This window comes from Varanus komodoensis, unplaced genomic scaffold (genome assembly GCF_004798865.1).
Source record: "Varanus komodoensis strain SLA01 unplaced genomic scaffold, ASM479886v1 scaffold55, whole genome shotgun sequence".
NCBI lineage: Eukaryota > Metazoa > Chordata > Lepidosauria > Squamata > Varanidae > Varanus > Varanus komodoensis.
The window spans coordinates 5,140,154-5,278,130 of NW_025336157.1; the positions used below are offsets into that span (position 1 = coordinate 5,140,154).

Sequence of the window (137,977 nt, forward strand, 5' to 3'; positions counted from 1 at the left end):
TCGGGGATGCCCAGACTTGCCTGGTGGTAAAGCAGGACGAAGGGGTTGTGTGTCCACGGCGTTCAGCTCACACCAGAACGTGTTGATTCGGCCCCAGGAGGAGTGATGCCTCGGGCCAGAAGCCTGCATAAGGAGAATCTGGGCTGCTGCAGCCTTTGCTAAATGACATCCATTTTCCCCGGACGGTCTAAAAGGCAGTGCACACATCCGAAGAAGCTGGGAATGAAAAAGAGGAGCGCACTTCCAGAAACAGCCCTAGACGTGACAGAAAAGGGGTGTTCCAAAGGGCACATGGAGGGAAGGAAGCTTTGCGCTGGATGACGGCACGAAAGGGTTAAATCCGGTCCCCACCAGGCTGCAGCCCTAACAAAAATAATTCCCTCCACTTTTGGGGTTTTATTTCTTGCTTTAAAGCCACGTGGCATGTTTGGTAATGCATGGCCATCATATCACTGCGCCTCAGTTTCGTCCTCAAACCGGCACCTTCCTGATCTCGAACTTTTATAGTTCCAAGGCAGTGGGGGGAAACCCTTCCCCTGTTGAATATCTGCCTGCTCTGCAGCTGCCACGTGGATTTGAGTGCTTCTTGCATTAGGCAACACGGGATGTGTGTCTTTTCTGGGCACCTCCCACAAAAAGGATCCCAGCAAAGCAAGGGCGGCGGGCAGGCAGAGCAACTACAGCCGGACACGTTAAGGTAGCACATTATGAAATGGTTCATATTTAATATGAATATTAAACATTTCCAGTCAAGGCTGAGAAGAAGTCTTCTGCATCCTGCACCTGACAAAAACTCCAGAATCTATTTTCCAAAGCCAGACTTCCTTCTCCAAAGGTGTGACGAAGGCGCACTTGTGGCAAAATCCCATCGGAGCATCACCGTCCAGGGCTGATGCACTGGAGATTAAGGTACCGCATAGATCAAAAGGCTCTTGATGTCGTTTGTATACGTATTTGGCTTTCCTCGTCTCAGAGGACTCACGGGGAGGCTGTATCCCCTTTCTGCCTTCTTGGGAGGTACCCCCTTCTTAGCCCCCCCCCCCCCGCCAATAATTAGATATTGGAGTGTACGAGATGCTGCAGAGGGAAACAAGCAACCAGCCCCCCCAGCTCTGCCGGCAGAACGGCTTCGTTCAGTGGAAGAACGCTGCTCGGATGCAACCCAGTCAGAAGCACCTTGTCGCAAGACAGCCGCTTTTATCCCGCTGTTGCACAAAACATGGTTACAACGCTGTGAAACTCACGCGGGCAGAAAAAAGGGGAATCAAGAGAGTGTGCGCAGGCAAAGAAAGCACACCAGCAAAAAGAGAATCTGGGGGAGACCAGAGAAAGCTGCATCTTACAAAATCGAGCCATTGAGTTGGACCAGGAACAGCCATCAGAGGTTTTGGGCCAGGGTGGATGTTGTCCCCAGTCTTACCCGGAGAAGGCAGGCAGTCTGCATAAAATGACTGGCTCCTGCCAATGGATTGTTGGCCTTCCCCAAGAAGAAAACAAGGTTCTGTTCCTCATGGATCTGAAGAAAGCTAATTTAGATCGCAACCCACTCTAAGCTGGATTAAATCCTTGGTCCTAGCTCAGTATTTGCTACACAGGTCAGTGATGCCTCTGCAGGTTTTCAGACAAGAGGGCTTTATCGGCGTTATCTGGGAAACGTACCGGGATTAAACCAGGAACTGGCTTGCATGCAAAGGAGGTGATTTGCTATTGAGCTACATCTCCTCCCATCTGCAAAAGGACCTTTGCTATCAGGTACCTAGACTGGGCACCGAGCACAGACTTCCAGAAAGGCTGTTGCCCACCATCACAAAGTCCCCGTTTCTCTCTGTCATCGGCATAAACACCACCCTGCTCTGGGTCATCCCGAGCGCTAGTAACATCAGCTCCGTCCAATGGATAAATCAGAAGGGAAAGGCGTCGAGTCAGCCCAGCCTCCCCGGTCGCCTCCTGCGTCCTATTTGCCACGCTGCCCTGCAGGGAGGACCTCCAGGTTCCCGTCTGCCCACGTCTCCGCATACATGTTAACAGCATAAACCGGGGTCTCCACGTCCTTCTCCGCTCCTCGGCGAGGCTTCTCGGTGCTCAGGGCTTCCTCCTCGTCCTGGGCGGGAGGGTGATGAATCTCTACCCCGAGCTGGTACACGGCTGTACCGGCTGCTGCGCCCACCAGTGGGGCCAGAACAGGAACCCACCACCAATAGTGTCCGGCACTGGAAAGACACAAGAGATGACACCAAAAGCCACAAGCCGGCCAGCTGTCGACTGCAGTGGGCTAGCTAATTTTGCAGCGTCTGTGCCATGTTGCATGAGAGCAAAGCTGCGGTTCAGGGGCGAGTACCAATGTGTACGCAGTCGCCACGAGCGAAAAGGAAGCATCGGTTTGGGGAGCCATGCGGAGAAGCGGAATGGCGTCGCCTCAAGTTAGGCATGGCTGGCTGGTCGACAGGGCAATGCAAAATGCGGTTGAGCGGCAGGGAGACTCCCCCGAAAGAAGGTTTTTCTGCCTGAGCATCTGTTGCCAACATGGCAGAAAAACCAACCATGGGCAGGAGCAAGCTCCGAAAATAAGAATGCAGATTCTTACATTTAAATTTGTAATCGAAGAATTCACGAATTTAAAAATATATTTTAGCATTATTATCATCATCGTGTCATTTTGGATGCTGAATTGCATTTGTATTTCTAAACCTCCTCCTTGTGAGACACCCAGAGAAATTGGTTTCACAAGGCGCTTCATCCATTTAACAAACAGGTGCACCCACCTGAATACTTGGGGACCCCATCCAGCCACGTAGGTGAAGAGTCGCGGCCCCAAGTCCCTGGCAGGGTTGATGGCGCAGCTGCAGTTTGCACCCATGGCCAGGGAGAGGGAGAGAACCAGCAAGCCCACGGCCAGCGGCTCCAGTCCCGGAGGGATGCGCTTGTTGCGGGCGTCGGTGATGGCCAGAATGCTCACCACCAGCACGGCTGTTCCCAGCACCTGTTCAGGACGCCGTAGTCACGACAGGCCAGGGACGGAGCGCAGGACAGGGGCCCGAATCGGGCCCTCCTGTCTCCCGCCCCACCCCCGTCCCCCACTACCAATCACTGGGTGCTTCCCCAGCTTTTGTGCCATTTCCTCCCTATCCTGAAAGCTTGAAATGCCTCTTGCAAATGTGAGCGACCGGCAACAAGAAGTTCAAGCAAGGCATGTTGTCCCCGCCTCCTTTCCCTTTGGCCCCACCCTTTCCCCTTTGCCCCACCTCCTTTCCCTTGGGCCCCCCGTTCCTGGAATGAGGGTCCCAGAGAGCTTCCCCAAGATGGAATTTGGCCCTCGGGCAGCAGAAGCTGCCTTTGGCTAACCTTCCCTGTCCCTCTGGAGGTGTGAGACCACCAACTCCCATCTTCCCCAGCCACACGCATGCCTCTGGACGGTGCTGGCTCAAGGAAGGCTGCCTAACCTGACACGTCCGAATGCCTCAAAGCTGCACGCTGCTTTCAACCATGCGCTGTATCACAGACCTCTCGAACATCTGCCTGCCCATCATGGTGGCCAGCCAGATGTTCGGGAAATCCCCCAAGGGGGCCGAGAGGCAAGGCCTGCTTGCCCCCCCGCTTTGCCCCAGCAAGTGGCAGATGGACTGCTTCTAAGCACGCCGGTTCTCTTTCTGCGGTCACAGTGAAAACCCCCGATTATGACCCGCTGGCTATGGCGGCACCAGCGTTCCCGGGGGAAACCCATCCCTACCTGGTCAAGGAAGCCGTTGCGCAGCGAGAGGTAGGGGGCCGGGTACGTGGCGAAGATGGAGGCCGTCTCGTGGGGCCCGGTGACCGCAAGCGTCCCGTTGCTGTAGCTGTGAATAGCATCTGTGGGGAGAGAATCCCAGCAGGAAGCACAAGGGGCAGCGGCTCCCCTCCTCTGTCTCCGGGACTCATACGCTCCCCCAGAAAGGTGACCTCTGGGCACGAGCAAGGTGCACCCAACGGGCGCTGCATGTGCCATGCACCACACGGCCGTTCCGGGCCCGGCAAAGCATGTTTCTAACCCGCACTAATGGCTAATTCTTCTTCATTTGGGGATTACAATAATGCAAAGCCCAAGTGGAGTCTCCACTTTTGCACGGGGGCAGAAAAACCACTGAAAAGTAAGAAGTAAAAAAGAAAAGAGCTCGTGGCACGGTCCCTGAATCTAACGAGATGTACATGCCACCCGACTGTCCCTTGCAAAATTTGGGAGGACGCGTTACCATAATACAGCGCATAGACGGTGCCTGCACCCAGAAAAGCGGCCAGGACCTGCACGGCGCAAAATATCGGCATCTTCCACCAGGGGCACTGATTGAGCAGGCACATGGTCAGCGAGAAGGCCGGGTTCAGGTGCCCTCCTGCAAGAGAGAGGGTGGAAGTTATGAGAGGGGGAGCCAGGCAGCACCCCCAGCTTGGCTCCGGATTTGGGGTGCACCTGGCTGCGAAGCTGCTGGGGCGTCTTAGACCCTGGACGTAATGCTTTGAGGGGAGAGCCCTTTTTGGTGGCCGTGTACATTAGTTCAGTTGTCAAGTGTGAAGCGAACGCTTCTCACCTCTGCTGTTCGCCCGCTACTTCTAGGTTTACAATACATTAGACACAAACAAGATAACCTTAAACTACAACTTAAACAACTTAAACTGCAATCTTGCTTCCCAAACCAAAAAGCAGACAAGAAAAACTCTGGGTGTCTGCAGTTTTGTGTTTGAAAGTTACTTCTTTCATAGCACCCATCTGACTACAAAGAGCGAAGGGACCTGGATTCTTCTGCCCTTAAGCGAAGCACTTTTATTTGGGAATAAGGCTTCATTTTGTGGTAGAACAACCCGCAAAGAAAACCCCCTCTCACCATTAGAAGAGGGAGCAGGTGAGGTTGATATCGATGGGAAAGTAGCTGGGCTGTGAGTCGCGTGTTGTTCATGGTTCGCAAACCATGGTTTGTCACTGTGGTTTGGGTTGCATGCCATAGAAACCCATGGTCCAGCGGCAGCCCACGCTCAACCCACCCTCCGTCCTGCCTTGCCATGCGAACCAGCCAGCCCCTAACCCAGAGACTGACATCCGGCGTGTTTCTTGCTGCTCCATCAGTCGCTGCTCCCCAGGGGTCTCGCTGGGGGTCATTCTGGGGGTGCCAAGGCCCACTGCCAGGCTGTGCCACCAGATCCAGAGAGTCGCTGTTGCAGCTCCTCTCCTCGCCGGGGCAGAGTTGTGGCCAGGTGTCTCTTCGGCTCAACATTAACAATCCAGCGTGCATCTTTTCCAGGAGAAGCAGGACTTTCGTGATGTGAATGGGTCTCCGGTGCCCAGTAAGGACCAGGCCACCCCAGTATAACAGAGACGCACAGGTTATTGCTAGGAAAACCTACGTCCCCCACATCCGGCTGTGTGGATTGCGGGCGAGCTCAGCAGGAACTGGGAAGATAGAGGGGGTTGGTTGATGAAGCCACTGCTCCTGCTGATTAAAGCATCTCTGTGCTTCAGATCTACGGGCCCCAATCCCTTTAGCTGTTTGGCTTTGCCCTTTTATTTTATTTGTATCCCAGAGAGGAAAACTTGGGGCCAAATGAGGCACAGGAAACAAAAAGGGCCCTGCTGTAAGTGACCCAAAGTTCATCCCTAACCCAGCATGATGTCTCCATCCGTGGTCAGCAGCCAGATACCCCAGGAAATGCTCATGCTTGCTTGCACCCGTGGCCTTGGGGCCTTGGGGCCTTGGCGCCTTGGGTCTGGAGGGAGCGGCTGAGCTTGGATACGGAGGTTTAATTTCGCTGGCTTAGCTCACGCTGTTTGGGGCAATAGTCACACAGCGGGTAAACGCGGGAGCTAAGTTCAGCCACGATAAGATAGCAAGGCTTGTTGTCAGTGGTAATTGGGAGCAGATCCTTGGCACAGAGTCCCTTTCCTGGCGCACTCGAGAGAGGCTTTGCGTTGCTCACCCGAGATGCCACCCGAGACGTGGATCGCCATCATCACAGCGATGCCGCTGGCCAGGGCTGAGCTCAGATAACCGCCTTTGGCCCCTTCGCTGGTGACGGACTGCGCGGCTGCGCTCAGCGTTATCAGCTGGGAGAGGGCCAGGTGGTTGTGGGGAAGAGAGAAGAAGAGCTTGGCATGAGTCTCCCTTTTGCTCTGACCCCAAACCTCCACTTGCCCCATGCTGCATCCCTCCCACAGCGCCATCCTGCCTGTCCACCATATGGTGAGTTTGCAAACTTACCCTGGAGAAAAACAAACACACACTGGATCTTTACATTTCCTAATGCACATACGACAAAACAGTAACAGAAGGGAGAGCCCTGATGCATCAGACCTAAAAACCTGTACAGGTCATTGCTTGGTGCATGGAGGTAGACTCCTCCTACACATGGAGGCTTCGCTCCAAATGATCAACAACCTCTCTGGATCCAAAGGCCCGTCTCGTTCATAATCTAGACTTCTGAGTCAAATGTGGCCAACTCAGTCGCTCCAGAGTTCCCACAAAGCCCCACATTTTTTCCAACCACCAATTGTTCCTGGTCTTTGGGCAGCTCCTCACCACTCTAAAAAGTCGAAATCTCTCTCTTAAGGCTTAGTGACTCACAGAGAGAAGCATACTCTTGAAAAAGCTGGAATTCGAGGCATTTTTCACCCACACTTTTTACCATGGGCCCACCCACCTGGATTACACCTCCCCTGGAATGCAGCTCCTCCCGCCCTCGCCACAAAGTTTTTCTGGAACTGCCATCCTTCTGGCACGCCGCTGCCCCTTGCAAGAACTTGGCAAAGAGCAAATGAGCACTGAGATCAAGGACTGTAAACATCGCACTGCAGACTCAGTCCCGGTGCCATCCTGAAGGCCTGGAAAGCATGCGTGCTTTTCCTTCCTCTGTACCGGCAGTGTTAGAACTCTCTCAGCCCAGGAGCCAGATGTATTTCAGAGACATATGCAAGCATGACATGGAAACACGGCAGAATGGGGCAGAACTCTGCAAGGACCGAGTGCAGGCCAGCTGGCACAGACCAGAGGGGGCTCGTCCTTGAATGCAAGTGAAACCGACACGGCTTGGAATTTGTCCGCGATGAAGGTAGTGGTGAAATTGACACAGCCAAAGGGGCTTACGACGGAACACAGGGATGCAGGGCGACTCCCCACCAGCAGGGCTTACGTCCACGTACGAAAATAAACAAGGTTAAGTTACGCTCAGGGAGGTGCTGCAAGATGAGATCTGAGCACCAGTCACATTAGACCATCTTTTGAGCAGTGACCGGAACATCCAGTGTATTTCACAATCCACGAAAGAAGCAAAACAGACCTTGGGCCCCTGAACTTTGATTTTTTTGCTCCAGCTGCCAGATCAGGTGCAATTAAGCCAATGCCCTGGGCTAGCAGTTAACAGCAAGGTATCAAAGCATGACCGGCAAGCAAGCAGGGCCAAAGAATGCCAATGTAGCCTTTTTGTTTGTTTGTTTTAGCGGACATAGTCCCTAAATGAAAAACTAAGGAAGGACCAACCTAACATCTGGTCTAAAGATAACCATATTAAAGTTTCCCATCCTGAGTTAGCTGTTTGCAAAGGCATACAGAGCATTTGGTCCAAGCAGGGTGAGATGATATTTGAATTAGAGTAGCAAAGTCTAAATTTCTGCCTATGCATGGAAATTAGTGTAGGCACACTGAATGTTGAGCTGCACCCTGTACTGTCCCCTGTCATTCTGGACAAAAGGTTTCCTCTTTTTTGACAAGTGTGCAGGGGACCTTCCAAAGAAGTCAGCCGTCCTGGGCGCCTTCACCAGGAAGGCAAGGGTGCTTTTCAGATCTGAAGACAAAGGCCGGTCTGTCTACCCTTTCGCTGCAAAAAGGTTTTCTCTCAAAAAGGATTTTAATCCCGTGCACAAAAAATGACTTTGAAACAGCCAGGCACAATGAAACACTCTAAATCCAAACGCCAGCCGGATTCCGTAGGAGGTGATGTTTTCAGGTCATCCGCATCGTCAACCTTTGGTCAGTAAGTGGCAGGGTTGCGGGAAAAGCATTTCAGAGAGTGTGTTGAATGGGAAAGCAGGGGTTCACACAACTGAATGCTTCTGCATACCAACCCCCACAAATAAGCACCCCACTCTGCTTCTTCCCTGAATGTAGGATACTAGGATCTCAGGGAGAAAGCTAGCTTGGAAGTCCTTTCCCTGAGATGCTAGCCTTTGATGAGCAAGAGTGTATTTACATCAGTGTGCTTATTATTGGATGTTTGCCACCTTGTCTCTTTGTGCCGGCGTTTCACAAACAGAAACAGGAACCGCTTGTAAGTCGGCCCCCTAATTTTTCACAAAACGGATCACCATCAAAGCCCCTGGAGTCAGCTACCCAGTGGAGAAGAGGTCTCTCTTGAAGTTTCTGCTCTCCCTGACTTGACACTGAAACTGCCATTTCTAACACCCCTTTAAAAGCCAACAGAATATTTGCTCTTCTGGGTTAAAGATGTACTAGAAAAGAAAGAAGAAAATACTTGAATTGTGTTCTGTGATACATTCTTGGCAGTTCAGATTAAATCTCGACAGAGTGTGAAACACACCTGTTGCATGTCACACAGTACGTTCTTGTACACGCACTTGCCTTTTCTACTTTAATTTGTATTGTGAGCTTTGAGCAATTGAAACAGAAACTGACCAAAAAAAAGTAAATCAACCCATCCAAATCAAAGTATTGCATGAGAATTGAATATATTCACTTGTCTCGATATGGTTGTGCACCGGATACAAGAACATTTGCTCTCAGGAAATTGCACTTCTGGAGACCTGAGGTGGAAGTTCAATTCCAGAGAAAAACAACCTCATTATTCAAACTGAAATCTTCAAAAGGCCTCTTTTGAAGCAAGAAAACTAACGGGACAGAGCAAAGAACTGGCTGAGCAGGGCCAGGCCGCCAAAAAGCTGGATTGTTTCTGATAAAGACGGACAGCCTCAGCATCCGATCGAGCAAAGATCCAGAGCTGTTTTATGTACCCGTGCATGCATGCAGCCAAATTAATCAGAGTTCTGTTCTCTTGGAAATGATGCTCCGCGTTGGGAAACTGGGCTTTTAGGTTAGCAGGAGCTATCCAACGCTGCACAACTGAACTGAGGATGAACCCAACAGCAAGGGCGCTTGCAAACACTGCTATCCAGCCAAGGCACCCTTCCTCCACCAGCTCCCAGGTCTGAGTTCTTGCACCACAAGGAATCCAGAGGGAAGCTCGGCCCTTGATCTGCAAGTCCAGCTCCAGCTTTCCTAGAAGTCCAAAGGGCTCTCTCTCTTTCCACCCATTTCAAAATCAGCACAAAGCCTCTTCAGCCCTCACCCCAGCGGGTGCACGACCGTGTCTGTGAAGGCACAGCACCTGCTCTCCAGGCTGAAAGTCTCTGGTTCAGTTCCCGGTCTCTGCAACCCACGAGAACCACTGCCGCTAACGGAAGATGTTACTGAACAGATGGACCCAGGGTCTGACTCAGTTTAAGGCAGATTCCTACATTTCATTTTTCAATGAGCACTTAACCAGAACGATCAGGGCAAGAGTCTTTCTCTGTTTTCATTTGGAACCATAAGGACTAGAATCTCTCCCTGTTTTCATTCGGAACCATAAGGACTAGAATCCTACTCAATTTTTGGGAAAGCAGAGTAGCACAGAACACTTTGCCTACCAGACCTCCCATGTCTGATTCCTGGAATTTCCTGGCAGGGCTACAAAGGATTCCCAGCTAAATCCCAAATTGCTGTTGCCAATCAGTACAGGCAATATGGAGATGGGTGGACCGAGGGCTTGACTTGGGATAAGGCAGCCGCCGCCGCCGTGTTGCGCCGCCAGCGCCACATCCAACCAAGGTATCCTGTCCCTCTGGCCCCGATTCCTTCTCAGTGCCCACGGGTTTTAGGACCCTCCAGCCCCCGACGGCTGCAAAGCCGCTGCGACTCACGATCAGGATGAACACCCCCAGGAGCTCCGCCAGGCACTGCCGAGCCAGGAGGCTGCGGAGATGGAGGCAGGCCCGGGCCTTGGCCAGGAAGCGGGCGTAAGCCATGCCAGCCGGCTCGGGAGGAAGCAGCTCGGCGGAGAAAAGATCCTGCCGAGGCTTATATGCGTGTGCTGCAGAGCGTCACTCATTTGCTACCAGTGATAACACATTACCCTCCGCGGAACGCTTGCCGATCGCCCGGGCGAGTTATGCGAGGGCAAAAGGACACAGTGCGGAGCGACTCCCTCCCCAGAGCAGCCGGGAGCGTGGCCAAGGAATGCCCATGCTCCGCTCCCGGCCCTGGAGCCATGGGCCCTGGAGTGCGCCGCAGCACCCGGCCGGCTCGCGAGGAGGCTGCTGCGTGGCGAGGCCCCGCCTGAAGTTCGCACGGCTGGCCCCAGGCGGCTTACGGAGCCACCCTTCATCCTCACAACAACCCTGCGGGGTAGGTTAGGCTGAGAGGGGGAGCCTGGCCTGAAGGAAAAGGGAAAAGGAAAAGGGTTTGGCCTGGTTACCTGGAGGAGCGTCTCCTTCCATATGTGCCCGCCCACCCCTTAGGATCCGGGGCAGACGCCCTTCTCCGGGTGCCTTCCCTGAAGGAGATTAGGAGGGTGGCCACCCGGAGAAGGACCTTCTCTGTGGTGGCTCCCCGACTCTGGAATACGCTCCCTAGAGGGGTTCGCCTGACGCCGTCACTGTATTCTTTTTGGTGCCAGGCAAAACCCTTTTTATTTTCCCAATGTTTTAAGACCCGACTGTTTGAATCGGGGTTTTCATGATTAGTTGAATTTTTAGGACGCCGTGTTTTAATTTTTTTACATTTTGTATTGTTAAACCATCCCAAGACTTCAGTAATGGGATGTTCTAGGAAAGGTTTAAATAAATAAATAAGTGGACCCCCCCCCAAGCTTTACTGCTGAGTCAGGACTCGAGCCCAGATCTCCTTGGTCCCACTCATGCAGGGAAGGAAGCTGTTGCTTTGTCCTTCGCTGCTGCCGCCAGATACAACCCCTGGTTTTTGTCTCTACCGATTACCAATCCTTTGTACATGTTGGCTTCTTTAATGTCTGTTTAAAAGGTAATTTAAATACCACAGAATTGCTGAGAGGAGGAGAGCCTCGCTGAGTCGAAAGGAGGTCAGAAGGGCTTCCGATCGGTTTAATGCAGCCCCCTTTGACCCTCCAGATGTTTGGGGCCACAGCAGCCTGCATCCCCGACAACTGACTGTGCTGAGTGGGGATGATGGGATCAGAAGTCTAAAACCTCCCAAGGGAAAGCTGTAGGTGATGGGAACGGCAGCCCGACTCATCTGGAGAAGTCTGGTGCAAGAGATGAATGTTATGTCTTTGCTTTAAAAATGCTTCCTTACAAAATCTTCCTTACAGGATTTTTTTTCCTGCTGACAGTGGGATGGGATGGGGTGGGGTGAAGCCCCTGGGGGTTCTGGCAGGAGGGCAAAGCTGCCTCCTTGATCCCCAGAAGTGACCTGACCCTATTTTGGGAGGAAATGACTGGCAAGGGGTTTCCCCCTCGACCTTGCTGGGCATCAAGCAAGGACACAGGCAAACCTCAAGCATAAATATAGATTTTTATTTCTTGCATCTTTCTGGTGATGCGAGGCCTTCTCAGAAGACAGAGGAGGGAGCATTGTTGGAAGCTGCAAGCAGAGGGGTTTGGTGTGCAAAAACCTGCGAAAGGAAAGAAGAAAAGGAGTGGGTGGAGCGGAGGAGAAGCCACACAGTGAGCGTGTCGCCGTGCCCAGCCTTTCTGGGAAAGCTCTGGGCAAAGTCGGCCGGGTCCCCAGTGGGGTGGACCAGGAGGAATCCCAAGGGTGCCCTTAACACTCTCAATTCTGGGAAGTTGTGCTCCTCCTGATGCTTCTGGGCTACAACTGCCATCATCTCCAAGCCAGCTGGGGATGATGGGAGTTGGGAGCCTAAAAACTTCTGGAAAGCCACAAGCTCCCTGGCCTTGCCCAGGAGCCTTTGCAGCACATGGGAATACACTGATGGGAAACAGAAAGCTCAGAAAGAATGACTGCTGGAAGGCGGTAGGAAACTCCTCTACCCTCCTCGACACCTCACCTCTAGTGCTACTCACCAGCCAAGCCTACCGGCTTGAGAACCAGCGGCGGAAGAAGGTATCCAGGATCGACCAGGAGTCACTCATATCCTCTCTGTGGCGCGAGTCAAAGGGCAACACGTCAGCTGTGAACAGAATTGCCCTGTTAGTTCCCGGTGCAATTCTCGCTTCCCACACGCCAATATTGCAATCGTAGCTTGAGAAACCTCACCAGGCTCATGAGGAACTTGACTTGCTATTTCTAAAACCCAAGGATATAAAGAAAGCTGCTAGCCTCAGAAAGCGGCATACTGTACTCAGCAAGCATACCGAGATTTCACCAGCCATAGCTCCTGCACTCCTGTATTTGCAGCAATAAGGACTAGAAACTTAAGTTGGTTTTTAAAAGAAAGAGAAAAAAAATCCCGAGATACTGTGGATGCCGCTTTCTGTACCTGAAAAGGGGAGTCTGCATCTATGCTATTTTGCCAAACAAAGCTCACATTCTTACAAGTCTATATTTGAGGAAGGAAGGAAGGAAGGACGGACGGACGGACAGACAGACAGATGGACAGTCTCTCTGTCTCTCTCTGTGTGCTTGGAATCTAATTTTTTATCTGAGATTTCAGCAAGCACTGTCTATATTTTCCCATTAACTATACGTTTTGACTGGAAAGCATGAAGACCAGAAACCTTGTTTAAGAAAAATGAAAGCTGGGATCTGCAGACTTCTGCAGAATCTGTCCTCCTTCCCCTCTCTCCTCACCTGGACTGCCCTGCTGGCCACTGCTAGGTTCGCCTCCACCCCTGCGGGTGACGACCGTCTCCTCCCGGCCCTGGCTGTCCCGCACAGTCCGACGTTCTTCAATCGTCTGAGGAAGCAAAACAGAGTGGCTGAAGAGTGGCTGAGATTTAGGGCAAGTCTCTGGGGTATATTTTGCAGCATGGTGTTGAAGAAGGTGGGCTGCCCAGGATCCGGGGGTAAGACAGGCTTCCCGAAGTTCATGTGGCAATGAACCACCCTGGACTGGCTCACCTGGGTGACACTCTGGGGCTGGGAAGGTGTTGGGCTCGGAGAGAAAATAGCTAGGATTCGTAAGAGGTGTTGCCTCTACAGCCGTTCTTTTAAGCCAGAATAGTTCTGGTCACAAATTTAGCAACGTGGCGAATTATTCAAAGAGAAGGGGAGACCAGCATTAAAGAGATGCCTGCACCTTCCTCATCATGAGGACCAGAAACATACTCCTTAAAAAGAGATGGCCTATTCAGATCCTCGAGTGTTAAGTGCCGCTTCCTTTTCCCTGATCATAGAAGACTGGAGCCGGTCCTACTCTGATGCCTAAGCAGGTACCTGGTTGTTCCCCCAGTCCCATGAGGACTAGAAAGTTGATGTTTTCTAGGGTGAAAATGCAAGCCAACGTTCCCACAATCTAGCCAAATCTCCCAGAGTCTGCTAGGGGTTCCATTTTATGATTTGTAGCAGAAAAAGAACCAACTCTTTCCTGCATGTCAGAAACTAGTTTTGTTGTCCTCAACGTTTTATTCTCACAACAACCCTGTGAGGTCGGTTGGGCTGAGAGTCAGTGACTGGCAAAAATCAGCCAGTGAGTTCCATGGCCAAGCGGGGAATAGAACCTTGATCTTCCCAGCCCAGCACTCCAACCACTATACAACACTGTCTCTCCAGAGTATACAGACATACACTTTTGCCTCCCAGAATCCCTTGCACTCACTCCATCTGGTGCTATCACTTTGGTGACTGAGACGCTTTTGAAATAAGACCGAGGTTGGGCTGGCGGAAGAACAGTCTCAAGGCCTTCGGACGTGACATGAGAATCCAAATCTACGAAGGAGGCAAAATTCAGCAGGTCAAAGTAGCTTTTCTTAGACAAGATTTTTTCTTTAAACCAAACAGATTAAACTATCTGGAGGCAAGAAAAGAGGGAGAGAGGTGTTTCCACTTAGTTCTGAAACACTAAGGACTAGAAAACATAACTGTTGTCCCCCAGAGACTCATGAGAGGAAGAGATACCTGAACACAGAGGGATTCTTCCCAAACAGAACATGAAAATTCCCACATCACATAGCACATTTCCACACCTGTAGGCTAAGGACCCCCCGGCCCCCGCTTAAAGCCTTATGGTCCATTTATTTATTAAATTTATATGCCGCCTTTTCTCTTACAAAGCGCTCAAAGTGGCTGACATCATTCTCCTCCTCCATCTTCTCCCCACAACAACAACCCTGTGAGGTAGGTTGGCTGAGAGTCTGTGAGTGGCCCAGAGTCACCCGTTGGCTCCATGGCTGAGCCAGTTACAGAGAGCCTGGATGGTCTGGAAAGACCGACGTCTGCGGCTCAGCGGATCGTTTGCCCCAGACGACAGCTCACTCAAGCTCACCCGGATGCGTGGGCCTGCCTCTCACCTCTGTCCTCCTTGGAGGTGTCCGTCACATCTTCAGCGGCTCGCTGCGAAAAAGAGAAAAAGCAGACAGTCCATCGCCCTGCAGCTCATGGAGTGACTTTGGGCCAGTCACGGGCCCTCAGCCTGAACCACCTCGCAAGGCTGTTGTGAGGAAGCCAGTGGCGCGAGGGGCTCCGGAAGCCATCTTAGCTTCGCTGCAGGGAAAAGTCACGAGCCGCCGCGGTGTCTGAGCAGACACAAGGGCCGCCCTGCACAGAGCACGGTGCAGTAATCGAATCACCAGGTTAGCCTGCATCGATCGATGTGAGGAACCCTTCCAAAATGATCCCCCACAACCTGCTGAGAAAGGAGAAACCTAATCCAAATTGTACCCTCCAAAATTCTACCATTTTATTTATTTATTTATTTTCCTATTTATATCCTGCCTTTTTCCTAGGGCTCAAGGCAGCTTACATCTCCTCCTCCATCTTATCCCCACAGCAACAACCCTGTGAGGTAGGTTGGGCTGAGAGTCTGTGACTGGCCCAAAGCCACCCAGTTGGCTCCATGGCCGAGAGGGGACTTGAACCCGGATCGCCTGAGTCCCAGTCCCATGCTCTCAACCACTACACCACACTGGCTCACATAATGGGCATTAGAGGCAGAAAAGCCCATGCTCTTTTTCACGTGGGTCCCTTTTATTTGCAATGCTTCTGAAGACAACTCTGCCCCCAAACAAAGGCGAAAGATCGACCGAGACAGCCCTGGATTCTCAGTACTACATACCCCTTGGAAAGGGTGCAAAGGTCTCCTCTCTGGAGTGGCAGGGTTGAAGCCATCCTCTAAGGTTCTGCGGCTGAACCGCTGACTGTCCGGGTATTTGAGCATGGAATCCCGCAGGGTTTGCCTCTTCTCCAGAGGGCGGTCAGCCGGCGGGGGGGCCTCCACTCCAGGGAACTCTGCCAAGAGAAGAGGAGGCAACACCAGTAGCTCAGCCGTGAATGCACTGAAACACCTTAACTCTCCTCCATGGCCCGTTTGAGAACTGGCTGTGCCTTCCATAGCAGGGCAGCCTTGCGTGTCAACCTCCCTGGGTCAGTCTTCAGGTGTGTGCTCAGGTGTGTGCTCAGTTTCACTTTGGCCAACAGCCCTGTCATGCCAGTTCAGCTTTCCGAGTCGAAGCACCTTGCCTGGTTGCTTGTTTGCAAGTGGCTTGCAGGTGTTATTCCTCTGTGATTTAGCCGGGACATCTTTGCTGAATCTGAGCTGCCGAGAATTACCCAAGTGGCCCTGATGCCAAAGCTGCTTGGTAGCGAAGTGTTAACAAAATGACCTTACTTAGCACAAAATGACCTTACTTTTGACTGAATGTGGAATCAAATAGGTCCAATTGTACTTTAGAGAGATGAGAAGATGTTGGCCTGCTATTCAACCTGAAAACAGGGAATGCTGTTACTCCTTAATATATATAATTTTAGGAACACCAGTCAAATTAAATGTAAAAATATCCTTTGCACAAAATTATTTTTTGTTATTGTTTCCTTCCTGTGCTGAATAAACAATAAGGAACATGGGATAGGATGGCCACATTTCAACATACAAGTTCTCAAAATATCCCTCCCACCTTTCTGATATCTCTGATTTCATGTCTGTGGCTAGTAAAACATCTCAAGATTGGACAAATACCAGTTTTGCAGGGATGCAGAAACAGTGCAGAGTTGGCCACAGAATTCAGCTTTCAATTAAAAACAACAATAAAAGTTTCTAGCCCTTATGGATGTTCCATGCAGCAACCCTTGGACACCTGTGATGACCCTTGATCACCCCCAAACCAAATTGCAGAACCCAGCCTCCCGACCTGCATCATTGTATATTTGTAATTTATTTTAATGTATATATTTTAAAATGTTATTTAACTTATTTGTTGTAAGCCGCCCCGAGGCTTCGGCGAATGGGGCGGCATAAAAATGTTTTAATAAATAAAAAAATAAATAATAAACACCAGGCAAATGCACAACACCTTGCCTACCAAACGGATGCAAGGGCAAACTCCTTGCCCCCATCTCGCTAAACAGATCGTTAAAATCCTGGAAGAGCTCATCAAAGCCAAAGCTGTCATGGAAGCGCATCCCTCCTGGGCCAAAAGTGAACCCAAATGCAAAGTCATCAGAGCGTCTTGCCCCAAAGAAGGGGCTCTCATCCTCATCCTCATCATCCTCGTCCTCATCGTCCCGTGTGATTCCCCCAAAGAAGGGGTCTCGGGGCCTGAGAGAGAAAAAGAGAAGACGAATAGGGAAGAAGTTCCAGTGACTAAGGAGGGAAACAATCGCCTGAAGATCCTGAAAAATTGAGGAATGAACTTCTGGCAAGTGATGATGCAGACATTCTGCTATACAAGTTTTCTCAGCAGCTTAGTACCAGGTAAATAGACAGACATTCCAATCCTATATGCGTTCATTCTGCAATAAGTGCTATTATGTACCATGCGATTTGATCCCTCCTGAAATGTGCACAATCCCATATGCTGTGGGCTGGTATAGAAATAAAACCAATAAGACGCATGTTTACAAGAGAGTAAGCATCACTGAACCCAGCAGGACCAACTCCTGTGCAAATAGAAATCATATTTGCACAGCAAAATTCCTTGATGCAAGGCAAAGGGCATGTATTTCCACTGAAATCTAATTCACCAGTTGCTGTTATGAAATTTTAGCTTTAGCCAAGCTTCAGGCTAGAAACAAGGTGTTTACTAACATGGCTTGGGATCAGATAAACAAGAAAAACTGCTCCCTATTTTAGCAGTTATGCTAATATATTCTCCTCCTCCAGTTGCATCAGACACTTCCCTCTGCCTTGGCATTGCTGGCTGGGCATGATGGGAGCTGCAATGCAAAGCATCTGGAAGGGGCTAGGTCGGCCTAGGCTGTTGTACTTCAGCGGCCAGGGAGGCATCAACGTAAAATCCCCAATTTTCCATGAAAGCAAGCATCATGAGATCCTTCTTCAATATGGTCGTTACAAAATTAAATTTTAAAGAGCAAAAAGTTAGCCACTTGAAATCATTTCGAGTATTTATAGAGAGGAGAAATCCGGACAGGTAGAGTGCACAGAATACAGTGGGCTTCCCCAACCTGGTACCCTCCAGCTGGCCTGGGAGTTGTAGGCCAACACATCTGTCTGGTGCACGCCAGATGGAGGAAGGCTTGGTGGAGGTGCGGGTGATGCCGGTGGCAGGCAGAGATTCAACCGATGAGGCTTAAAATCCGCCTTGGAGCAACGAGGGGCAAAGCTGTGCCGGTGGGATTTCTGCCTGCCACCCCCGTTCTTTGAAAGGCTGCTAGGGTGAAGAAAATAGGCGCAGTCCGCGCACGCCCCTCAGTGCAAGGCGGGATGGCCCGCTGAGGGGGCGGCCACCCTCATCTCTCACCTCCGCTCCCCGCGGAAGCCGAAGAAACCCCGGAACAGGTCGTAGAGGCTCATTCCACGGCAGTCGTAAAGCGACGACGCCCGCTCCTTCCTCTTCCGCCACCCTGCCGCGAAACGATCCGTTCCCCGGATGCCGTAAGGCAAACCCGCCTTCACGACCTCCTGGAGGTGGAGCTATCAAGAACGCATAGATGTATGAAATGAGGAAGAAGTGCCCATTGCGGGCGACTCTCCGGTTTCCATCAAGCTTTTTTTTTTTTTAATGCTACTGTAAACTACTGATAGAACTCCGTTCAGACAGTCGGAATTGTATTTATTTATAGCTCAGTCTGATACGTCCGCCTTCCCCGAGCAGACGCGCTGGACTGCAACGTCCATCGTTTCCAGAGAGCGCTGTTTGCAGGAGATTTAGTCGAACCTATGGGATTTCTGAATTTCTTGGCAGGTGTTTACAGACTGCAACCTAAAAGCTGTCTGAATGTTGCAAACAGGTTTCTAAGAAGTCAGTTTTGCCCGAGAGAGATTCCTTCGTCTTGGCCTGAGTTGTAGCTGAAGCATCTCTTGGTTCCGTCGTCTCTGCTCAGAACTGGGCGCTCACTCCGTCTCACTCCCTGCCAGTCTGGAAGGGATCCTGAGGAGCTGAGTCTTAAGCCGCAATGCTGCAAGTTTGCAACACTCTCCGAAACTGAGTTTCCACCATGCAGGATGGACGGCTGACCAGCAGAGGGCCCAGAATATGGCAGTTGTCAGGAAGTGCCTGGAGTCATTCGCCTGGAGATCTTACTGGACTATTAGTGTGGGATACAGGTTTAATAAATAAGTCCTACTTGCGACATGCGAAGAATCGTTTTTCCAGCCAGTGCCCAAGGCAAGCCCTGTTGTCAGATGGAGGAGGCACCGTGTGGTGTGCTCTGTCGCTGAACGATGCAGTAATCTGTCGCCACCACTGGGTCCAGGCTGGGGTGGAAGAGGGAGGGAGGGAGCACTTGGCATCACGGAGGGTCCCCTTCCCGCAGCTCCAAAGCATGACGACTCATTGCTAAACGACTCATGTAGACGGAACGGTCTCTTTGGTTTGAATCTGGGGCAACACATCCCTTCTCCGGTAGTCACCGCTATTCACATGGGCACTGCACACAAGTGCCACTTTGGACCAGGAAGACCCCACAGGAAAGATTTGGGAGCAGTGCCTAACGGAAGGACCTAGGAACAGAAAGGCCCACCGAGCACTTCCTCGGTGGAGACTCATCCTGCATTGCTGTATGACTCTCTGAACAGATCCAACTGTGACCATTGATTAGCTGTATTTGGGGAACCCCTAAGTGGAATAACTAATAAGTGAGCTTGAGAGAGAGAAAGAGAGAGAGAGAGAGTTGGTATAACTTTTCCCATATTGGTATTTCATGGCTTCTCTCCTCCGCTTCCATAACATTTCATCCTGTGCAGCCACCTCATATCATGAGGACTAGTCTCACCTGCAAGAGGAACAGAGGTCAATCTGGTTCCTATGGAAGTATGAACGGGAGTGAGATAGGGAAGAATTCAAGGTGGTGGACTTGACCTCCTATCTTTGGTTTTCTTTTTAAATATCTGCGTGTAAAATGATAGCTTGAAACTTCAACTTGGTGCTCAGGAGCCCAGCCAAGAAACCATTTTTTCACGTCTTGCTTTCAGGCCTCAGCCCACGATATAGACAGATTCCTTCTTCCACAGAAAAGGACTGAGGACACCAGGATGGACTCTGATCCCTCCCCCCTCCCCCCACCAAAAACGTCCCCAAATATTTCTAAGTCTTTCTGAATTGAGCCTTGTACGAGCATTCTCAGCACTTGCAAAAGTTCGGAAAGTGGGAACCTTGTGCCCACAAACTTACAAAGTCATAATTCACCGACGGGCTTCAGAGAGCAGCAAGGCCAAGCCACGTCCATCTCCAGGACTGTGGCCCCCACTGTCCCATTGCACACAGCCCTGACGCACAGAACTACTCCTAATCATTCATTCCGAGAGAGAGGCGAATGGCAGTCCCCGCAGCCTGGTGCCCAGCAGGTGTAAAGGACTTCAGCTCCCAGCATCCCTGTCTGGCCCGTCTCACGGGCGGCACGTGGGATGGAGAAAGTTAGCTCCCCCCGTGTCACTTGGTAGCTGAACAAAAGATGTTCTCAAATGGCGGGCATGCGTGTGGACTGGCCATAAAAGCTGAACAGGAAAAAGGCGAGGCCCAGAAGACAGAGTGGGGTTTTCATTTTTATATACAAGACACATTTATCCATTAAATTTAGAACACAGTACAAAAAAACACTTCAACTAATTAATCTTACAACGCGGTTCATATCAATTACTGCTCTTATTCCTAATAATAAAGGGCGGGGCATTGTTGGGGGATGGGGGGGATTCCAGGTGTTGACTCCTTTGGATCCGCTGAGCGGTGCTTTTTTGGGGGGCGAGGGAGAGAAGTAAAGGAGTAGAAAAAAAGAAAACAAAAGGCCGTTACAGCTGAATAGCTTGTAACGTGCATGAATGCAGAAAAAACAAGAGAGAGAGGAAATGGCGGGGCGGGGCGGGGCGGGCGGGGGGAGAAGATACAAATTCTATATTACATACAATAGCGGGGGAAAGGTGGCTGGGGAGACCGCACAGCCCAGCCCCGCTGGCCAGGTTTGCCGGGGACGCCGGGGCCGTGCTGAGAGCGGGGCAGCTCTTCTCCCGAGGGGGGGTGGGGGGTCCGTCCTTCTTGGTCGGGTCGCGGTCGTTCTTCTGCCCGCCTCCTGGTTGAAGTGTGGGGCTGCCTCAAAGCCCCTCAGTTGGCGCCCCAGTTGTAGCTGTTGTAGGCGGATTTGCTGGCCTGCGATTTCTGGGGGATGGAAGTGCCTTGGCTGCGCTGGCCGGTGCCACTCTGCGGGGGTGGGAGGAGCGGGGAGAACAAAAGAGGGAAGTGGAAGGAAGAGAGAGACAGCGGCTGAAGCTCTGCCCGTCCCGCTCCTTAGGCCTTGTTCCGAGAAAGCCGACCGACAGCAGAAGCCGCAGGGAAGGTGCTGCGCTGCGGTGCTGAGCGATCAACGCACACGCAGTTCAGCTCGACAGAAAGGTTGCTCTGCTCACGCCCAGCAGCCAGGCCTCTGGCCAGCTCGCCGCTCTCCCTGTTGCCTCCTTCTAGGCACAGGGCAGCCAACCGTCAGGCTCCCGGGATCTACGTCTGTCTGTCTGTCTGTCTGGCCTTTTCCCTCTTCTTTTGCTCAAACCGAGCACAGTCGTGTGCACCGTAGTGGTTTCGGCTTTGCGCTCGTAGCACAGGGCAGGCACGAGGCAGCTCAGGCAGGACAATGATGGCACCCCAGGAGCTTTGCAGTGGAGCGACCAACTTTAAGCAGGACGACTCTGCATCCTGGTGGTTCGAGATCAGCCATTCGAGCAGCTGACAAGGGAGTTCTGAAAACCCCTCCACTGCTGCCGTGAGACTGGGGAACCCTGGCCGCCGCCGAGGAGCAATCCTGCCCTGGCCAGGAGATCCTCAATCCACCTTCCGCCACACCTGCTCTAGAGGAAAGATCCTGGAGGATGCCATCAACTGTAGCGTGATCCTAATTACACTGTTCTTATGGAGATCTGAATTGCCATCTCTTTGGAAGCCAATCGTGGTTGAAAAGCAGGGAACAAACAGAACTATTCATGAATGAATGTGCAGGGTATCCAAATCCAAGTGGGAAGGACGTTCAAAAAACTAACACTCTGCGACACGTTGTCTTCTGAGACAGTGTCAAGTGATGGTCTAATGATCTCCTCCTTTAAATCAGTGGACCCGGGTTCTAGTTTTCTGCTGCAGGGACCTCCAAACTGCACATTCAGCGTTTAGTGGGGTGAGTACTGCGCCTTGCAATGCGTGATGTTATGACCGGTCAGGACACCGATTCAGCAGCGGGCCGCAGTGTCCAAAGGGGGACGGACTGCATGCCCCTGCCCCATACGGCTGAGGCCAGCTGCCCCAACCCTGGGGAAGCTATGCTGATTTGCCTCCCAGACTTCCTGCTTTTGCGTAATTCCTCCTGGCGAGCCATAGCAGCGATGCCTGTACAGCCCCAGAACCAAGTGAGCAACGGGGGGGTGAACTATCCGCACGGCGTCCACCCTGGGCGTGGGCTCTGCCTGCGCTTGCGTTGCCATGCATGCCAGCCTCGGGGCAACGCACTGCATGCTACCAGGGCAGCAGGGTGGGTGCAAGAAGGGATGCCTCCGAGAGTTGCGTTACCTGGTCCTCCTGCTGGCGTTGGAAGTACAGAATCGACTGCCAGTGTTTGGGAAGGTGGAGGCGGGCCGAGGATATGGAAAATATAAGGATACATTATGGCAACCCCCCTGGACCCAAGAGTGCAAGGAGAAGCTTGAGGGTGGAGCATACCAAGTCTGAGGAAAGGCAGGGGGCACTCTCCGGTCAGACTGGGTATGACCCAGCAGTGGGGGTGGGGGGGCAAGAGCGCCTTCAGTGACCCCAGGGGTCTTCCCCGTGTCTGCGTGTGCTGCATCCGTCATCCGTGTCTCCACGCTAAGGGGGCTGGAGGAGGAAGTGGGACCACGGGACAGCAGGCGAGCGTGCCCGGGAGGGAGTGTCGGGGGCCCCTGCTTACCTGCCCGTCCTGCTGCAGGTGGTGGTGCAAGATCTGGGAGTGGGCCTGCTGGTGCGGCGTCAGGATGTGCATGAACGGGGCTGGGGGATACGCGGCGGCCGTGGCAGGGTTGATGGGGCCGCTCCCACCCAGTGCTGACGGCAGGTTGAACGAGGCTGCTGGGGTCCCGGTGTGAAATCCCTGCTTTTCAAAAGACTGCTGCAGGAGCAGAGAAGCGTATTTAGGGTGGGGAAGGGAGACAGACACAGAATCTCTCCTCCCTCCCTCCCACCTACACACACAGCATTCGCGCTACATTTCCAAACCTTTATGTGGTTTGCAGCTAAAGAGTTCAGCGGTTGCTGAAGGTCTTCCTCTCTCAGGGATTCCGACCTTCAGCTTTTTAAATATAAGAAGGAAGCCTTCCACCTGCTGTTTTGGGTAGTAATTTTGACTGGGAATTAATTATGTTATTATATGTCTTCTTTTTGTTATTATTTTAGCCTGCACAGTAAACCAGCTTGGGCTAAATCCTCGCCTGCTTTTCTCCCATGTCACAGCAACGTATTTTTTAAACCTTAGATTATTCAGAACAAGTAAGCATGCTGCTTTTATTATATCCACTCTGTATCATGCCAATAATTTTAGACGGAGGGATGATTAACGGATGGGTAGATGACAGATTCCCACTGTGAGTGGAAGTGGCTGTTGGTAATGAGGAGTGAGCCAGTAACTCTGCCTTTTCTATTTTCTGGTAAGCTGGAACGAAACGAGTTGTTTCATGACTTGTCAGGGAAGAGAGAAGACAGAATTCTGGGTTTGTCACTCCCGCTCCAGTAACAGCACCTATGTTCAGCCTCGAGGATATAGGTTTTCAAAAAATACTCGGGGTTGTTGTGACTTATGAACCAGGCCTTCATGCAGAGCAGCATTATTAGCACATTAGCCAAAGCAAACCTGCTCTTCTTATGAACCCTACTCGAGATCTCGGATATGCCCTCCCGTCCTGGGGTTACCAAGAGAACTATTTCTAAGTGACTAACTGCTCAGCAACAGAGACCAACCCACATCCCTACTGGGGCACAATTTGTCCTCTGGTCAGAAACGGCTAGCAAATAAATAGGCCAGCATGGGAGCTCGGAGAGCTCTATCTAATGCTCTCTGCATGGTCTGATTACAGTCGAAATATAAGCCATCTAACCACCACCGTGCCGAGAAAATAGAGGGAGGGCCTGCGAGACACGGTGCTGGGCAAGCTGCGACTTGAGCCCAGGGCTCCCCCACTTCCGCAGGGCAGCGGCACACGCAGCTGCACTACACAGCCCTGCTGCCTCGCTGCAATACCAACCTGCGTTTTGGAATAGACAGAGCCGGAGATGTCTGGCACTCCCGTATTACTGGATGTTACTGAAACGCCTGGGGAAAGGGGGAAAAAAATAACCGGGTTAGCTAGCTCAGCCAACACAGTGCCCGTTAAAAGCAAACTCCCTCCCAGTCAATTGTAATATAATGCATTTGTAGTATGCAACTCGGGGGGGGGGGTGTTATTTGGAATCCTGCACTTGCCCACATCGTGCACCCATGTTTCTAGTCCTCATGAAGGCCAAACAGCAGTTCAACAAACAAGGTACCTATACACCGGGGGCTGCAGAGTTTAGCAGCAGCTCCTAGCAATCAGAGGGTGGACTGAGCGTGGAGAGCAGCTCCTCCACCCTATCCCACCCATTCACTTCCAGCCCGATAGGAACGGCTTCTTTGGAATGCTGACACAGCTGAAGTGTTGGCCGTAGCTTTACATAAATACCCCAAATCTGCTGCAAAGCAGCCTGCCCCCTGGCTAGTTCCCAAATTGAGGGAGGAAGATCTACAATACTGGGCCACAGGGTCAAGCCAAAGGGCGCCTGGAGGGTGGGGGTGCCCACGGGGGTGTCGCTGAGCTGCCGCTCTGAGCCCTTAGTACACCTCCTCCATCTGCCCCATCCCCTTCGAAGCCCACGGAGTCAGCAGCCGTTGCCGCACTGGCCCCTCTGCCGCCTTAAGCAGCACATGACCAGGCGCTTTCCCACTGCCTGCCCGGTCTGTCGGATGCCTGCAAGCATCTACCAGCAGGGACACACGGCACCTCAGGGCAGCCTCCCCGTGCTCAGGGCTGGATCACAGCTCTGAGGCTCCTAGCCAGCAACGCGTGCGGGGGCCAGCAGAGTGCGGAAAGCGGCAGCCGACTTCTGGAGGCATCCCTCTGCGCCAGCGAAGGCAAGACGGGCATGACGGAAACGGATGCGCCCACAAGAGGGTCTGAGGTCGCCTTGACGGGGCCCTAAGAGCCCTCCCCAGCTCTCGCCGCCACAGGCTAGCACGGTGGCCCTCTCTGGACACGGTTCCCAAGCCGGAGTGCTTTGGAGAGGGAGGGAAGCCTTCACGCCAAGCGCCTCCCTCCTGCGTCCTCCCTCGGCCAGGTCCAGCCACGCCGCCTCTCCCCCGCCGCGTCTGCTCACCGGTGCTGTATCCGTGGGAGCCGTAGCCGCTGGGCTGCTGAAAGGGGGTGGCCGAAGCGTTGACGCTGACATTCACGCTATGCTGCTTGGAAGAAGTGGGAGCCACCTGAGGAAAGCAAAGGGCTGGGGCGTGAGCTGCGTGCGGGGCAGAGGCGGGGTCTGGATCCACTCCCGCCCCACAGCTCCACAGCAGGCCGGCACTCACGGGGAACACGGCTGGCCCGTACTGGAAGGTGCTGGGCAGCCCAGGGACTCCAGTATAGTACGGCAGGCTGGTGTAGCTGTAGCCCGGAGGCAGGGCTGGGTTGAGGAACGTCTGCTGGGTGGTGTGATGCGTTTGCGTCTGGTTCTGCTGCGGCTGCGCCAGCGTGGTGGCGGGCGCCGGGGAGGAGGCGTCACCGCGGCCAAACTTTGTGAGGTCACCTGGGAGGGGAGGACCAAGGGGGGGAGGAATGGCGTGAGAACGCTGACCTGCTGCAGTCGGGACGCTCACACACTTGGGGTCGACGTTCAAGTGCGGGCGCTCGTCACGACTGTCCCCAGAGCCACGACTTCTCACAAGGATCCGAGGGTTTTCGGCAGCTAGCAACACGCCGGGCGCTGCAGTTTCCTGCTCCAGCTGGAGCAGGGCTCTGGCACAGCAAATGGGCCTTCAGAGTCCATTCAAGATCGAGCCAACCCAAAACGCGCTGCCCCAAAGCAGGGGACCGCATCACGCTGCTGAGAAGATTCGCCAGACCCGGCCCTGCCACTGTGAGGATCGCAGCTAAACTCAAGGAGGAACGGGGAAGCCTGAGACGGGAGACATCAACTAATGCAACGCCCAGGTGCTTTGTCCTGACACCTCCACGTGCCACTACACCACTTCCAGTGTGCCACTGCTCCAGGAAGTGTATTTCTCCAGAGGTACAACAGTAAGAGGCCAACAGCGATGGGCAAAAGGCACCCCCTCGGCGGGCTGAACCTCAGCCTCCTCTTCGTAGCTACAACCCTCCAGCGCCTTCCTTCCATTTTTGCTCACTAGACTTTTTAGCCTCTGCAGCTTTCAGATGCTGTACACACACACACACCATTCCGAACTTCAAGGATTCATCGTTCTTAACCATTACGAATGAGACAGACAAGAGTTGAGGGGTAGGGGAGCATGTTCCCTTGCTATATTATTCTACACGGGAAAAACGTTGTATTTTTCCAAATGAACTGGGTGTTGCAATTCACGTAATGGGCCAGTTTGCACGACACCAAAGTCCACGATGGATTTTGTAACCCATGGTGCGGCTGCAGTGGGCATGGCCATCATTCTGGATGTCACCCTGCTCAGGGGTTGTCACCTTGGATGGACCCAAGAAGCATGGGCTCCGTATGAAACGAAGGGACCGTGCTAGATATGTGAGCTACTGACTTGCAACTATTTTAAAAGAAATGCAGCAAAAACAAGTTCAGAATAAGGCATTTTTAAAACCAGATTACATGTGCTTTGTTACTTGGTTTGTTAATCAAGCGCTCTTGATTTAGAGTGTGCTGCCGCTCCAAATCAAATTTCAGTTCAACTATTTTTGGTTACTGAAAAAAATCTCTTGAAGATAATTATGGCATGACAAAGGTAATGCAGCATTTAAGAAAAAGAAAAGGAAAAACCTTTGTTCACTTAGGGAGCAATCCAGTGCATGTCTAGACAGAACAGTCCCAGAGCTCCCAGTATGGCCCAGCTGGCTAGGGAGTGCTGGCAGCTGTGGGCTCTGTTGGGTCTAAATGCACACAGGACCGTGCCATAAACGGATATCAAATATCCACACAAAGCTCAGTCCTTTTAGGGCAGCAGAAACTTTTCTGAAGATTTGCTGGCCCCGCATCCCAATTCAAAAATGGACATAAAGTTTGTGCAAAGACAAGGAGCACATTAATTCTGCTCTGCCACCACGTATGTGGCAACAATTTACATCTCTTGGAACTTTTCAGTCCTGTTGCAGAATTTCATGCATGTGTGAACAGTGGCAGCACACAGACTGTGAGCTTGTCTGTGCAGCAGAGGGGGAATTGCAACCACGGAAGGGCGGCTTGGGAGGTGAGGGCCAGCATGCTTTTAGTATTAACATTTAACTTCCAAGGTTGTTTAAAGTTTCTTTTAAAAAGTTGCACACACATTTCTACATAAAAAGCATTTCCAGACCTGCGAACTTAACTGTTTAATCCCCACAAGAAATGGAAGACCCATATGGGAACCCCACAAGCAGGACAGAAGCACGATGGCTCCCTCCACCCATGCTCCCCAGCACCTGCTTCACATCCTGCCATCAGCGGAGATAATATATAGCCACGGACAGCCTTACGTCCTCCCTGATCATCTAATGCTTTTTAAAAGCATCTGAACTGATGGCTGTCGTGACACCGTGTGGTAACGCATTTCACCATTTAACGTTGCATTGTGTGAGACAAACCTCTGGTATTGTGAGAGAGGCTCTCTCCTTATCTGCTTTTTCACCCTGCTTGTCTTTTTGCAGATCTCCCTCACTTGCCTTTTCTTCCAGCAACCCAGTCCTAGTACTCATAACCTTTCTTCATAGAGAACCAGCTCTGGGCCCTGGATCATTTTGGGAGTCCTTTTCTGCATGCGTGCCCCCTAAAAGCTTGCGGGGGTTCCAATGCAGGTTTAGAAGCTGCCCTGCCCTGCCACAGGGGTAGGACTCTGAAGAGCCCTGGATCAGACCAAAGTCCTCCTTAGCCCAACACTATTCTCACAGGGGCCAACTAGATGCTGCAATGGGACGCTCATAAGCAGATCATCAGCGTAACTGCACCCTCCCGATTCACGTCCCTGGCAAACGGTACACAGAGGGGTGCAAGCCTTCAGTACTCAAGGTAACCAGCGATCACAAGGCTAATCGCAACTCCTGGTAGCCATTATGCTCCCTGTTTGGCCCTCCTTTAAAGCCAAGCTGGCGGCTAACGCCGCTGCATGTGGCACTGAATTCCAGTTTGACTGCGCACGCACTCCGAGTCCGATCATTTAGGAATTCCCTTTACTTCAAAAAAAAAAAAAAAGGCTGAATGCATATTGGGAAAGGAAGCCAATGGCAGAAAGGGAACCAGAAGCCTCTGGATGGCAGCTCCCACCAAGCACAGCCAGCATGGTTTGAAGGGCAAGGATAGGGGGAGATCCTATCATCTGAAGGGCACTGGGTTGCCTATCCCAGAGAAAAATGGGCCCTGGATTGTTGTGTGGAACCCATTCTTCCAAAACACAGTCTTCAAGGGTTGCAGGAAGAGATTTCGAGTAAGGAGGAAGGTTTGGAGCCTGCAGCTGAGCAGACGCCAGGCCCAGCAAAGTCCGAGATAAGGCAGGCGATCGCTGGCAACCCATTCCAGACACAGTGAGGAGGTTTAAGCAGTGTACCAGTGTGCAAGGCGGCAGACTAAATATTGTTAAGCCCAGCGTCACGGTAAAGAGGACAGATCATCGGAGGCACGTCGGATGCTCTGGGTGGCTTAAGCAGGAGGTTCTGCCTTGAAGGCGTGGCTTACTCATTTCAGCTTAGAAGGAAGGTTTTGAGTTTGGAACCAACGTTTCATGAAGTTGCATTTCCTGATGGGCAGGATTCTAGCTGTGCTTCTTTGTCACTAACTTCTGCCATATTCTTCACCTGTAGTTTACAGCCAGCCTGGCTATCAGCATTAACAGAATAAAGTCTTTAGTTATAAAGACACTGTCGAATGGCACAGCGATACAAATGCGACCTACAAGATGCATAGAATTCTAGAGACAGACACACCAGCCTGATGGATGAATAACATTTCCTGGGGTACAGATTTAGCTCAAGCTCCTTCCAATCAGGACATAGCCATCTCCCTACCAGAATAAGGGTTGTTACTCAAGCTTGCGTCCCTTCCAGTCAGCTGGGTGGTCGGCGTGGGGAACGGGATGCTGTAGTAGTCCTGGAAGAGAGAGACAGGAGGGGAAATTCAAGCACATCTTGAATAGTTTTGCAAGGGACCGGAGATCAAGTTAATATGGACTATGCAATTCATCCTATTAAAGCGAGAGCCGAACAAAAAGGAAGACAGAAAAGCAGCAACCTTGTTCAAGAACTGGGCTTCTTTTATTAGTTATTGGCAAAATACAGTTCACACATCCAGAAATCGGGCATGTTTGTTTAAGGGATTGCAAATATTTATTTGTACACTCCATCATTTCAATTCTTGTTGAATTTAGAATATTTCCATGTGATGCAGCTTGCTGTAAGAATTAAGTGTTACAAACCATGTAGACAAGGCAGAAAAACGTCATGTGCCGTTTTCCTACAATTGAAAGGAAGGAAGGAAGGAAGGAAGAAAGGGAGAAGGGGAATCTAACTCACCAACGGGAACCTTGTCTGAAGCATCTGTAGGTCGTCATAGCCATAAACTTGTGGCTGCAAAAGAAAAAGCAGTTAGGAATGAAAAAGCACCACGTTTTTAGATACTACAAGTGTCCTATGGGAAGCTATGCAGTATGTGAGTGTGAGTGTGCTAACGAACCATGATTTGTTAATCACGAGCACCACAGAAGGAGAACCTATGGTTTGTTGCTGGGCTGTGAAGTCTGGAGCGCTTAAGCCATGGGCTGTCGTGACTTGTGCATGAATACAGAACGGTGGGTTGTTTGTGGCTCGTTGCACCAGGCAGTGGCCAAGCGTGGTGAAAAAAGGCCTCATGCGAGCAGCAAGCGCACAAGCCTGTGTCTGAGCTGGATGTTGCAAGCAGGAGCAGGATGGAGGGCTGCTTCGATTGCATCTGGTACCATCTCGGTTTGCTCTCCCATGCTCTGTCCCTCCCGCCAAGCTGCGGCTCAGAGAGCTTGGCAGGATCTACTGGCATGGCTCTCATGGGTCTTGGGAGGTTGCCAAGTGAGGGCTACTCACTGGGTAGGCGTGCAACAGCCCCGGGGCCATGATGTAGGGATTCGGCAGCAGCGGTGGCACTCCAGGGGGCAGGTTGGGAGGCGCCTTTCCTGGAGGAGGAAGGAAGAGTTACACCAGGCATCACACAGCACTCCCCTCTCACATGGATGGCGAGGGAGCTTGGAACGGTGAGAAGCAGTGAGGTGCAGTGGTTAGAGCACTGGACTAGAATTGTGGAGCCCTGCGTTCAGATTTCCTCTTGGCCACAGAATCATAGAAATGGGCAGGACCGCCTCTGCCATGCAGGATGCAGCCACAGCATCCCAGGCAGATGGCTGGCCAGTCTGTTTCAACACCCGCAGCCAGCAAGAGCCCACCAGCTTCCAAGTCAAAGGGTGGGCTTTCCCCCCTCCACTGTTTAGGTAAGCTGAAGCTCACTGGGTTGGTTTTGGGTCAGTCACTGACTCTCAAGCCTAACCTACCTCACAGGGTGGTTATGAGGATAAAAACAGAGGAGGAAGAGGATCGCGTGCACTGCATTGGCCTCCCTGGAGGTCAAAAGCAGGACAGAAATGTTACAAATAAATATACGCAAAGGATGCTGCTGCTGAGTAACAGGGTGGACAGGGAGAGAATGGATCCCTGCAGGAAGGTTTCTGGGCCTCGAGAACCAGAGCGCCAGTCCCTGGGGTGGCCTGAGGGACTTCGGACAAGGGTTGCACTCTGGAAGTCAAGCACATGCTTTGCAGGCAGAAGGGCCCTGTGTCCTGCTGCTCTCCTCTCCCGGAAGCCCAGAGAGGCCTCTCCCAACTGTGGTGCCCTCGGGCTGCGTTGGAGTACAACTGCTGGCAGTGCCAAAATCGCTTCAGGGTGCCTGCATCTCTCTGCGCTGGACGTCTCCACGCTTGCAGGATTTTATCGCGTATTTTTAAGCACTGAAGCAGTCCAGATTGTTTTGGCTGTATTGCACAGCAGAGAGGTGTCTTATTAGTAATTCAAATGAAGTGAAATACAAGAGAAGGAAAACCCTCTGCAGCCCAACACATCCGGAGGGTACCAGGCTGGAGGAGACCGCCCTGGGGATCTGCTAGCAGTTAGGCCAGACTGTACTGAGTGAGATGAACCGAGGGTCTGAACTCTGCTTCCCCGTCCTACTTAAAAGCAGCCCTTCGAGTCTAAGTACAACAGATGGGAATCCAGACAGAACACAGAGGGCAGTCTGAACTCCTCCTCTTTTCCCGCCCACGCTGCAGCCGCGCCTGGCGGTGTGGAGAAGGCACCTGACGTGGTGGCCACCGAGCTGCGGGTCGTGGCCGTCACAGTGGAGTTGCTGCTGAGGCTGAGGCCCAGGCTGCTGACGCTGCTGAGGCTCGATGAGGCGCTGACCGCTGGCGGTGCAGCTGAGACGGTACTGGAGGAGGTGGAGAAAGTGCTTGCGGAAGAATGGAGCCCGGCTTCGCTCTCCACGCTGGTGTGCTGCAGGCAAACAGGAACACAAGAGGCAGGACGAGTGAGGAGAGCGCCCGGGTTCTGAAAGTGGCGGCGGCGGTGGGGAGCAGCCAGGAAGCCCCTGACCGTACGTGTCGGAGCACTGCAGTTCAGCCAGCCACTCTGGGGTCTGGCCGCATCTGGTTGCGGCTCCGCGTTTGATCTGGCATGCCCATCGCCTCTGAGAAGCTACTGGCCGAGCTAGGCAGGGACTGGGAGGGCATGCCTTTCGCCAGCGCCCGGTCGGGCGGCAGCCATCAGCACCGAGCCAGACTCCGCACCGGCAGAAGGATTTGGACTTGCGCAAGGCGGCTCAGATGATGGCTAGCATTTTTTTTTTTAGCAATAAAACATCTTTCCATTCAGGCATCTCCATTGTTTCTGAGGCAAAATGCTCTTGCCCTCTTAATAGTCTACAGTGCAGCATAACTTCTGCATGTTGTGTATGTTACATGGCAAACAAAAACTGTGTGACTTGCTTTATCACGACAGTCACTTTATTGTGGTGGTCCGGAAGGGCAATTCCAAGGGCAGAGTCGGAGCATGTGTCCCTCCTATAGATTAGGGACAAGAGATCTCAAGGATGGGGTGGGATGGGGTGCAATTCCTCAGAAGGTCCCGTTTTCCCTAATCTCCTGTTGGCATCCCAGCTTCCAAAGACTTGGCAGACTTCCCTGAGCCTTGGTTCCCAGCAGCTTGAGCTTTAAGGCTAATAGATAGCAGTACTTTTGCCCCATCCACCTCTTTCGGGCTTTCTGCACCATTCCCTTCCTCACTACGTATCGAGCAAGGTATCAGGCGTCCCACATGCAGGAAGTTTAAAGCAAAGCCTCCGCAGGCCTGAGTTTACTGAGCAAAACAGGAATGCCAGGTGCCTGATGTGATATACTTCCTGCCAAATTGTATCATTTGGTACTCCTGATAAAAGTGGTGAATGGATGTTGGTGTAACCCCATACCTCCACAGAAAACACCCTGCCGACTTAGAGAATGAACAAGTCTAAGAGGCTATTTTAAGCTCAAAATCCTAGTTCATTATGATTAATACTTGTGTGAAGGAGAGCAAATATTTCTCTCTTTCAGCAGCCCATGAGATCAAAAGCTGTAGCTCAATAGCACAGAGACATGGCCCATAGAATCACGTTTAAGCTGTCAAGATGTTGACGGTGGGGGTGGTAAGAGAAACAGGAGTAAGATTCCTACATCCCTGTTCTCATGGACCAAAGAGTGCTTTGTGGCAAGGGAAGCTCCATCTTCCTTGGGGAAATCCTGTTCACTGATCAAATGCAGGCGACAACTTCCTCTTAGAAAGCAGAGCAGAATTCCAGAATTATTTCACAGAATGCAGTTTCTCCTAGGTAAAAAGGTACTCTTGTTCATGCAAAGAGGGTGAGGAGTAGAAGCAGCTCCTTACCCTGAATAACTCATAAAAGGGCACCAAAACTGTCTTAGTTTGCTTGCATCAAGACAAACCCTGAACAAGCTTTCCCAGCACAGAAGACATCCAGGATCCCCGTGGACTTTCCCTCTTCCCATCAGGATGCTTACTCACCAGGAGAGTGGATGTTGACGTGCGACCAGAGGAAGTGGAGGAGGACAGGCTGTTCTGTTGGGTTGGTAACGTGCTGCAGAAAGAGAAAGCCAACGGCAATCTATATTGTCAAAAGCTCAAGGTCTTTCTGGTTGTGGCCCCCGACTGTGACATCCACTCTTCCTTGGGATGATTCCAGTTTGGTTACAGCAAACAAATTCTCAAGCTGGATGCTCTTTTCCACTTTCTATCTAAATTATATTCTGTGGCTGGAATTCTTTGCATGTTTAACGAGAAAAAGGTCCTCCAACTCCAGGGGCACTGTGGGATTTCTCTGCCTAACATGGAACCTTATTTGTATTTTTTCAGTGGAAAAAATAAAGTATGTTTGGTTTTTCAGTTCCCTCTGCCAGTTTCGTTGAGCAACAGCAGCTAGCGTAAAATTCATCATATGAAAATCTGCAGGTCGCCTTCAAGAGTAGCCTCTTGCTCTGTTCCTGTCAGCTGGAGAAGAGACAAGGCCTTCCCTGGACCATCACTGGCCCTTCCACACATGATCTAGGCTAGCATTTTATCTGTAGCCTGATGTTTCAGGTTGTTCTCTACACTGCATACAGCTACTGCCTTCTGCTGTTTTTCCTACCCAATTCTCAGAATTCCCTTTCAATAAAATGTTACATCATTGCTGCTTTAATTTTAATTCACATTTTTTGCTCTCTCAGTGAAAGGGGATATGAATACGGAACTAAACACACTCAGGAAACACAGAGATGCTGGTATTAGGTGCATTTTGAGAAGTTCGGCTTCAACTGGAAAATCAAGAATCTGACCAAAGCGAACGGTCAATTCAGTCCGGCAGCAGGGAGTGGTCCTGGCTACACTGATGCGGGAACAAAGCTTCTGTCAGGGCAGCCCAGTTCTGGTAGCGGAAATGAATACCTGGGCCGTGTATGTGGTTCTGCCGAGAACACTATGTCTTCCCGAGCCCTACGTTGCACATGGCACCACTTCTGAAGCTGACCTTCACCTTTGGGTGCCAGGGTCCAGGTAAAACATAGCAGATCCCTGGAAGATTCAGTCTGCCCGTCTTTGCCTGCCTGTCCTTGGCCACGAAAGGTGAGAGACATGCACAAGAAGAGGAAGGTGAAGCCAGTACCTGCTGTGCTGCGTGGTGGCTGTGCTGGGGAGCTCCTCGCTGTGGTTCAGGCTGCTGAGCACTGACGAGTGCTGGGTGGCCGTGGTAAGCAGGGACGTTGCAGACACAGTGTCACTGAGAGGGGCTGTGATGCTGGGGGCAGAGGGGGAGTCAGATTTCACAGTGGGGCCTGTGGAGCCTGTGAAATGGGGCAGCAGGAGAACAAACACGTGTTAAAGGGATGCAGTATTTAAGGGATTCTCCCCATATTCAATGCAAGGTGGGTTGCTTTTAAAATACAATACAATAGGGGGGAAACCCCTAACGTTTACCTTTAAAAGCTAATCAAACAAAGAAAAGGTGAGCAATAAGAGCAGTTCAGTGATACAAGCACAAACTGAGCCCAAACTCGGTTTTGAGAAAGGGAGAAGAAAAAGACCCAGGGCCACTACTTATAGACAGTCGTGCGAGTGCCAGACTGACATGGCTGGAGGGAACACTCAACAGACGAGGGGCCAAGACTAAAAATGCCCATAGTCTGGAAGCGGGCCCTCGGTGAAGAACCCCAGCCATGGCTGCAGAACAGCCCATCCGGGCTTCCTTGCAGGACCAAGCGGGGACCGACTTGACTTTCACACAGGAGACTCGGTGAACAGGGCAGGCTCGCGAGCCCTCCGCCCCGTTGCGCCTCCAGAGCACTGCCGTGGGGTAAATGCCCACACTGGCTCTTAAGCTCCTTGTGAGAGCCCTGCCAGGTAGGCCAGTGTTACAGTCTTGAAGACGGGGGACTGAAGCAGAACGGCCGCCAGGGAACTCCAGGATCGAGAACCTTGCACTGGGGGATTCTGCATCCCGCCGCTCTCGCCCTGGGCTGCTACTCCACATGCCTGTTCACAGTACTCAACGATTCTAAGCCTCTTGTTGTGCAAAAGGTGCCAGAGATGGAGGGAAGGGCTGCCTCCGGTATCTCTTCTCCTGCCCTCCTGTCCCCAAGCAGGACTTACCCTCGGCTGTCTGCGTGGTCTGCAGCTGCGTGGGTGGCACCGTGCTGAAGCCATTCTAAGGAGAAGAGCGAAAGGAGAAGGCAAAGGTCAGCTTCAGAAACAAGGTTCAGTTTGGCCTTGGGCAGATTGGACTGCAAAGGTAAACGGAGCACATGAACAGAACATGGACAGAGTGCAACAGGAAGCACCCGGGCAAAACAGACCTTACCTTGGACTGGGTCAAGTCTTTCTGGGGTGAGGAGGAAATGGAGTTTGGGTATCGCCGGGTCTGAGTTGATCTCTGTTCATACAGGGGTCCCTGAGCACTGTTCTGGGAGGTATACGTTGCTGTGGGCATGGTGCCACTCTGGTAACCCGACTCCTGGTTCTTATTGGACGAAATCGTGGACAGAGACTCGCTGGAGAAGGAGGGATGGGCGCAAATGCAGCGTAAGCAAATAAAAAGTGACCAATGTCTGGAAGAGCAGAATGACAGCTTGCCTATCTGAGCATAGGGGTTGTGGTCCAGGCAATGGACGTTACCTTGAGAGCATGGCATTAGTGCATTTACAGCTCTGCCCCACCACCAAGCAACCCAAGGCAAGGCATGACTCTTCCCAGTTAATTAGCATTCCAGCAACTTGCACAAATGAGCTTGGTTGTTTGATTCATTTCTATACTATTAACCAAGATGGTTCCCTGGGCAGTTCACAAGGTCGAAAAACAGAGACAGATGCACAGGTGTGCATGTACCTGCTAACGGGTCCAAGTCATACACTGACCCTTGCTGCTGTGTTTGAAACAGCAGCAAGGCCTGCTCTACTCTGACGCTCTAAAATGCAAGCCTTCCTCCAGCCCAGTGCCCGCTGGAATTAAAGATGCTCAATACACAGCCAGCCCAGCCAGCCTCAAGGCCAATGGTCAGGAATGCTGGAAGCTGTGGTAGTCCAAAACCTCTGGAGCACACCAGGTTGGGACAGCCTGCTCCAGCCGAAGCATGTTGTAGCAGAGTTGAGCAAAAAGACTTCCAAGCTATGAGGAGGCTAGATGCTGTCCAGCTAGTCACTGACACAGATGACCAGCAGGTTCTGCCAAAGAGTAAGGCATTTGCTTCCTTGCCAGACAGCCAAGAGTGGGCAAGAAAGGACCCCCTAGTGTGGACCTGAGCCTCAATTCACTGTCTCTGGTATTTTTACAAGCATTCTAAGAGTCATACACAGTTGGAATTATTTTAGGGAGGAGGAGAATTTTGGATGGCTGTGCTGGATAAGCAGAAATATTCTCACTCCCCTTTCGAAGGTTAGGGTCACTCAAGTCCCCACAACCATTTGCAGCCAAGAAAGAACACCCCCCCACCCCGCTTCTCCCACAGCATGATGTAGCCTGAACTGCCTCTCACAAAAACAAAGGCTGGACATGCTGCAGAGATCCCTCAGGCCACAACAACACACACACGCAAGCAAACGGAGGTTTACCTTGCAGTACTTGTGTAGAGGCTGCCCGGAGGCTGGCTCACAGAGGTGCTTGTGGCTGGCGTCGACTCGTACTCTGAGAGTACGGGCTCTGAACCGAACTGCAGCGCCCCAAACTGCAAGTTGAGCCCCGAGATGTCCGCGGAGCCAGGCATTTCTACTGCCAGAGCAGGGATCTGAAAGAAAAGGCAGCCCGTTTCACATGCGCAACACCAGCTGGCTGCCGAGTTAAGAATATGATGCATGAACCCTGGGGCAGGGCAGCCTCTGGATCCCTTGGCGAGGCTACAGATGGGCAGAAGATGCTTCACACAGCCGGATGAGCAGTTTCCCATCCCGTACCTTTGATGTCAAGGATGCTTTCTTTTTCTGTTGCTTCAACTTCTGCTGGGCTGGCTGAGGACTTGAAGACTGGTTGTCAGAGGAGCCTGGGGACATCTGAGGAACAGGGTTGGTTTTGCTAGCCAGTGGGGATGATGGGGGTGGTGGGGCTGTGACAGAGGCTGTCACCACAGGCTGCTTGTCCTGCAGGAACACTTCCATCATGGTGGAGGCGGGAGGGAAAGCCTGTCGCTTGGCAAAGGGGCTGTGCACGGCAGATTCGGTCGAGTTCTTTAGATCTGTGCATCCGGAAGAAAAAGAAGGTTGAGGGGACACTTTCTCTGGGGGCTGTGATATGCAAAAGACTGCTTGGTTGTTGAGATGTTGAACATCTTTATGTAGGAGCAACGGGGTGGGAACATCCCCTGCGTATCTCTTATAGCAGGGGGAAGTAAGTTGGTGCCTTCCAAAAATTTTGGACTAACAGTGCCAATTGACCCTGACTGCTGGCTGGGGGTGATGAAAGCGGCTGTCCAAAAACTCTGGGAACCAGGGTCGCCTGCCAGTGTATTACAGCAAAGCACACAGTACTGTGTGTACCAGGCCTGAACTTTGCTCTAGTTCTAGACCCGGGTGGAATAAACCCCCAGGAATGAATGATGCAAGCTGGCCATGACAATGTGCATGCCATTCATTTCAGCGGGTCTACTTTACGTAGGCAAAACACCCCAGTGGACCCAACTCAGCCAGAGTCCAGCTGGCCATTTCGCATCGCTCTGTTTTGGTATCTACCAAAGTCATCCTATAATTCAAGTGCAGCTTTGACTACAGCAGGACGACTTGTGGGCGAGGACGATCAAATGGTCTTTCACCTGTACACACACACGGCAAGTATGATTTGGACAAGTCAGGATTTCACTGCATCGCCTTTTTCATTTTTGGGTTATGCTTTTCAGAGCTTCTAGGTGGAACAGAATCTGACAACAGGGTGTCTGCTTGTTTGGGCACTGTAGGAAGTCAAGTCAGCTCCACTGCTGCATGACCAAATCTACTGACCAGGACTTCTGTGGCATACACTGTCCCCCCTTTCGGGCTATGGAGGAGCCAAAAAGGGTCTACTGGTATGCGTGGCCCCACGAGGCACAGCAGATGGGTTGAAATCAAGACGCCTTTAACAAGGTGAAGGTGGGGCCACTTTCAAGCCCTTGTTTAAGTCGCGCTTCCCATGGCATCAGAACTAGCCCTCGGCAGAGGCCCTTCTGCACGCGTGTCCCCGGCGTGACCCTCTTACCGTACTGCACGAGAGACGAGGGCTGGCCTGCGGTGCCGATGTCCCAAGAGGTGGCAGTGCTACTGCTGCTCCCGGACGGCTGGGGGTGCTGGGCGGCCAGCTGAGCCAGGGCCTGCGCGGTCTTGAACTGCTCCAGGAACTGCGAGCCGGTGGTGGCCGTGGCGCTGGCACCGCTGCTGCTCTTCGCTTCGCCGACGTCGCTGAAACCCTTCCCCAGCATGCTGACCTGCAACGGGGGGAGGGAAAGGAAGGTAAGCGACCCGGTGCGGCGGCTTTGGGTCGCAGCCTTGGGCACGAATCTCCAGCCAGCCACGAAGCAAGCAAGGTGGGTGAATGCCGGGGAAGCTCTGCCTTATGAGGGCAACTTGCACTCCGGCGAGACCAGCCTCCTCATTCCACACCGTTGGCCAGCCAAGCACCCCCGAACGCAGACCACAGACGTGATGACCTTCTACTGACAAGTGCTGCTCCTGAACCTGCAGGTCCTCTTGAGTTCTCGTGGCCGAGGGCTGCTGACAGCCTTCTCCCCTCATATGCTTGCCCAATCCCCTTTTAAAAGGCAAAAGGGAGGCCTTGGGCAAGCCGCTCTCAGGATGGCCTTGGAAGAAGGGACAGGCAACTCATGCACATATGCTTTGGATGCCAGCTCCCATCAGCCCCAGCCCACGGGACCCATGTGCAGTAAAGCATCTGGCCAGCCCCAAGTTGCCCATCCTGTTCCAAAGCTTGGCGCATGCTGCTTCCACCTGGTGCTCTCCAGACGGCTTGCCGGTCCCAGAGGGCCTCTGGGATCCCAGCGGGAGGCAGCTGTTTTCTTACCATGCCGTGATGGGAGAACGTGTTCCCCGAGCTCGGCTGGGATATGGTACTCTGCTTGGAATTGCTGAACACCAGCGGCTGGCTGAGGGCTGGTGCTTGCGAGGAATCCAGGTTTGGCGACTCGTTCTCCAGAGAAGAAGGGGTCTTTCCCAACAGCACCGCCAGGTCAATCCTAGGGTGGGAAACATGGCCAAGATAAACAGGGGCCGGCGAGCTACCTGCCCACTGAAACCATTTGTTACGCCCGCAGTGGGAGCCGAGCGCCAACAAAGCCTGATTCAGTGTAAGGCTCTTACTGCCAGCAATTAAGTCTTTCAAATGAGGGAGGAGGGACTTGTGTGCAGAAGCTGGGAAACCACCACAGGATTGGCAGCAGGACCGGACACTGAGGGAACCCTGGTGGAAAGTACCAGGATCAACAGCAGTTGGACGTGGCCTGAACTCTGGAAGTTCTCTACCCTTGACCAGAATAGCTGCTGGCCCTTTTCTGACAGGCTACCTGAGACCTGCTGGGAGCTGGTCATCTTACGAGGACTAGAGTTGAGAGGAAAACACAGACATCTGGGTCTTATTGTACGATGTGTTTCTGAGGCTGCTAAGCATGACACACGTACAGCTCTGTCCTGACAGACCTTGCTGCCACTCTCTCTGCTGCCTCGTGAGAGGGCCAGCTCTGCATGTGACCCATTCATCTTCTCTCAGTCATCTAAACCTTTTATGATCGAGCAGGCACAGCCCTGTGTGCACTTTGGGGCAGGAAGGCCAAGAGAGCCCTGCCCCTAATCCCACCCCCCAAGATGCCCCCCAGTGTCATTCCCACATTCGCGGCAGATGCTGCTTTTATCTCGGCAAGCAATTAGTCCAACAGAGGGGCTTGGTCATCCCGACTCTCCCTTGGCTGTCGTTGTTCTTACTGCTGTCCTGTTCTTTTCATTGCTTTGACCATTCTAAAATTTTGCTTTGAGCCTGCACTGGCTGCTGCCCTGGGCATTTTTTGCAAAGATGGAAAAACAGAACAAGAAAAGGTAAGCAAAGAAAATCACTGAGGCTTAACCACAAGGGCCTATGGTAATGCTTCAGGCCCATTGTTGAGGGTAGGGAAAGAACTGCCTGAGCTTTTGCTGAACAAAACGGGATCAATTTTACTGCACAGGATCGTACGGAGGCCCTGGGCCACCACAATCATGGGCTCGGCGATGAAGCCCATCCAGATTTTGTGCGCGCTTAATGAAACATGCATGATGTCCTCGCATTTTAAACATTTCAGGCCACAAGGTCTACCCTTGCAGTGGTTTATGCAAATAAAAAGTGCAGCCAGCGTACGGTCCAGGGCAGTCAAGCCATTAGGGATCTGTTGGAAACGGTGTCCCTTCCACCACGAAGCAGCAGCCTTGGCTGACTGTAGGAAAAGGATGCGCACAGATCCAGGCGCACGGCACCATTCTCTGGAACCATTTACTCTGGGCACAGGAGGCCGGAGCAAGCGTGGAAGCGGGGCGATGGCAACCGCTTTCTTTCAACCCACCCACTCTGGCAAGAACCTGACTTCTAGACTGAAATGCGACAAGTGTCGTAGACACAAATGAGCCACCTCTGTCCAGCCGTGATGGTCACATTCTCAGCAGGCAGAGGTGCAGAAGAGACATTGGACGCAGTGAAGATCTTGGTCTCGGAAAGCTGGAGGAGGGAAGACAGAGAGGCGGGGGGAAAAGGAAGGCGGTGGTCAGCAGGGTCCCGGTGCAGGGAGCGGCAATACGGGGAGGGAAGCCGGCGGGGGCTGTGGTGTACCTACATCTTCATTCCAGTCCTCAGTTCCCCATTCCTCTGTCGCTGTCCTCCAGGCACCTGCCAAAAAAGCCAAAGAAAGCAAGGGTCTGGTATGAGCGAATCCTTGGCACCGCTTAGAAGGAGCACCGAAGGAGGCAGATTTCATTGCATTGCAAGCAGCTACGCAGGTTGGTGCCCCTTGCCCAGACAGACACAAGCGTGGAGAGTGGGGGGGCAGGCAGAACACTGGCACGCTACGCAAGCTCCCCCACCCACCGGCCACCACAGCAGAGAGGCTGCACCCTGGACTCGCCTTGTGGAACAGCACCTCCCTTCAGCCCGACCCAAAGCTCACTGCCCTTGGAAGAACTGGGGTTTAAATACAATTCAAGCTCTGACGGGGGCAGGGGCGTGGTTTTGCAGGATGCCCTTGGAGGCCGGCACAGGCCCGGGCACCACACTGGGGGCCCTGCTTGAGGCCATGCCCAAAGCTCATTTCACAGTCCAGAACAAGGCAGGCAGGCAGGCAGGCAGGCCGGCCAGTCTTGAGCCTGGGCCTGAAGGACAACGCTACAGCTGCCAGTTTCTGCAGGCTGGTGCACATGTTTTAAAAGCCAAAATATGGGTCCATTAATGGGAAAAAAATATGGCGGAGGGATGGAACCAAGGAATGAAACGCACACGCACACAGCCAAGAAGTGGTGACACTCGCAGGCTTTGTGAACAATGACCAGACACCCAGTCATTAGTCTGGCATGACATAATTTCACAAGCAAGTCACTTAGTGGGCCAGGCCTCCCTGACCAGCAGAATGCCCAACTGCTTCCAGATTTGCTTCCCTGCGTGTCTGGCCCAAGTCACGGGGAATTTGTGAAATCTACTGGACAGGAGCCAAGAGGGCATTAAAGCATGACATGCTACAAAGGGAGAGGGGGCAGGACCGGGACTAGTGACAGGGGCTAGTGGGCTGACAAAGAACTGGTCACTGCAGCAATGGGCTGAAAAATCACGGAGTCCAGGATACCTTGCCAAAAACCTGAAGACTGCTCTACCTCCACAAAAGTATACAAGGGCTAGGCAAGGAAGCTGTCAGAGGAAGTTCCCACATCCTTGACTGTTTTGCTGTACTTTTTAGTTCTCTCTAGCACACAGAGCCATTTTGCTTGTTACGCAGAAACAAAGCCAGGGTTACTGCCAAATGCAACTTCGCAGGAAGTTGCAGTGCATTTTGCCTGCCTGATGCATGTTCCTGGGTGAGCACCCAGGCTTGCGAACCAAGTATTTGCTGCATTCACAGACTGCAAGTCGACCGAGAGAATAAAACTGCACCACCTGCCACAGTGTCAGGGACAGAATGCCTCTGAACACCAACTGCAGGGGAGCACAAGAGGGACAGGGTGCCTCTGAGCTCATGTCTTCCCTCTGGCCTTTTCCTTGGGGCATCTGGTTGGCTACCGTGGAAATGGGCAGGCCTTCATCTGATACATCAGGCTCTCCTTTCTGTTCTTCCCAGCATTAATGCCCATGCTTCATAGGGCAGGTACTAGTCGTTTTTCCTGCTTCTAAAAATATCCCAAAGCACTACGTTTGAATGCCAGAATAGGGTGGGACTCAGGAGAGAGACGTTCCCAATTCCCACGGAGTCAGGATGCCAACAGGGTGCCAACCAGATGACCTCTCTCACTCCCTCACCCCACCTTCCAGGGCAGTGATGAGAATGGAAAGGGTGGAGAAAGAATCTGCTGTCCACAACTCCTTTCAGGAAGACATGAAAGGAATGTGGGGGGGGGGGAAGGTTCTCCCCTCAAGGGTTTGCATGGGCCCTCAAGTGTGCCGAGCAATTGGTTAGGTGACACACACCTTTAACACCCAATGGCCAACGTGGTATAGAAAGCAAGGGGGAGGTTATACATGATGGTGAAGGCTGCCGGCCCCCGCAGAATCCCACAGATGCTCGTGCTCTCACTTGGCTCCGGCCTGCGGGTGGCCACCTGTAGTCACCCAAGGCAAGGGAGGATTTCCTCCGGGCAAACAAGCATGGACCCCTGCACTAGGTGAAGGGCAAGCGCCCTAACCTCAGATGTATCTCGCAAGCATTTTCACAGGGCTCTTAAGGTAGGGGTGCGTTGCCTGTCGTCTAGTGTAGCTTCCTTCCTACTGCCCATGGACAGTGGTCTCCAGTCTGCTCTCTCGCCCAAGCATTTAAGAAAATATGCAGAGCAAAGTCCACCTCATCCCGTGTCTTTGGCAAGAATCGCAGCAGCCGGCCAGCAACTGGCTGGAGGGCTCTGGCTTACCCATCCGCCCTCTTCCTGCGTGAAGGTATTTCAGCCACTGAAGTGTTTTACTCGGGCTCTATGGTCATAAGTAATATCGGGGGGGGGGGGGCTGGGGAACAAAAAAGCAAGGGACTCTCCCCCCAGTCACTTTCCATCCTAACTGGGAGGCCCTCCAACCCGAGTGAGTCACACTTGGAAAAGGAACCATGGACCTGCTTACGGACAGCTGAGACGGTGGCCATGGTGAGTGCGCCCTCCGAAACTTTTCTTGGAGCCCACCGAGGTGCCAGACCCACTTTGCCCTTTTTTAAAACTAACGAAGCTCCCAGAAGTTCCCTGCCCTTCCCCGAGGATGCTCTTGGCCACATGCAGCGCCCAAGAGCATTCGCAGGAACTGCAGATGGCTGAGGGCTGCAGCTCACCTATCCTCTGATGCCGCCCCAGATATGCAGAAACACCGCCTGCACGTGACCCAGACAGACCAGCCTGCTCCAACCTGGGCCCTGCCAGACACTCTGGACTACAACCCTGATCACCCCCAAGCCCACGGGACAACCGCCTGTGCAGGCTGGACGTGATGGAATGAGCGGCCCCGTGCATCTGGAGGCCACCATGTAGCAGCAAGCTGACACAGAATGAACTCTGGGCTGATCCAAGGAGCGAATCTTGAGCTCTTTGACACCACGGTGCTCGACCTGATACCTTCAGGAATCCAGGAGGTAATCCAACAGCTATGAAAGCAAACCCACATTCCTAAATCTTAAAGCCCCCCCTTCCTCCCTTAAAAACCCAGGGGTGTATGTGGGTGGGGGGAAGGACCAGCATTAGTAGAAGCACAGGCAAGAATGCACAAATATTCATTAAGTGAATAAAACGGAGATGGAAAGAGATGAAAAAAGGAACAAAGACAATGACATATCCACAGATATATTCCAACTTATTTTTTTAAAAAATAAAGGAAAATAAGGAGATCCGGGGCAATTAGTGCACCTGGATTTCTCGTACCAGGAGCAGTGTCAAATTTTCGGGGATAATTTGACCCCTCACCCCTAATGTAATCAACTCCTGAAACAAAACAGAATAAAAAAAGAAAAGAACAAAAAAACAATGAAATGTTATGTACTTTAAGGAACAAGAAGGTGAGCTCCTGCTGCGGCTGTTGCCACTCCTCTTCCCACCCTGCCCCAACTACTCTGCCAGCCCCAGTACCTGTGGATATTGTTTAAATTAAAGGACATACTTCATGCTTCTAACTACCAATGAGAGTATGAAATGGGTGTGCATTTTGTAAAGTGGTGGCTGAGTGAACTCACTCGGGGGCTGCATAAGAATTTTGTTTATTTAAAGCTTTTAAATACATTCTTTCAAGCAAAAAGCTCTCAGAATGAAGAACCCGGAAAGAAGCTGCTACTCCTTGCTCACGCAAGTTCTAACATTCACCCTGCTTGTGATTCTGGACCCACTGAGATGGGGTGGTGCTGGGAGGAGACTCCACTTGTAAGGGAAATGTTAACATGCAACACTTTGCCTGCTATTATTTCTAAATTTCTGTCGTACATTCAAAAAGGAAGCATTCCGTTAACACCTCAAGGGAAGAAGGTCTTTTTTTTTTTTTTGTTCCAGTAGAAAGAAGTAGTAATTTTCCTCCCACTGTTCGGGTAACTAAGGTGAAATGATACTTTTGGAGCTCAAGAAGAAAAGTGTATCCACCAAGGCCATGAAGGGTGGGCGAAGATGTGAACAGAAATAAGAGTACATGCTACTATTCCTGAACCATTTCTCCTCTCTAAAAATATTAGGAATCTTTTCATTAAAATTATATATTGGGGAATCCTACCTGCTCTGATCACAGTGCTCAGAAAGAACTTGGCAACAGAGATAAAAAGGACCCCCAGCACCCTAACCCACAGCTGGGCAACTTGGGGCCCTACAAATTTGGGGAGGGGAGAGTAAAACCCCCAGCAACACCAGTTGGCATAAATAATAGTAAATAAAGGCTTTATTCGAAGGACATGTATTGCCCACCCCTCTGTATGTTAACTCCCCACTAAGCTCACAAGTAAACTAAAAGATAGACAGCACAAACATTACATCTCCCATGTCATCCCGGATGAGGTTCAAAGGGAGCAAATCCAGCCGTTTAATTACACTCAGAACAAACGTGATAGCTTGATCCAAGGCTCCTGCCCAATGGTTCTCTGGCAGCAGGGAAGAGACTGTCAGGAGACCCTGGAATACCACTGTGAGTCTGAGGAAACGGTACTGAAATAGACAGGCTAAAGCCATGTCCAATGTCGGAGGACAGGAAACTAAGTGGCCAGGAATCGACCTGCTGGCCTCCCAAGAACATGGGCTGACCCCCAGCACCCATCAAAACTAACAAGGCATGAACGCCCGGGCCACTTACTCGTCCCATCATCTGGCTCAAAGCTCCCAGTGTTGTTCCATGTATTGCTGGTACAATTCCCATAACCTTCTTCGGTGTTAGTGGGTTCCGCGTAGTCTGCGGGGTTGAAGGTTCTGGGAACAAAGGGGAGGGTTGGGGGAACCCAACATCAGGAGATGGCACATTTAGCTGCCCCCGCTATGTTCTCCACTAATTCGAAACAGCTGGAGGCTTTCTGCCCAAATCCTTCAGTAACTCACTCCTGTGTCCCAACTGCCTCTGAAGGGGTGTTGCTTATACCTGAGCGTCCCCAGGTAAGAAGCTTTTGGACGTTCAAAAGAGGGACGACCTGTGGCCGTGCCTCACACTGCCACCTTGGCCCAGCTCTGCTCCTCCCGCTCCCTGCTTTGCTCTAGCCCGTCCCTCAGGAGCCCCGCAGGAAGCACAGGATTGTGGTTTGGGAGTGCCGCACCTCTGCACACGTGTGCATCTGCGTATGATGTTCAAAAACAGCTGTTCCTGCTGCTCACACCAGCACAAGGCAAGGCAAGGGGCCTCAGAGGCGCTGGAATCTGGGGCAGAAGGCAAGCGCCAGGGTGCCGTTAAAGCGTCTTCCCGGACGGGAGGCGAGCCGGACAAAGGCAGCTTTGTGTCTTGGTGGCAAAAGCAGCCGCGAAGGGGTACTCCTCGTCCTGGGGAGCGTGGGCACGGGGACCAGAGTTAAGGCCTTGGCCTGTGGCTTGTGCATCTCTTCCTTAGGTCCTTCTTTGGTAGCCTTCCCTCTCACAAGAATTCCCCGGAAATGGGCATTTTGGGGCACAGGTAAGGTTTGTGTCGGTCTGGCCGTCGCTGGGCACTGAACTCATCTAACCATACACAGCTCGGAACGGCTCACCTTCCCTCCGCAGCAAAGAAAAGCACATGCATGGAAGCTTACCCCATGCCTTGGGCTGAAAACCGTCCTCCCCGCCTTCCAGATCCACCTGCAAACACAGGGACACTGAGTCAGCCATCTTCTACCTTCTCAGGCTGAGGATCTGCCCTTAGCCAAGCTCTGGCAGCACAGGACCCCCTCCTGACAGTCTTCCCGTCTGCTTTGAAGGTGGCCACACCCAAGGGATGGCATTTGGACCAGTCGGCTGCCCTGCAGGGAAGCCACTGATCAAGGTCCTCAGGAACTGCTTCCCCAGACCCATCTCCTTGTCTTGTGCCAATCTAGGTTTCTCTGTTTGGTCTTCACTTTCTTCCATCCTCTTCAAGAAGGATGCATTCCATTTTAATTGAAAACTGGATTCCGTATCAGGTCTCCACTGAGGGGGGAGCTAGGCTTGGATTGGAGACATCCAAGGTTCCAATCTCCACTCAGCCACACTGGGCCAGTGCTTATCGCTCATCTTCACCTACCTCACGAAACTGTTGCAAGGAATGAAAGGAGGGTGGAGGGAGGGACATGGTAGAGAAAGGCAGAAACAGAGGCTGAAATGAACTCCTTGGGGGAAAGATGGGAGTGAAAAATTAACAAAATCAGGTAAAGAAAAAGCTAAACATAGTTGGGACCAGATCTGGCTTAACACCCCAAGACTTGAATAGAATTTGGGGTGCGGTGCTCAATCTTTTAGCAAAAAGAGCTTTGTACATCCATTTGGGCTCCATGTCTACCCAGGCAGCCCAGCAGAGCTTAAGGGAAGGAAGGGGAAGTCTGCTATTCTTCCACCATAATGCTTTTTCCTTTTCCCATGAAGCTTGGCTCACTTGCTCAGGTCACTTGGAACTCTGTTCTATCAGAGATTTGGTGCCGTGTTCCTCGTACTGCTGTGGATGGTTAAGCTTGGTAAAGGTGGTGAAGGAGAATCTCGCCCCAAGGCTGGATGGATGCCCCTCGCTTAAAAGTTCTATAGTTGGGATCTTTTTCCTTTAAGGAAGTGCCATTTAAAGGCAGCCAATTCTGCTTGCTGTTGGAAGGACGAGGTGGGCAACCTTTCTTCCTTACTCACCTCTGCCTCGCCCACGCCCCCGCCGCCCTCTCTCTGTGCCTCTTCCAGAAGATCCACCTGTTTTGCCCCCGTCCAGTCCGTTCTCCTGGCCCCGAACTGGAAGACACAAAAATGCACTAGAACCCCTGTGGCAGCATGTAGGTAAGGTTCTATTTCAACAGAGAGCTAAGGTACACTTGAGGCAGGTAATTAAGCAGGCGGAACTGCAGTATGGAGTGACGGTTTCAAAATGTTTGCCATTGTTTAGTGCCAGCTGATTATATTGGAAATATCTCTCAAGCTCAATCTTGTAGACTGCTATTGGAAAAACAAACACTCTCTCTGTGTGCTCCGGCATCCTCAACCCTGCGAAGAAGTAGCGTACTCCCATCTCATCGTACCAATTGCACCAACACCATTAATTTCTGAGGCCTTTAAAATAAACCAATGGAGTTTAACTCAAGAGAATTAAGGTCCTTAATGCATCTTTATCTGTACAGACCACAGGACGGGAAGGATGAATTGTTGGGCGTTTTAAAACCCACAGGCCAGCAAGCAAAATTATGTTAGAACAGCTAATTTGTGACACAGGATTTGCAGAAGCCAGACTCAAAACAGGTTGAACAAGAGGACATGAAGACCCTTTTGCTGCTGGGTTACACCATCTTGGCTATGGGGGTTTGACCCAGCAGCAGCTCCCCTCTGGTCTCCTGTCCCAGCCCACGCCAAGGCAGCCACGATTTTGCATCCTAGGGAGTAAGACATACATTCTCTTCCACGGCTAGCTCCCCGGCCCCTTCTGGGCAATGCGCCACCCCGTCGTCGGCTGAAGTCTCTCTCCCTCTCTCGGTTTTCTTTGCCTTCTTCACTGGGTTCCATCTGTCCACTGTCTTTTTGTCCTGAAACACCCTTCTTTTTCCCGACCATCTCCCAGGAGTGCTGAAGTAGGGGAGGGGAAAAAAAGCAACAGATTAATCTTTCATGCTACCCTGGATGCTCAGAAACACACTTGCTTTCATTTTAGCACCCTGAACACATTTTTAGTGGGTAGCTGAGCAAAGCCCATTTATTCAGGGACTCCTGAGCCATATAGCTAGCTAGTGCCCATACTCCTACAACCCAACTCTTCTACAGCACTGGATCGGGAAAAATGAAGCCTTGGAAATCCCAGCGATGGACATCGATCCCAGCTGAGCTCTGAGCCCAGTTTTTGGGAGGCTAGGGAAAGAGGCATCAAGATAGCCAGCTTGTTTCTCACATTTCTTAAGTAAGAATTACTAAACCGATCTACCTTTGTAGAAGGAAAGCCAAGCATTTCACCCACCAGACATCCTGCGTAAATGGTATGATAATCGGGACAGGAAGATTAAATTACTTGGGGCATGGAAATGATTGCCCTTGTGTAATCTGGTTGCCCACTCTGGACAGCAAGGCCCTGGACCTTCAGCGTGACCCATCAGGGCTCTTCTGCGGTTTCACAGGCCAGGCTGACATGGATGTCCCTCCCGATATACCCGCATGTGGCTGGGAGAACGGGGACAGGGGTACTTCTTCAACCGCTGCACTCCTGAAGAACTCATCCCAAGAACTGGAAAGCCCCGAGAGCCTTCTCCACGCACATCCGCCAAGCAAAGGCTGTACAACTCCACTTCCTTTCCCCTGGGGTGTTACCGTGTCTGGGTTGCCCTCCAACAGCACATTGATGGCTCTGTTCACATCCCCGTTGCAGTCGTGCAGGGCGATCACACACTCATCCTGGTTCTTGCCTGTGATGTCAATCAGCTGCAATGGGCGGGAGGAAAAAAAGGCACAGGGTCACCCCAAACTCGGCAAGGCCCAGCGACTGCTTGCAAATGTGCAACCACCCCAGCCCCTGAGAGCCTCAAGCGATCCAATGTGGCAATCACAGCATTCATCTCGTGTCAAAGAGACTGCAAGATGGGCCTTCCCACAAGCCTGCCAAAGCAGAGTGCCACTCTGCTAACAAAGAACTTGAGAAACTTTAATTTGGGAGGGGGAGGGAAAGAACGATGAAAAATACTGCCTGCAAAACAGACCCAAATCAAGACAACTACGCAAATTTGCAAAGCAGGCGTACTTTAGCTCAGCTGGCCTTTCAAAGCACGACAATATCTGGCTTTTGTCTTCCATTAAAGTGCACCATTCACCAGGGAAGGAGCACTGAGAGATGTGCAGAAATGAGGCTTGCTTCCCTCCCTCATCTGTATACAGCATCGAAAAATAATCTAGCTTCTTTTACTGGCCTACTGCTATATGACTCTGGGTTTCCTTTTGTTGGGATCTTAAACATGATTTTGTTTACACTAGTTTATTATTAGCTGCATTTAAATAGTTATTTATTAACCTGAAAACTAGGATAGAATTTCTAAACTATAGAAACACTTTACAATCAAGTATGGAAACTCAGCTGTGAGAATCAATTATATATCCAAGTTGGCACGCCATCATTACTGCAAGCTCAACAGCTACTAAGATTCTGTGCTGGTGATCCAGTTCTTCATCCTGAAGCAGCAGTTGAGCAAATGCTGAGCCAGCTCCCCCTGCGTCACCATAACAGGTATCTACAGTACCGTACAGCCCACCTGTTTCCCTTTCCCCAAATGAAAGCTTTTGGCAACACAATGGAAAGGAAGTCACCCAAGGGGTCATGGCCAGGCCTCCCCTCTCCTCAGGTCCTTCTGCATCCTAAGGACTCACTTGTTTCACCTTCTCCTCAAAGTCAGCATCGTTGTGGTCTGATATCATCTGTGCAAGTCGAATTTGCTCTGCAGTGGCCTGAGAAGACAGAAGGCCAAGGACAGCGCTATTAAAGGACACCCCAAGACAGACCAGAAAAGGCACAGGTCCCTTAGCAGGTAGGCTGAACAAGCCAGCCATGGCAAACACTACGCCTAAAGATGGTGAGAGGATTCAACCCTTGGTTAAGGTGGGGGTCAGCACAATTCAGTTCATGGCCTGAACCAGAAAAGACCACCTTTACCTTCTTGCTCGCCAGCTTGGTAAGCAGGGACAAACCTGACTCCAAAAATTGCTGAGGAAAATTCAATACAATCTTGAGATTACTACAACGGGCAAAACCCAGTAAATGATCAACTCCCTGATTCGGCTCAATCAAATCTTTTGGCACTGGTGCCCAGAAACGGAAAATTTGACCCCTTGTCCTGTCTCTTCAGAGAGATTTGGGAATTGCTGAAGCAGACTCCCCCAGCATGACATCCATCAAATGTGTTCTGACCAGAACATCCATCGTCCCCAACCATCTCCAACACACTCAGGGGGCGCCGGGTTGAGAAAGGCTGCACTGAAGATCCAGGTAGCAGAATGAGGCAAGCATTCCCCTGCTTTTCACCTACAGAGGCCAGGCCAGCCCCACCTCCAAAGCAGGCGAGGCAAAGTGCATATTAAGAACAAACAGCCAGGGTGTGGAGACTTCCCTTTGTCTCCCAGGAAGACATTAGGGCCAGGTGCCACTTGTAGTCACAACTGTAAAGGCACAAGCAAGGAAACAGGCCTCTGCCCCCCCCACCTCGTGCCGCCAAGCCAACCAGTTTCCATGGACACCTCCCACTCTGCCTTTACCTGTGGCCGCTGCTTGTGCTGCGCCTGGTTTTGCGTCTGCGTCTGCTCCCAGCTTCCCCGGGCTCGGTTCGTGCCCACCGATGTCATCATTTACAGTATATACAAATAACAGTATTTACAAGGTAGAACTCTGCCAGGAGGAGGGAGAGAGCAGTTTTAAAAATGGAAGCGAACAAGGCAATGGTCCAGCTGCTTAACAGTATCTGAATTGCTTTTTCACAGCAAAATATGTTTTTATACACACACATACCCTTCGTGCTTCAAAACAAACGGAAGAGCCAAACACACCTGTACTGACACTGCTCAATTCCTTTGCCGGAGGATCACACACTCCCACTCTGGGTTTTCCCCTCCACAAATCTCCTGCCACCTTCATTATGGTGAATCCTCCAAAGTCCTGTGGATGTGTGCCTCCCAAATTCAGAACTGACTCCTCATAGCCATTGGACTCACCCCAGTTCCCAAATGGGAGAGCTCCATCTTAACTTTTCTTAAGCCATTTAACTCTAAGTGGGGGGAAAAGGCTTTTGATAAACCATGTCTCCAAGGAAAGTTTCCATCACTGATGGAAAGTTACAGGTATGTTGCAACACACCACCAAAAAGGACCTGGAGAACAGCAGGCACCTTGAGGGGGCAGCACTGTTTTCCAGCCTCACTGCGCTCTTTTCTCACCTTTGACATCCAGCCACGCTCAGAGGGCTGACTACTCCTGACCGTGTGAGTTTAAGCAAGGTTTGACCCAGGGATTTCCTGATTCTTTATTTAAATTCTAGCTCTGACATCCCAACCAGCCTCAACAAGAACACTAAATGAGGCCAGTAAAGATAAGAATGGTAAGGTACTCCAATCCACAAGGGGGAAGCTGCAGGAAAAGGTCTTCTGTGAAGTCTTGATCTTAGAGGAGGGAGCACGGTTTGCTCCACCCAGTGTAAGTTTGCAGGTTTGCATTACCCTATCAGGGAACAGTGGCACAACCCCTACCTTGCATTTTCTAGCCTTAGAGATACATTGGACAAGAAAAACACGCATACCTCCAAATGTGCAGCATATACTTAAGACGCACAGACTTAAGCTTATTATGACTCACAAAAGGCCGTGCAGACCAAATCAGATAACAGAGAGAAACCAAAACCAAACCTTGAGGCTTCCAGTGTTTTACTATGACATAATGATCACTCGAGATACAGAAAAGGCTTTTAACTCCTCCTTCCTAATTAAAACAAGACTGATCTTCCTTAGTTCCTCCACTAAGAAATTCTTCTGCAAGCGAGCCACTTACATTATAGTGGTTCAAGGAGAAGCAGCACTCTTTGTTTCCAGAAATTCAATCTACTCCTTTGATTATTTGCAGCAGGGGGTTCTTAAAAGTCAGAAAAACAAGGAAGAATTGCCAATCCACAGCTACAGGCCTGCAGTTCACAGACCTGATAGTGGGTGATGGGGTGCACACAAAGGTGGGAGAAACAATAGAACAGAACTGCAATATTCCTTCTGTAACAGGGAGGCTGTGCTTCAGATTTGGCATGGGAGACAGCCCTCTCTCTTAACTGAGAACGGGGTTCTATATAAGCATCAGACAGAAAACATACACCCACGATGGGGAGAGCTTTCTTCCTCAAGCACCCAGTGGCGCCTCAGAAAAATCTGACAACTACAAAGAGAATCTTATGCCTACAGCAACAGCTGGAAAGGGACAAGTTGGAGGTTCTCCCAACCAACTCCCTGAATGGCAGAGGCCTGAACAGCTGAGTCTATGGGAGCCATGGCAAAGTCACAAAGTGCTCTGGAGCAAGAGAAAAACCTTTACTGGTCCAAACAGTCCACTGGTTATCTACACATAAGCCTGCAGCAGTGGCTGCAGAGCCACAGGCCTTATGAATGGCTTTCCCCAAAGGAACTGTTCCTTGTCATAGCGAGCAAAACAAGAGTCATTTTGAGAAGCCCGATGATTGTTTCTCCATTTTATTCTTTTCTCCCATATAGGCAAGCAGTGCCATTTCTTTAAAAGGTGGGTCCATTGTTCAGCAGGGGCCCAGGTGCAACCCTTCAGAACTTCAGTCAAACGGGTATCAGGGAACTGAGCATGAGAAGCACCCTTCTCTCCGCAGCACCCTGAAGAGTTGCTACCAGCCAAGTCAGGGAAGGCTTGGCTAGGTGGCCCTAGTTTGATCTCATTCAAAGGCGTTTCCTATGTTTTTCTCTCACTTTACCTTAGGACTTAAGGTAAGTGGCATCAACCTGCAGTTAAGGCAGCTGCTGCACTTATGCTTTCAGTGCCCCATCCATAATACAGGATGGCTTCATGCCAGAGCCCCCCCTACACACACATATCATTTCCTGTCCTGCCAGCTTCAAGGAGACTCAGACTTAGATCAAAACAAACCTCCCAAACCAAACGCTCTGTACCTGTGGGGGAGGGAGAAAGAGTTGGAGCACATACTAGTTTTTTTTATTTTATATCTATTTCAGAGATTGTTTCCTTTTCCATTTGCAAGAAGTGAAAAGGAAGCTGTTAAAAGAGCTCACCAGGGTGCTGCCGCCACCAAAGATGACAACACAGAAGAAGAGCCTTGCTGGATCAGAGAAAAAGCCTATTATCTATTCTAGCAACTTACATCTTTGCAGCAACCAGACAAATACTTCCAGGAAGCCAACAAAAGCGAAGGAAAGGCAATGGCCCTCTTCTGCTACTGTTCCCCAAAGAACTATATTACATTTCTATACCACCAGATACTGCCCTGAATTGGAAGGTCCCACTTGGAACTTTCTTTCCATGTTCCATTGACACACCTCCCTTATGCCTCCATCTATGTTACCCCCCCCTTTGAAGTTATCCATGTCCCGGCCTTCACTACATCTTTTGATGGTGACTCTTAAACTGGACCCCGGAGGTTAACCACACAGCCATCTATCCTCCTAATGCTGAAACATTTCCCTAATACCTCAATTCACCTCTTTCCACACAAGTGACAGGATAGTAAGGGAAACTGGAGCTATTCAGCAGGTCAATTCTTGACCCCAAGGATATCATTGTTAAGTGAGACTAAGTAAATAATTTCACTTTATGTCTTGGATTAAAATGTCAGTGGCTTCCATCTTATGAGCAGAGTAAACTTCCTGTTTATACATTATGCCTTTTAAGTCAGTGATATCTGCTAGTTTCATACATAAGATTTCTTCCCAACAGTTCTTCCGAGACTTTAGATTGATTCAGGTGCTTCTAGACATAGGAATCCAAGAATTCTACAACCTGCCGCCATTGTTATACATCAAAGAACAGAAGTGTTTTTCAGCCTGCCTGGACACCAATGAAACTTGGTTTGCCAGTGTGAAAAGAAGTGCATCTGAACTGCAAAATCCAAGACTACCTATTGAGGACACAGATAGGAAGGGAGGGAAAAGCAGCAAGCAAGATGAGAAGTCAGAGGATGACAACCATACATAGAAAAATGCTGAACTTATACTGTTAGAGGATGCAAGAAAAAGGGGATAAATTTACTCCAAGCAGAGTGGCGTTCTTATCTTGAGGTAAGAATGTAAAGCAATGGAGTTTACATTTCAAGAGGGTTACAGATCAGCATTATGAATAAACGTACTTCCACAATACCCTCTCTGCTCAAAGCCCTAGACCTACATTGCTTCAGTAATCTTTAGAACACTCTTGCAAGATAGGTCAGTATTGCTATTTCAAGCTATAGATATGGAGGAGCTGGTATACTAGTTTCCAGCAAAGAAATGGGAGCTTGAACTTTTATATCCAACTGCCCAACAATAATCAGCTGTGCTGAGATGAGAATGGAGGAATTTCAGCTCATAGCTCAAATTCTTAACCACTTTGCTAAGGCAGTCCAGAAAAAACTTCCATCCACACAGAACAAACAACCCAAGACCTCTTCTCTAGTAAAAGGTAAAGGAGGCCTCTGAGGTACTAGATATCCCCATATCAAAGGATTGGGCCCAGAGAGCATCTTCAGTTCTCCAAGGCTCTCAGAATAAAGACGTAAGAAAGGTCATCCCATTTTGTTAGCAAGAATAAACACTGATAAGAGATAAAGATGCTGGTGTTTACACTTCCAGTATCCTAAACAGAGAGACTATACAGAAGAGAACAACCAAGGTACAGCAACAGACAAGCTGCATTGCTTTTAGTAAAGTGTTTTTGTAAGCAGGGCTGCCATTCTCTGTACATTTACCTGGGAGAAAGTCACATTAAACTCAGAGGGATTTTGGCATAAGCAGGCACAAGCCTAGGTTACATGAGAGGGTTTAACACAAATTCAGGTTATTTAATCTGTGAGATCTCCAGGACAGATCTCAGGCTTCTAAACCATTCTGCAGTCAAATCTCCCCAACCGGTTGACCACAACTCTCACACAAAATGCACTGAAATTAATTTTGGGTGAATTGTCGTGATTACTGCCAAAACTGACAATACCTCAGACGAGCCTCTGAGCATCTGGTGCTACCCAAATGCTTTGGAACACACACAGTTCATAGTATTCTTGACTACTGATCATGCATCCTAAGGTTGAGGAGAAATGCAATCCAAAACTTCTGGAGAGTACCAAGGCTACTTCCAACTTACTCCTTGAAATGGAGGTTACAATGATGTTGTAATAAGCTTTTTAAAAACACTTTGGGTGACAACAAAGGTGTCCGACCTCAGCTTAAGCGTCAGTAAGGGGAAGAGTTATCAACATGATATTTTCCCAGCCTTCAAGGAAGGAGAAGCAGGCTAGGGTTCCTCAAAATAAGTAAGAACTAGTCCGGAGTGGGGAATGTGTAACCCTCTGGTGTTGTTGGAGCACAACTCCTGTCATTCCTGATCGCTGGCAGTGCTGGATGGGAGCTGGAGTAGATCATCATCTGGAATGTGCCTGGTTCCATATTTCAATGGCAGGCGCAGCCTTTGTTTCCCATCGGTAAAGCAAGAACCACAGCAGCCCCTTTCACAGGAATTGTGCTGTTGTTGCTACATGCTGTCAAGTCACCTCTCACTCGGTGCCTCTCAGAAAGGTCCTGTCCTTGACAGCCCTTCTTCGCACTTGTAAACTTCTGTAGCATCTTCTTAGCAAGGATGATATTGTTCAATTCCTGTGCAGTTCCTCAGCCTCACCTAATCTGGTCTCCTCCAAATGTGCTAGAGTACAAATCACATTATCCACAACCAGCATGGAGAACGCCAGGCTGTGCAAGGCTGCATTAGATGCACTAAGTAATTAACAACCACCAGTTACTGCAAAGCAAAGACATAAATTTGAAAAGCGTGTGAGTTTATGACTGCAGCAAAGGAGAAGATGCAGACCCCAAGAACAGGAGCACCGCATGGGTCATGTGGCATTGCTCCAGGTCTTCTGGTGCAAGGAGAGGATCTGCCCTCAGAATGGGAACACAAGCAACATGACAAGTAAGGACTTGGGGAAAAAACTGCTGGCACCCGAGCTTCTCACAGCTATCACCCTCTGGCAGAAATAATAGTGGCAAGCTTTGGCATCACCTGAGAAGAAACAGCAAAGACTCTAGCAATCATCCTGGTTACCTGGAGCAGATGGCATAGCAGGCTGTGGGGAGGCAGAAGAGTTGAGAAAAGAGTGAAGAAGATAAAGCGAATATCAAAATGACCTTCCAAGAGTTTAAAAGGGGGGGTGGGGGTTCTCTTATGCAAGAGTACACCATCATACAAGCCCCATTTGGTTATCAATTCCTCAGAAGAATGGCAGCTGCTTACTTTTTCAGAACTGACAGGAAACTCTGCACTCTCCAAATCCATCTTTGGCATGTGGCGATATCACAGACCCTCCTTGTGAAGAGCAAACCCTCAGAGTGCAATACTTCTAATAATTCAGGAGATCTTGGAACAAAGAATGCACATAAAACTATGTTTGATCTGAAGAAGGGCCTAACCTCATCCAGCATTCTGTTCACATAGTGATCACCAGCTAGCTAACAGTGTTCCATGGCAATTAACATATGCAGACATACTACCTGAATGACTAGCAGCCACAGGCAGCCTTATCCTCCACAAATCTATGAAATGCTTGCATCTGCTCCAAACAATAGAGGTGTGTATGTTGGCGGTGGAGTTGGCTGTAGCTCAAAGGGCCTGGGCACCAATACATTGTGCTGTCAGACTCAGGCAACCTGGATTCAAAATGGTGTAGTCACAACACTCACTGGGGCAGTCACCCTCTCAGCTTTACACTCACAGGACAGCATGCTAGACGTGTAAGAAAACTTAAAAAGAAAACAAGAACGATAAAAAGAAACTAAAAAGGGATAACTAAGCAATTATTTGCCACATTGGCAGGAAGTGGTTTATGGGCTCTCTCCTAGAAGCACGTTAAAAGCCCAGTCGGATACACGCTTCATCAGAAGTCCCACTGAATGCAATAGAGCTTACTCGGCAGTAAGCAGGTGCAGGAGTGCAACTTCATCATCCAAGTCTAAGCTTGAGAAAGTTTGCCCACTCTGAACAAAGGGCTCTCCTCCTCAGCAAGCAAGCACAGAATGGCAGCCTGAGGAATTAACTGAGCATGGTTAACTCAGAAGCAAAGGCCCACCTTGTATAATTCCACCCACCTAGCCAGGTCAAAAGTGCATTCCAACTTTCCCTAACCCAGCACCCTCACGATATTTTAGACTACAACTCCCAGCATTTAGACTACAGCTCCCACCACTGGCCATGTCAGCTGGGGAGATGGAAACTGAATTCAAAGATTATCTGAAGAGCACCAGTTTTTTGGAAGTGGGGTAGGGCCAGTAGCATTACAGGAACTCAGTTCCCACTCCAATTCTAGGCATTCGCCTTGACTCATAAGCAAGCTCAGCAGCCATGCAAAAGAAGTTACTTTTGAGGAAGAGTCCAGGACTTACTGGTCAAGATCCATTTCCTAAATAGGTAAGGCCAGGAGGAAGCTTTGACTGTCTCTCCTCACATAGTTTTCTGATGACTTTTTTTGGGGAGGGGGGATTTTAAGAATCGGTGGAAAGAAATGGATCCGATTCCTCCGACTTACCACCTTCACCCCACCTCGAACGAGGAGTGCGAGAAAGGCGATCTCGAGAAGGCACGAACAATGGAAGAGGGTTCCGGTTCCTAGAAAGGGAAGGCGTCCCCCCCCCCCCCCCGCGCCGGCCGCCTGTAGGAAGCCCGAAGGCCCGGTCGGGCAGGCGAGAGGGACTGTCGGTTACCAGCTTGGGCAGGGCGGGGTGGTGGTTGTTGATGTATCGCTTTGGGATATTTCTTTGAGGGGGGATCGGAACTCGGCACTTTCTTCTCTGGAAGCGGAAACAGCCCGTGAGGGCGTCGAGGGAAAAAGTCCTTTCTTTATAGAAGCGAAGAAAGAGGCTTCGCCGGCAATGTGTGAAGTTACAACTACTACTTCGACTGCAAATAATCCTAAACCAGAGATCACATCCTTTAAAACTGAAGTGAGACTATAAAGAAAATATATAAGTTAGCACCTATTTTTTCTTGTCCCGGAAAGGATGGGTGCCCGAGTGTGCCTCAACCCGGCTCAAACCTCAATGATCCCGGCTCAGCGCGCCACGCAAGTCCCCGGCTTCGCCGGGCCGACTAGGCCGCAGCGGCGCTCGAGACCGGAACTTGTCCCCTCCTCACGCCCCCCTCTTCCTCCCGAGGCCTCGATCCCCGCCTCGTCTCTCCTTCCCTCCCTCTCACACACCGGCCGGTTCCACCATTTCTATCCCGCCCCCCACCAAGCTTTTTCCCTCACCGGGGCTGCGGGTGAGGGGAGGGGGCGAGAGAGAAAGAAATTCTCCTCAGAAAAGAATAATAGAAGATTATTATCATTATTATTATATTTAAAGGAAAAGCGGGGGAGGGGGGCAGGAGAAAAAGGGGCGGGGCCGGCGCTTAAAGGGCCCGCGCGCAATTCCCGGAGCAGGAGCCGCCGCCAACTTTACCTGAGTCTCCGCCGCCGCCGCCGCCGCCACACAACACTGACAACTAACCCAGAGCGGCCGCGACCGCCTCCTCCACCACGTGACGCGAAGGGGGCGGAGACCCAGACACGCTTCGGCTTGCCCGCGTCACGTGCCGGGCCCTCTCGCGACCACACCCTTTCCCCCCTTTTCATTCCGCTCCATCCCCTTTCGCGGTCGGGAAGCGGAGAGGTTGGGTGCGCACGCGCACACGCGTCAATGGGTGGGTTTGTTTGTTATCTCTCCGCGCACTCTGCCACGTGACTCCTGCTCCCCGCCCCCTCCTTCTCCGTCGGATATTTTTCTTTATACGCGCTACGTATAGGGTAGCCACAGTAACGAGCAGCAGTTGTTACTTCTGGTTCCCCCTCGAATAGCCTCCCTTCCTCTTTGTGGAGACGACCTTGGGATAGGGAAAGCGGTGTAATACTGCAACATATTGGCTTGATCAAGAGATAGGACCCCTTTCTCTTTATGTTCGCGTGTCATATCCAGCTTCTTCTCGACCCTCTCTGGAGCCCTATAGCACAGAACACTTAAAGAATACCAAATAAAGGTGTCTCCACCCGCACCGCAAAGAACCCACCTTCTGTTGGAAACCGGAAGTAGCACTCACAATCGGTACCTAACTCTATTCCCTTTTGCCTCCGCTGCCAGTCATGTGACCCTTATCTCCTTTCGCACACTTTTTCCCTGCCCCCTTCCCCGCCCCAACGACTTTGACCCTTCTCGCTCGACCGTTCACAGGGACGTCCTCCCAGCCTATCCTTTTCCTCCTCCACTCTTTTCTTCTTTCCCCTCCCCTCCAGAAACATCGATTTCTCGGCTTCTTCCGGTCACTTGACTCACACTTCCTCCGTTTCCTTCCACGATGAAACCATAGAGCCGAGCGTCGGAGCTCGGGTCAGAACGCCGGAGGGGGAACCGAAAGGAAGTGCGCCCTCGTCACGTGACAGGGCCGTGCCTACGCCTCGGCGGCCGCCATGTTGTGTGGCCCTTTGGGCGGCCGGGCCGGGCCAGGCGCCGGGGCCGGGGATGGCGGCCTCCTCCTCCTCCTCCTCGCCCCCTTCTTCCTCCTCGACCTCCAGTTCTTCCCCCGGCTCGTCCAGCAACTGGCTGTCTGGGGTGAACGTGGTGTTGGTCATGGCCTACGGGAGCCTGGTGAGGTCGCATGCCTGTGGGGCGGGGGAGGTTGAGGGAAATGCGCTGGAGATGCCGGCCGGCCGGCGGGCAGCCCCTTTCCGCCGCCGGGGAGAAGGAAGAAGGGCTGCTGCACGCGTAGGGACAAGTTCGGGAGAAGCGGCGCGGCGGCTGCCAGGGAACTTTTCTTCCTGCGAAGAAAGGGCCAGGAGGAGGCGGGACAGCGTTGCCATGGAAACAGCCTCCCTCCTTTACGTGCTTGCCCTCACCCTTCTCTTGCATCCGGTGTATGCCTGGCATGTATACATACAGCGTGTGTATACCTTCCTTCAATGGTGTGCCTTCCGGCGGGCTTGCCATGCGGTTTCTAGCCTTCCCTAACGGGGTCCTCCCAGAGGTACAAGACTACTTCCTCCAGCATCCCCTAACTTGGCTGGGGGATGCTAGGAGCAGTAACCCAGCACCTCTGGACGACATCCCATTGAGGAAGGCTGATTTATGTGTTCCTTGAGGCATCTCCTCCACCTCGCGACCTGGTATCCTCCAGACCTTGCTGGTCTGCAATTCCCAGCATTCCTGACTGCTGGTTTGGAGCCCATAGGAACTGCAGCCCAGCATCTCCGGAGGACAGTCCGTTGGAGGAAGGCTGGCTTAGAGACAACTTCCTCAATTTCTCACAATCTTGTGTCCTCCAGTTATTGGACTACAATCTAGCATAACATACTGTTGCCTATGTTTGCTGGGGCTGATGGGACCATTCCTTTGGAGACACCTGAATTCTATATATACCTTGAAACAGCTGTACCCCCAGGCAGGTGCCCACCCTCTAGATGTCGCTGAACTACATCTTGTACAATCATTCGCTGTTGTCCATGTTCGCCAGGGTGAATTGGAATGAGGTCTAACGCCATCTGGAAGGCTGCCTTTGAGGGCACATCGTCTAACACAGGAATCAGTACTGACCTGTGCTGCTGGTCCAACTAGCTGAGGCCTATCTGTTGTGCAGTCCTGATGATATTTCTAAACCCTTATTGTCAGTGATGTTATATTATGATGATTATGTTGCATTTATATCCTTTTGTGAGGAATCCAAGGGGGCTTACCTAGGTCTGTTTCCTCCTCACAACAGCAGCCCTGTGAGGAAGGTTGGGCTGCGAGTAGGATGGACCCCAGGTCAAAACCTCGGGGAAGACTGGCATGTGGCAATTTGAGATGAGCATGTCATGTCCATAAACAGGCATGGTTGCAAGTCTCTCCGTCGCTTTCCCTGGAATTTGGCTGATCTTGAGGCTTTCTGGCTCCAATCCAATGCAAGGGGGCAGACTGCAAGCCTGCATGGTTGTATGTGGGAGCAGGTAAGCTGAAGTGGAACTCCTCTGGGCTCAGCTTTGGTCTAAACATGCCCAGGATCAGCCTGCTCAGTGTGGCTGTACATGTCCTTTGTGGCCAGTCCGACGGAATGTCGTCTGGACTTGTTTCTGAGTGAGCCAAGCCTGGGATTGGGTTGCCAAGTTACAGGCCTGCCTGTGCTTTGTTGGAAATAAGCCCAGCTGAACTTTCTTGGACTTAGTTTTCAGGAAATGAATGCAGGAACAGGCTGCCTCACTGCGGCATTTGCCTTACGCCCAGGTCTTCATGACGTCTGCATAAACAGGCCTACAGCCAGGATATGCATCCACTGAACTCAGGGGGACCTCCTTTCGACGTAGACTGAGATTGCTACAAGTCTTTTGGACATCCTAGACAATAATTTTAAGTGTCCTTTAAAAATCTTAAATACGCTGACTCAGGTGTAATGGGATATGCCTCTCAGCTGGATTGCTACAAATCTCCCTGCATCCTTTGTTTGGAGTGAACCCTTTTGTGTTTGAGACGATAGGTTCCGGGAAGCTCCTCTCAGTTTGGCATTTTACATCCAAGGGCCCCAAGAAGGGTTCTTTCAGGGGGCAGTAGATAACGTGGAGGCAATGCAGCTGTTCTGCAGTGCTCTCTACTGAATCTTGGGCTGCCCTTACTGTCCAGAAGTGAACTTGCACACCGATAAGGTTGTACCATTGCTCAGGCAGGAGTATTTTATTTCTCAAGTCTTGGCATTGATGCCTTGCTTGATGTGCTGGTGTTGGTCTTCTGCTCTGTAGCATCGTGCTGCTGGCTTGCATACATGCCGTTTGCCGTATCTGTAACCCTGGGATGCTTCCTGTGTATGGATCGGGGCCTGCGGGTGCTATGAGCCGTCTTCAGAAACGTTTATGGTTCTCTTCCTCTCCTGTCTTTTCCAGGTTTTTGTGCTACTCTTCATTTTTGTGAAGAGGCAGATCATGCGCTTCGCCATGAAGTCCCGTCGTGGCCCCCATGTGCCGGTTGGTCAGCATGCTCCTAAGGTTTGTCAACGAATGGGGGTGGGCTTTTTGATTATTGGTTGCCCGAGCAGAAGAAGGGGTCAGAGCAGTCTTCCCTTGAGGGTCCTTCAGCTTAGAAAGCAATGGGCAGAGGCAGTTGTTCCAGGCTCACGGAATCAAGGGCAGGCAGTGGGGAGGAAACGTCCTCTTTGTGGGCTTCCTGGTGGCATCTCCTTTGCCACTCGAGGATGCAGAATGTTGCATGTGGTAACCAAGGGCCGGGGCACGAACCCACCCCAGTTAGGTCTGAGGCTAATTCCCGAGAGACAAAACTGCTTGTGTGAAAGACTGTGTAGCAGCTGAAGGCAGATCATGAACAATAAGGCAAAGGTAAGCTTACGTATGTCCCTTAGTCATTGGGCTCCCAAATATGATACATCTTGCTTGGAGCGCTGTTTGCTCAGACACTTGTGTGCCTCTTGTTCCGAGCTGAAAGCTGCAGAAGAAAACCTCCTGCCATGGATTTTATACAGTCACTCTCTCCCCCTGTTTCAGGGGCTGTTAATAAACTCTAAACTAGCCGCCTTCCTGGAAGTCAGGGGTAAAGAGAAATAGTAAAGCAAATAGTTTCATTTCTCAAACAGAAGTACCCCTTACCTAAAGAGTAAAATCAGAGAAAGCAGATACAAAGCTGTTCTCTCCAGAGTTCTGAGACCCTTCAAGAAACCCATCCTAGCCTCTAGCTACTGTGGAAGCTCTCCGCACTACCTGTTGAACCTTAATCACCTGTTCAGCATTGTTCCGGTCAGGCCCATCCCATGCACTGGACTAGGTCGGCTTTTGGTCTGACTCCGTGGGGCTCCCCCGATGTGCTTACAGTGGAGTCGGTCGCAGCACAAGGCGATGCTCTACCACTAGTAATGGAAATAGCAGTATTTGCTGTGCCAGGAAGAGGGGGCAGAGGGGAAGGTTGGTGTCCTGCACATCTGGCAGACACCAGGTCAAGTACAGCTGGGTTCCTACGCAGCAGCTGCCTTCCCTCTTCAGTCAGAGCTGCCCCTGTTGGTCCCTTGAGATTGCTTGGGAAGGAAGGTAGCAGGGCTAATCTGTCACTTTCCGTGCCCTTTGAACCGCCATCCTGTAGCCGGGACCCAAGCAGGCTTCGGCCAGCTCAGGTCTTTGGTCCTAGCTGTGTGCTACCTCTTGGCTCTCTCCCGAGCTGGCGGCTACTACAAATATTGCTTTAGCAGAAGGAGGCAGGGGCTGAACCGGGGACATCCCATGGGCAGAAGCGTGTTCCTGCATGAGCACTGGGCTCTGTGATGCCTTCTTCTCTCCCCTTGCCTCTCTGCTTAGGGCTTGAAGGAAGAGATCGACATCCGACTGTCGCGGGTGCAAGACATCAGATACGAGCCCCGTCTGTTGTCCTATGACGACGTCAGGCTGCTTCAGCTGGAGTCTCCTCGAAACCCGTGTAGTGTGTCCTGCGTGCGCTGAGGGGGGAGGCGGCGGCATGAGTGTGGGGGGCCCTGCTGCTGGCGCCTGCCGAGGAGAGTGGGATCTTGCTCTCACTCAGGCCTCTCGGCTCTCTTGTTTTCTTGCAGGTTCTTATAACTATGTATATAGGATGAAGGCCTTAGATGCTGTTAGAGATTCAGGTAAACAGAAGAAGCTGCCATCAGGAAGCATTCTGATTGGGTCGTCTCCGGCTGGCAAGTCAGCCTTCCCCATCCTGGTGCCCTGCAGATGTGTCAGACTACAACCTGCAGCACTCCCAAGCCACCTGGGTTGGTCGCTGTAGCTTGACATACCTGGGGGGCACCAGGATGTGGGCGGCAGAGCAGGGGATGTACCTGAGTCCTGAAGGATTCCAAAGGCTTAAACCGTGGCTTTGCTTAAACCGTGGATTTGCTTAAACCATGGATGGTTTAAGCAAAACATCTGGCGGGCCCTCGTGTAGCCCTCCAGGTGTTTTGGCCTGCACATCCCATCAATGCTAGCCAGCATTACCACTGGTTAGAAGGTCATGAGAGTTACAGGCCAAAATATCTAAGCATTGATTGGGGTTCTTAAGAATGTTGCCTTTTCTTTACTTTTTTAAAAGCCCCTTTTTAGCCCTGAGGGCTGCAAATGGAGATCTGCACGTGTTGGCTTGGCCTAGTAGCCAAGTGTTGTTTCGAGACGTCGGAGAGACTTCCTGCTTCGTTTGGTTTCAAGACACAAGGGGCTTTTGTGGGGTGGGAGGGAGGGGGAGAACCCTGGAGTCATCACACTCCTGCAGTCTTACAGCATGAGGTGTGGTTTTCTGGGCACCTGTTTCCCTTCCTTTCTGAGACTCCTTTAAAGCAGTAGTTCTTCGGCAGTCTATATTGACGGCTCCGGATGTGTTGGTTTCCTTGTTTCCTGGTCACTGGAAAAACGTCCCAAGTGGGTCTGTGGATTTCTGGCTGCAACTGCACTCCTGGAGGTGTGTGTGAGACAGGCAGCCAGAGGCACCACCTAACTGCTAGCCAGTCGTTTTGAGTTGCTATTGGGCGGGTGTTGAGAGCCCCAGCTATTTATAGCTGCTTGCACAGGCTCACAGGAGCAAAACAGGTCGTGCTCTTTCTTCTCCTTCACCAGTCCACACTGCAGAATTCCTAAGTCAGAGAAGTGCCCCTGTCTTTGTGGCCCGCTGAGGGTACGGACCACCCCTTCCTGTCTCTTCCTGTAGATATCCCGTTCTCTGCTGAAGGCCGGCACCCCAAATCCTTGATAGGGAAGAATTTCCGAGCCTACTTGGTGGACCTGCGGAACTCTAGCACCCCTTTCAAAGGCATCCGCAAGACTCTGATCGACACCCTCTTGGATGGGTATGATAACGCCCGCTACGGCACAGGGGTGAGTTCTCCTTGCCTGGGGCACAGCGAAAAGTAGTTGGGAGCTGAAAATGTGTTGGTGTGACGGCATCGCAGGCCGCAGGGTCTCCCTCTTGGCGGACAGCCTCGGAAATGCCATTCTCTTTGGGACTGCAGGAAGGCCACATTCTGTTGGGAGGGGGATGAGTGCAGGTGCGCAGCTTTCCCAACCGCTGGCCCAGGTGGGTGCAGTCCAGCGGGGCACCTGCAGCCCTTTGAACCTGGAGGACCCAGGCATTGCATTTGGGATGGACCGAGCTCTAAGGTGACAGTCAGCTCTGGGCACCTAAAGGCTTAGATGGACAATTTCAGCTAAGTCTTTTGTCCCTGCCCATGAGGAAGACAGGCTAAGGCGCCTGGAGCATCCACCCCATGCCAGCTCCGAGGGCAGTTGTGCAACCTGGAGGTGCAGCCACTGTGGTTCTTTGTACGGCGGTTGTGAAGGTGCTCCAAAACCAGCTCCAACCTTCTACTTTTTTTTGAGGTCAGAACTGCCACTCGGGCTTTGCGATGGTCATCCAGGCAGCAGCCAGCAGCTTGTGCCTTAAATCTGTTTTTATTAACATTGCTTAACATCATGAGAGCCAGTGTGGTGTAGTGGTTCAGAGCCTGGGACTGGGACTCAGGCGATCCGGGTTCTAGTTCCTGCTCGGCCATGGAGCCAACTGGGTGACTGTGGGCCAGTCACAGACTCAGCCCAACCTACCTCACAGGGTTGTTGTTGTGGGGATAAGATGGAGGAGGAGAATGGTATAAGCTGCCTTGAGCCCTTTGTAGGAAAAAGGCAGGATATAAATCGCAATATACATAAATAAGATAAAATTGCATATAGATAGTCATAACTGTCTTTTTTATTAATTTTAATAACATTTAATATTAACTATAGGTTTGAATTCACAGCTGGAATGAATCGAGTTTTTAATGTGCATAATTTGTATTTTTGTACTTTGTTTATTTATGTAAGCCGTCCTGAGGCAACTCAGGGAAAGGGCGAAGAAACAGATGGGTCTTCGGCATCTCTCTAAAAGTGAAGTGTCGCTGCATGGCTAATCTTAGGGAAGCTTGCTTTGTATTTTGTGTGTTGAACAATGGCACTCAAAATTCCCTGCATCAAACGACTGCCCGGCTAGCAGATGACTGGTTATAGCCTTCCCCAGTCTGGTAACCGCCAGGTCTTTGGGAGTACAACTTCCAAAATTCCTGACCATTATTTGTGATCTTATTAAATTGACATTGTTTGCTTCCAGCAGCAACAAGGATGCTCCTAAACTTAAGCTGGGAATCCCGTTTGTGGGATTGTGGCGCTCTCCTGTTGTGCCAAGGAGCAGGCAAACGCCTGTCTAACTTAACGATGATGGCATTTTTACCGGGTGCAATTTCTGAGCAATTTCCATCCTTCATCTTGTGATCTTTCTTGCGTGCACATACAAGATTTGGCCCCTTGCTCCACTTATGTACTCTTAATTCAGTACAGTTCACAACCACTTCTTGCTTTTTCCTGATCTGCCTCAATATGTAGTGTGTGTGTGGGGGGGGGGGGGCGGAGGGGAGGTAAGATGGTGCAAGGGAACCACAGTTGGGAGGAGAACCACCAGCTGTTCTTAACCTCTTGTTTCTTCTGCCTTAGACTTTCGGCAAAGTAGAATTCCTCAAGTACCAAGAAGCTTTGTATGAGCTGGCAGCAATGTGAGTTGTGGGGATGAGGCAGGGGTGGGGGCAGAACATATCTGGGGCATGTTGCCTTCCCCTGGAACCATGTGGGGTACCAGTTGTAGACTGGAGGGGTGGTGATGCAGTGGTGACAGTGCTGGGAATGATGAGAGTTGCAGTCCACCCTGTCTGAAGGAAACCAGCTGCGGGGATGGCTACCCTGTGGAACTTAACCCTCTTGTAAGCCCAGCACTGTGTTGCCTGTTTAAAGTACTATTATTATTATTATTATTATTATTATTATTATTATTATTATTACATTTCTATGCCGCCCCTTGCCGAAACCTCGGGGCGGCTTACAACACAATAAAATATATTGAAATACAATAGAACTTAATAAATTACCATTAAATAAAAAAATACAAAAAATACATTGAGTTACAAATATAAAATTAAAATTATCAGTATAAAATAAGCAAATAAAAATATAGGAGGAGAAAGAGAAGGAAGAAGAAGTTGCCCTGGCCAGATCATATGTTTTAACAATTAAAATGATGTTTAAATAAAAAGGTCTTTACCTGGCGCCGAAAAACCAGTAACGACGGTGCCAGGCGGACCTCTTTGGGGAGTGAATTCCATAGGTTGGGCGCCACCGCAGAGAAAGCCCTCCTCCGAGTACTTACTCTCCTAATTTCTTTCATGGAGGGTTCCCGAAGAAGGGACTCTCCCGCAGATCTCAAAGGGCGGTCGGGCATATACGGACGTAAGTGCTCGTTCAGGTAGCCAGGACCCAAGCCGTTTAGGGCTTTATAGGTCATAATCAACACCTTGAATTGGGCCCGGGCTTCAATGGGGAGCCAGCGAAGCTGACGGAGGACTGGAGTCACGTGAACATAACGCCCCGTCCCCTGCTGTTCAACTGAAAAAGCTCCAAGGGGGGCTTGCAGAGCAAGATAAAAAAACCCAGCAAACATAGACGCTGTCTTTGCATTTTCCATCTAAAAAGATAAGGCACGAAAGGAAAGAGGGCTGGGGGAGAAGTGCAAACAGGAGACGTCCTCAGAACCACCATTCTCGTAAAGACTGGCTTGAGAATGGGAAGCATATGGGATACGTATTGCTAGGTGACGTGTGGGCCTCACTGCATTTTTGCCTACAAGTCCCACCAGCCCTCACCACCGGCTGTGCTGGCCAGGGCTGCTGGGAAGTGTAGGTCAGGATCTTCGGAGGACTACAAGCTGCCCGCCCACCCCCCAAACTGGGAGACAGTGGAGGAGAAAGAGGTCCTCAGCCACTCCTGCCGGGATAGCCACTGCATTGTGCTCACAGCCCCGGTTCCGACGCGTGTGGCCAAGCCGTGCTCTGATCTGGCCACTGTGTCCCTCTCTCCCCGCGCAGCATTAAGGCCCGAGGAGGTGGCAGCCAGCGGCAGCATCAGTCGGCAGCCAAGGACCTGACCCTATCGCCTGACATCTCCGGCCCCACCATCCAGGTCACCTACCTGCCCTCCAACCAGAAGAGCAAGCGAGCCAAGCACTTTTTGGAGCTCAAGAGCTTCAAGGACAACTACAACACGCTGGAGAGCACCCTGTGATGGCGCGGCCCCCCACACCGGAACAGGGCGCCAGGGGCATCGCCCCTTCTCTCGCGGCCCGGGGCTGCTCTCGCGTTGCCCGCCTGGACCAGGAGGGCCTTTTGCCTGTGCGTGGGCAGATGGCCACTGCCCACCTCTGTCGGCCATCTGAAGCGAAGCAAGTTCTTGCGTTCAGGTGGCGTTGCCCTGAAGCATTCCCCGCCGCACACAAGCACACTTGCCGTCTGTAAATAAGACACATGGTTACCTCTTTAATTTATTGAGAAAGGATTTCAGGCCCAGGCATGTTTCTCCCTTCCCATGATCTGCTGAAAGAGCCAAGATTGAGCCGGTGGGAAGCCCGTCATCTGCCCTCTTCCACAGGGGAGGAACAATCCCTTGTTTTACTTCTGTTCCTTCTGCCGGGCACCCGCCTGTGTTGGTTCCCCCCCCCCCTCACTGTTCCTTCACTGGGTTTGACCCTGCTGGCAGCCACCCTGAGATGGCTCTTCCTTGCAGGCAGTGGGAGACAGCCTGGCTGGTTTGTGAATGGTTATTGCGGCGGGGGGGGGGGGTGCTTTCCTGCAGCCTGCCCTCCTTGGGCTGGGTTCTGCTGAGAAGGCGGCTTGCTCCTGTGGCCCGTTCTCTTCACCCACGTGCTGCCCCTGAGCTGAAGTGGAAGCTGGGCAGAGGGCGGTGCCTGCGGGGTGGGAGTGGCCGCGTGGCTGGCGCCGCTTTCGCTCGTGGCTCTCGGCGCAGGCCCTGCCAGCCCTTCTCCAGGAATGGGGCCACAGTCGGGCCTCCTCTCTTTTTAACGCTGCTGTTTAATAAAACGGACACAAGCCTTGCGACGAGCTCCTTGTCTGCGTGCCGTCTTTGTCGTGGGCTGGGGCCGCCTGGGCAGTGCCGTCTGCCTCCAGGGACTTGGGCTTGCTGCGAGCGGCTTCCCCGCCCTTGGCACCCCTGGCTTGTTGTTGGGCTGGTCCATGTGAATGGACAGCAGGCTCGGGCAGAAAGAGCGTCCACCTGGAAAGGTGGTGCGCATCATTTCGTGACTGGCGCTTGTTCGGAGGGAGGGAGATGTACGAGGAAACCCTGCAGCAAAAGCCCTGCAGGCAAGCTGAGCTGGATCTTGTGATTCTTTCAGCCCCCCAGCCTGAGCTCCCACCACCCCCAGTATAATCCAGCCCTGGGGGTTTCCCAAAAGGCCGCCTTCTCCACAGGCTGACTAGCATCAGAGCATCAAGTCGCTTCAGGCTGCTCTCCCCTGGCCCAGCTCCTCCAGAATGAAACGTGGCCCTTGGGCTGAGAGAGACTCATGCTGCCATGCTAGATGCTGGTTGCACTACAGCTCCTATCAGCCCCAGACAACATGGCCAGTAGCTGAGAATGCTGGGTGTTACAGTCCCACCTGGCTGGGGCAGAGTGCTTCGGTGTGATCAGAAAGTGCAGCCTCGTTGGCCCTTCCAGGTGAGAGAGCAAACTCACGAGCAAGGAAGGCTGAGAGAGCGACCTGGCCATGGGTACCTCCTGGAGCGCTCCAGGGCTGAACGAGGGACTCCTCTGGCGACAGGTGGGCACAGGGCAAGACCGTTCTCTCTGCTGTGCACTGCATCCAGGTGAAGGCCTGCTAGGATCCCTTTCAAGGTTGAAACAATCTGAGGAAGCAGCCTTTCTAAGCCACGTGGCTCTACTGCTTTGACTAGCAAAAGCTGGCAGGAACGTGCTTTCACTGCATTGATTTCTTACATGGATTATCATCAAGGTACGACTGGGCAGGTCAGTGCGTGAGATTTTCAAACATGTAAAAATAGAGCACAGCAATATAGCAGGAGGGATCTGAAAATAATGAGGTGTGGTGGTTTGAGTATTGGTTTGGGAATCTGGGAGATCTGGGTGGTTTGCCCCCATTCATCCAGGAAGAGCACTGGGTGACTTTGGACCCTTCCGTCTCAGTCTAACGTACCTCCCAGGGTTGTTGCGAGGATAAAACGGAGACGGGGGCTGCGTAAGCCACTTGGAATTCTTCCCAAGAGGAAGGATCTAAATGTAGTAAGATGGTTCAAATGCACTTAATTCTGTCTCCCCTCCCGCCAAAAAGCAACCCTCATAAAAATGTGTTCAGAACACAGTCTAGAAATGGCAAGGAAGGGGCTGGACCCACCGCCATACTATCAGCCAGCCTCTGGCCCTCTGGATTTTTCAGGATTTGAATTCCCCAACAGTCCCTGGATTGAAGAGTGCTACATATTTATCATTTTATATACTTAATGAGTAAACATTGGATTTCTAAGCTGCCCCATTAAGTGACATGGCTCCCTGGGCAGGTTGCAACTAGGAAAACCATATAAAACAGTAAAAATACCACAATCACGAAACGGGATGCATCATGCCATCATGAGGATGCCCTTAGGAGAGAATGCCTGGGCACTGCCATTCACCTGCGTATATAACTGGGTGGCAGAGGGGCTACTCCAGTCAGTTCTCCCACCTCAGTGCCCACTGCGTGTGTTGGACTCCAGCTCCGTTCACCCCCAACATGGGGGTAATGGGAGTTGTATTCTAATGCACCTGGAGGCATAAGGTGGTAGGTACATAGCACAGGGTCGGACATGGAGCAGTTCCTAAGAAACATTTGCACAGGCAGGAAAATCCGTGCTGGATCAGGCCAGTGGTTCAGTTAGTCCAGTGCGCCACGTGACTCTCGCAAGCGGGAATCTCATGCGCCACGTGACTCTCGCAAGCGGGAATCTCATGCGCCACGTGACTCGCAAGCGGGAATCTCATGCGCCACGTGACTCGCAAGCGGGAATCTCATGTGCCACGTGACTCTCGCAAGCGGGAATCTCATGTGCCACGTGCAACTGGCCACGTGCAACTGGCCATGGACAGCCTTCTCCATGGATCTGTCCAACCCTTTGTAAAGCCACTCAAACTGGTGGCCCTTGCTGCTACTTGTAGCAGTGAATTCCATAGTTTGACTCCTCACAGTATAAAGAAACCCTTTGTTTTATCTCTCCTGAATCGGATTATCCAGGTCTAGGATGATGAGAGACAACGAAATACATCTCCCTTTCCGATTTTTCCACACCATGCATAATTTTGGTCACCTCTTCCACTTTAAGTCCTGACACTCAGTCCCCAGGAACTGATGAGTGTGGCAGAAAAACACCACGTGTGGTACAGCGAAGTGTTCTCTCGTACACGGATGCAACTGTACGAACAAAGAACACCTTTATCGCTCTTGGGGCAGTCTAGCTGCAGGAGTCGAGGCTGTCATGCATCCTGTGGCCACGGGGTGGTGGCCTTCTCTTGAATTGGGGACTATCCTCACAGCACCAGGTCGCTCATTCCACCACTGTGTAAGGGGAAGCAGCTCAGGAAGGACCTTGGAGCAAAGGCGGTTCCCAGCTTGGTTCGATGCGCTGCTTTTTTTTCCGTGGGCAATGCTCAGATCATCACCTTGTCAAAATACATCACATTTGACGAACGCCAGGTGGAAGAATGCCTGAATGTGTGAAAGAACGTATCATTCAAACATGTTCCGATAGTCCCAGGTGCAGCCCTCACTTTTAAACTTGCAAAATGTGGAAGTCTGTTCCACCAGGTAAGATAGTTGATTCCTTATTTATTTAGAAGGCTTCTATGCCGCCCCAATCGCTGAAGCCTTGGGGCGGCTCACAATAGTAAATAAATACATAAATAAGGACAGAATAAAACAATATAATATGATATCCTGTTATGATAAGTTCCGAGAACAGTCCAAGATTTGAGACATGTGCTTAAATGATGATGCTTTATCCTTGAAAATGACACATTTCTGCTAGTGTTTTTCTCCCAAAGCTACAATACCTCACACTTGCTCAAAAACAGGCAAACTGTCTTTTGGAGAAAAGGTGAATTTGACACACCTCTTTAACAGGTCAGTGAGAAATCTGCAGTAACAAACCATGGTTTGTCAGCCCTATGAACAACCCGTGAATAGAACCTATTGTTCGTTCACTGTGGTTTATCATCTCACCTGGCTTTAGACAACATGTTTCAGGGATAACCCACAGTTAACAGCAACTTATGCTCAATCCTTGAATGTGGATTATTGTGTTGTCTGAACCTGGCTATTGTGAAAACTTTGCAGGTTCTGCCTCTGAACTTTTTCTTGGACAAGTTAAAATCATGTCCAAGGAAGGGGCTGTGATAATGAGAGGTTTAACCAGAAGACTAAAGTCAAAATGGTCAGAGTGTTGGGCTGGGACTCAGGAGATCCCAGGAGAGAAACTCATTAGGTGCCTGTGGAGAGGGCCAGTCAGAGGAGGGTTTTGCCCGAACCCTCCTCAAAGGACTGTTGGGACGATAAAAAAGAGAGAACCATGCACCCAGCCTTGGTTGCCTTGGAAGAAAAAAAGAAGGATAAATACGTAAATAAGCTCATTGGCATCTGAGGTCAGGATACGCTGTGGCTGAAATTCTTTCCACCTGCCCCTGCTCCAAAGGTCTCCTCCAAACAAGCTTTTTCGCTGCAAGAGACAACGATGCACGGCACAGGTCCTCCCAGCCCCCCAGCGGCCACCTCCACCTGTGCTCTGGAGCCTTGGCGGGCCACCTGGCCAGAAACAAGGTCTTCCTCTTTGGGCGGCATGGCCCAATTTTGCGCCACGGCGGCCAGCCACGCATGGCCGAGTGATGTGATTCAGGGCGACGGCCTGGCTAATGAGCGACGGGGGCTGGCCCCGTTTGGCTTGGTCCTGTCAATAACCGGAACTGGCCTAGGGAGTGATGGGCCCCAGAGCAGGGAGACACCAAGGTCATCCTCTTGCAGAAGGATGGGGCGGGTAACCGGGGGGGGGGAGTGCCTGGGTGAGGAGGGGGCTGCTCCTGAGTGCAGCTGGGCCTGTCTCTCCCCCCTGCGGCTGTGTGTGGCTCTGTTTAAATCCCCATGGTGTCTGCGTGGCACTCATGTCCTTCCTCCGTGGCAGCAGCCATCTCAGAGGGCCGCACGTGTCCGTACGCTGCACGTCCTCGGTCTCCACATCTGCCTCCCCGTGCCTCCGTGTGGGCCCATCTCTGTGGGCCTGCCTCTTTCCACACGTCTCTCTCTCTCGCTGTCTGTCCGAGTGCCTCTGCTGGCATCTATTGCGCGAGTGTCTCTCTCCTGCCGCGTGTCAGTAAGACGCCTCCCCCTCCTACCATGGGCCTGGCTGTGCATCTCCCTCCATGACTGTTGCGCGATATTTTTCAGTTGTGCCACCCCCCTCCCCACAAACGCTTTTCTCCACTTGCTTCCCCACTTGAACCTCATGCTGGGACTGTGCGTGTCTGTCCCTTCGTTTGTGGATCGCGAGTCTTTGTCTCTCCTTCTCTGGATGGAGGTACGTATCTCTTGGGGTGCTTAAAAGTTATCTGAATAGGATTCCCACCAAAAAGTAAATAAACCAACAAAGAGAGCACACCCTGCCGGGTCAAGGACGTTCTCAGACCATCTCCACTTACTGACCATAGAAACACAGAAACAGAGCGAGTCAGAAGGGGTCTCCCGGGCCATCTAGTCTGACCTCCGGCACCAGCCGACTCCGCTCACGACATGCCCACCATGTGGACGTCCAGCCTATCCTCGAACACCCTCACCGATGGGGCCTCAACGACCTCTCATGGGAGCCCATTCCACACCCTCGGGGTCCTGACTGTCAGGAAGTGCTTCCTGGCATCCAAATGAAACCTTGGCTCCCTGAGCTTTGCTCCGTTGGAGTGCGTCCTGCCTTCCTCTGCAGGGGAGAACAGGTCTCTACCCACCTCCATGTGACATCCTCTCACATGCCTGTATGTCGCCAACAGATCCCCTCTGAGTCTCCTCTCCTCCAGGCTGAAGAGACCCAGTTCCCTCAGTCTCGCCTCATACAGCATCCCCTGCAAACCGGCCACCAACCTTGTGGCCCTACGCTGCACTGACTCCAACCTGGCTATATCCTTCCTGTAACGAGGGGTCCAGAACTGAGCACAAGACCCCAGTTGCGGGCGCACCAGAGTCGTACAGAGTGGTAGTAATACCTCTCTCGACCTAGAAGCCACACTTCTGGCTATGCAACCAAGGGTGGCATTTGCCCTCTTGACCACCGCATCACACGGCTGGCTCATGTTCCGCCTGCAGTCGACCAGCACCCCGAGGTCCCTTTCACAAGTGCTGCTCTCCAGCCACTTATCACCTAACCTGCACTTATGACACCCATTCCAGTGCCCCATGTGCAAGACCTTGCACTTATCCACATTGAACGCCATCCTGTTGTCTCCTGCCCACTTCCATCTCAGCCTTCAAACTGTTTGAGGCCCGCCTCAAATCAACCCACCAGATGTAGTTTCACAAGGCTAACTCTTGCCCATCTGTTGTAGCCATGGCTATCTAAAAGGCTAGCAATTTAGTTACAGCATCAGCTTTGTACATTTATGCCCAGGCTTCCTTTTCGTTTCTTTTTTCATTGTCTGCACACTTCGGTATCTTCACAGCTGTTCAAGCTACATTATGTTTCTATCACGGTGGGAATGTTGTGAGCGGATCAGATCCTCCAAATCCCTGATCCGTACCTGTGCACAGCCGTTCAGCACATCTGGCCAGCACCAGGTTGAGGAAGTCTGCTTTTCTCTTTGGAAACTAAAAGGGCACACCCATGGCATTCCTTCTGGGCTACGGATCATAGTGGGTTGCCCCTTGCCCGATTTATTTTAATTTTGTTTTATTTGCCCCATTCTTACACACTGTTTCTATTTATTTAAAATATTTCTTGATCGCCTTTTGGGACTGAAGGCTACCCACAGGGGCATATAACCACAGGACACAAAGAACCAGTAAGACATTGGGAGTCCTAAAAAAAGAATAAAAACAGGAAGCGCACAATAAAAGACCAACAATAAACAGCCCAGCGACAAAAGCAATCCTATTAGGAGAGGACCAGAGTAACGTAACATGTTTTGCAGAAATGTTGGAGCATGGTGGACCCCTGATGGCAATTTATTCCAGCGGTGTGGAGCCACTGTGGAGCAGGGCCTCTCTCAGGTAAGACAACCCACCAGACCTCCCTTATAGGTGGGCCAAGGAGAAACACTAAAGCTTTACTCTGCCTTCTCACTGCTGCATCTGTCCGTTTGCTCCACCCTCAATTCGAAATGCAGTTTCTCCTAGCCATGAATGACCATCTAATCTTCTTCTAAAGGCACCCAGTGACTTATGCTATATCTTGGGGCAGCAAATTCCACTGTCCTGACTCTGTTTCCCTTTACTCTGTCCCAGACCTCCTGCCGAGAGAAGGCCTTTCCGTGCCTCTACTGGCCATCACCCCGGCACCCTTTCCAGCAGCTGCCCCTTTTCCCAAGGTCGCACGTGTACACCCACCCAAGCGTGCCCCTCGCTGCAGGGGAATCTCCATCAGCAGCAGGCGGGCTCAGCGATCGATCAGCTACCGCCCTAACCAGTGGAACGAGGTGGACGGGTGGAGAGCGGGGGCGGAGAGCTTCGAGTGCTTGCTAATGGGATGCACGGAGGTCAGGAAATGGGCTGGAATGGACCTAGAACTGCTTGGGAGGAAGGCAGGCCCATCGGGTGCAACAGAACTTGCTCTGGGGTGAGGGGCAGTGGTGTAGTGGAAACACTGCTCAGAGGGATACAGTGCCGGGCCCTTTTTATTTGCAGAGGTAGCCCTGGTATCCATTGCCTGCCTCCCCTTTCTGATGTCCTTGTTCTGCCATTAGGGGGTGGAGGGGAAAGAACTGAGTGTTGGAGTGAGACTGGGTGACAGAGAGAGATCCACCTCCTGCTTAGTTTTGTCTCTTACCACCAGCATGGGGCCCTCGGCAAATGATCAGAGGTACAGTGGTAACTTTTGAAATGTGGCGCTGCAAAGAACCAACCTCCAACCCAGGGAAGAACTGGAAGCACATCCCATGTTATTCAATTTATAAGTCCCTGCATGACTGCAACCCTATGCACAAGCTACTGGAGAGTAGTACCCCTCCATGAAACCTACACGGCTTGCTTCTAGTTCAGCGTGAAAAATGTAAGGCGTTTCCATACAAGGCCGCTTGCCCTGGATAAATATTTCCTGCACGGTTCAGTTCTGAGGCGGGAGATGGAGGAGGCATCTGGTCTTCCAAGCATTGCTGTACTAGCCCCATTGATTGATCGACTGAATATTGCCTGACAACCTTTGTGGGGTCTAATACCCAGGTCTTTATAACCCTGAAGCTCTAACCACTATGCAATGCTGCCTCTCTTTTCAATCTACTTTGGCAGCCACTGCCATATCCTGAAGCAGCGATGTAGTAACAACGTCCTGACCAGGAGAGTTCTCCCCTTGGTCTCGCCTAAATCTCCCACTTGGGGCTGCTCCCACAGCAGTTCCTTAGAGTTGTATGAGGTTGTATTCCAGTATCACAAGGAAGAGAAAACGTCTGTGCTTGCTCAGTCCACACCATGTGGCCGCACAATGTTCAGCAACCTCGGGCAGACCGTCCGCTGGTGCTCGACCCCCTGTTTCACAGGCCATCATTCCTGGGATTGATCTTCAGGGAAGGCAGGGAAAATTGCTGGAAAACCTGGAGCAATGCTTCTGTCAGCCCTGGATAATGGTGTTTCACTGCCAGTGCGTTCTCTGAAAGCTTCCAGCCAAAAAGTTCTCAAATGCATTTTGCTTTGTATAATCAAACTGCATCAGCCTATACTTCATTTCTCATTGAACAACCGAAAGATTCTGGGTTTTAAATCCAACTTTATTGCTCACCCTCTCCATCCGGACCAATTGCTAGCATCCTACAAAACATCCACGTCCTAAATGTTCCTTTCTTTTTTGTGGTAGTTCGTATCACACTCCCTGGTGCTGAAAGAGGACAGTGTTGGTGTCAGGAGGAAGAAAATTGGACAGCGGGAGCTTAACCATCCAGAAGACCTCAGATGGCGACTGCAAGGTTTGGATAGATTCATCTTTACACAGATCCGACTGGCTGATTTTAAGGGTTTTATTTATAGCCTGCCTTTCGGAATAAAAACTAGCAGGGCAGCAGGCACGGTCCAGTTGTCTTGCGATGTTCTTTGGGGGCAGGTCTCTCGCCACCTTGGGCATTCTGTGCACTGGAAATGACCTGTGAGTTGAGAGTTGCCTGGCCCGGGAGGTTCATGAAGTAAACGACCTGCTTGTCCTGTAAGGGGTGTGAGTACCATAGAGAAGGGGGAGGCAACCTGCTGCCCTCAGAGACGGTGCTGACGAGCTGCCCTGGAGGGCTGCAGCCCCGAATCTCTGGGGGACCGTAAGCTCTCATTCCCTGGAAGAGCTGGCTTTTTGCCCACAGGGGCTTCCCCTCCTGCAGCCCCAGCCCCTTGGTTCCTTCCGTCGATCATTTTTCTAATACCAAATCTTCTCCTCTGCCCTGTGCATACATCCCTTTTCACAAATCGCGGTGCTCTTGGGAGATGTGAAAAACCTTGGAGCACATATAGATGAGGGTAAGCAAATGTGTACATTCCTTTCGCCCTGTGAGTGGGCCTGAGTCCAGCACCACCTTTGGGTGCCCTCCGGTTGTTTTAGACTACAACTCCCATCAGCCCCCACAGCTCCCCTGCCCAATTGCAAGGTGTCACGTGAGTTCCAATTAGAACATCTGATCAGCACCGGGTCACCGAATTCTTTCTCCATGGTGTCTTCACCCCTTAGTCACCCCTTTTCTAAATGAGATTGCCCACATTGAGGTCTTTTCTGGTTCTCCTCCTAGCTGTGCCCTAGATCAGTGGGGAAAATGGGGCAAAATCAGTGGACACCTGAGAGGAAAGACCTCCAAGCGCACACCCGGCCTGGCCCCGGCGTCCAAGGGAGAAACGGCATGTGGTCCAGGACGCCAGGGTATCGACGCACAATTGACAAGGCCCGAAGGCCTGCGAGCGGCCAGCGAGAGAAGCGGATCGAAGGCTATCGATCAGGATAATTGGACTCCAAGGGCACATGGGGCGGGAGGGAGTAATGAATGGGAACCCGGCCACGTGCACAGTGGGGCTGAGGCCCCTCGACCGGGAGACCAACCCCACCCCTTGCACTGGCAGGAGGGGAGGCAGCAGGATAGGGTATAAAGCGAGCTGGCGGCAAAGGAGCCCTGGGACGGCCACGGCGCTCTGGACAGGACAGCCCGACGCTCAGGTAAGGCCGTGCGAGCCTTGGGCAGTGAAGGACAAGCAGGGTGGCATGGGGAAGAGGGCACAGGGTGGCTGCGCCACATCTGCTGAAACTGGAGTGGAGGCACAGGGTCGGCCAGCTCGGGTCATTTATCCATCCGGCCCCAAAGGTGTCCAGGTGGGGATATTTCCCAGCCAGTGCAGTCTCGAGTCCCCAGGGCGTGAACGTGGCGCATCCTGCTTGCAAGGTGGGTGCTGTACCGCTGAGCTACCACAGTCCTTTCGGTAGTGCAGGAAGAAGCGGCTTCAGGCCAAGTCAGACCCTCGGTCCGTCGGGCGGCCGGCATCAGCTCCCCAGGGTTTCAGGTACTGTGGACTCAACTTAGGACCTTCTGCGTGTAAGACGAATGCTCCGCCACTGAGTGACGGGCCTTTCTCTCAAAACAGATTCTAGGCTTCATGATTCTGGCTGAAGAGCTGATTTAAACAGGAACAGAGGAAGCTGCTTTTATAATGAGCCAGACCCTTGCTCTGTATTGTTTCCGTCAACCACCAGCAGCTCTCTTCAGGCTTTCAGGCATGGACCTTTCCTAGAGTTCTGTCACCTGGAGTTGCCAGAGATGGAACCTGTTCTGTTCAGAGCAGGTGCTTTACAGCTGAGACAGAACCCTTTCCTTTAACATTAAAGTCAAGTTTCCAGTCCTCATGGTTCTGAATATGAGCTGGCTTAAACAGGAACATAGAAAGCTTCCTAGACAGACTCAGGGTTCCATCTAGCCCAGGACTGTCAGCAATGACTCAGCCTGGAGATGGTGGGGACTGAACCTGTGGCTTCTGGATGCCAAGCAAGGGTCCTGCGATGGAGCTACAGCCCTTTCTCCCTATATTCATCTGTCAGAGTCTTGGTGAATCAGCACAGACTGGCGGCGGCAGCTCCTCTCCAGGGATCCAAGAGGTGAAAGGTCTTTCCCCCCATCATCTGCCAACTGACTCTTGGTCTGCCTGCAAAGCAGAGGCTCTCCCTCTGAGTACAGCACTTGCCCTAAATATGAAGCAAGACTGTAGTCCTCATGGTTCTGAGTAAGGGTTTGTGTAAATTAGAACACAGCAAGCTGCCCCATACTGAGTCAGGCCCCTGCTCCATCTAGCCCAGTAGAGCAGGGATTTAGAGAGGAAGTTCCCCAGCCCTGCCTGGAGATGCCAGGAATCCAGTGGTCCCAAGATGCTCCAGTTAACCCCCTTCCCCTTTGCTGTTTCCTTGGGTCTCTTGCATGGAACCTAAATTGCCCCAATGCAGATGCTGCTATCTAGATCTCACCCTCCTATCTAGGTCTCATCCTGCATGGGCTCTGGGATCCACCCCCACATTTCGAGGATTATTATGCCCTTATCTACAGGAGCTGCCGTCCGAGATGCATGGAGGCTGCCAAGTCCTGGCCTGAGAGCTAGTGAGAGACAGCCTCTCTTCTTGTTTTCTGCCCCTGGCACTTTGGGTGGCCACTGCTCTCTCTCACTCCCCCATGAATCTTGGGGAATCTTGAAGGTGGAAGAGGGTGCAAAGAATCTGCCATCAGGCACTGCGAGCTCTGCTCCCAGCATTCCTTGGGAAGAGGCAAGAACATCACAGTAGCAGGTATCTGCGAGGCTGATTTTCCTGTGTATCGCTCTTTGCTTAAGATATTCTGTGGACATTAAGTGTGCTGAAAATACACAACAGGGGATCTACTCCGCAAGGACTGTGATTCCTGGGTGTCCTTGGGTTATAATTTTGAGAGGTAGACTGCCTCCAGTCATGGAGGTTCTGGTTAAACTACTGCAGCTAGTGGCTTCTCCCCATGAGTCTGGCATCTTTTTTAAAAAAAGTAGCTGTCTCAGTTAAAAATTATAAATATGTCTTCTGTAGCTGACTAATTCCCTTCCCTTCCCTTCCCTCTAAAACTGTAACCCCATGTCTGGGTTCAAACAAAACCATAACTCACACCCACAGGTTGAATATGGACAGATTGTGGGTTATCACTGAACCATAGGTTATGGTATTGTTTGATCCCAGCTGCATTAACAATCCATGGCTTGTTACATCATAAACAACCCATGGTTTGTTGTTGGGTTGGGAACTGCAGGTTGCTCACTGTAGTTTGTAACTCTGCTGTGTTCAGATAACACAGTGACCATGTTTCAACAAAACCAGCACTCAAGTCTTGAATATAGGTTACTGAGTTGTCTGAATCCAATCAGTGTCTGCCTAAGCAGAAATAAGTCCCTCAGAATTCAGTGCGGCCTCAAGGTTAAGTGTGGACAATATTACAGCCTAAATCAGCTTCTTTCCCTTTCTCTTTTCTCCCCACCCATATATTGTTTTCTTATTGAGTAACATCTTCATTATTAGAGCAAACTGGCGAATTAAATCCACATTTACCGGTCCTCAAACATTTGTTACTGGCCCATACAGACCATTGTCAATAACCTGTAACACACCGACCTCGCAAAGGAAAGGAAAGAGATGGGGGTAAGCAGTGGTGGGGGGGACCACATCTTCCTCTGGTTATTTGTTGCCATAACTGGTCACCTGGAATCCATTTTTAGCCACCTCAAGTGGCCAAGAAAGTAGCTTCTTGCAAAGCCTGATATTAGAGAAATGGTTGGCTTTAATGTGCATGGATTTAGCAAAATCGGTCCATGGGACTCAGCCAAGGTGGTGCTTTCCTGGGTCCACTTGAAGAGACCAACTTAGTTTTCCAGGCTTTTCAGCCCTTGGGTCACAGGGAAATTTCCTGGGACACAGTGTAATGCATGCCACCCTGTCACTCACTGGTTTCTCCCTTTTTTCCAGGGGACATAACTCCGGGCCGTCATCGACAGTTCCATCACCTTGGCCCCCGCTACTTCTGGCTCCCCTGTTTCTGTGTGATATGTTTGATATTAGGTTGTTCTACTGGGAAACCAACTAAATATCAAACATATTCTTACAGCGCCAGGGTTCTTTCGACACCTCCTGGACCAGACTTTGGACCAGCACCCAGTCAGTCCCGGCGTCTTTAGCCTTGGAGGCTCTGCTTTCCCCCAGCTCGCAAATTCAGAGGTGACTTTGAGCGAGGCCGCAAGCCACACCATTACTGGCCACAAAGCTCAGCGGATGCAGATGGGGACGCAAACGCAAGAAGCCATCCTGACAGGCTGAGGCATAGGGGGATAGGAGGGGAGTGGGGCATTCCACCGAAACATTATGCGCTTCCTCCCTCCCTCTCCTTTGGTGTCACATGCGTTTAGATTGTAAGCCTGCAAGCAGCGGAGCTTTTCCTGAGTGTGTGTAAGCTGCTCTGGGAGGCGTTTTGACTGAGGAGAGGGGTAAAAATGCTTTAAATACATCAGTAAGGAAGAACAAGAAGGATGGAAGAGGGAAAAGCCCTGCTGAGTCAGACACGAATCCTCTCCAGCTCAGTACTGCTTTTCAAAGGAGACAACATGGTGCCCCACACGCATGACATTCAAAAGAAACCCTCCTCCCTCCCTCCCTCCCTCCCTCCCTCACACACACACACACACACACACACACACACACACGTGCACTCACTCATATTTCCCAGCCACTGGCATTGAGAGACATGCTACCTCTGATGCTGGGGTAACATAAACTCATTGCACAGGATCACAGAAAACTACCTTATAATGACTGGGTTCTGTTTGTTTGGTGCTACATCTGACTATTCATAACTCACATTTCTGTAACAACAGGGCAACTGGCTTAGAGAGAAAGTGTTTTAAAACATACCAAATCAGTCCTCAATGAATCAACGTGTTGGCAACTGGGCCAGCGCTGGTCGGAGACCCAACAGCATGATGCTAAAAGAGCATTTAGGACCTAAATTTTAGGTCACCACACGCCTGAACGAAACCTGCTTCTGAGGCAGCAGTCGAACTAGAGGGGCTTGCCAGCTGCTAAAAGAAAAAGAAAAGCCAAGCCAAAGTTGGCGGGGTCTGGGAAACAGGAGGGCGGGAGCGTTCGCAGCCTCCTGTGCTAACAGTGCCCACTGCTCGTCCTGGGGTTTAGATTCCAGGACACCCATTGCCTCTGGCAGCTCTGGGTGCTGGCAGAGTTGTTGGTGTGAGTGGGAAGGTTTTGGGTGCCTGTGCTTCGAGTGGCGGGGAGGAGGCGGGAGGCAGGATCTCAGCACCTGTCCAGCTGAGATTGAGTAACAGAATGCAGGCGGCCTTGGATAAAAGTGGCAGAGCTCGCCATTCCTCCTCCACTGGGCACCGTGGCGGGTGAGGAATTGTTCTTGGGCTATTTAAAGCGATAGGATGGATAGCATGTCAGCAGAACAAAGAACCGAGGACAAGGCTTCTGGGGAAACACAGATATAGATGATGACTTTAGCAGATCAGTCCTGCGGCCATACCCAAGCAGGAGAAGGTGGGGACGAGTGGGGGTACATTCCTGAATGAGCAGAATGTGGGCTGTACCACTGTGGACTTCAGGCTGTAGTGCCGAACAATTTTTTTATGATTAACCCCTTGCAAAGAGAAATGTAGCACTGCAGGGAGTAACTGATTTCCCTGCGGTGCTAGATTTCTGCAGGCAAGGAGGTTTGTGTAGCGGTTTTTTTCTCCAGGAAATGAGGGCAGTGCTCAGAGTATCTCCCAGGTTATGCTTTCATTGCCCTGTCATCGGCTCCTTCTTCCAAACTGCTCAGGCTGAGAAGTAAGGCAAGCGATCTCAACATCACCAGGACTTCACAGCGCTCTGAGAATTTCACTCTGGGTATTTTCAGCAGCACTCTGACCACTGGTCTGGCCAACCCACATGTTTTTCATTGATCCCTCAGGATTTGCTGGGCCTCAGCCAAGATCAGCTCCAGCCGTCGGGTTTTGGGACCCCAAGAAATTTCCTGTCACGTCCAGAGGAAGGGGAGTGGCTTGTGTAGCTCCAGGCTGGATGTTCCAAACAAGCACCTGGGCCAACTGAGAAGGTGCCTGTAGCCAACAGGCGAATTAATTGGAGTCCTTTGATAACTTGCCCTTGGTTAGACCCTGCTTGTGGGATCCCCTGGGCAGCTGGTTGGTCACTGTGTGTGAACAGGATACTGGACAGGAGGCGACTGGTCTGGTCCAGCATTAGGGTCCCTGTGTTCGTATGGGGCCCATCCCTACAAGATGTAGGGAGAGCAAGCAATTCGGATGGTTTTAACAGTGGGCTGGACAAGTTCATAGAGGAGAACCTATCTATGGCTACTTGTCCCGATGGCTATATGCCACCTCCCATTTCAGAGGCAGTCTGCCTGTATACATCAGCTCCTGGGGAACATGGGTGGCAGAGTGCGATCCTGTTTCAGAGGTCATCACTCCATGGGTTGTGGGTTTTCAGTGGACAGCTGCTTGGCCACTGCGTAAGCAGAATCCGACTAAATGGACCCTGGCTCTGATACAGCAGAGCTCTTCGGAGGTGCTTCAGTCTGTATGCAAATTATCCCTGCTAATGCAGAAAGAAAACAATGATGCTTGATCCCGATTTTGAAAATTCAAATGCATTTGTTCCACGGATCCATCCAGGATCTTGGTCATAAATGCATGTAATAGTCTAATGATTGTTAATGATCTCTTACTACTACCACCACTACCACTTCTACTATTTTGTCCATTTGTTTGCCTCCATCGCAAGAAAATTCACTGCCAAAATGAAGTCCTGCTTGGGCTACAATTCTGGACACTCTGCCCGCTTCGCTCAGCCATGCTTAAGCTGCAGCAGACTGAATTAAGACTAGCCTGGCAGCTTTAGCAGAAGGTTAAACCCAGACCAGGGTCTGCGTATCTGCCAGCACTGAGTCTGTGTGCCCAGACAACACCCAGCAATTAGCGTATAGTTAGTTTTAAGATCTGAGCACGGCTGCCAAGCTGTGCACTTTAGGCAGGGAATGCTCCAGGCTTTGACCCAAAGGTTGCCTCTTCATATTCCCAGGAGATGGCAGAAGCAGGTGAAAAGCGGGGAGTTTTTCTTCAAGAAGTTTGGGGGCAGAAGTGATATTAGAAGGGGTGTGTGTGTGGGGAGGGGGGGGGAGACATACATATCTCCAGGCCTTCTGCCAATGCCCACTGTGTCTCCAGAGGCCAGAAAGTCCACACTCCTGAATTAGAGGCAGGCAGTGTGCACAAAGTTCTCAGAATGTTAACTTCTGCAAATGTGGGTTTCACGTGACTTTCCTCCGCTGCTGTTAAGAATAGTGCGGCATCCGCAAATGCCATCTTCACAAGCCTCGACCACAACTACAGGTCTTCCCTGCACGGGCCTCCTGCACTCTCCAAAGATATGGGGCCTCCACTGCCCCTAATGCAGCAGAGAAACGAGAGTGGCCGAACCCCTTAATTCCAGGCATGAGAGGACCGGTGGTAGCATCGGTAGGATCCAGGGGAGCTCTCTGTGTGTGCTCAGAGGCAGAGCCTATGCTGTACTGCCAGAGAAGCTGGTGCAAAAGCATCGTCCTGTGAAGAAAGACAGTGCCTGGAATCTTTGAGAACAGCAAGGTGTTCACCCAAAGCTCCTGTTCTTACATGCCATCAAGCTGCCTCCGACTATATGGAGATGGGTAGAGACCTGTCCTCCCCTGCAGAGGAGGGCAGGACGCGCTCCCACGGAGCAAAGCTCAGGGAGCCAAGGTTCAGTTTGGATGCCAGGAAGCACTTCCTGACAGTCAGGACCCCGAGGGTGTGGACTGGGCTTCCACAGGAGGTGGTTGAGGCCCCATCGGTGAGGGTCTTCAAAGACTGGCTGGACATGCACATGGTGGGCATGTTGTGAGCGGAGCTGGCTGGAGCTGGGGGTCACACTAGATGGCCCGGGAGGCCCCTTCTGACTCTCTCCATTTCTATGTTATGGTGTCCCTATAAAGGAGTACCCTCCCAAATGCCCAGTCCTTTACAGCCCTGCTCATCTCTTCTCAGCTCAAGGCTGCACCTTCCTTGATGGAGCCAATCATTTCATTTTTCTTCCTCCTTTGATCTTCCCTAGCATGGTTGTCTTCTCCAGCGCCTCTGGCCTTCTCATGGTGTCCCCAAAGTACGGCAGCCTCGGTTTGGTCATTTCTGCTTCGAGGGCAAGCTCTGGCTTGATTGGATCGAGCAGCTACTTGTTCGGCTTTGTGTCAGTCCAAAGTATTTGCAAAGCTTGGCTCCAGCACCATGTTTCGATCTCAATCATCTTCCCCTGTCAGCTTTCTTCACTCACCTGCTTTCACATCCATATACAGTGATTGAAAAAGCTCCTACCCCCTCTGAAAAAGACAGGGCCGGGGCAAGAGGAGAGAGATGATGAAGAACTCTCTGATGAAGAATGAGAGTGATTGATGAAGATGGGTGGCTCTTTTGACTGAGATAGGCTCTTTCTTTGTGGGGGGGAGGGATCCCCTCCCTCTCGCGTGTTCTAAGTCTGTGCCCTTCTACTCTGATCTCACTTCCATCCGCAGGCAAGCAGCCGGAGAACCAACGGCTCCTAGCCGGCACGGGAGACCCCCACTCTGCCCCCCACCGGAGGAGGGGGCTGTGCACGGGCCCAGTGAGCTGGTTCCTGGCACCTGGCAGGCTGCAATAGGAGAAGCGAGGGGGTGGGGGAGGGAGGGGGCTCTGTTGGGACAAAGCGGCACAGCGGCGCTTTGGGGTTTCTATTACTGGCTCCCAGCTGTCCCCCGGGGAGCCCAAATATGGGCACTGCTCATCAGACGCAAGAATCTCCCACGGCCCCAGGCCAGGCCCAGGACAATGGAGGGGCTTTTTGGACAGCTGGAGGGGCCCCTCGGCCCGAGAAAGGCAACTCCTCCTGGCCCGCTGGCAGGGAGGACGCGTACAAAAAGGGCCGAGAGGCAGCGGGGCTGGCGCACACTCTCCCGAGGAAGCAGTGGGCCTCGCTCCGTCCCACCCGGACACCCGGCTGGTTGCACCGACTGCCACCCCCACCCCCACCATGGAGGCCATCAAGAAGAAGATGCAGATGCTCAAGCTGGACAAGGAGAATGCCTTGGACCGAGCGGAGCAGGCCGAGTCCGAGCAAAAGCAAGCCGAGGAGAGGAGCAAGCAGGTGGGAAGACGCCCGGTGTGGGTTCCGCTTGCGTCCCGGGGCAAAGAGCAGGCGCTCTGCGGGAGATCCCCTACGCCCGCTGCTCCCCTTCTGGTGCCTCCCACTTTTTCAGTTGTGTTGGACTGGGATTCCATCATTCCTAGCCATCATGGTAGACCTGCTGGCTGGGGATGATGTGAGTGGCAGTCCCAATATATTCAGAGGGCACCTGTTTGAGGAAGATTATCCTAGTTGTGGGAGCTAGTGTGGTTTAACGTTGGATTATGATTGGCATGTTGTGTTCGAATCCCCTCTCTGCCACAGAACTCCCTCATGGCCTTGCATCGGCCAATCTCTCTTTTCGCAGCCTCCCTGTCCGACCTTGGAAGGGTGTTGTGGGGTTTAAGTGTGGGGGCAGCCTTACCTGGCCTGATGCGTTGGAACTACGACTCCCACCTATCTCCCCTGACTAGTAGCCATCCTGGCTGGGGATGCTGAGAGCTGGAGTCCAGAAACAATCACACAGCCTCCTTGGAAGCCCCCCCCCTTTTTTTTTACTGATATTTAGTTAAGAAATGTCATGGAGGTTTTTGTTTTATTGTGGGATCTTTGATGGGGAATTTTGTAGAAAATAATATTATTTGTGTGCGCGTGCAAACACATGCAGGAACATGCCACCTGGGAAACTGCAGCTAAGTGCCAGGATTTGCTTTCAGTTACAGATCCACACAAGATCATCATTGAAGAGGCGTCCCTAAACATGCACAGAAAGCTTGTGGGTCAGTTCTGCTTCTCTTAAGTGTACAGGCTCCATTCCCCTCTTGCCAAATGCATGTAATGTTGGAGCTCACTGTAGCCAACTGGTAGTGAGGGAAACACACTCAGCGTATGCTCAGAGGGCATCTCAGCTATACAGCTCTGGTGCCTCCTGCATCCTGGAAGTATGTTTGATGGGTAGCAGGAAGGAAGGGAAAGGGAAACAGTTCCAAGCTTTAGCCGCAAGGAGCCCTGGTGTTCAGGAGAGAGGCAAGTAACTTCTGCACATGCTCAGAGGCCTGCTTGACAATGACTTTTCCCAAACAAGGACTAAATTGTAGACCAGGGAACAGATTTTGGGCTCCTTGTGATGAGCCCTGGCACAGAGAACCCTTTCTAACTTGCCTCCTTCCTAAGGGTGCATTGACTGCAGCGACAGAGCCACTTCCCAGTGAGGGACACGCAGCCCCGTGGCCACGCAGAGATCATGCCGAAAGGGTCATTCACATGACGCCAGAGCAGGATTTGGGATCTGACAATCCCTTCCGGGCTGAGGCGAGAGAGCCCTCATTCGCTTGGCAGCAAGGCAGAGACACTCTGCGCACGCTCGGAAGACCCTCTGACAAATAGTCCATGTGATCTAGGGCTGGGTGTTGGATCTAAAAACAGGGCATTGGCCACTGTTCACTGAGCATGGACATGCCCTCCTCTGTCTTCCTTGGGGACAGGGCAGGTGGCCGCAGAAGGCAGAAAGAATCGGCCTTTCGGAGCCCCCGTTTCGCATTCCTTGAGCCTGACCCAACTCTTGGCACACCAGGGGAAGGGAGGACCAGCAGTGGGCGCTCAAGATGGCTCCAGGGTGACTGAGCAGCTGACAGCAGGGAGGGAGGAGGACAGGGCATGTGAGGCTTGGCCCAGACTGTAACGGTGGGGGTCTCAGGTTGCTGCCCCCCCATCACATGGACGGCACGAAGGGGCAGCCTTTGCCAGGGCCAACACGGCAGGGAAAGCCTCGAGCCAACTGGGCAGAGAATGCCCTCTGGTCTGGGAGAGGGTGTACTTCTTCACACAAATAACCATCTGCACATCTGCACATAAATAATCTATAGTTGTTGTTACTATATTCCTCACAAAGGTTATTTGTTATTATTATACTCTGCACAAGTACTAATAATAAATAGAATAATCTAAGCTATGACACAACACATAACAATGTGTATGATGAGTATAAATAATCATCATAAATACAATATTAAATATACTAACTTTACCACAAGAAACGAGAGAGATAAAATAATAAGGAATATAATGCTACAGAATATTTATTGTTAATACAATGAGGAGATGGAGAACATGCAGCCTTCCAGATGATGTCGGACTGCAACACCCATAATCTCTCATCACTGGTGGTGCACATTTAAGGCCCAGCCCTGTGCATGTTTAGACTGGAAAATGTCACAACTCCCAGCATGACTAGCTGGGGCATGTGAGGCTTCTCCTGGGCTAAACATGTGCAGGATGGCGCCTTTGCTTTGCACAGCAGCCAAATGGAAGCCCCAGTGGGAAGTCTCCAAACTCAGCAGGCCAGCGACAGCGTCCTTCTGGCTGGTGGCTGACAGACGGCCTCTGATACTGCGGGAGCCCGAGCGGCTGAGAGCACGGGGCTGGGACTTGGGCAACCTCGGTTCTGGTCCCCACTCAGCCATGGGGCCAACTGGGTGACTTTGGGCCAGCTGCAGACTCTCAGTCCAACCAACCCAACAGGGTTGTTGTTGCGGGGCTAAGACTGAGAGGAGGAGGAGGAGGAGAATGCTGTCAGCTGCCCTAAGTGTAATTGAATGAATGAGCAGCCGCAGTAGCCACAGAGAGCAGCCAGCAGCTCTGTCTTGCATGGATTTAGGTAATCCACCGCTAGATCTTGTGGCAGCAATTTTCAGAGTTCGAAAAGTTTGCTGGGTGAAGAAGCCCTTCCTTGGGCCCAAGCGAGAGAAAGGTGTGGAGCAGAGGGGCCAGAATGCTGCTCCTGGCCCAAGTCGGGGGCCGCACACATCATTTTATACCCCTCCGTCCTGCTGCCTCCCGCCAGATGGTTCGCTCTGCCTGTTCTGTGCTCTGGCCCTCCTGGCCACCAGAAGCAGTTCCAGCCTGTCCACCACTCCTTGGTTTCTCTCCTTCTCCCTCCCCATGACCAGCATCTTATCTGCACATCAGCCCTGTGAGGTAGGTTAGGGGAGACAGAGAGGATGCCTGGCCCAGGATCGCTCCCTGAGCACCATAACGGAGTGGCAATCTGATGTCAGCCCTGGCTGACCCGAGACATTACACCAGGCAGGCACACACAGTGTTCCCACATTCCTCTGGCCCAGTCAATGTGGCAGAGCTGGTGAAAACTCTCCGAATGTTCCCAGAGGCACTTCCTGGTTTCCATTTTTCAGGGCTGGGCACCGAGGAGAAGATGTTGTCGCGACTAATCCGCGTTGCCGCCCGCACTGACCATCAGAGGGGGGAAATGAGAGGGCAGGGCTGCTGGTTCAGTACCCCGTTTACAGGCTTCCTGGAGCCTAGAATTTCACTGGGGCCACTGGGATAAACTAGCTGGCCTGGAATCCAGCAGGGACCATCTTGCAGGGAGAGTTAGAAACGGAAAAGCTCCATGGTCAACTGCAGTCTGTCTCTGAATGCTGGGTGGAACAGCAGGAGAAAGAGGCTTCCTGCCCCTGAGACGCCTGGCTGACTGTCATCAGAAAAGCGGGTGCTGGGCCTTATGGTCTGATCAAGCAAGGCTCTTCTTAGGTTACGAGTCCTCATGAAAGAAGAAGCACTGTCACGTTCACAGGCAGACAACCTTTGAACAACTGCAAGCTACCCCAAAGGCAGTGGTAGACAAACTTAACAAGAAAGCAAATAACGATACTGCCCACTGAAAATTTTGATTACACTAAAGACCACATTGCAACTTCTTACATTCCCGGGTTAGACTTGACAGGCGCATGGACAGAGAAACCAGGTTGTTTAAGGTTACATTTTGCATTTCTGTTGCTTGGAGGCAGCAAAGAGTAATTTATGCTCCATGGCTATTAAGGCCGGAATGACCAAAAAATAATAATAATAATGCTGCAGGGTGTTAAGAGACTGGAAATTGCAACCTCTGCTTTGATGAGGGTCTCATGGTGTCCTTTTAAGGCAACAGAGAGCATGGTGAGATGCCGTAAGTGCTTGCATGAGCCTGAGATGACCCTGTGAAGCTCTAGACATGGGTAGACCAAACCCTCTCCAGACAAGGCTTCTTCTCTGGTTGCAGCTCTCGGGCGGCCCCCGTCACAAGGGGCATCAGGGCCAGTGCTGAGGATAGGCAAGGCCAGGCGCTTGCCAAGGGACCACAGCTCTGCAGGGGCCCCTCAGCAAGACGCCCTTGGCAGCCGCTTCCCCTCTTTCCCCCTGCAACAGGCTTGTTCACCCGCCTCTCGCAGTGGTGTGGATGCTGGACACAATGATACGGCAGAGCGGGAAAGCTTGTGCCCGACTGTTGCACCAGCTCTGCTTGCCAAGCAAGCCACTGGGAGCAATGGCAAGGAAGAGGATGAGGAGCGAGTGCAGCTGGTGGCCCTGGCAGTGAGCAGGTAGATTCCCCGACGGAGGCAGTCTGTCGAGCGCGTCTCGCCCGAGGTCCCACGAACTGGGAGATGGCACTGAGCAGTGCTCTGGATCTTGGTTAAATGTTTCCCGAAGGCTGCCAACTGTCCAGAAATAAGCTGCCTGGCCCGCTACTGTGCCTTAAAATGTCAGATCTTTAGAGATCAGCCAGCAACGCTTGCTATGATGGGGAGAGAAATTGCTAGGATGTGCTGCAGTTTAAAGGCAAAGGAGCAAAGGCTGGTGCCAGCGGTTAAGAGCCTTGCCAATTCTTCACAATCACGCAAGGGGCTGTGGCTTTCTGCCATCATTCTTCATTGCCTTACAAGGGCATCATGAGACTCTCATCCAAGCAGGGAGAGATGCGAGGCGAGTGTTGGGAGTGAGGAGCCATAGCTCAGTGCTAGTGTGGGGGCAGAACAGCCCTGAGGTAATACTTAGAGATCCGCTTGAAAAGGATCGGGGTGCAGGTGCGATGGGGAAATGCTCCTCAGCCCAGCGTGCCGGAGGAACTGCTACCAGCTGGGCAAACACTCTGTGCCAGAATGCAAGGAATGCTCTCCTGGATCAGACTCTCTAGTCCTGCTCGCTCTCACACAGCGGCCAAACAAAGACGCCCACAAGCAGGAGATGAGTGCAACAGCACCCTCCCACCCATGTTCCCCAGCAGCTGGAGCACATGGGCAGACTGCCTCTGGTAAAGGAGATCACATTTAACCATCAGGACTAGAATTCCATTGAAGGAAGCTAAATTTCTGTCAGTAGCACTGAGAGCGGTTCATATCAACACCACGCATTATTTGAAAAGGGAATGAGTGTACCCAGAAAGAAAGGCGGGATCTAAATGCACAGTAGTAGCAGCAGTAATATAGATTTATGTTTTACACTTCAATTATGCTTGCTGTCGGATTCTGAAGTAAGGTATGTGTTATTGCTTGGTTTGGTCTATTGACTGCAAGGCATTTGATGGCCCGAACAACAAAACCAGCAATAAATGCAATCATGGTAGGAGAAGGCGAGAATAGGGTAGGGGGTTTTCAGGCCCTTCTTATATGTCCGCTTTGCTGACACTTGCTGAACCCACATTCTAGAAGTGCGATGCCACTGCAGAGCATACCCTGCCACAACTGGGTCACTGCTCACGTCCTACAAGGAGCACAACGGTGAGAATATAGCCCAGATGTTTTGGAGCGCAACTCCCAGCATCCCTCACAATTGACCGTGCTGGACAGGACTGATGGGCATCAAAGTCAGAAACATCTGGAGGTGTCTAGGCCTAAGAAAGCATAGTTTAAACCATCGTTTCAATGCTGTAAAGCTCACTGTGGACCTTGAGGTCAAAGCAAAGGCTATCAGCTGAAGGAAGCCCAATCCAATTCTAATTCTAGCAAACACAATTAGGACATAATCCTAGGCGTGTTTGGATAGAAAAGGAAGGCCTGCAGCTCCAAGCATTCCCCTGCCGTTCATGCTGTTGTGCTGGTAAGACAGGAGAGCCAGCCTGAAAAACTTTAAAAATACACATGCATATATATAACACATGCGTTCATTTTGGTTCTAGGTCTACAGTGTGGCTCTGTGGTAACCCTCTCCCCCCCCCCACCCCGCCCCTCTCTCTCTCATTTCTACAGCTGGAAGATGAATTGGCGGCCATGCAGAAGAAACTGAAGGGAACAGAAGATGAGCTGGATAAATATTCAGAGGCTCTCAAAGATGCACAAGAAAAACTAGAGCTGGCAGAGAAAAAGGCAGCTGATGTACGTAATGGTGGAGGGAGAACAGGGGATACCCCGGCCTCACACGCTCACATGCGCACTCCATTTGAGAAGGACGTGTTGCCGTGGTGGGGAATTGTTCGCCAGTACTTACGTTTGGCTGCCCAACGTCATGCATGAGCTACCAACCCTGCTGTGGCGTGACCCTCTGACCCCAGGGCTCCTGCCCTGCTTTTCAGGCTGGATCAGTGCCAGGGAGGCCCTTCTCTTCCTCCAGGGCTGGGGTCCAGCGCTGGCATGCAGGGTTACCTGCCAAAGGCCAGCAGGAGCCCACGGTCAGCAGCCCTCCCCTTCCCCACTGCTGCATGCTTGCTCTCCCCAGCAGGAGGGGAGAGACCTGCTCCCTGGCTTGCTGCTTGCCCAGCGGTAGCAGCAGTGAGAAAGAGGATGAGCAGGAAGAGCTGTTGCAAAGTCCCTGAGGGGCAGGGAAGGGGGTCTTGCCACAGGGTCCTCTAAAACCTCAAGCTGGCACTGCCCTCTTCCATGAAATCTCTAGTTGCATCTACTATGCCACACCTTTCCAGCCTCCCACTGGCATAGGGGCAAGAAGATGCAAGAGCAAAAGAGAAGGTTTAAGGCAGGGACGGGGAAGCTCTGCCCCATGAGACAATTTGGACTGCAAGGACAGCCCTTCCCCAAGCTCTGCCTCCTGGAGCCTACCAAGGGCTTGGGAGGAGAATGCTCAGATGGCAGCTGGACAGGCACCTGAGAGGGATGGTTCAGCCTGGAGTCCTGCACTGAGCAGAGGTTGGACCCGCTGGCCCCTTCCAATGCTACTATTCTATGATTGCTTTGCAATGAAGCCAGGGCTCAGAGTGGAGTGCACTTCCCCCCAGTGCGATGGACAGGGTGGCTTTGCTCTCCCAGGGGCAGTCCCTGGCAGTCCAGCCAGGGAATATGGCCATCGTGCAGACATTATAATAGCCCCCACAGAAAGTCTGGTAGGGGGTCATCCAGCCCCCAGGTGGAAACCACCCAATGATTGGTGGTCAGGGGAAAGAGGGTAGAGCCAGGGGGGAACGGATGGGTGACCCTTTCGGAAAGGGATCCCAGGCAGGTTGGATTTCACTCCAGAACCTGAGGTCTTGCACCTCTGGCGTAGACAACACTGACAGATCAAAGCTCTGGCTCAAACCAATTCTTATTAAATCAATCCTGATTTAAACCCACAAGGACAGGATTCTTCCCTTGTTTTTAAGGAAAGAGCTATAATTCCATGACATGGAATATGCTTTGCATTAGAAGGTCTGAGGTTCAAACCCCAACATCTCTAGGTAGGGCTGACAAGAACACTTGTCGGAAACTGGTTGGTTCTACTTCTAATATGGTGGGGCCTAAACATTGCTTGGGAGATGCTGGGGACTAGGTTGGAGGGTCTGTCTGTAGTTTTTTCCCCCTAGCAAGGCCAGGCTCAGAAACAGGAACAGGAACAGGAGGCCACCACTGAAATCTGGAATCTGGTGCTGGATCTGGAAGCGTTGTCTATACATTGCTCCAACAAGAGGCAAAGCAGGATGGAGCTTAAGTCAGAGTGTGGTGGCATTTAGACCATGTGGGCCCACCTCCATTCTGACTGAGGTTCTGTCGCTGCGTTTGAACAACCTCAAGCTGTAACCATGAGGAAGTGTGTGGGGCACACTAGTTTCCTCGTGGCCCAAGTCCTCAGAATGAGTGACAGTGCAACTTTACCTGTATGCAGAGAAGCCAACTCCTGGAGTCTTTCTGCACAACTGCGACCTGGGCAGGCGGGTGCTTTGTGATAGTCAGTGTTTCTCCTTGAGCTCTTGTTCAGAAGTTTGGGATGATGGTTTGGGATCCTGGCTTCCAACAAAAATCCCGGAGAACCGCTGCTAGGCAATGCAGACTGTACCGAGCTAAGCTTGGTCCAAAGACCAACTCACTGTAAGGTGGCTTCATATGGTCTCTTATATTTACTTGAAACTAGCCCAAGTGACCTGAAAAAATGTTTGTATTCGACTTGTTTCCCAAAATGTGCTGACTAGCAATTTTACCATAAAAGGAAGTACTTTGTGAGGACTCTCTCACATGCTAGAGAAAGGCATCCTCCTTGGTCAACCGTCTGCAATCCAGTGTCCTCATGCTTTGGATCTCAACCATGAACCGGCCCAACCAGCATGATTAATGCCAGGAGTTGTAGTCCAAAGCATCAGATGAGACAAGCTGGGTCCAAATCAGTGCGTTTCGAAATTTATGCGGGGAAGAAGCTCTGAGATGGCTCAGAAACAGGGGTTTTTCAGTGAGAGGATCCGAGAATGACCGACAGCGTTCCCAGCATGACCCGTCTAACCATGCCATCTTTGTGTTAGAGTGCATGCTTGGTTCATATGACACAACACCGACTGGGTGCTGGCTGATGCTGAACAGTGCATTGTCGAACCGTGGGTTGTTGCGTCGTCTGATCCCATCCATACCAACCATACCAGCAAATTATGGTGGACAATACACAGAACCCAACAACCATGGATTTTTTTCGTGAGATAGTCACGGTTAATGTGCCACCTAGAAGATCCCCCAGAATCCTATGTGGTGTGTCAGCATTCCACAAGAGACACCCATGGGTGTTATCTTTTCCAAGGGGGAAAGGGCGCCATTCCAGCATTGAAAAAGGAGAACGCCAATGTCCTAGGGAGGAATAGAACTGGCACGGAGACCGCCCCCCTCCCCGCCCATTTCCCATGTCTTGACTTCTTGGCAGGCGTAACGGAAGTTGTGGGAAGTCAGCGGTCTAGGAAAAGGAAAGGCCAAGGTTCTGAAAATAGCCTTATCTTTTACACCAAACCTTGTGGTTAAGCTCGTTCATAGCTGAAGGCTCACCAAGCTGCCCCGATGGTTGCACAATGCCAACCGCTCTCGGGAGAGGCAGCTCTGACCCATTTACCCCTGTTGGGCCTTTCTCCAACTGCGGAGACGCTTTAAGAAGCTGGCACAAACACCCGCAGTGCAGGATTTCCTTGTGAATACCGTGATTGCTGCCAGGCAACCTAGGAGGATATTAAGGGTGCTTGATTTCTGGCCTCTCCAGTTAAGAGGTTTGAGAAGCAGGTTTTAAGCAAAGGCCCTTCTGTGCTTGACACCTTGGCAAGCTGCTGCCAGTCCGTGCTGACGATAATGGACTATGGATAAAGCAGCTTTCTGTGCCAGCGAGGGCCCATGGGGCCATGTAGGACACCACCATAAAGGTCCTGGGTTCAATTCCCAACAGCACCAATTCTCCCAGTACTATGCAGACAAAACTATCTTCTGTCCTGATACTGACACTGGAATCTTTGGATTTAGGGGAAGGCATTGTCCTGGTACTGAACCCAGCTAATAAACCATGGGGAACAACCCATAGGTCACAGCCCAACATCAAACCATAGGTGATCTTCATGGGTTGGTCATGGTTAACAATCCATGGCTTGTTAGCCCTGCTGGGTTCACACAACATGATCATCCATGCTTCCACAACAAGCCACAGTTCGGCAACAACCCACACCCACCCTCTGAGTGCGTATTATTGTGCCGTTCAGCCACTGATTGGTTACAGAGGCAGCTTCCTACATCCTTGTTTTAAGCAACCCTTTATTCAGAATAGGGACTGGAATCTTATTTTATTTTTTAGTGTTGGAAAACATTACAAAGTCTCTGGTTCAATCCCTGGCATGTCCAGGTGGGGTTGGGAGAGTCCCTTTTTTGCTCAAGCCTGTGAAAGGCACCTGCTGGTTGGAAGAGAGCTAGGTGGGTATTTGGTCGGATGCAGCATAAGGCAAAATGAGTGTCTCTAGAAGTAGGCCTAACTAAAGTCCTTGGGCCTGACAGAGGCCCATATTTTGGAGCAACAGCCAAGAAGAAAAGCATTACCATAGTTTACTGATAAGGAACCTGATTCAGGAGAAGCTACTTTTGATGTTCATTTTTATATAGCCCTTATTCAGAATCGCAAGGACTGGAATCTTACTTTGGGGTTAGAAGTACCAGAACTTAGGGTTACAGCGCATGCATTGCAGCAGCAGCTCAAAATTGTACATCCCGGAATTTCCAGGCAGGCTGAGGAAAAGAGCCCCTCTGTGAAACCCTGGGGAGCTGCTGCCTGCCAGTGTAGGCAACGCTGAACCATGTGGAGGTTCCACATTAAACAAAACAATCTCACTTTTAATATATTGTTTTGTATTGTTTATTTTATTTCCCTGCTGTTTGCTGTTCCATAATCTGCTTAGATATGGAGTGGTAAACAAATATTGTAAATACTGTAACATGAAACAAAGAGGCTTCTTCAGAGGGTTGGGACAGACTGTCACTTCTGCCTAAAATATGATGAACTACTGTTTGGCTAGTCAGTGTAAATGGAAGGAAGCATCCAGGTGTGTTGCACATCAACTCCAAGAAGCTCCTGCCAGGAAGGCCAAAGCTTGGGAATGGTGGGAGATGAAGCCCAAACATCTGGTGAACTTCTTTCTGCTCAACCCTGGAATACAGAAGCTGATGGACCAATACTCAGCTCAAATAGGAAATGCCTTCCTATATTCCCATAAAGAAAAAATAACCAGAAACTGTAGCTTAGCACCCCAACCCTCAAAAACAGCTTGCTGAAATCAGCTTGCTGAAATTTTCCTTAAAATGTGGATTATCTCATTGGAAACTAAGGGACAAAGGAAACTCTGAGTCACTTGTGCTTTGGGGTTTAGGAATGAGTGACATCCAAAAGCTGGGAAGATTGACAGCCCGACATTTGGGATAAGTAGAAACCCAAGTGGTCCTGTCCCCTGTTGCCCGAGGATGTGCTGGAAAGGTATGCTGTGACCTGATCCTGCATACCGGACTGATTTTTGTCGTATTGTTAGTGGCAGTCTCTAAGAAAACAAGCACGTCGAGTTTCTCCAGGCCTCAAGGCTGCCCCATCCATCAAGTGCCTAAGGGCTGTCAGCGCCTCTTGCAGCTGCCACCCGGCATTCGGAGGGGATTATCTGTACAGATTTATCGCCTGCAAACATTTGACGGACAGACGAGCCTTTCGCCAGCTCCTCACACCGCTCCTTCCTGATTCCGCTTAACAGCGGCAGTGGAACAGGCACGGGTGCAGGGCGACCTTTTGGCATGTGGTCTGCTCAGGGCAAAAATCATCAGTGCTTGGCCATCTCCAGGATGACCCAAAAGACGCATTTGCTGCTGCCTGGAGCCAGGCAGCCGGCAACCACGGGCTACCACCTGGGCCCCAGCGCCCTGCGAGGGCCCGCTGCCAATGTACCATTTAGATTTCCCACAATATTACAATCCAGCATCATTCCAGGGCAGGGACGCAGAACCTCAAGGTCTAATCCCGCCTCCTGGGGTCCCAGTTCCCAGAAGGCTCCACCGGCTGCCCCTGGACTCTCCTCTCTTACCTCACCTCAAATCCTGTAGTGATTTCCCTTTACATTTGTGCAGTTCCCCACATATTAAAGCTTGAAACGCTGCTGGCAGTTTAGAGTTCCTAATTAAAACAGGCTGGACTCTTTTGCCCCACCGTTTTTGCCTTCTGCCCCACCCACCAATGAATGTGGTTCTCAAGAACTTCTCCAAAACAGAACCTAGCCCTCGGTCTGAGAGAGGCTCAGCACTGATGCTCCAGGGCACTGTGGGAAATTAGACTGGCAGCTAGACCCACCCACCTATATCCAGTGCTATTCAGGGCACTGTCGTGATCACCAGGTACGCCCACGAGAGAGGATGGAGCCCACCTGAAGGACATTTTGCCCAGGACCCCCTCCAAGGCTGGTCTTGGTCCTAGAAACGCCCCCTTCTGGCCATGAGCCACGCAACTCTGGGAGTCCACTGTGAAGGACGGCACCTTGCACACCTCTTTTTGTGATGTATACTCTCTGGAGGGATGGCCGCCACAGCACCACGGGATTCCCAAGATGCTTGTGAGGCTTCTGAGGCAGCAGCAGTTTCTGGAGCTAGGCGGCAGCAGCAGCCGGGGCTCTGCACAGGGCCCACTGCAGCCTTTGCCTGCAGGGTCCTTTCTCAGAGGAAGGCTTTGTGGGTAAGATGCCTGGAAACTGCCTGCATCACCATCAGTTTGTGGCAACAGAGGCGGGAGGTGTTTAAAGCAGCCTTCCCCAGCAGGAGTGCCGAGTATACCTTGAAGGCATGAGGTTGGGCATGTCTGCTTTGAAACCACTTTAAATCTAAGGCAAGGAAAACCAGAGGTGGAAGAGGCGGCGGCGGCAGCAAGCTCTTCTGCCTTAGGTGGGGCGGTATCTGGCCCTACATTGCTTCCACCACCAATTTCACTTTGTTCAGAGAACTGCCCAAAGCTGGGAATGGCAGGAATTATAGAATTCATACCACCTGCTCAGTGCAGGACTCATGTCTCCCATCCAGATTCCAACCAGGCCTGACCCTGCTTAGTTTCTAGGATTAGGCAGGGTCAGGCACTTCATTCTTTGCTCTTATGTCTGGCCTAAGACCTGTTGCCATTGCAAAGGCCAACTTTGAATGCTGTGGACAAGGAATAGCTGGGGAGCCCTTGAATGTTGCTGGACATTCCTGAAGGAGAGTCCTGGGGATTGAAATGGGTCCCATTGCCAGTGACAGCAGAAAGTTACCAATCAGTCATGTTTGTACAATGAACAATGCAAGATAAGAGACCTTAGTTTGCACCGTATCTACAGGAAAACAGGTTGAGCGTAACAGATGCCATTCAGAGGTGTGTGCGTGCATGTGGGAGGCTGGGCAGGTGGATGCGTGGATGGTACATGGCAGACAAAGACCTCGATTTAAAAATAAAAGGAAAATATTCGTGGGAGCTGACTCCACCCTAAAGCCACGGGCTGTTTTGTGGACCCGTGGCTTTCGGGTGAGGAGCCTCTTTCAGCTCAATGGTCATATCCATTGAGAGCCAGTGTGGTGTAGTGGTTAAGAGCGTGGGACTGGGACTCAGACGATCTGGGTTCTAGTCCCCGCTCAGCCATGGAACCAACTGGGTGACTCTGGGCCAGTCACAGACTCTCAGCCCAATCTACCTCACAGGGTTGTTGTGGGGATAAGATAGAGGAGGAGATGTAAGCTGCCTTGAGCCCTTTGTAGGAAAAAGGCAGGATATAAATCAATCAATCAATCAATCAATCCCACTTTGAAGAGGCTCTTCTCGGCTGCATACTGTGGGTGGGTGGGACTGAAGGCAAAGGGGGGGGGTCCAAGGAGAAATGGGTGAAGCAAAGGTATTGGCATACAGTAGCTTAAAGTTCATACTGCCATGAATTACATCCTAAGAGAAGCAGTGCAACCTTTTGGAATGGGGGAAAATATGTACAGAAGCTGGAATGAAGAAATATCTGGGGAACACAGAAGTACTGAATGTGGCTCCGAGACCTAAGGCTCCCCAGCTATGAGATAAGAGTACTGAACGACAACAGGGCTCACGCCGAATCAAAGCCTCACTTGTCAAGGGCAAGCTGAGTCTGCTCTGGCCAGTCACCATCTCTTTGTCTGACCTACCTCACATAGCCGTCATGTGGATAAAATAGTGCAGGGAGGGGCAAAGGCAGGGCGACTTAATTTATACTGTTAATTTATATTATTTTAAGGAAGTTTATTTATGGATGCGAGCCGCCCCGAGGCTTCGGCGAATGGGGCGGCATAGAAGCCTCCTAAATAAATAAATAAATAAATAAATAAATAAAGGCAGGTGTACACTACTCACAGGAACTATGAACTATGAGGTTGATAGTAAGTACGTGCTTGTTCCTGAAAGCCAGGTGATACGGAGGAAGCTTGGATGATCATAACATTGTTATGGGAGGAGATGGCTTGCCAACTCAGGCAGTACTCAAACTGCTGTTCTGCTTGGAGCGAAAGAAAGCGAGTGTCCCCCCCTTTTTCCTTTTACAAGAACAGCTTCCTTAGATCCTGCTATTGCTCCACACCTTGATTCAGCCTGGTGAACATTTTTCAGGCGTGGCTGCCTTGTGACAGTACAGTTTGCTCATTTGAGACTCTAGAGGTAAAGAAGGACTATCCTTTTAAGTGGTAATGTGTAATATTTCATTCAAATTGTGGTGAGCCAGCCCTGGAGTGTTTTTTTTGGGGGGGGGGCTTCTGCCAAGAGAGGGCTCAGTCGTGTGTCCCAAACTCTGCTCCTAATGCTTTTTTTTTTTCTTTTTGCAAAGACCCTACCCAAGACACCTTCCCTAAAACTGGCCAGCAGAGGGGGCCAGAAGACACATTCCTTCTCTCCACAGTTATTAATTCGCCAATCCCAGTCGAGAGCACAGCATTTTAAATGTGGGTTGGGGTTCTTTTTGGTGGCCTGCGCAGTTCTGCCTGGCTGGCTTACAGACAAGGAAGGAGGAGACCCTGTGAGAAACCTTAGCCACTGGTTCCTTGAGCTTTTCAGTCATCATTTAGATGCTCCTTCGCAGCTCTGGGAGGGCGAAAGTAATCTCAGAAGGTGGCGTGCATGCCAAGGAATGCCTCCCTCACTGGTGCTAAATGCAAAGTCAGCTGAAGGATGATTGGTATGTTGACCGCTGGAAGAAATGAAATAAGAAGTGACAGACGCAAAGGGCTTTGCGGGAACGATTCAGCTAAGTCACTTCCTCCAAGCTGCTCCAGATGGCAGCGGCCCCCCCCTCCATTCATGGGCCAATTTACTCTCATAGTCTGCTAGTGCTAAATCGGAAGCTCTAAATTGCAAGGAAGAAATACCAAGCCTTCCCATACTAATCCCTGGAGGCTCATGGTGACTGCGGCTAAAGGAGTAAGTGAACATATGCAGGCAGGCAGCCTTTGCAGCACACGAACTAGGTGTGAACACGCAGCACACATAAATACACACAAATGATACAAATATACAGGAAAACTGTGCCTCAGTAACTCACACTGTGTGACAACAAAAGCTGAATCCTATGACCCGGCTACATATGCTCATTTGCATATGAAGCTAATCTGCACATTCTCTTAGTCTGCAGATGTCTGTCATTTTGTGCATTATTTCTGCCCACTTTTCCTGATAGCCACAGGGAGGGTGCATGGTGCTGTATGAAGCCCTTCCCTTCAGTCTCCAGAAATCCCCACCAGCAGCACCAAATTACCCCATTTCCAAGCAGACCTTCACAAGAATAAGGGCCAGTAACTTGCTGTAAAAATAGAATACAGAACAAAATTGAAATGAGTTCCTGAGGAAGCTGCATCGTCCTTGCTCCTAGTCATTGTATTCTGCTGGCTTTTCCGTCACCGCCACAGCACCGTGGTGTTCAGGGAAGTCCTGGGAATACCCTGATTTTTCATTTGCAATTAGCAGCAAAACAGAAGAAGAGGCTTGTGGAAGTTCAGCATGAACACTCCTAGGGAGCCTTCCAGGGTGAGCCTTTAAGGAAGCATGGAGAAAGTGGGCAAAGAACCAGCTTTCTCCGTATCCCTTAAGGTTACTTTCCCCCAAGCTGCTACGACAGCTCCCTCATTGCTTTCTGTGATACAGGACTAGACAGACCTTTGGCGTATCCAACAGAGCTTTCTGTGGTGCTCAGGAGCAATTCTCCTCTGATACGCAATACTTTAAGAAAAAAGTGGGAGTAATTCAACGCTACCTAGCTTTGGGATTCTACTCCAAATGGACAAGACCATCCTTACCGTAAGGCAAAGTGAGGCTACTACCTAGGTGGCAAATGCTGAGGGGAAGCAGCGGCTTCCTCCTGGCCTCAGGCATGGTCAAGCTTCCTCTTACGTATCACCAGTGCTGAAGGAAGTTCCTCTACCTATTTGGTTGCCTTCTCTATGTGGCATGGAGCACCGGGGTGGCTACCATCTCATTCTTTACCGCAGGCAGTGAAGTATTTTGCACATTTCCATGGGACTGAAGTAGAGCCACTTTCCCTCTTTTGCTGAGACAGAAAATATCCTTTTTAAGTTTGAGCTTAGCAAGGTTCTGCGTTTCCCAGCTATCGACAAGGGCCAGCATATTGCTCTGCTTTCTTCCCTCTGAGAGGCATGGAAAATTCTGTTGCTGGATTTTCCAGAAGCAATGCCTGTAATGTCAAAGAAATGCCACAAGCTGCATGCAAATAATGCAGCTCCAGCTCTAAGCAGCAAAGCATCAGGAAATGGCTTTCTCAGATCTTCCACTGATCAGGGCAGGCAGAAGGCCAGCAAGAGGAATATACATGCACAGAACTGTGTGCGTGTGTCCTTGCAAAAACCAAGACCTCACTGGAATGGAATGTTTCCCAGCCCTGCTCCTTCCCCCAGCAAAAGGCCCTGGTGTTGTGCCGCAGAGGTTAATTCTAGTTCTTGCACCCTTATATGTACCTTGTTGCTCTCCCAGTCTTCAAGCCTGTGTTTCCCAAGTTCTCTGCATCGTTTTCTCATGGTATCTGTGGCCTGCCAGCACACAGGGGTGGCTGGGAAAGGACTGAAGTTTCTATAAACCCAAGAGATACTAGGTTTTAATAACTGTGCTTGGAAAAGGATAACGACAGCCCGGTTTGATGAACATCTGGACAACGGACCTTCTTGCTTACATTGGTGACCCCTCACCCCTTCCCCGCAGGTTTATCTGCCACTAGCGGAGGTCCTAGGCAGCCAAGACTTATCTGTGCTTGCTTAGCTACTGCTGGCCACCTTCCCTTTAAATATTCCATAATGTTCTAGTGTTATGACAGGAGCAGTGAGGCTTATTAAAATGGGAAACAGTTTGTGCAGGGGTCCAGAGCCAGCATCAGCAGTGGCTCTGTCCCCTACCCAAAAATACCAGCAGCCCTGGTTAGAATGTGGCAGGAACCAGCAAATCCTGTGGATTTTGGAGGGGTGGGTTGTGTTGTGTCAAAGGCTCCCTCACAGAATCTTGTCGATGTCATATGTTACAAATAAACTAAGTGTTTGCTTTGGGGACTTGCACTGACCTGTGTAAACTTTCCATAGACTGCAGAGACGTTGCTCGGGAAGATGTTCAGGTCTATGAGTTGAATGCTTTCTTTCTTGGGTTTGTCTGTAGAAGGATGGACTGCTATCTTTTTCCTGGCTGTATCTCTGTGCCTTGAACATTGCGCAAGTAGTAAGGAAAGCACCATGGGATGGCGGGGTAAGGAAATACACAGTTGCTTTAAGTGTCTCTTCAGACCAAGGTAGAAATATCTTGGAATCCAGTGTTGCATTGTGCAAATTTCTGGGGAAGGACGTTCTAAGAGAGTTCTTAACAGCAGTGCATTGTGGAATTCACCACCACATGACGTGATATTAAAAGGGTATCAGATAAACTGTGGGCAGTAACGCTGTTAAATCATGATGGTTATATATTATCTCCAAATCTGAGGTACTGTCTCTGAATACCAGGAGCAGTGAAAAAGGATTAGAACAGGATGGGTAGAATACTACTGCGCTCATGTCTTGCTTGTGGGCACCCACTGTTGGTGTGCACTTGTCTGTTAGAGCGGCCACAGTCCTCGATGCGCTTACTAGAGGGAGTAACTCTCATTCAAATCAGTGTAACTTTCTTCCAGGGAAGCCTACAATGCAGAAGGCCGCCCACTGCTCCAGATTTGCTCAGCAGCCACGATGTTCCCTGGGGCTCATTCCCATCTTCTTTACAGGCTAACTGGGAAAGAAGGCCTGCTTGAGTCCCGCGGAATTTCCTTGCTAGCCAGTGTCTATCTTCTTGAGAATCTAAGACCTGCCTCACATTTCCAGTAAGCTTGAACGGGTCCCCATCCTTCAAAGAGCCCCATCCTTTAGGCATATTTCCTTGGGAGTAAACCTGCTGATGTCCATGGGGCTTCCTCCCTGTCAAACAAGCCTGCCCCTTCTTTCTCTTGGCAGGAAAGCCTCCCTTGGACAGAAATGAGCGTCCCCGCTCCGCGATTTCGGAAGGGTCACATCTACTAAGAACACCCCGCCGTGACCGGAATGATGCTACACGCGTGCCACAAGGTCCTTTCCCTTTCTTTAGCCTCCCCAAGGCGCCAGCTCTCTTGGAGGACGCTCGGCCTCCCGCCCTTGGTGTCGGGTGTGGCGCGGAGGAGGATGCGGCGGCACGGGCCTTCTCCCGTTACCATGACAACTTGCGCCGGCGGTAGAGTCGAGGGCCGCCTTTCCCATCCGGGACCTCCGCGTGACATCAGCGCCAGCGGGCGGGGCGGGTTCCGGTATTTCAGGGCGGGGCGCGGGGGCTGTCGGGAGAGGAGGCGCGGACGGATTAGAGAGCAGGCCACGGCGGGCGCAGTGTGAGCGAGCGAGCGAGCGAGCGAGGGGCCATGGCCGGGGCGACCACCATCGAGGCGGTGAAGCGCAAGATCCAGGTGCTGCAGCAGCACGCGGATGAGGCCGACGAGCGGGCCGAGCGGCTGCAGCGGGAGGCGGAGGCCGAGCGCCGCGCCCGGGAGCAGGTAGGCGGTGCGGGGAAGGGATGGAGGAGCAGGCTCGGGAAAGCGGCCGCTGCTGGCGGAACGGGGGCAGCGGCGGTGGGGTGTCTCTACCCAGGCTCCCCTGCGGCTGGCCGCCTTCCCAGGATCTCCGATGGACCGGAGTCGTCGTCCTCCAAGGCCTCGGGCTCGGCTGGGCGTGGCATGAGGGGTCTCGGCTTCCCCGGATCCTCCGCGGCTGGTCGAACCGCTCTCGGGCCCTGGGCTGAGGGGAGAAGAGGCGGTGCTGCTTTCCAGACATGGCTGTGGCTGGCGAAGTGATTCTTTGAAGTTGAGGTGTGGGAGGAATGGAGCGCTGCTTCCCAGAATCCCTTGGGACTTGCCGAAGTGGCGCTCTTAAGCTTTGGGCTGGTGGTAGGGAAGCGGGTGGCACTACCCAGAATCCCCTGTGGCTGGCTACTTTCCAGAATCCTCTGTAGCTGGCCAAAGAGCTTTTCCAGTGATTCTGGCGGAAGGGGAATGTGTTGGCCATATAGTCTAGATTGTACTAGTCGATAAGCTTGGAATACGTAAAGCTTAGCCTTTGGGACCTTGCTGGGTCGTATATTCAAGGGTTTATCTGGTGCAGCGTTCTGCTCCCCATAGTGACCCCAATAGGGTGTTTTGGGGGTGTGCTGAAGTAAGGGAAGCGGTTAGTGCTCCCCATTCCTTGTATACCTCTTCAGCTGCTACTGTTTCAAAGGCTTCTGAATGTAGGAGGTTTACCTGTCTTGGCTGTTAGGCGAAAGAGTCTGTCTGCACAAGCATCTGAACAGCATTGTGTTCTTCCACTGTGCCTAATTCCCAGCCGTGTGCTTCTAGGAAGCCTGTGTTCTCAGCCATCATGGTTCCCTAGAGTGTATGGACTACTGTGCTAGATTAGTGCTCAACAAGGGGTTCAAGTGCCAACAAGCCCACTTCTCATCTTCAGCATTTAATGCATAAATGTAGATTGCTTTGAAGGCTACAGGTTGTATTCTGAGCCATCATGACTGGGAACTGAAAGTGAGCCCAACTGGGTCAGATTAGGAGCCCAAGAGCCTATCTTGTCTAGTATGCTGTTTTTGACAGTGGCCCCGTTTTCCCCCTGTTCATTGCTAGCAAAATCTGATATTCAGGAGACATCCTGGCTGTGAATATGGCAGTGACATTTAGCTGGCTGCATATGCCCCATTTCAGATTGGCGATTCAAATGAATTGATGTGCAGTTAATATTTCCTGAGGCAGTGCACGACACTCGTAGACCTGTTTTAAAATGTGTCACTTTGTTTGAACAGAGAAGGGATAGTGCTGGGAACGCCTCTACCCTTTGTCCTTCCTCTGAAAAAGTGGGAAGGGTGGCATGCTATCGGAAGAACTGGCTTGGATCCAGGGTCCATGAAGTCCAGCATCCTGTTTCCACCGCTGGCTAGCCAGTTGGGTTGGGAAGGCCCCTAGCAGGCCGATAAGGTGGTAGCTCTTTCCTGTTTGTCTTGGGTTCTCTCGTTATGAATTTAGCTTCATGAATGTGTTTGGGTCACCCCCTTAAATAAGTGGTCCCAGGGGTATTTTCTGATAGTGAATTTAAACGTTTATTGTACACTGAAGGTAAGAGTCAGTAAGATGAATTGTGCATAAGGGAATGAATGCGGGGTGGGGGTCAGTGGTCAGAACATGTAGGGAAATTTTTGGCATGTATATATGTGTGTCCAGCTGGAGAATCTAGTCTCATTGCTGGCTACTGGAGGGAGCATTTAGCAGAAGCTCTTGAACCTTAAGGGTGGGTGGGAGAGCACAGCTCCGTGTGAGAGCACTTCTCTGCACCCAGAAGGTCGCGGGTTCAATCCTGGGATCGCCAGGGAAAAAGAATCAGAGCTTGGATCTTGATTTTCATGTGCTTATTCTGCCCAAGGCTGCTTCGGGGAGCTGTTGTGAGTTGCAGCAGAGAGCCCTGGGTGCCATATAAGGCAAGGATGCTGGGAGGAGGGCATATGGGAGTGTTTTGAGAAAGAGATAGTAAGTGGGGTTGCGTGCAGATGGGTGGGTGAGCAACATGAGGATGGAAGCGATCTTAAGGCGCTCGGTGTTGCCCCGGGTGCCACGCAGGGGAAGGAGATGGCTTGTGGGAGCTGGTGGGAGGGGGCTGCAGCGAGAGGAGCAGTTGCGGCTGAGCTAGGGAGGGGCCTCGTATCCGTACGATTTGGCTACGATTTGGCGGCTGCTCCAAGTGGTGGTGGGGAGTAATTCACAACGGAGCCTTTCCTTTGTGTCGCCTTAGTGAGCATGGTGGCGGCATTTTTTTGGGTTACTTAAGAAGGGCGTTTCCCGGAAAGCCAGCTCAGAGCGGCATCTGGGTGGCGACTAGAAGCCGCCCTCCTCCAGGAGAGGAAGTGGCAGTTTGCGGCCGGAGGGGAGTTGACTTGACGTCCGCCTTCCCGCCTTGCTGGCAGGGGTTGGGATGGGGCACTGGAGTTAGGAGGGGGGAGCCAGCTAGTCTGGACTCTGCTGAGGGGAGTGTGACAAACTCCATCCCCGAACACTGTGCAGAGCATGTCACATGGCTTTTAGGGAAAGGCTCGGGCATTTGTAACGGAGAGTGCTTTCTCTTTTCTCGAGACGGGAAACTTGGTTTCTTAGCATCGGGTTGGCCAACTGGCCTCCCGCTACTCCCTGAAGTAATCTTATCTCACTGGGCACTGATTTGAGACCCCCTGGGCCCCTTTCTGTGGTAGCCCGGCAGTGGTGGGTTGAGGCTTTCAGTGGGTGGTAATCTGTGAACTTTCCTTGTGCTGAGGAACTCTTGCAAGCTGCCCAGGAGAGGCCGCATGCTTGGCCCAAGATCCTCCCTGCATCTGTTGAGGGATCAGGAAGGCTCTGTGGGAGTTCGCAGCTGACCTTCTCCCTATATAATTTGCAACACAGATCAGCCAATGATACAGATCCAGCCTGCGAGGTGCTGCCAGCATAGTTTTACTTCTGTGCGCCTGGGAGTTCTGGTTTGGTCAGAGATGGCGCTTTTCTTGGCACTGCTGTTAGCAGGGGACTGAGCTTTGCTTGGCTCGCAAGTGCCTGATGATCCTCAAACCTGAGGGCAAAAACTTCGGAGCTGTTGCTGCTTCCTCGGACGTTCCCACATGAGATTTACAAGCCCCCCTACCTGGTTCTGGAGCCCTGGCCTTGCCTGCCCTCTTTTATTGCAAGTAATAAATTTGTCATGCCAGTGACCCCTGGCTAGGTTTGCCTGTAGCGCTTGATGGATGCTATCAGTCATCTGTACTCATAAGAAGCTACTATGTGCCATACGGTGCAGAAAGCATTTTCTACTAGTCCAGGAGGAACAGATGGATATGGAGAGAGCTTGTAGCCTTCGCGCATAAACAAGTGGAGATATTCCCAGGGCGTGGCGGGGAGTCCCATTTTATTTGAAATGTAGCCTGAGCTTTTTGCCCAAAGCTCTGTATAAGAAGCCACCAGTGTTTAAGAATTGGTGCAAGGAGGGGTGATGATGGCTTACTTATGGAATGCCCCCCTAGAAGAAATCGACCTAGTCCCTCCCTCACATTCTTTCCAGCACAAAGCAAAAGTCTTTATTTCCCCCCAGATGTTTGGCTGCCGTGTGTTTTTAGTTCCTGCCCCATCCTATAGTTAGTTTCTCAGTGGGTTCTGATGTTGCATAGCACACTTGGCTGTTCACTAATCTTCTGGATGAAGGACAGAATGCAGTGGGCATAGATAAATGGGCCTCTTGCTTTCTCCCATATTTAGACTCTTTAAATTTTCTTTCCATCCCAGATGTGGGCAAAGTGGCACATTTTGTCAAGCTCTGAAGCAGAAAAATAAGCCGAGCAAGCATGTTGCCTATCCCTAGTGTTCACATGTTCTTAGTCAGGGATGCTGAACCTCTCGCAGCCTGACTTCCAAGTTCTGTTTTGGGGAAGCTCTCAACAAAGCCTCCATTCACATGGTAGGTGCTCTCAAAGACAAAAGGGATGGAGCCTCGGTCTCTAAAATGAGGTATTTTAGCTTAAAGCCCTTCGTGCTGGTAACCAAGCAATAGGAAATGCATTTCAGCCTTTTAGAATGGCGTGTGGGTGGACTGCTTAAAACCCGGAAACTTCCAACCAATTGTGGGCCTTGGGGAAGGGGATGGGGCTGTTTGTGGATGGAGGGAGGGACTGCTAGAGGGCCAGACCCATATCTGTTTTGAGTAAGTTTCCCAAAGGAAGCTGACTAGCTACTTCGGGAAATCAGAGTGATGGACCTTTAGTTTGCATTGTACTTGAGTAACCCACGCTGCGATGTTTCATTCATTTTTTTCTGGGCGTAAATACCACTGGACACAGCGGGATTGTGAGTCAGTTTGGCTAGGTTTGCCTGGCCGAATCCTGGAGAATTGCTGTGGAGCTCGATATGCCCTGTGCAGCAGCTGTGCCTTCTCCTCTCTGTCTTGCCCCAGGCCCTTTAAACTGTCCGCATCCCAGTTGGGGAGTGCTTGACAGAAAGGAAAGAACGAGTGGGTCGCCCTCCTGCAAGTTGTCCATGTGGTGCTACCTCCGTTCTGTTACACGAAGCTGTTTTTCCACACCCTTCCAGGCTGCTGCCCTACATTGCTGTACTTACTGTACATCCCCAGAGGGCACTGGGGCAGGCAGTGCTTCTTCGGGCTGTTAGTGAGCCAAGCAAGGGCTTGCTAAGTGGACCGGATTAACTTGTGAGACTTAATTCCGTCTCCACACACCCCCACCCTTTCCCAGAAGCTTTTTGACCTCCAAGCTTTTGACTTGCTGGTGCTGGTACAGAGGGCCTTCTGCCCTCCGGTTGTAGTCTCACCGGTACTATAGGAGAAGCTATAAGGATTGATTCCCTGACGCAAAGCAGCTTTGAGCCACTTTGCCACCATTTATGAGATGCATGCCAAGACCCTAAATTGGATAGCAAATGCATGTAATCCTCCTCCTCTCTCTCCGCCCCCACCACTCGGCCATTGAGTGCAGGATAGGAAGAGCACATTGCCTTGCTGGGATGCTAACCTGTCAGCAGGCCTTTAGCCAAGAGCAAAGATTTATAAGCAGCTCGCCTTCATCTGATGAATGAGGGAGACAGCTAGTCTAGATGGAGAGACAATCGGTCGATTGCCCAATTCTCCTTCCCCCATCTTCCTTTCAGGCTCGGTGAGAAAAGTCCTGTAATTAAAAAAACAAAACCCAGTTGTTGGGAGAGACAATTTGGCAATGGGGGGCCTGGCTTGGTAGGGGGTTTTGGCTCGGTGGAACAGTACCGATCTCACACATCTGAGATGGTTTTGCTTTCAAGGCTGTCCTGGAGGAACCGAGTGAATTAGGCTTTCTCTGAATCAGCTGTTGCCTGCCACTGCATCAAGCACCCTTTCCCAACCTTGGGGCTCCCAGACCTGTTTGGACTGCAACGCCCAGAATTCCCATTCAGTGGCCGTGCTGAAGGGGAATCTTGCAACTTGTAGGACAAATGTCTCTAAGGGCCACCAGGTTGGGGAATGCTGGTCTGGGGCTTTGATAGATCCAGCTAAGGAGTGGCTGCAAGTCCAAGATTCTGGGCCCTTCAGGAGACATCCAGATGCCTCTGTGAAATCAGCCACAAAAGTGTGTGGTAGTTTTGGGAAAAGTTCAGAAAAGGGCAGTTAAACCCAGAGGCTGGAGAAGCACCCTGTGAGAGGTGGCTACAACATCTGGGATGCTTGATCTTGGGGAGGCAGAGGCAAGGGAGGGGAAGCATAGTATGAAGAAGGGGGCGGGGAAACATCTTTCTCTCTCAGAACTAGAGCCTGGGGTCATCCCATGGTGGGAGATTTGGGACAGAAGGGCTTCCTCTGTAGCACGAGCAAGGAAAGTCACTTCCATAGGATGTAGTGATGACCACCAATAGGATTGGCTTTAACGGGGGATTGGACAAATGAATGGAGAAGGCTGGATGTCACCCCTGATATCTGAAGTGGTATGCCTGTAGAGCGGTGGTCCCCACACTCTTTCGGTCACGGAAGCTTTCTGGAGACATTTTCTCCCCGTGGAACCCTAACTCTGCCCCTCATTTTTGTTAAGCATTGTGAACCCACAGCTTGCTTCCTTCGTTCGTCTGCTCCTGTTGCCTGAGTGCTTTGCGTAACATGGCAGGTTTGGAAATAAAGAGAAAGCATTTTAAATATAACAAATGAATAAAGCAATTATATGGTAATGTCGCAAACGGACTCGCTTGGTTATTCTCAACACTGCGCAGTAGAGTCTTAGGAACCAAACAACATGATGTATTTCCTCGTTTTCTGTTTGGATGTCTACTGGCAATCGAATAGTTGCCCTCACGTGGTTTCATTGTACAACCTGTTTGAAAATTAGTTTTTGAGATTCTTTGCGGAACCCTAGGGTTCCATGGAACACAGTTTAAGAGCACGGGAGGAGGGCGACGGTGCACCCCTGCCCTGCCTGGGATATCCTACTGGTTGGCCACCCTGTGGAAAGATGCTGGACCAGATGGACCTTTGGTCTGATCCTGCACAGTTCTCGGTTCTGCTGCTGCCCGTCAGCTACTGACATTCAGTGCTATGCAGCTGCTTGTATGATTGCAAAGCTGCCCCTTCTTGGTGCAGTCTGTGTTGTTCGAGCCTCGTAAACCAGTATCCGTCACTCTCTCCTATGTCAGTGAACCTGGGCCACAATACTGTGGGCAAGTGCCACAGTCCCTGTTATTTCCCAAGAGAACGATAGCCGTACTTCACTCAGCGACTTTGAGTGGAATATTGGCAGATGTAGAAACGAGTGTGGGAAGCATCCTTCTGTGTCCTGTGTGTTCCACCACCCAATGTGGCTTTGATGACTGTTTGGCAAATAAGAGGGCGTTTACATGGGAACCTTTAATGAAAAAGGATGTGTGTCTATCAAAACCCATAGGGTAAGGAGCATGACACCTTAGCCATCTGAAGCTTGGCATTCATTGTAAGGGGACTCATTGGGTTTGCACATGGAGGTGGGGTTTTTTTTGTTTGTTTTTTTACAAAATGCATTAATTTTGAAAGCCTGTGCCCAGATTTTCACCCCCTAAAAACAGACTTGCCTAACCAACCCAGTTGGAAGCCAGGAGGGGTAAGTAGGCTGAGGGAAAGCATCATATGCCTGCCTCTTTTCCTATATGGAAGCGCCCCCCCCCCCCCCCCGGGGTCAGGGAATGGCGTGCAATGACTCCTCTAACTCAGAGGTGCCCTGTGGCAGGAGCCTCACCTCAGGATGCCGGTACCTTCCCGGATGGGGCGGCACAATGCCCGGCTTGGCGGTGTTGCCAGAAGCTTTCAGAAGACGTGCATTGGATGCTGGACTTCCCGCCTTTGGCCTCTCGTGTCTTGCTAAAAGAGTCTGTCTTTGTAGTTGGGCAGGACCTCAGGGTGGGGTTTTGCAAGGCTGCAGCGGCTGGAATAGACAGGGCTGGCAGAGAGAGGGAAGGAGGTCTGCTAGTGTCAGGAGCTGAACAGGTCTAGAAACATTACTCCTTCCCGTGTAAGAGAGACAGGCTTCTTTAGGTCCCTGGAAAAGGGCAGGATAAGCAAGTCCCTATTTTTGTAAAATGGATTTCAGGAGATTGGGAAAGCAAGAGACTACTGTCAAACTTCCTGGAGGGTAACTTTCTTCAGGGCTGGGGGAATAGTCCTCCAAATGACCTTCTGGTGAAAGTGTGTGTTACATCTGTGCACATAGGCGCTTGTCTAGGGCGCCTTTGCCCAACCTGGCTTCCTCCTGGAGTTTTGGGTTACAGCTCCCATTAGGCCAGGTGATGCAGCCTGTGGCTCATGGGGGTGGAGGTCCAAAATGTCTTGAGGGCCTCCGGTAGGAGGAAGACTTGTGTAGGGGAGCTGTGTCTTTCCTGAAGGAAGCAATGGGTTTGGGGAACAGGGCAGGACAGTATTCTGAGGCAGGCGGGCATCGGTTGGAGGACGGCAGGGTGTACTTAGAAGCTTCCTTCTGCTCCCAGATTGCTGGTATGGGCATCAAGCTGCTTCTGGCCTTCAGGAGTGGCTAAGCAGCTTGGCCCACAGCCCAAGGCGTGTCCGCCAGCAACTGCAGGCAGCCCTGTGTAGGCCCACGCTCTGGCGCCTGGGAAGGTGTCCCTTCCCGCTTGCTCCCAGCACTTGAGAGGGGCTTGTGGGCCTGCCTGGACTTGCAGCCCCCTCCCTGTGGCGGGACTGGCTGAAGGGCTCTCCCTGGCATGTCTGCTCCAGTATCGGTGGCTGATCGGGGGGGCCTCTGTTAATGTGCTGGTTGCCCTGGGAATTGCACAATACTTGGGCCTTCACGTGCTTTTGAAGGAGGGGGAAAAATCTGTGTATCGGCAGCTTAAACTGTGCACCTAGAAATGTTCCATTCTGAAACCTGGGTAAACTGAAGCTTATCTTGGCAGTGTGATTCAGGTTTTGCTTGTCCTGCAGTGTGTTCAGGCCCCACCCAACCCCGAGCATCTCCACCCTCTCGTTTCTGCAAGGCCTGCAGTTGCAACTCAAGCCCTTCCAAGTATATCGCTGCGGTCCTCAGGGCTGGAAACTTGCTTGCGGGGCTGCTCTCAGCATGTAGAGCCTTGGATTTAAACACGGGCTAGAGGGGGGACTGGTTCAAAAGTTCTGCTTAAATGTGGCCATGTAAAGTGACCGTTTGTGGCTGCCCCGGCCTGCCTCACGGGGGTGTTTGGATAGGCCAGGGCTGCTGCATTGTTCTGTGAGGGAAAGGTGCAGCTTTCCGGTTCTCACAGCGGTGATTCCCAAGCTGCCTCCTTGGTTCTCTCCAGTTCACGTTTCTTTCAACACTTCATCCCACTCACTTGCTTTTCCAAGCTCAACTGGTGCTTCACCATTTGTTAATAAAGAGCAGGCATCCAGTGGTAGCTTGCTCTCTTGCGCATGCTGGGCAGAGAGTGAAAACAGCGCTGTTGGCAGGTGCCCTGGGGGCCTGGGCGTTGGGGAAAACCAGAGGAGCGCTTGGAGACAGCGTTGAAACGGCTGCAGGGCCCTGAGTGACAGCGACACAGCTGGGTGTCTGCGACTGGCACCCTGGTACAGAAGCACTTAGGCGAACTGTGGGGGCCCTGTTTGAACATCTGTGTGAGTCCACATTCCTCCATGACCTCAGCTCCAAGCTATGTGCACCAAAATGGAGGTTCCTTGTCTCGGATCGAGCGGGGGCGGGGCGGGTTGGTCTGTTATGGGCGTTTCTGGATGCATCTTGACCATGTTATGATCTTCCCTCATTGTAGGACTTGGGGGGGGATGTGAACACAAGCACCCATGGATAAACACCGAGAGACTAACAGGGTGGCAATCGGATGTGTGTATATGGGGGGGCAAGGGCTGGCCTCTCTGTGCTGTGCTGCCCTGGCTGTCCTGCTGCTGGTGGCCAGCTGGGCCATAAGCTGTGTTTGCTGCCCTGCCCTGCCCTTGCAGGGTGGGGGGTTGTGGGACTGACGGCCACCGCTCAAGCCCGTACCTGCTTATCTGCAGCTGTGCTACAGCATCGGCTACTCTGAGCGCGCCCACGGCTAAGCTGGTGGCGCAATGCGGCCTCCCTGCTGTTGTGTTGTAACACTGCGCTATACAAATCACGAGCTTCCACCAAGCCTTGAGGCTGAGCTGCTTGGAGAGCATGCATCTTGCTTCCTTCCCATTCCGAAGAACTGAACCTGTGTCTAAGTTGGGTGCAACAGAGAATGGAGAGAGCCTTTGCTCAGGGGAACGCCTGCCCCAGGTGTCCATCCCGTCACTGGTGTGGTTTGTTACCTACCGAAGCGATAGACGGAAACTGTTCCCTTATTCTCGGACAGGTTACAGACTAGAGTAGATTGAATACGGCTGCTAATGGCTGTAGGGGCGTATTTAATTTCACAAGTACTTTCACTTTTGAAGTAGTACGTGGTACGCCTCCAGGCATTTTCGGAAACTTAAATAGAAAATAAAACTTCGTATATCTAACCTTTGCTCATAGCAGCTCAGGTCAGTACGACGTTCTTCCTGCAGCCTCTGACGCGTCTCCATGGCCGGCCTCTGCGCAGGCATGGCGTGATACTGCAAGCGTGTGACTTAGTGGAAGCGCCATACCTTGACTGTAGATTTGAGCCTGTTTTTCCCCATGAGCCGAAGTGACATGGGCCTGCCTTCTGCACTGTGAGGAAGGGCAGGCGAAACAGCTGGGAGATCTGTCACCAGCGGCCCTGCCGCCCCAGCGAGCCATGCGCGCCTGCCCAGCACCGCTCCTCTGACTGCTTGGGCAGCCCTGGGTGGAGCAGCGCAGGTAGGAGGAAGGCAGTCCGAGAGCCAAGGTAAAGGGCTCCACTCCTCGGCTTTGCAAACAGAAGGCCGGGGGCGTTAGCCTGCTTCCCTTGTGCCAGCCTTAGGCTTATTTGGGAAAGGGATTAAACTTTCCCAGGATTGGCTCCGTGCTTCCTTGATTGCCCGGGTCTCTCCCCGCCTCTCGCTTGGCTTCAGCACAGCCTTGGCCCTGTTCCCATGACCGCCTGAGATGCTTCTCTCAGCATGAGATGCTAATCTTGCAGTTTGCTTGCCTGCCCCGGGGTTCCTGGAGGCACAGAGGGGCCTGGTCAGCACTGGGACCGGCTGGAGGAGGAGGGCTCCGGGAGGGAAGGAGGCAGACAGGATGCAGCGGGTGTGCCTGGTCCTTTCTGTGCACGTGGCACTGGGCAGCCCTAACAGAGGCTTCCACTGTTGTGTCGCATGTGGTTGCTGCTGCCAGGCGAAAAGATACCATAGAGATGCGGTGATGCAGCCAGTTCTGTGCCTGTTTGCACAGAGCTGGGATGCAGAACCTCTTGCTGCAACCCCGAGGCCAAATTCTGTTTCGGAGAAGCTGGCAAGGTATGTTCCAGCGGCAGCAGGGGCTGAGGGTCAAGAAGCAGCCCCTGCCTTAGCGCCAATAAATTGATCTTAGGAGAGGCATCTCCGGCTGTGGGAATGGCGGGGAGGGGGGGCTGCACAGTAAGTGGGAAACCTGATACTCAGTGGTCATGCGGAGGCTGGATTTTGCCCCCGTGTCCTGAAGCCCTTCGCCCCTGCCGGAAGGGGACCGCTGGCAGCTTTGCCTTGAGAGCCGGCATGTCGGTCTGTGCCTCGCTGCAGCTGGACACTGTGTCCCTGGGAAGTGTCTGCGAAAAATGCACATGTAACAAACATCTCCCCCCGCCCCGCATTGCTCTCCAGGCAGGCATGTGTGAGCCTGCTGCAAGATACCGAGGATTCTTGGGCTGTTCTGGAATGAGTGGTCAGACGCTCGCTTTGTAACTTCTTGAGTGAGGTACGCAAACACTGGCAGTCCCTGCATGCTGGGGCAGTCCTGATGCGGCAGTCCGGCGGCTGCGCTGGATTTGCCTGCAGCCTCCCCCCTCCCTCAGGGCCGCCGCTGGCTGGATTGGGAAGGTCTGGCAAGTAACATCAGCTGGAGAACTTGCGTTCTCACTGCCAGAGGAGAAAGTAAGGATATAATCCTATGCCTGTTGGACAGAGGGGAAAAAAATCCTACAACTGCCAGCATGTCCCACAACAAAGTGCTCTGAAAAGGAGTCGCTGAAAGGGGGTGGGAATTGATATTGTTGCTTTTTGGCCTGGCTGGCGGCTTGGAGCCGTTGAAAAGTGGACGGCTCTAGGAAGTGCTACTTCAGCTCTTAAAATCAAGAGGATTTCATTGCCAAGTGAAATTTATGACCCTGCTTTGCGGTGCAGTTTTTGTCATTTTGCTCCTTTCACGGGTGTTTTTCAATGGGCGCCTGTGGGCCAGGCAGCCTATGTGCAGTCTTGTCTCAGTTTCTGTGTGTGTGAGATTGTTCCACTTCTCTACTCCCTTTGACAGCTGAAACTGACCAAGGAAATGGACCAATGAAGGCTGCACTTAGCCCGCAGCCCCAAGAGCTGACTTTTGAAAGAGCAGCGACCAAAAAGTTAGGGAAACAATTGTACAATTTAGTAGGACTGAAAAGAAAATAGATTCCCCACTGTGCATTTTTTAGGGCTCCCTGCCCCAGGAAAGAGTGACAGAAAGCAGGAGACAAGATGGGTTCCACCATGTAGGACGCTGGGATACCTGTGCGAGGCCTTAGTGGGAGAACAGAAGCACCATCGGTGGTTCTCTGAACAGTCCACACCATGTGGCTCATTCGCAGGGTAGCTTGGCTTGGTATAAATACGCAGCCAGCCTTGTGGCTTCTTTGATTTAAGCTTATGCTTGTGTGAACAGCCTTAGCAAAGGCTGCAGTGGCAGATCCTTCTGAAGGCTCCAGCTGGCAAGGCGACACACCGAGTCCCGCTGTGTGGGAGTCCGGGATCCGTTTCTTGTGATGAGCAGGCTGATCATCTTCTGTCCGAATTGGGATTTCAGACTCGCTGTGCTCAGGTTTCCAAGAGAGCAAGCTGCTTAGTGGCTAGGAATGGAGCAAATGAGCAGAGTCGCCTCAAGCGGTGGCAAGGCGCATGGAACCTCTCGCGGAGTGCACAGCGACACGGTGTCTCTTCTCATTTCTGTCCCTTCTCCAGCCTTCATTGGCAAGTCAAGAAGGACTGGCAGGCAGCATGTCCTCCTTGCCTGGAGCTCCCATGAGAAGCCCTAACCTAGCAGCAAGCCTGCCAGCAAGGTTGCATTCTCACGGAGGTCTTTAGAGGGTGCTCAGTGACCCAGAGAAGGGCGGGAAGTCTGTCTGCCTGCCTTTAAATCTCTCAGGGATTTGTGGAACATCTGCAAGGGCTGAACATTTGCCTGCAAATCGCGCTGTTGAAACGAAGAAAGTTTGGAAGCCTGGAGGGGGTGGCCCAGGTGTGCTTTTCCATGTTAAAGGACTGCTAGCTGAGTTCTGATACCCAAACCAAGTTTTTGGTTTGGGTCACATGTCCAGAAGCACCCTGCCTGTTCTGCCGGGTGTATTTCCTCCCCACGAACCCTTCTTGCCCGCTATCTTGGGCTTGACTCCATTTGGTGGACCCCCAGCTGTATCCCATGAGGTTATTGTGAGGATAAAATGCAGAGGAGGTGAATCACCAAGGTGAGCTGCTTTGGGTTTCACGTAAAGGGAATAAAGGTTGGATATCAATGTAATAGCAGCTGGTGTTCAGAGGCAGACCCCCCCCCCGAGGCTGTCGGCCCTATGTAAGTCACTGTGGCCTAGTGGTTAGAGTGTTGGACTAGGACTCGGGACCATTCTGTCTTTCCAGATGGCCACCCTGGGTCTGTCTTGTTTCTGTTGATTTGTGGCCTGTTGTGGGAGGTTTTCCATTTGGAGATCACGTTCGAAACTGTTTCTGTCAAGTGACTATGAGCGGTAGGACAGTAAAAGGAAAAGAAACAGTGATGTGTTTCTTAAGAAAGAAGTGCTAGGAATTGGGCTTACAGGGGAACTGTATTTTTGGCCCCTGAAGACTGCCTTGTAACCAGAGTGGTGTGGGCACTGCTGCTTGTATCCCTGACTTTGCCCAGGATGGAAAAGATGCGAAAGGTCTTGCTGAGCCAGCTGAAGGATCACATGCTTCTCCAAGTCGGTAGACAATGCTAGGTTAGCTTGATCTCTATAGGAGCCAGCTTCTTAAAAGCCCAAGTCAGAGGTCGCTGGATGGGAATGATGGGAGTTGTAGCCCAACACACCAAGGGCTAAGGCAGTCCTCAGCCGTAGTGTAATAGTTTGGGGCTGGGCAGAAAGTCAACCTTGAGATGTTAGGGATTTCAACAACCAGCGCAGCCAGTGGTCAAGAATGCTGACAGGGGCTCGTGGGAGTCAAGTATCCCAAACAGTCTTGCTTGTGCCCTCTAGTAATAATACCAAACTTGCCTCTTCTTAGGGGCTTCCTTACTCCTGCGAGCAGAATTTCTTTTAGAAACAGAGCGAGTCAGAAGGGGCCTCCCGGGCCACCTAGTCTAACCCCCGGCTCCAGCCGGCTCCGCTCACAACATGCCCACCATGTGCATGTCCAGTCTGTCCTTGAACACCCGCACCGATGGGGCCTCACCCACCTCCCGTGGAAGCCCATTCCACACCCTCGGGGTCCTGACTGTCAGGAAGTGCTTCCTGGCATCCAAACTGAACCTGGGTTCCCTGAGCTTTGCCCCGTTGGAGCTTTTGCTGTGGTTTGACCCGTTTTGATGAAGGGGTCATAGCGGTGATCTTCCTTGCTGTTGCCACTGGGTTATTTTGTCTGTCTGAAGATATCGGGGCTGTGTAGTGAAGAGAAGGAAGCTCTGTGCTTGCCCCAAGGACAATTGAACGGTGTAATCTTGTCTTCCAAAACAAGCATGCAAATGTGTTGGGCACCTCTTTGTGTGATCCTGTGGCTCTTACAAGGTTACCTGATTCTGCTTTCACAGTGCTCACCAAGCATCATTCCCAACGCAGACGCAGGCAACTCTATTTGGTCTACAGCTTTTGCACTCCCTGATACTGCCTGTATTGGCTGCAGCCTATCAGAGTGGGTGACAAACAACATCTAGCAGGCAGCCCAAAATAAGTGCATCTTTGGAAACCCTGCAAGCCCCCCTTTCTAGCACAGGGCTGTAAGGGCCAGAGGCACTTTCTTGTTTCTCCTCCTCATTTAAACGGAAAGCTATTGGACGACTCATCCCTCTTTTTCTTTTTGCTTAGGCTGAGGCAGAAGTGGCGTCCCTTAACCGCCGCATCCAGCTGGTAGAGGAGGAGTTGGACCGGGCCCAGGAGCGCCTTGCTACCGCCTTGCAGAAGCTGGAGGAAGCTGAGAAAGCCGCGGACGAGAGTGAGAGGTGTGTGCGTTCACAAGAGACGTCTGCCGAACTCAGACCAAGTAGCAAGCCTGGTGTGGCCCTGTGTGGCCCTGTGGCGTGTGGGAGCAGGGAGCACGGCTCCAGCGCCCCTTTTGCCACAGGTGTTAGTCAGTGTTGCTCCTTCCAGCCACCCTGGATGTATGTTTGTCCTGGCTCTTGATCACTGGGGGAAATCATCTCTTCCCTGGCATGTAGTGGCTCAGGCCTGGCAGCCCAGTCTGACCCTCCGTGGGTCCCTGTCCGTTGCTGCAGAGTTACTGAAAAGGCCTGCCCCCTTTCACCTCCATCACTCGTGGATATTGGATTTCAAAAGGCCGAAATTCCTCCCCTTCTGGCAGGAGGAACTTCGGGCGACAGTGCGTCACAATGTCTTGCATTTTGAGCCCTGCCCACTCTACCCTCTGCCCAGCTCACGCCTTGAGTGCACCTCCTGAAAGTTTTTCTGTAATGCAGTTCAGCCCTTTGGCTGAAAGAGGACTGGCACTGCTCCCCTGCCTTCATCAGTTAGGCCAGGCTCTGGCTGCCCCATGGATTTCACGGCTCATTGGGAAAGTGGGCTCCATTCTCCCAGCCGAATCCCCGTATGCTAACCATGGAACGACCAGCTCATCCGCTGCCCATGGACCCTGCGAAAACATTGACGCCGTACCTCGCTGCCCAGCGGTTCTTTCCTCATCCAGCCTTCTGGTGCCCTGGCAGAACTTGGCCCAGCCTCCCATCAGCCCAGCCGGCAGGACCAAAGCTCAGGTTGTCAGGCTGAGGAAGCTGACTCTGTGTAGCATGGCTTTAGTTAGTGGTATACAATCAGTCCCTTTCCCTGCCTCCTTGGGCTCTCCTTGTTGCTCAGCGCCCTTGGGCGATCGTGTGTGTTCATCCCCCCCTCGCTCTTTCTCTGCACAGGGGCATGAAAGTAATTGAGAACCGAGCTCTGAAGGATGAAGAGAAGATGGAGCTGCAAGAGATCCAGCTCAAGGAGGCCAAACACATTGCTGAAGAGGCCGACAGGAAGTATGAGGAGGTGAGGCGCTCTGGGGTGGTAGTTAGCCTGGCTGCTGCTTCTCGGTGTTCCGTAGGCAACAAGAGAGAAAATGGCGTCGTGGTCATTCCTGCAACCTTCAGTCCAGGCTCCCTGCCATCTTTTTGAGTGGATTGAACGAAGGAGGACGCTAGGCACGAGGCCACTCTCTAGTTGTTCTGAATTTCAGTGCCCGGCAGCCCCTGCCAGCAGTTCAGGAACACTGGGAGCTGAAGACTCAGCTTGCTGGGAGTGAACCTTCTGCTCGCCCCCGGAGGCAGAACTGGCCCTGGGCCTCAGGCTGGCCTTGCAAGCCCTTACTGCCACCTGAACAGATGGTGGCAGCTGCTTGCATGTGCCTGGTGCTGTGTTGAGAGTGCAGGCGTGCTCCCCACCCCCCACGTTCTTGCAGCCGTGCGGATTGTCTCGACACTCCTCTTGTTTGTCCCCAGGTTGCCCGGAAGCTGGTCATCATTGAAGGGGATCTGGAGCGTACAGAGGAGAGGGCTGAGCTGGCAGAGTCGTGAGTGCCTCTTACCTTTGAGCTGCTTTTCCTTTGCACGATGCATCCTCGCCGCATGGAAGCTAACACAAACAGCTTGGCTTGCACCCTGTTAGACGAGGCCTGAAGCGTTGGGGGCGGCGGGGGGGGGGGGCGGACAGCCTCGGGGCTGGAGGGAATCACGGCTGGCCCTCGAGGCTCCGTGCCCTCCATTGGCCTCTTTCATGCTGGGAGGGAGCAGGAGCCGAGGCATGGAGCACACCCACTTCCGGAGCGGCACGAGTGCTCCTGCAGCTTTCTTCGGCTGATGCCCCCTCACCAGTCCCTGGAAGGCCTTGGGGTGGGGGCTGCCCTACCCACGAACCCACTGAAATCCCCAGATAAGGAAGAGCAGGTGGGGCTTGTGGCACTTTTGCGCATTCTGGAGTGGGCCTGGTCAGGGTGCCAGCCAGCCAGGTCCTCCTCCCGAGGTACTCCATTGCCAATCCCCCTGCCCCACATCCCCCACCCCGCCCTACAAGTCGATGCTTATCCCATGCCCACTGGATCTCTTAGTATGCCCCTTTAGGATGCCTTCTTTCTGTAGTTCTGCAGCGGTTGGGGGTTCTGCCACCATGCCTACTCATTCCTCCCTGGTTTGTGGCTGGTGCTATTTTGGATCCCTCACGCAGCTGACGTGGAGCAATGATCGCTTAACAACTGCCGTGCGTTTGGGGGCAGTAGTCACAAATGCCAAGTGCCAGGTCCTTCCCTTTTAGAGAACGGAAGTGGGACGCTGGCATCCCAAGGATGACTTCAAGGAGAAAGGTGGCAGGATAACTGGGAGTCTGTAAACTTCCGAACATGCGTCTTGCCTAGCGAGGGAGTAGATAGAATTACTATCGAATGCCTTCTCTAAGAATAATGAAATATGGGGGCAGAGGATGTTGTGAAGCTGAAGGCATATTCGATGCCACAACTACAGAGCGGTTTCAGCTGTTCCCTCTTCCTCTGGACAGCTCCACATGCACACAGATCTAGCAGTCTCTTAGTTCTTGGCACCCTGGAACTGCGCAATAAAGCAGTTGACTGCTTAGACTGGGCCACGAGGCGATTCTCCCAAGCCAGCCTTTCCCAGCCTGCTGCCTTCTAGCTTTCTTTGAGCACAGTTCCCATTATTCCCAGCCAGGATAATGGTTGGGAATTGGGCGGGGCAGTCGAGCGCGTCTGGAGAGCATGGGCTGTGGAGGTGCTTGGTGTTCTCTGCCCTTGATTGTACACCAGCCCTCCCAGTTTCCTCTGCCTCCCCATCACCCACCACTTGCTGGGGTGCTTACCTCCTCCCGGAGCAAGCTGCTCTGGTGCCTCTTTCTTAGTTGGGGCTGGTGTGTGCTAGGCATCCCGGGAGCTGACCCCCTCTGGTTCTCCGGGTGTTGTGGGAGGTGGTGCATGGTTACTGCCCCTCTGCAGCTCAGCTGTCTGGCTTGAGAAATGGAGGAATTAGTCAAGCTCAGTTTCTGGGCAAGCCCAGAGACAGCAAATAGCCTCCCCTGCGGGGTTTGACAAGCTCCGCATGACAAATGTAGAACCACTTGCTGCAGAGGCTCCCAATTAAAAGCGCTTTCTGTCAGTCAGGAATGCCAAAACTCACCCCAGGCAAAGCAGATTCCTCGCCACAAAAAGAGCCCTACTTTATCACCTTTGCATCATCTCACTTGCTTGACTATTTTCGGCGGGGAGGATATGAGTCAGGCACCCAGAGCTTCAACGAGCTCCCTTTTGCCTGAGCACCTCTGCGGCTTACAGGGTAGGAACTAGGTTTCCATGAAGAGTGACAACAGCTAAACAGGAAAACATGCATTCGCTCACACTGTGCCTTGCTGAGTGTTCTTGCATGCACCTCTGTGTTCGCACACAGTCTTGGCGTAGCGAGGTGGGAAAGGAAGAGAGCCGGCGTGGCCCCTGGTAGGATTGGCTCTAAGGTGGTGGCCCACATTCCTCTCCCTTGTGGAAGGTCCCCCCCCACCACACCCACACCCACACACACACACACACACACACACACACAACACCACTCCTTGCATTTCCTCACCCAGCCGCCGTCAGCAAGCTGGGGCCCTCTGGACGAGCCAGGCTGGCTCCGCTTTGGTTTGCGGTCCTTCGCATCCGGCGGGCACCAGGTTGGGGAGAGCCAGTTGAGAGAGGCATTTGCGGGGGGCTGGGCCGCACTCCTGCTCTTCACCACCACTCTTCCGGGCCTTGTGTAACGGGGTCCCAAACCTCCCACGTGGCATGCTGCCCGTCCGAGCCGCGCTCCTTGCCTCGCACCATAAACCGCTTTCCGCCCCCCCCCCACCAAGCATGTGTGTTGTGACACTCTTGTTTTTTTGTTTCTCCCTTCTCTTCCCCCACCCCTCCCCTTTTTATGGCTTTGCTTTGTGTGTCTTTGTTGCTGCTGCTCCTTTTGGCCCCCCCGCCCAACCCGTGCCTGTCGACGCGGTCATCCTAACAGCCGTTGCCGAGAGCTGGACGAGCAGATCCGGTTGATGGACCAAAACCTGAAGTTCTTTGCTCAGGCTGAAGAAAAGGTACTAACCCCTCCCCCCCACTCCCTTGAGCAACCCTATTCTGGATCCCCCTCTCCCGCCCTTCTCCTGCTGCCTCAAACGCTCTGCTTGTTCTGTTCTCCTTCGCCTTTCAACCGAGTTTGACGTGCTTTCCGCTGAGCAGCTGGCTTCCGCTCGGCAAAGCAGCCGTGTCCAAAATGGCCACGAGGCCGAAGCAGTTCTGTGCAAGGCTGGGCCAGGTGGTGCCGAGGCAGCTCCCATCTCTTGGGCCGTTGCTGCAGCATTTGCAGGCTTTGTAGTCCGGGCTGCGTCTGAAACCTGCAGGGCAGTTCTCCTTGGAACCTGCCAGAACCCCTTGGAAGGCAGGCCTCACCTAGGCCTGTGTGTTACGAGCCTCGAGCCCCGGCACTTCTCCTGCCGACCCCGCCAAGCATGGCGGACTTGGCCTCGGTGCTTTGGTGAGCATGCCGCAGCGGTTCCGACATCAGTTGCGTATGTGGTTAGAGCCCCTGGCACACAACTTCCTGTTTGTGGGCCGCGTTATCAACAGCGCATAATGACTTGACTTAAAACTGGGGAGTTGCTAGGAATCATATAAAGTTGGAAAAGCCAAGCAGACCAGCAAGCAAGCGACCGTTTACAGACACACTGCACACTTGACTAGGAAATAAGCTCAGTAGAAATGAACTGTAGGAGTGTGTCGCAAGTGAACTTTGAAATTAGATGGGTGTATGGTTGAAATATCACACGCCTGTGATGTAGTCTTAGGTGAAAATTCTTCCGATAATCTTTCCTTTCACACACACATGCTTCTGCCCTTGGCAGAGTAATGTTTCACACGTGAAACATCCAAATTAAACAACCACCAAGAAAACGCCTTTTGGCAACCTGTTTAAAGGAGGGGTGGATAAAAGAACGGCTTTAATGCAGGGCTGGGGGGCGACATGCCGCCCTCCAGATTCAGCATCCCCTTTGGCTGATTTGTCTAGAGCCGACGGGGAGTTTGGTTTAGCATCAAGACCCCTCTGCAAGAAATACATCCAGGCCACTCACTGGCAAGCACAAGCTGTCTGGCCCTAGGCAAAGCTGGGGGTGGGGGAGAATCTTCCCACCTCTGACATAGGGGACCAAGTGACCTGACGTCCCGTCAGCTAAAACCCATCACCAGCACCCCAAATTAAAATGTCTCAAAAGCCATCTGCTGAGCTCTCCAGGGCCAGCAAGCTTGTCCCTCTCCACTGGTGGGAACTTCCATCAGTCCCAGCCAGCACAGCCGGTGGCCGGGGATTTGAGGGAGTTGCCACGCAAAATAGCTAGAAGGCACTCTGGTGCTGATGCCCCCCAGGTTTCTGCACCGTATAAGTTTCCCAGTACTCAGAAGCCCTCGTGAGACTGAACCTCCACGCTGTCGGACTACAGCGCCTGCAAGGTGCTGGGGCTCGGTCGGCACTTTTTGCCCGGGTCCAGGAGACACCTCCTGTCCTGCAGGAGGGGAAGCAGTTGCTGGCCTTGCAGGCCCACCTCCTGGAGCTCCCCGCAGTCTTCCCCTGATCCAAGGATTCACTCTTCTCTCTTTTTCTCTCCTGTCCTCTTTCTCCCTCCCTGACCCTTTCCCATCCACTGTCCCTTGACTGCTTTTTCCTCCTCCGCAAAACACTTGGCAGTAAGTGTTCAGAGCTGGAAGAGGAGCTGAAGAATGTCACCAACAATCTCAAGTCCCTTGAAGCTCAGGCTGAGAAGGTAGGGTGGCGCTCTCTTGCCCCACCAGCGCAGCTGGAGGGTAAACCCGAGGGGCACGGCATGTGCTGCGGTGCTGTCCAGTGGGGCCCTCTGAGCTGCTGCGGAGGCGGCGGCCTGTGCTTGCTGGGTCTGTGCACAGAGGCGGCCAAAGGCCTCCTTCCAGTCCTGCCTGTCAGCCTCTCAAAGGACCGCAGACGGTGCTGCCAGAGGGGACCTCCAGTGGTAGCGCAGACTGCCAGACGCTTTGTCGGGTCAGACTGGAGGGTTGTCCTTCACAGGGACGATCTGGCCGCCTCAACACGGCCTGGTTTGCCACGTTGGCCATTTCCAGCAACCGTGATGCCGAAATGGGTTCCTCAGCCCATGTCACGGACCCTGTTTAGCTGCCCTGTGTAATGGCCATTCACAGCCCTCCCTGCCTGCCTCTTTGCCTAATTCAACTTTGGGGGCGCCAGCTGGACCGCAGCTCACACCACCCCTCTGACCCCCGGCTGGTGGTCTCTCAGTGCCTGAGGGGGGAGCCAAGGCTGGGAAACTTTGACCCAGTCTTCCAGCTGGCATTTTTCCAGAGCTGTCTCAACCCCTAGCCATGATGACCTCCTTGTGGCAGCGACTTCTAAAAGTCAAACTCTGCTTTGTGTCGGGGCCATGCTTCCCTTAAATCTGCCTCACATTGACCGCCAATCAGTTGCTTGGGATGAAACCAGCATTGCTGCTGTCGCACGAGGATTTCCACTCTGCTTCCTCCAAACATGATAAAACTTCTAGCACCATCTTCCCCAACCAGGATGTGTTGGACTATTGGCCAGCTTGGCTGGGGCTGAAGTTGAAAGCATTCGTGAGCTCCACGGGTAGGAAGGTGGCCAAGGGGTTCTTGGGCCACCAGGACCTAATCTCAGGCGTGTTCGAATGCGCCAGCTGGGTGGGGGGCACTGACCTGGGCTGCCCTGGAACTGCTCAGCTCTTCGGGGTGCCCAGGCAAACGCACCTCTGCGCACCTGGTATTCCCTCAGATGAAATTGGAAATTGCTGACCCAACGGCTGTTTCTGTTCCACCTTTTGCTCCAAGGGGAATCATACTTGGTATAGATAAAAATGCATTCTGTGTTAAAACCTGGAAGTAACTCAATCCTGGACCTGGTGGCGGGAAAGGGTCAAAAGAGCAGCACAAGAACCTCCTGCTGATTAGGCAAGCCAGTGAGAAGAGGCTTCTGAGTGGCTGTTTCGAGGGGGCTTTTCTGCAGCCCACGGGCTGTGACCAAGGCCGTCTGCCCGACCGGGGGGAGGCCCTCTCTCCATTTGGCTTGTGCCCTGTGTGCAGGAACTGCACTGGCGGATTGCACCAGGGAGGGTCTGTGGCCCCGGGTGGGGCATTGGCACGGGCCCAAAGGCCAGCCGCTGGAATGTTGGTTAAAGGAGGGCCAGGGCGCCGTGACTGGCAGGGCTCTTTGCCTCCTGGACTGCGGAGAGTGGCTTCTTGTGAAGAGGGGGTGGGGTTGATTTTGCTTTTCCTCCCTGTGAGGCAAGTTGGGCTGACAGGTTTTCTGGTCCCACTTTCCCCGTCAAGGAAGGATGTGACCTTCCGTCCCCCTGGTGCAAATGCAAACACTCCAGGCATCACGCCAGGCTTTTCCCAAGAGCGTGTCCTCAAGATGAGTTGGATTGCCATGTCCATCATCCCAGACACTGGGCTGTTTCTCCAGATGTTTTTTTAGGAATTTCCCGGAATCTCTGGTTCTTGGTCATGTTGGCTAGGGCTGATGGGAGTTGCAGCCCTGAATGTGTGGAGGGCCCCATTTGGAGGTTTGACAAGGCAGCCACAAGACTAGTTTTTTTTTAAAAGCACTCCAGTACCGCAATTACACAGTCTGCTTTTAAGATTTGCAAACCCCGTGGGGACTGGAAGGTGACGGATGGTTTCTGACCACCAAATCCTAAGTGTATCTTCTCTCCCTCCAGTATTCTCAAAAAGAAGACAAGTATGAAGAGGAGATCAAGATCTTGACCGACAAACTCAAGGAGGTGAGTGATGAAAATGGTTTCCAGAAGAGTCAAGCTGGCGGGTAGGTGGCATTTCCCAAGCCTGCCTGCGGCAACCCAGATTCAGGCTGGACATCAGGAAGAATATCCTCACTGTCAGAGCAAAAGGACAGTGGAACCAGCTGCCTGGAGAGGTGGGGGGCTCTCCCACACTGGAGGCATTCAAGGCGAAACTGGGCAGCCCTGAGTGGGGCGGTGTAACATGGTGTCCTGCAACAGCAGGGGGTTGGACTGGATGGCCTTCAGGGCCTCTTCGGCCCTACTATGATTTTATGACCAGCATGAAAAAAGCAATGGCAATGGTTTAAAGAAAGGATGGGCAGACCAGCCTGGGGAGGGAGGGGGTGCGGTTTCCTGGGTTCTGGACTAGATCCCAGGTTTGCTGCCTGGAGCCTCCTGCAGAGTGAAACAGCGGATCGTCACCTGGAACTGAGGAAGAGATGGCCGTCAAGCACATTCTTGGCTTTTCGGAACTGGTACTAGGCACTGTCCTTCCATGTAGCAATCCACTCTAGTGTTATCCTTTCGCTGCCCCAACTTGGTGCATTGCTGCAGTCTGGCACAGTGTGGGAGGAACCAACATTCTTGCTGATACTAGTGAATTGATCAAAATCCCACAAAACCATGAACCTGCAGTGTCATGTGCTGAAAGCGGCGCCAAAAAATAACACTAGGACATAACAATAAGGAAGTGATAACTGTCCACACAGCTATATGCTCTGCTGTGCTTCCGGGGCATACACGAATCAAGAGAGAAGGCTTGAGATGTCTGAATTTCTGAACTGATGAGTAGCAAAAGCTGTAAAGGTTCACAGGTAAATTCTAAGCTGTATTCCACCCAGTCTGGCTTAAAAGTCCCTCCAGAATCATGCCAAGAGTCCTTTACCAGGAGTAGTCTTTGCCCATAGTGGGTTTGGCCTCCTTTCTTAACTGACAACAGCCCTCCCTCCTGTCACAGGCCGAGACCCGTGCCGAGTTTGCCGAGAGATCGGTAGCCAAACTGGAGAAGACCATTGATGACTTGGAAGGTAGGTTCAACCCAGTAGTCGGCGGGGCAGCGCTGCATCGGTGCCAGAACACAACAACTCCGGGCAGTTATATTTTGCTGCCGGGATAAGAGGCTCTTAGTATCATTTGCTGGGAAGCGTGAGCAGGAGGGTGCTCGGGGGTCCCCACTGGGTTTCAGGTTGGCCACTCTTGCACTGGAACACTGAGCCTCGCATGCGCAACTATTTGTATATTCCCAGGATCAATACTAATGTGTTTTAATTGGCTCTCTGAATAGAAGTCGAACAGATAGTTCGGATGACTGGCTCAGTGTCTCGTGTGCTGTGTCTGAGTGAGCAGCTCGGATCGTTTTGCCCGACTCTTTGCGACCCCGTGGACCCCAACATGGGCCCCTCCTGTCCTTCACTGCTTCCTGGAGTTCGCCCAAAATCATGTTCATTGCATCAGTGACCCCATCCGGCCACCTCATTCTCTGCCGTCCCCTTCTTCTTTTGCCTCCAATCTTTCCCAGCATCAGGGTCTTTTCCAATGAGTCTGTCCTTCTCATTAGGTGGCCAAATAGCTTCCCCAGTAGCTTACACTTACTGAAGGCAAAAGAGAACTTTAGCCAGGGTTCATTTTCTCAGAACTGCTCTCCTTTTTACCGCACGACTGACACATGTGGTCAATTATACAAAGCACAAAACAAAATTATTAGAGCGATCTTGCAGCCTTTCTTTGCTTTAATGGAACTGAAGTTTAAAATGGCTCTCTTGGAAAATTAAAAAACACAGTGGGGATACTGCAAATCAAGTAAGCAGGACTGGCATGGGCAAAGTTAGGTTTTGAGGAAGCGCTCCTCTCTGGAGAAGAGCAGGGAGGAACCCCCCTTCCATTCTGTGCCTTGGAAGCCCAAATGCAAAAGACCAGCATCATAAAATGTGGCCTTAAGATAACCAGGAGCTGCATGGGCTTGCCTTTACGATGCAGGACAAACTTCTCGGGGTATGGAAGAGGCTGCTGATAAGGCAAGCATAGGTGTTTGTTCATGGTGTGCCCAGCCCCGTCTAGGAATCCCTCAGCCGCTCCGGCTGCACTCCTGTACCTGTAAGAAGTTGCTGGGTGCGGTCTTGTCATTGCTGGCCAGCCCTCCATGTGTTCTGGAGAAGCAACACGTCCTTGTTCGAGACTTGTTCAAATAACTCATGGAGGGAGAGAGTGTGCGAGTCCTAAATGTTTTAATAAATAAAGAAAAATAAAGCTGAAATGTCAAACATGTTCGAAGTTCCAGACTGCACAGAGCAGAATAAGTTTAACTCCAAAGCTTGATTTCTCTGGCTTGGATCCAAAGAGAAGTTAATTTGCAGTTCCTGAATTGCTATTTCCGCCCTCTTCCCCATCTCCCTTGTACAGCTACCTGCAATCCCTTTTCCAAAAACACTTTCAGGAAGGTGCAGGGGATGGGCCTGGAGGCTCCTTTGGGATGGCATGTCAGGGATTGCTGGGAGGTGGTCTGGGAAATTGTCCTTCGAGGCACGTCTTCCTGCGTTAGGATCCAAGTGCGTGTCTTTGTCTCACTGGAATTGATTCTTGCCGTTGTGCATTTTTTAAAGTAATCAGAATCTCCTTGTATGTCAGTTTGGCTAATATTTGCATTTCTGTACTTTCCAACGGCCAAATGCATGCCAAAGAGGACAGATTAGCCTTGAGTGTCACAGACGTTTAAAACAGAATAAATGCTGAAGTACAGCTGGTGTGCCCAACCGAAGGCAAGGGTTGAGATAAAAATGAGTAAAAAGTTGTAGTCATAATTGGATGACTTCATAGGTCATTAAAAAACACTGTCATGATTTGAGTGTCGGGCAGAGGCTCAGGGGATCTGGGTTCTAGACATACGTGATCGTATATGCAAGTTTAGCATCTCTTGCTGTAAGGACTCCAGTTTCTTTTTAAGTTTGACCTGAAACTGGAACAAGAGAACAGCTGAAGGAAATTGTAATTTTAAAAGCAGTGAGTGAACAAGATGCCCTTGATCTCACAAATTCCTTAAGGTTGGGTCAGAGCGAGAGCCAGAAAGCTGTGTTTTTGTTGCCTTCCATGTGAAAAGTCTGCTTCGCAAAGATACTAGGTTTTCCCCAGCCACTGAACTCTTGGGACAAAAGCTCTACCCACTGCCAAAAGAAGCTCTTGGTCTATTTCTAACATAATGATGCAATCCTTCACCATTCCCAGGGGTGGTGGGGTGACGCATGGATTTCTTTTTAAGGATGCTCGCATCCTTCTCCTCCTCCTCGGAAGTCGCTCAGCAAATGCACTCAGGGTTGGGAGTTTCCTTGCGGTTGTGCCTCTGATCCTGAAGCATGTGTGTCTGACCACGTTCTTTCCTCCCTTTCCATCACTGGTGTCTCCTGCTGCTGGACGCTCGGTTCTCCTGGTTGCTCCCACCTTATTTTTAGATGAACTGTATGCCCAGAAACTGAAGTACAAAGCCATTAGCGAGGAACTGGACCACGCCCTCAATGACATGACTTCCATGTAAATACCACTGCTTGGACCAACAGGGTGGCGCCATGCGTGCGTGCGTGTGTCTGTGTGCGCACACTTGTCTGTCAGCCCCGCTTGAGCGTGCCTTGCGTGTTGCAGCAAGCAGTGGGGTGGGGAGTGGGGCTCCGCCGCAGCCGTGCTAAGATGCTGCGGTGATTTGGCTTGATGGCTTTGTCAGGGCGGCCCTCGCGTGACCTGGGCTTTCTGCACTCCTTGCTAATGCAAAGGAAAGCTCTTAATATAATGGAGAGCCTTGTGTGGTTTAATTTTTTTTTTTTTTTTTTTTTGTGCATGTGCCGCCAGATTTCCCTGCCAAGGGAGCCTGACTTGGAAACTGTTCCTCTTACTAACGCGTGTGTCCCTGCTTTTCCCCTCGATCGGCAAGTTTGCCACAAACCCCAGAGTTGGTGGCCTGATCAGAGCCGCCCCCCAGACAGACCACTGTGTGTCAAGTCTGTGGGCCGAGCACTGTCCCGCAGAAGGCACCTTTCCTGTCTCGGCCACTTGGGTCATGAACTGTGTCTCGCTCTGCATGGGGCAAAAGCACTTGGAGATGCCATGCAGTGGCTGCTGTATAGAGGAGAGCCCACAGCCCGGCTTCAGCCTGCCCCGCTGGGCTCCATCTCACCCATGTCCCCACTTGAACAGACGAAGGAAGGCCTGGCCTTTGGACCAGGGCATACCCTTTCCTGAATCAGCAGCAGGAATTCAGTCATCGTCGTTCAGGAGCTGAAATAGCGCTCTTCCACCCTCCCCTGCCCCGTCTCTGGGCAGGATGGGCTATGATTCCCCGCACTGGCCACTGAGGTGTATTCTGTATTCCCTGCACCTTTTCTTCCTCTCTGCATCGGGTTTTGTTGCCTTTGACCTCCTTTGGCTTTCTGTGTTGCTTCTGGGGGGCACATACCCCTGTCGTTCTACTGAATGGCATGCAGTGGGAGAGAAATGAAGGTCCTTCCCACTTGAGCCGGCCACAGCCATCGTGTGCATTTGCGCGTGTTTTGTCAGGTTTTGTGTGCGGTGTGTGCGCATTTTGGGAGAGCTGTTTGGTCTGAAGCGTTTGTGGGGTAAGGGGGAGTCGAACCCTTTCTAAAAAGAAACAACAACCCAGTTCTGGCTTGATATAACCTGCTGCTTCTTGCGCTCGCTCTGGTTTGTGGATTTGACTTTGGACTCACTCATCCATGACCTCTTTGCCCCCTAACCATGGAATGCGTCCCACCCCACCATGCCTGGAAGAGCTGTCAGTCTTGCTTTCTATTTTCTTTCCTTGCCCATTGCTCCCCCAGCTCTGCTTTCTCCACTGAAGAGCCGTAGGGATTCCTTATATTGGTGTTTTCTTCTTCTCTTGCATACAGATAAAACTTGTGATTCCAAAGCTCCACTTAGTGGATCTTCCTGCAGCTTTTGGGGGATTTTTATTTTTATTTTCCTTTTGGTGGGGGAAATCTCATCGCTGCCCTCTTCTCCACCCACCCTCCGTTTCTCCTGTTGGCCTGGCCGGAGCTCCTGCGCCTCGCTGCCCCACAGGCAAAGGCAGCTGTGGGAACGAGCATCCTCCGTGTGCTGGGGCGTGCGTGACCTTGCAAGCTGCCGGATTCTCTCCCCCACATCCCTCTCAAACAAAGCAGTCTTTGTGACTTCCGATGTGCCAGATTCCGCTGGAGTGGCTCCGGGAGGGTGCTGGGTTTTCCCATCCGCGTAGTCGATCCCAGAGCCTCTCCTGCCCTTTGCCTGCTTGCAGCGGGAGGGCGGCAGGAGGTGCAGCCGGGATCGGCATGTGTCCTGGAGATGGGGCTGCTGTGGCGACTGTCACATCGTGTTGTTTTCGTGAAGAGATTTGTGCGACTGTTGGCAGAATGTAATATAGACACCATGCACTAAATGCTGCACTGGGTTTGAGTCCCTCTTTTTTTCGTTCTTCGCCCCAACTCCAAACATAAAACATCTTTGGGTAGTTGTTCTCCGTGGTTGGCAAAAGGTACATGTGACACACGTGTGTATATCCAGCAGTGCCTCCAAGTGTCTTGAGCGTTGTCTGTACAGGCATGTATAAGAGCATCGTGTCACCAAGGAGCAAAGGCAACATGGTCTCAGAACAGGCAATACTTAGTCTAAACACGGTCCCCGGTAGCTGTTGCGCACACAGGGCGTCTGTTTACCCCGTCCTCACCCAACATGCTGCCCTCCGTATTCTTTGACTACACGTCCCAGCATTCCTGCACATTGCGCATGCTGACTGGGAGAAATGGGGTGGGGGGAGCATCGTTCGAACACTCGAGAAGGCTGGACTTCACAGTGTCCTTGTCCAGGCATAGGGGAAACTCTGGGGTAGGTGGGATGCGAGTTGGTGGGAAGACGGACCACGTGGCTGGAATCTCTCGCTTTGCCCCTTTAGAATTGACGGCAGGGTGGGGAGTAGAGCGATGAAGCAAAAGGGAGCTATTCCAACAATGCACAATCAAGCATAATACATGGCGGCAGAAACTGTGTCCGTCACGTGCAGTTTGCCTCTCTGGAAGAGGCTGCATCTCAGAGTGGGGATTAGGCTCCTTGGTCAGAGGCCGCGTACCCCTGAGCCGTCCCTTACTCGCCTGGGGACAGTCGGCATTTGGCACATGAGCTTCCGAGGGGCCCACCTGGCTGACTGCTGGTCTTGGAAGCCCAGTAATTGCACAGGATGGGTCTCCGGCCTGATTAGGAAGGCGCAGTTCTGTTGTAAAGTGATGTCAAGTTGGGGTATGAAATCAATCTTGTGTGAAGCAAGCATCTCAAACCTTGACCCCAACTGTGGCGCATCTGGGGTTCCCATGCCCTTTCCCTTCACCTCAGAGCAAGGCAGGGAGCAGAAGCCCAGGGAGGTGGGGTAATCCAGCCCTTCAGCGGCTGCAGTCCAGCTCTATGGGGTTCCCCCAGTAGCCCGGACCTCTTTTTCCCCCATCCACCAATCATTTGGAGTTCGCAGACTTGGGTACAACTCTCCTGCCTCAATTGTCAATGTTTGAAATACTGCTCTGAAGGCACTGGTTACTGGCTCAAAGAGCTGTAAGCTAAAATATGGCCATATTTGGGGGGGCCTCCTCTTTTGCTTTGGCCCCACCCTCCTTTGGAACATGGGCCCCCAGAGTCTCTACAAAACAGTTTGGCCGTTGGCCCAAAACAGGTTGAACATTCAGGTCCAGCCCTGCACCCCGTGTGTGTCTGCTGTGCTTGTGAGGTGCCGAGGGCTAATCTGTACTAGTGTCCCTTGGCCTTTTAAGGTGGACCATCCTTGAAAACAGGTGTGTGACTTTACTGGGGCCAGACATTTGAAACAGGCCTTTCTTGAGTTCCTGCATCATTTCTGCCACGCCGCCCCTGTTATTTTTGAATAAGGACGTTTGCTCCTGTAAGAAATCGTAGAGCAGTGTGTTGGTTCTGTTGGACTTAATACTTTACAGTATTTGAAATGCTGCCCATAGCAGAGGTCTCTGGTCGACTTAGGACAATAAGATATTAAATTACAACAAGAGCTATACAAAACCCAAGGAAGGAGAATGCAGTTATAAACTCAAGCCACAGAAAATGAGTGTAACACAATTCCTGAGCTTCATTTTAAGTCACTGAAGACCTGGGATATTTTTTTTTTCAACAAACCCAAAAGACCTCAAATTAGGTTGCAAAGTCAGAAGAAGGGAATCATGCCACAGCTAGGGTGCTACCACAGAAAACACTTGTCTCCTCACCGGGCACTGTGCCACTGCAAACTTTTTTTCTCTCCCTCCCCATGCATTCCCCGCATGGTCTTTCTCACTGGATCACAATACATTTGTGCACACTCTCAAACTGTATTACTCTTTTTTTAAAAAAAGGGGAAGGGTTGGGCAGCAAGAAAGCGATCTGCGAAAACACACTGGTGCTTGCAGCTGCCGTTTGCCTGGCCCAGACTGCATTTGCTCCATAAGGGCTGTGTTCCTACCCCCCATTCAAAGATTCTTGAGCACTCTGTGGACTTTAAAAGGCAGCGAGAGTCATGGCCCTTCAGCTGATAACTGGATGGACAGGATGTTGAAGGAAGCAGGAAGGAGGAGGCCACCAAAGGAGTGGATTTGGCAATCGGTTCTTTCACACAGTAGCCATGGGATGGTCTGATCTGGACAGGTGGGCCTCTCGCCGCCTTTCCGTAACAGACAGCTGGCTAGCTGCATCTAGAATTCCTCCACGTGTGGAAGCACCCCCACCCTCCCCAGGTCATTGGTTCCCTGTGTGCACATCCAGTGTAAAAGCACTTTGGAGTCCCTGGGCTAATGAGTGCATTTGCACAGCCTCCAGGCAACTGGAAGCGAGAGTGAGTCATGCTTCTGGCGTGGAGGGATGAGGCTGCCGCTATAGCTGGCAGAGAGATCCAGGCCGATCTCCCCTAAGCCGCCGTCTTTGTCTTCCTGGGAGGCATGAGCTAAGGAAGGGGATTGGGGAAGGCCCTGTAGCTCAGCAGGAGAGCCAATGCCTCAAACGGTGCAGAAGATTCCCAGCATCTCCAGGCAGGACTGAAAAAACTGCAGACAGTCCTGGGCCATCTGCACATTCCTGATTCTTAAACGAAGCAAAACATGCACCCATGTGTGCTGGTCAAATTCAGCAGGTGCAGCTTCTTCTAGCACGGAGGGATCCATGTTGTACCTGCTAGCCATACAGCTAACGGATAAAAACAGATAAAACAGATAAAAAGATGAGGTATCTCAGGAAAAAGAGGCTTTAGCATGGCTGGATACACAGGTTCAGACTTGGAAGATCCAAGCACACAAAATCCGCCTGTTCACTTCTGTAATCAAGCCATTTAAGACCTCAGGTTGTTTCTGTCCTGTTTACGAAGAAACAGAAATATTACCTGAAAAGAAACCTAAGAAGCCCTGGGCTTGGTCGTCTACTTTTGTTTGCCTAAAAAAACAAAAGAAACCCCTCAGCCTTCAGTGGACATAAGATGGCAGCCAGGAGAGCTTGATGGAAATATCCCCTCCATGGGCAGCTGCTGTGAACAAGGCAGAATTCATGTGGCGCTTAACTGTTTATTACTTTCTATGGCGCTTGATCTGCTCCCAAGCCATCTAGATAGCGTATGACAATTTAAATCAATAAAACTGCAGCAGCACAAACAACAGTAAAAAGGTATCTTCTTAAAAGGCAACATGTTTTAAAGAGTTAAACAGGAGGAAAAAATCTTGACGTCCTTGCCAGCCAAGATAGCAGGCCCCAGTCGTCGTTTCTGTGGCAGTGCATTGTGGGAGCAATATCGGAGGATGGCCGTTCACATGGGCCTCTGGGTCACAGAGCCCTGAGAAAAGCATTTCCCGCACATCAAAACACATAGGCAGATTCCTTAGCGAAGTCAGTGAAATGCCATGCCAAGAGTTTGTGCAAGTTGTTAGCCAAGATGGGCAAGGGGTGCTTACTGCATTTTGCAAAGACGTGGTCCTTTCCTGCCTTCCCTTTTGGAGCTGCTTGCCGGTGGCGCTGGTTCTGTTGGCGCATCTGTACCTTGGGCATAGTTCCCTGGTTCTCCACTGCTTTCCTCCCACAGTGTTTTTCCCTTGGACAAAAGGCAAGTGGTTGGAGCTCAGATGGCTGAAATGTCGTGCAGCTGGAGCAAATGCACGCCATGGAAAGCCGCCTGCCACCCAAAGCAGTCTGTGGGTCCATCTGATGCAGTTCTGTCTGCAGCAAGGATGAGCGGCATAATCTAGAACATCTGGAAGGCGCCACGTAATCGCTGAGCCCTTGCCTGGGATTTAGGTGTGTTTTGGCCCGCAGTAGCCGGAGGAAGCTGGGTTGCCGCCTCCTGGCCTGTGCGGGCTAGAAGTAGCTTTCCAGGCTTTCCGGCAAGAGATTGTTTCAAGCACCACCTGGAGATGCTGCAGGCTGAACCCAGGTCCACCTGCCACCAACCTACAGCCGTTCCCAGCCCAAATGGATCCTGCTGCCATGCGACGCTTACACATCTTGAGCAAAGTTAAGTTTAGCTGAAGGGCCCCATCTCTTTGGAGGACATTCCACAGACTGGGACAGGAGAGGACTACCCGGAAGTCTCCAGCGAGCTGCCTGTGGACATCTCGGGGTGTCTGCTCGGCACCCCAAAATAATTGCAATTACTTCTTAAGATACTTGATGTAAAAGACTGGCACGCTTCTAGTGTCATCTGTATTGGGATTCAAAGGGATAGTTTTCTGCCACAGGCTGCCCCATCTTTTCACCGAGTTTCTCAGTATGTGACGTTTATGCTAGCCTCACCAGGTTGCCTTCTGGGAAATGGATGCCCGGTGACCAGCTAGATCACTGAAGCAGTCATTTTATCAACGAGCTGCCCCTCAGTCACCATTTTGTGAGAGCAGCCATGCTGCAGATCTCCAAGCCTGCCTCACTGACGCGGAACGGTCCCAAACCCGTGGCACAGTCGGCCTGTGAGCAGGCACAGCCTGGTGTCAGGACAGTGGGGCGGGGGGACGACCCGCCACGTGGCTGAGCATAGGCTTTGCTACCAGCTGAAGGGCATCCTTGCCCCAAGGCCAGCAAGAGCTGTGGCCAGGAGGCTGGATGGGCAGGTGCTTGAACAGGGCTGCTGTGTTGGCAGAAGGCCCCACCTGGAGCTAGGAGAGGCGGCGTCTTCCCGCTGGATGCCAGGGCACTGCGCACTTCCTGTTTCCAAAACACGGACAGGAGGTGAAAG

At 51.8% G+C, this 137,977-nt stretch overlaps 6 protein-coding genes across 22 annotated transcripts in view; 3 read left to right on the plus strand and 3 right to left on the minus strand.

Moving 5' to 3' along the window:
- Nucleotides 1-1,073: 1,073 nt before the first annotated feature.
- On the minus strand, nucleotides 1,074-6,879 carry AQP10 (aquaporin 10). The gene is made up of 5 exons (XM_044448833.1): nucleotides 5,941-6,879; nucleotides 4,227-4,364; nucleotides 3,728-3,846; nucleotides 2,763-2,980; nucleotides 1,074-2,210 (listed from the first exon to the last, which is right to left on the minus strand). Exons 1-5 carry the CDS (start codon nucleotides 6,182-6,184, stop codon nucleotides 1,955-1,957), a joined length of 975 nt encoding a protein of 324 aa, XP_044304768.1. The 5' UTR covers nucleotides 6,185-6,879; the 3' UTR covers nucleotides 1,074-1,954.
- Nucleotides 6,880-11,539: 4,660 nt separating this feature from the next.
- Nucleotides 11,540-17,994, minus strand: HAX1 (HCLS1 associated protein X-1). Of its 2 annotated transcripts, none has more exons than XM_044448414.1 (8): nucleotides 17,861-17,994; nucleotides 16,463-16,698; nucleotides 15,220-15,392; nucleotides 14,456-14,498; nucleotides 13,765-13,874; nucleotides 12,798-12,903; nucleotides 12,071-12,177; nucleotides 11,540-11,658 (listed from the first exon to the last, which is right to left on the minus strand). In XM_044448414.1, the coding sequence occupies exons 1-7, from the start codon at nucleotides 17,911-17,913 to the stop codon at nucleotides 12,080-12,082; spliced, it is 819 nt and encodes a 272-aa protein (XP_044304349.1). In that variant the 5' UTR covers nucleotides 17,914-17,994; the 3' UTR covers nucleotides 11,540-11,658; nucleotides 12,071-12,079. The 2 variants fall into 2 exon arrangements, with proteins under 2 accessions (XP_044304349.1, XP_044304348.1); XM_044448413.1 differs by having other exon boundaries at nucleotides 16,454-16,698.
- A 2,096-nt stretch (nucleotides 17,995-20,090) lies between these two features.
- Nucleotides 20,091-59,422, minus strand: UBAP2L (ubiquitin associated protein 2 like). Of its 7 annotated transcripts, none has more exons than XM_044448406.1 (29): nucleotides 59,406-59,422; nucleotides 50,874-51,003; nucleotides 49,992-50,069; nucleotides 48,945-49,055; nucleotides 48,041-48,212; nucleotides 47,295-47,390; nucleotides 46,238-46,283; nucleotides 45,322-45,434; nucleotides 43,905-43,979; nucleotides 40,661-40,713; nucleotides 40,460-40,545; nucleotides 38,869-39,040; nucleotides 38,050-38,275; nucleotides 36,780-37,057; nucleotides 36,441-36,613; nucleotides 35,195-35,384; nucleotides 34,987-35,041; nucleotides 34,004-34,181; nucleotides 32,869-32,941; nucleotides 31,110-31,305; nucleotides 29,851-29,939; nucleotides 29,308-29,361; nucleotides 28,804-28,885; nucleotides 25,158-25,375; nucleotides 24,953-25,058; nucleotides 23,806-23,873; nucleotides 22,479-22,676; nucleotides 22,103-22,138; nucleotides 20,091-20,752 (listed from the first exon to the last, which is right to left on the minus strand). In XM_044448406.1, the coding sequence occupies exons 2-29, from the start codon at nucleotides 50,961-50,963 to the stop codon at nucleotides 20,657-20,659; spliced, it is 3,408 nt and encodes a 1,135-aa protein (XP_044304341.1). In that variant the 5' UTR covers nucleotides 50,964-51,003; nucleotides 59,406-59,422; the 3' UTR covers nucleotides 20,091-20,656. The 7 variants fall into 7 exon arrangements, with proteins under 7 accessions (XP_044304341.1, XP_044304340.1, XP_044304343.1 ...); XM_044448405.1 differs by lacking the exon at nucleotides 59,406-59,422 and adding an exon at nucleotides 58,802-58,877; XM_044448408.1 differs by lacking the exon at nucleotides 59,406-59,422 and adding an exon at nucleotides 58,802-58,876 and having other exon boundaries at nucleotides 43,920-43,979.
- A 382-nt stretch (nucleotides 59,423-59,804) lies between these two features.
- Nucleotides 59,805-69,272, plus strand: CUNH1orf43 (chromosome unknown C1orf43 homolog). Of its 2 annotated transcripts, none has more exons than XM_044448779.1 (7): nucleotides 59,805-59,980; nucleotides 62,239-62,340; nucleotides 63,655-63,775; nucleotides 63,903-63,956; nucleotides 65,012-65,178; nucleotides 66,823-66,881; nucleotides 68,244-69,272. In XM_044448779.1, exons 1-7 carry the CDS (start codon nucleotides 59,855-59,857, stop codon nucleotides 68,437-68,439), a joined length of 825 nt encoding a protein of 274 aa, XP_044304714.1. In that variant the 5' UTR covers nucleotides 59,805-59,854; the 3' UTR covers nucleotides 68,440-69,272. The 2 variants fall into 2 exon arrangements, with proteins under 2 accessions (XP_044304714.1, XP_044304715.1); XM_044448780.1 differs by having other exon boundaries at nucleotides 59,807-59,980; nucleotides 63,655-63,772.
- A 17,234-nt stretch (nucleotides 69,273-86,506) lies between these two features.
- Nucleotides 86,507-95,486, plus strand: LOC123032506 (tropomyosin alpha-3 chain-like). The gene is made up of 3 exons (XM_044448401.1): nucleotides 86,507-86,621; nucleotides 92,621-92,746; nucleotides 95,481-95,486. The coding sequence occupies exons 1-3, from the start codon at nucleotides 86,508-86,510 to the stop codon at nucleotides 95,484-95,486; spliced, it is 246 nt and encodes an 81-aa protein (XP_044304336.1). The 5' UTR covers nucleotide 86,507.
- A 9,428-nt stretch (nucleotides 95,487-104,914) lies between these two features.
- Nucleotides 104,915-137,977, plus strand: part of LOC123032519 (tropomyosin alpha-3 chain) — a 37,769-nt gene continuing 4,706 nt past the window's right edge. For 2 of the 9 annotated variants that reach the window (XM_044448444.1, XM_044448439.1), the window contains exons 1-8: nucleotides 104,915-105,123; nucleotides 119,749-119,882; nucleotides 120,804-120,921; nucleotides 121,371-121,441; nucleotides 125,631-125,706; nucleotides 127,666-127,728; nucleotides 128,705-128,774; nucleotides 131,190-131,268. In XM_044448444.1, coding sequence (XP_044304379.1) covers nucleotides 104,992-105,123; nucleotides 119,749-119,882; nucleotides 120,804-120,921; nucleotides 121,371-121,441; nucleotides 125,631-125,706; nucleotides 127,666-127,728; nucleotides 128,705-128,774; nucleotides 131,190-131,268 — 743 coding nt within the window. In that variant the 5' untranslated portion in view covers nucleotides 104,915-104,991. Of the gene's footprint in view, nucleotides 105,124-119,748; nucleotides 119,883-120,803; nucleotides 120,922-121,370; nucleotides 121,442-123,911; nucleotides 123,988-125,630; nucleotides 125,707-127,665; nucleotides 127,729-128,704; nucleotides 128,775-131,189; nucleotides 131,273-132,635; nucleotides 133,163-137,977 lie in introns of those variants that run through there. The other 7 variants (XM_044448442.1, XM_044448447.1, XM_044448441.1 and 4 more) reach the window with 5 other exon arrangements.

Excerpts from the sequence above, each read along its gene's own strand:
- AQP10 (XM_044448833.1), bottom strand. The coding sequence starts at position 6,184 with ATGGCGCTGTGGGAGGGATGCAGCATGGGGCAAGTGGAGGTTTGGGGT. Across the intron at positions 3,847-4,226 it reads CGTCTATGCGCTGTATTATG|ATGCTATTCACAGCTACAGC; the intron begins GTAACGCGTCCT and ends CTCTCCCCACAG. Across the intron at positions 2,981-3,727 it reads GCAACGGCTTCCTTGACCAG|GTGCTGGGAACAGCCGTGCT; the intron begins GTAGGGATGGGT and ends CGTCCTGAACAG.
- HAX1 (XM_044448413.1), bottom strand. The coding sequence starts at position 17,913 with ATGAGCCTCTACGACCTGTTCCGGGGTTTCTTCGGCTTCCGCGGGGAG. Across the intron at positions 15,393-16,453 it reads GCATCCGTTTGGTAGGCAAG|AGTTCCCTGGAGTGGAGGCC; the intron begins GTGTTGTGCATT and ends TTCTCTTGGCAG. Across the intron at positions 13,875-14,455 it reads CACCTCCAAGGAGGACAGAG|ATTTGGATTCTCATGTCACG; the intron begins GTGAGAGGCAGG and ends CCTCCTTCGTAG.
- UBAP2L (XM_044448406.1), bottom strand. The coding sequence starts at position 50,963 with ATGATGACATCGGTGGGCACGAACCGAGCCCGGGGAAGCTGGGAGCAG. Across the intron at positions 49,056-49,991 it reads TTGAGGAGAAGGTGAAACAA|CTGATTGACATCACAGGCAA; the intron begins GTGAGTCCTTAG and ends CGCCCATTGCAG. Across the intron at positions 23,874-24,952 it reads CTCCCACGGATACAGCACCG|GCGTTTCAGTAACATCCAGT; the intron begins GTGAGCAGACGC and ends CCCTTTCCCCAG.
- CUNH1orf43 (XM_044448779.1), top strand. The coding sequence starts at position 59,855 with ATGGCGGCCTCCTCCTCCTCCTCCTCGCCCCCTTCTTCCTCCTCGACC. Across the intron at positions 62,341-63,654 it reads TTGGTCAGCATGCTCCTAAG|GGCTTGAAGGAAGAGATCGA; the intron begins GTTTGTCAACGA and ends CTCTCTGCTTAG. Across the intron at positions 63,776-63,902 it reads GTCTCCTCGAAACCCGTGTA|GTTCTTATAACTATGTATAT; the intron begins GTGTGTCCTGCG and ends GTTTTCTTGCAG.
- LOC123032506 (XM_044448401.1), top strand. The coding sequence starts at position 86,508 with ATGGAGGCCATCAAGAAGAAGATGCAGATGCTCAAGCTGGACAAGGAG. Across the intron at positions 86,622-92,620 it reads CCGAGGAGAGGAGCAAGCAG|CTGGAAGATGAATTGGCGGC; the intron begins GTGGGAAGACGC and ends TCATTTCTACAG.